The 144,179-nt window shown below is 45.1% G+C and overlaps 2 protein-coding genes, 1 long non-coding RNA gene and 2 pseudogenes across 8 annotated transcripts; 2 read left to right on the forward strand and 3 right to left on the reverse strand.

Annotated features, from left to right (window-relative positions):
* Positions 1-20,886: 20,886 nt before the first annotated feature.
* Positions 20,887-48,456, reverse strand: LOC148435850 (uncharacterized). Of its 2 annotated transcripts, XR_015876518.1 has the most exons (4): positions 47,689-48,456; positions 47,354-47,437; positions 43,773-43,870; positions 20,887-21,942 (listed from the first exon to the last, which is right to left on the reverse strand). It is a non-coding gene; the product is annotated as an uncharacterized LOC148435850 (long non-coding RNA). The 2 variants fall into 2 exon arrangements; XR_015876517.1 differs by having other exon boundaries at positions 47,354-48,456.
* Positions 48,457-48,553: 97 nt separating this feature from the next.
* KIF20A (kinesin family member 20A) lies at positions 48,554-96,931 on the forward strand. Of its 5 annotated transcripts, none has more exons than XM_088465469.1 (20): positions 48,554-48,627; positions 50,993-51,177; positions 53,371-53,460; positions 53,540-53,659; positions 53,739-53,877; positions 53,986-54,167; positions 54,795-54,933; positions 55,020-55,220; positions 55,304-55,415; positions 68,379-68,447; positions 70,301-70,444; positions 70,602-70,767; positions 70,865-71,029; positions 71,116-71,255; positions 71,894-71,996; positions 85,584-85,791; positions 85,872-85,963; positions 94,584-94,643; positions 95,185-95,322; positions 96,286-96,931. In XM_088465469.1, exons 2-20 carry the CDS (start codon positions 51,019-51,021, stop codon positions 96,595-96,597), a joined length of 2,739 nt encoding a protein of 912 aa, XP_088321595.1. In that variant the 5' UTR covers positions 48,554-48,627; positions 50,993-51,018; the 3' UTR covers positions 96,598-96,931. The 5 variants fall into 5 exon arrangements, with proteins under 5 accessions (XP_088321595.1, XP_088321594.1, XP_088321597.1 ...); XM_088465468.1 differs by lacking the exon at positions 48,554-48,627 and adding an exon at positions 48,634-48,718; XM_088465471.1 differs by lacking the exon at positions 48,554-48,627 and adding an exon at positions 48,634-48,718 and having other exon boundaries at positions 94,587-94,643.
* LOC148435852 (5S ribosomal RNA) lies at positions 58,117-58,235 on the forward strand (annotated as a pseudogene).
* Positions 96,932-104,387: 7,456 nt separating the features above from the next.
* LOC148435853 (U2 spliceosomal RNA) lies at positions 104,388-104,558 on the reverse strand (annotated as a pseudogene).
* A 10,045-nt stretch (positions 104,559-114,603) lies between these two features.
* On the reverse strand, positions 114,604-137,740 carry CDC23 (cell division cycle 23). Its single transcript, XM_088465473.1, has 16 exons — positions 137,548-137,740; positions 135,946-136,018; positions 131,581-131,718; positions 130,851-130,893; positions 129,600-129,705; positions 129,336-129,468; positions 126,487-126,664; positions 126,309-126,406; positions 126,123-126,204; positions 125,889-126,042; positions 124,747-124,866; positions 120,493-120,568; positions 119,900-119,961; positions 117,241-117,319; positions 116,517-116,636; positions 114,604-115,059 (listed from the first exon to the last, which is right to left on the reverse strand). The coding sequence occupies exons 1-16, from the start codon at positions 137,652-137,654 to the stop codon at positions 114,883-114,885; spliced, it is 1,746 nt and encodes a 581-aa protein (XP_088321599.1). The 5' UTR covers positions 137,655-137,740; the 3' UTR covers positions 114,604-114,882.
* Positions 137,741-144,179: the final 6,439 nt, after the last annotated feature.

Raw genomic sequence — 144,179 nt, forward strand, 5'->3', positions numbered from 1 at the left:
CGCTTTTACATACAGTGGTGTACAATACACATGGACACGATTGCCCCAAGGTTTCATAGACAGCCCCAGTATCTTTTCCCAGGCCTTACACGACTGTTTACAATCTTTTCAAGCTGCCAATGGATTTGTTCTAATACAATATGTGGACAATTTATTGTTATGTTCTGATTCATTTATGTCATGTTTAAATGATACTAAACTTTTGTTGCTTCATCTCTCGCAAACAGGACACAAGGTTGCCAAGGACAAACTACAGCCATGCCAGTCCAGGGTTAAATATTTGGGACACTGCCTAACTCAGGGGTTATGACATCTCACAAACGACAGAATCCAGGCCATACAGAACATGACACTGCCGCAGAACCAACAGCAAATTCGTACCTTCTTGGGAATGTGTGGATACTGCAGAATGTGGATCCCAGGTTTTTCTATTTTGGCCTTGCCATTACAGGACTTAGGCCCTCATTCAGAGCCGCTCGTTAACAACAGTACGCTCGTTCCGAGCGATGTTTGCACATCTGCGCATGCGTACGCTTTTTAGTACGCATGCGCGAACCAGTCAGTGCGGCCGAAAATCCTTTGTACGCTATATAGCGAGTGCCTGCTATTTTGAGTGACAGAATGAGGCGTATGTGGGTGGTAACAGGGGAAGGTGCTTGAAAATGGGGAGTGGAGATCCGAACGCAGGCGTGCTTAAAGGTCAAAACGGGCGTTTTATGGGTGTGTATATTTAAAACAGCAGCGTCATTGACCACGTCACTGGGTTATTTTATAGCCAGAACTGCACGCAAATTTGTGGTAGCAAACACCAACCACAAGAATAGCGAGCAGTTCATACGCTGGTCGATGTACTCGATTAATCTAATAAATAGCGGACATGACGTAGGATGCGTGCGGCCAGGGGGCGTTTTTAACAAATAAACGAGCGTATGTTTTGCTCGTTCGTTCAGACTTAGAGGTGTGAACACACTGCAATGTGCGTACGGATCATTTAAATAGCCACCCCTTGATTTTAAACGAACGACCGCAAATAGCGTGCGGCTCTGAATGAGGGCCTTAGTCTCTTCCTCAAAGCCCGATCATGTCATACACACAGAGGAATCAGAGCAGGCTTTCCTTAATCTTAAGGAGAGTCTGACAAAAGCACCTGCATCGGGAATACCTGATTGTGAAAAACCTTTTGATTTGTATTGTACGGAAGCTGATGGGTGTGCAGCAGGCGTCATCACACAAAAACATGGTGATGTCAGTATGCCCTTAGCATACTACAGTGCACAGTTGGACACTGTGGCAAGATCACTCCCAACGTGTTTAAGAAGTGTAGCAGCAACTGCTCAATTGGTCAGTAAGAGTTAGGGTGCAGTACTAGGCCATGATATGATTGTCTATACTCCCCATGCTGTATCTGCTTTGCTAAACTCTGCCCAAACCAGACATGTCTCCTCAGCTAGGTTCACAAAATGGGAACTAGCCTTAATAGCACCTGCAAACATCACCATCAAAAGGTGCAGTACGTTAAATCCAGCTACGTATTTACCATATGTGCAATATGATGCACAAAGGGTGGAGAGAGGTGAACCATTGGCAGCAGGTGAGTTCTGCAGGTATATTGATGCACATAATTGTATGGAATATCTGAATCAGACCTTTACTGCAAGACCTGACATACGGGATACACCTTTAGAAAATGTAGATGTGACATTTTACACAGATGGGAGCTGTCATTGAAAGACTGACACTGGAGAATTATGTACAGGTTATGCTGTTGTAAATGATGAAGACATCATAGAAGCTGAACCTTTAGGACCACCACACTCGGCACAAGTGGCGGAACTGGTGGCACTAAAGACAGCGTGTGAAATAGCGAAAGGTAAATCTGCTAATATCTATACTGACTCAAGGTACGCCTTCGTAGTACACGATTTCGGTGCCTTATGGCGTCTGAGAAAATTTATGACAGCAGCAGGCACACCAATAGCACATTCCAAACATATAAAAGGACTATTAACAGCAATCCAATTGCCAAAGGCAGTGGCAGTAATTAAGTGTAAAGCCAATACATGTGAAGATGATCCGGTGTCACTGGGCAACAACAGGGCAGACAAAGCTGCAAAATGGGCTGCAGGGTTAAAAATTAATGTACCAACTGAACAAATCATGACTTTCCAAACAATTGATATGCTGAAATTAATTGCGATGCAAAATTTGTGTTCTACCCAGGAAAAGTCAGTCTGGAGGTCCAAGGGATGTGAGCAAGAGTCCTCTGGACTCTGGAGGGACGGACAAGGTAAGCCAGTGGCTCCCAAGGCATACTACCCCAACCTGGCTGAGGCATAGCACGGTCTGATTCATCTGGGAAAGCAAGGCATGTGCAAATTGGTGAGAGCATACTGGTGCGCACCGGGTTTCTCTTCTCAAGCGGAAAAGAGAGCAATGTCCTGTCTGACCTGCTTGAGGAAAAACATTGGGAAAACGATCCCTACCGAACCATCACACATTCCTCCGACTGACGGACCTTTCCAGGTAATACAAATTGATTTCATCCAATTACCACCCTGCAGGAATCTCAAGTATGTATTAGTGTGCACTGACGTGCTTTCCAATTGGGTTGAGGCATACCCAGCTGCCACTAATACTGCTGCGTTCACTGCCAAAAGAATTGTTCAGGAGTTTGTGTGTAGATACAGTATCCCTAAAATTATCGAGAGTGATAGGGGTACTCATTTCACAGGTGATGTTTTTCAAACTATGTGTAAACTGATGGGTATTAATAGTCGACTTCACACCCCCTACCGACCACAAGCCAGTGCCAAGGTGGAGAGGATGAACAGAACTATTAAAAACAAGCTAAGTAAAATCATGGCAGAGACTGGACTAGGATGGCCAGAAGCATTACCGTTGGTCCTACATAGCATAAGGTCCACTCCTAGACCCCCTTTAAATCTGTCCCCCTTTGAAATACTGTTTGGTAGACAACCTCATTTGATTATAAGCCCGCAGAAAGATTTAAAAGGTAACAACGAGGTAACTGTAAAGTAGCTTATATCAATAAGTAAACAGTTAAAACAGCAACAGCAGAAACTGAAATTGTTGTCCCATGATATGCCTGAAACAAACTGTCATGATGTTGAACCTGGAGAATATGTTATGATCAGAAATTTCTTGCGTTCAGGTTGTTGACTGATCGTTGGGAGGGTCCGTATCAGGTGTTGCTGACGAGTACCACATCTTTGAAGGTGGCCGAGAGAGATACCTGGGTCCATTCCACTCACTGCAAAAAGGTCAACCAACCGGTGGAGAAACAAGGCGGAGACGAGGCTAATAACGTGGACCTGTCGATCGCGAGCTTGTTCCGGGAGGATTAAAAGGTTGTAGTGAGATACCTGTGCTAAAGAAATCTGCAGGTCCTTGCTGCGGCGATGGACTGGCCTGCTGTGTTCATTTTTATATTCTCTTCCAGAGTTTCCATCATCCTGGTTTGTTCGGGGATTTCTGGTTTCTGTGATGGGGGACCGATAGAGGAGATGGGAGCTGATGGCAGAACTGATGGAGTAGAGTCGAAAGGAGGAGTGCTATGCCAATCAGGGGACTATCTGACCAAACTCAGTACAGTAATTTTTTATGTTATTTGGGAAGAATACTCCCAGAGATTATGACCCTCACACGTGTTGAAATGCTTGGTATTCATAAAAACACACCATCACCATATCTTCACACACAGTATGAACACAGAGACAAAAGAAATATGATACCTGGTGATGTGCATAAAGCCACTCAGTTAATTAGTGAGACAACTGGCTTTCAAGTTTTAGTAGCATTGGATCCCACCAGGATCGCTCGGGGTACACTAAATTTTAGATATATCCAAGATCTTGCTAAATTAATAGATAATATCACCGAGGTGTATGATGACACATTCAGGTATACAGGTAGGGAGTTGCAAGAATACAAGAAAGAACTAGTGCAACACAGACTACTGTTAAATTATTTAACAGCTGTCACTGGAGGGTATCGCGTAACTTTGGCCACCCAATTTGAAGTAAAGTGTTGCACTTATATTACAAACGATACCAGCGACCCTAAGGAGGTAATAGACCACAAGATGGATGAAATTCTGCAGCTAAAATGGGAGTTTCGAAAGAACCATAATGCTTCAGTGGCTGAAGTAGAGGAGAAGGTAGAGGAATGGGTTTCATGGTTGAACCCAGTGAAATGGTTCTCAGGTCTAGGAGAGTGGGTCCAGGAAATGATCGCAAGCATAGGTAAACTCCTGATCCTCATACTGGTTGTCATCATAGTAATTGGCATATGTGTCAGGTGTGTTCCTACTGTGTTGAAGTGTGGAAAATGCAAAGATAAGGTAAACCGGAAGTACAACCCTGAACTAGGAAATACCATTGTATCATGTACTATATTTAGACATGCATAAAATGTATTGTTAAAATGTTATTTTAAAACATCTCAAATAATGTAAGTCTCTATTCCTCCTCAAGACTTCCTTTATAGGATTGGTGCATCCCCACATCTTTCCCATGATCTCCCAAGATCCGCGGTGTGCGTATAATGGTAGTTTTATGTCCATTCCTAGAGACACATCATTGATAGATTAAGAACCACCTTGTGCCATCCCATAATATAACATTAAAATGATATGTCATAATGTAAGCCTAAATTAATTTTAAAATCAGAGTATGATAGCATGTTGATTGGCTATCAAAGGGTGGACTGTCGAAGTTGAATGATTGCATGCGACCGTTGGTACAATCCACGATGTAACATTGTGTGCGCATGCACCCAGTGTGTGCACGTATCCACACATTCGCACAATGCTAAATAGTGAATAATATACAACACTCTCACACTGACAAACACAATATTCATGCAGCGTTTAGCTAGTAACAAGAGACAGCTTCTGTATACATGTCTGAGAAAAGTAATTGAAAAACAATATACCAGGATACTGTGAGTGTTTTACATATAAATTGGGAAGTATGGCTGTGGCAATTGAAATATAACCCAGACATTGATATGCACAATTGAATTTATCTAAGTTAACAATGGTCAGAGGTTTTGCTTACCAGACACAGTGGCAACGACAATCAGCTGGGGGTCCCCACCCTGCTTGAAAGTGAACCTAGCTGTTTGTAACACCTTGCATTATAGATTTAAAAATATGTTAGTAAGGGATAGAATATATATATATATTAAATCCATCATAAATAGATTTACATGCATAAAACACACACATAGACTCACATGCATAAACACCGCACATTACGCACAGTTGTGCTGTTTCACTTTACAAATAAACGCACCGCGCATATTAGCAACTTTATGCAATATTCTCTTACACATACACATATTACATGAAAGGTTCCCTAGTATTAAAGTGTAATATTCAAGGTTTATTCAGTGATTATTAATGTTGTGTAATAAAGGTTATTTGATATCTAAGGTTTAGTACATGGTAAGCAGACCGTGTCTGGTGTTGTACTGATCCACTGTGTCTCCACAGATTCCCAGTACCATCAGTGAGAAGATCGGAACCTGCATCTGAAAACTATGGACTATAGAGAGTTAAAACATTAAAAATGTACTTTGTAATTTTAGCAGCTTAGATTTGCATGCAGGGGGAAAAAGGATACAAAGGGCGGTTGGAGGCCATTGTGTCCATTTGAAATTGTCCAATAAACGATCCTGTAACCAAGACACCTTTAAGAAGAACCAATGGAATCATGCCAAACTTATCTATTGTATTTCCAAATCCCTGCAAGGGTATATATGTGCGCTCTCTGGGCCTAATTCAGACCCGCTCGCGAGCGTAGGACACTCGTAAGCGGGTCGATGGTGCCCTAATGTGCATGCGCACGACGGAGGGAGCTCCGTCGTGCGCATGCACGAGACTCGGCGAGCGACAGCCAAGCTGTCACTCCGGGTCTCGCACCAAAGGGGGCGTGCTATCGATGGTGAGTGACAGCACGCCCCCTTTGGTGGGCGTGCCGGGGGCGTGGCTGCCAGACGGAGGCGTTCCCATCGGAACGCCTACCATCTGGGTCCGGCCCCACTGACATCAGTAGTGATGTCAGTGGGAGTGATTTTGGCTCTGATAGAGCCAAAATCACTCCTGGGCTTGCAGCAGCGAGACCCTACCATAGGGTCTCGTCGCAAGCTCGATGGTCGCGATGGTCTTGACCATCGCGACCATCATCATGGACGCTCGCTATAGTGGTAACCCACAGCTATGCGAGCGTCCAAGAGGCCTCTCCATTTTTAGGTAGGAGGGCACTGATTCAGAGCGAGCGCTCTGGTCAGAGCGTCCGGCTCTGAATCAGGCCCTCTGACCCCAGTGGGGAGTCTTTTTGCTGATGCTGTTGACGGAGGTTTCTTGCTGATGCCGGTATCTGGGCCAGAGCGCTTGCGTATATAACAACTGTACCTTGGGTCTGTATGATTTATTTGCGCTAATTGTCTTTAGATCACAGCATGTAACCATCTGTTTTTATGTTGAATAATAACTTTTTGTGCTTTGGAAACACATTCAAAGTCTGACGGCATTTATTTACTGTGCGACTCATTACGCTAAATTGCGACAATTCTAGAAGGTATAGACAGGATTTAGAAGGTATAGGCAGGATTGTACCAAGGTTTAATCAGGATATAACAAAGTGTCGCCGGGTTGCGTTTTCGTGTTCTTTGGAATTGAGTAGGGCGAATTGCAGGGATGCGCGCGATAAGTTTCCGCAGCTAAAATACGCAATGTAGGCGAAAAGTCTGGCAGGCGAAAAAGTATTGCGGGTACGAAACTAATTGAATACGGGCCATAGTGCCCTATTGTTTTTTTTCTATTTTTATAAAGCTACATCAAGCCACAACAATACATATAAAAGAAAAACAGGAGCCATATTAATATTGAAAAAGTAATATCCACATAAAATACACTGAAAAAGCCAGATACACATAATTCCAGTAATCTGGGATGGTTATATGTTTGCTTTAAAGGAAGACTGTATGCTCATATCAAACAGAGGAGCTCATTCAGACCCGCTTTCTAAGATGCATACTCTCGCTGCTGCCGATGGTATGCATTGTGCGCATACGTATACATCGCAGTGCGCATACCTTAGTGAATGGTCACAATGCATTCGCTCGCTGCGCATAAGCAGCCCAGCAGTATGAGTGACAGGGGAAGCAGTTTGTAGGTGATAACAGGGGCTGGTCATTAAAACGGGGGAATGGAGGTGCAAACGCAGACGTGCCTGAGCATCTCAACAGCGTTTTAGAGGTGTGCATAATTATAAGACAGCATCATAGTACACGTCACCTGGCTTGTTTTTACACTGAAGTGCTCGCAGTGCTTGCGGCAGGGTATGGTCGACCTCAAGCGCTGCAATATAGCATCCCATGTTACCCGATGTACTGATGGTTGCATACACTTCCTGGACATGACATGCACAAGTGGGCTTCTTAAGACAGATTGGTGGGTGTCTGCATACACTATGTGATCGGTCTCTAAGAAATACTGGGTGTGCTAATGCATTGCTGTGTGATAACTGCCTAAGCAATTTGCATACACATCGTGCAAGCGATCGCATCTAGCGAGCGGCTCTGAATCAGGCCCAGAATGTTAAGACAAAGGGCCTGATTCAGACCCGCTCGCGACCGCATAGTGCTCGCAAGCGGGTCGATGATGGCCCAGTGTGCACGCACTCCCGGGCTCACAACAAAACGGGACGGCTGTCGATGTTGATCGACAGCTCACCTTGTTTTGTAGGCGGGTAGGAGGGGGGTGGCTGCACAAACAGAGGCGTTCCCGAAGGAACGCCTGCCGTTTGTGGGCGGCCCTACTGACATCACTCTATTAGAGCAGGAAGTCCACTCGGCATTGCGAGTGCTGAGACCCTACCTTAGGGTCTCCTCGCAATGCCGATGGTCGCGATAATCGCGACCATCTAAAGCCCGCTCGCACAAGCTGTGGGTGGGCACCCACAGTTTAGCGAGCCGACAGGTGAAAATAAAAAATCACCACCCTGATTCAGAGCGGGCGCTCGCAAACAGCGAGTGCCTCTGATTCAGGCCCAAAGACTTCGAGGATTGAATATGTGAATATAATGCTCTTGGAATATTTTAAATGACACCAAAGGCCTGATTCAGATCTGCATGCAATGCCGATATTTACGCAGTTTGACAGATTGTTAACCATTGCGCATTCGTGTAATCCACACTGTGCATGCGCAGCGATTGAATTGCGATCACGCACACACAGAGTATTCATACGCAAAGTGAGTGACTGGTAGTCAGCATTTGGGGGAGGTAATAGGGGGGCTGGCTTGAGAAACACAGGCGTGTTGGTAGCGTGTAAACACTGTTTTCTGGGTGTGCATAAATTAGCCACTGCATCCTTGGTCACAGCAGGAGTACCTTCTGCATGTCTGGAGACCTGCTATGTCTGCAACAGCTTAGACTTATTCAGATGGATGATGGCTGCCTGATCTGCCTGCCTGGTTTCCAAAGTTTCCGGTTTTGTACGCGAGCGGCGGCTGTGAGATGCTTTCAGTGAGTGTCTCTAAGCCAGCACACACTAGTGTGCCGCTAGCAGTTGTCAAGTGTGCCGCAAGGTCAGAGCTGACTTTACTTGTACTGCTGGACCAGGCAGTGTTGGGCTATTCAGGGAGGCGCTGGCGTGCCCAGGCTGTGACCTTTGGAGACGCGGTGGTGTGACATAGGTCACGCATACCGTGTTGCACGCCTATCTGCACACTGCTTCCAGCTATTCACTGTGTGCTCAGTCACTGAGTGTGACTGAGCTACCCTAGCTGATGAGGGACAGGACAGGGACAATAGTGAGCCTTCTCAGTTGGTTATTTTATATTTTCTTTGGGGGCCAATGTGATTTTTTTTCTTTCTGTGGTGAGAAATTTGATTTTTTTTATTTTTTTTGTGGGGACCAGCCAATGTGATTGTTTTTTTCTGTGGGGGGCCAGTGTGTGTCTTTGTTTTCTTTCTCTGGGGACCATTTTGTTTTATATTGTTTTTTGTGGGGCCCAATGTTCGTTGAGGGCCATTGTGTTTTATTTTTTTCTGTGGGGGGCAATGTGTGTGTTTGATTTTCTGTGGGGGCCAATGTCTGTTCTTTTCCTGTGGGGGGCCAATGTGTGAGTGTTTTTTTTCCCATGGGGCCAATGTATGTGTCTTTTTCCCATGAGGGACTGATGGTGTGCCTTAGCAATTTAAAAATCTTGTTCGGTGTGCTGCGAGTTGAAAAAGGTTGGAAATCACTGCTCTAAGCACTGGACGGCAAGTGTCATTAGCATATTTGAGCAATTGCGATCTGTGAGAGATCGTAGTTGCAATGGCATTTGCGCGCGGATCTGAATCAGGCCCCAAGTGGGAAGGGATGAAGATAAGGTGAGGAGGATGTTTCCCACAATGTTTATAAATTGTTCACAGACCTCTGTAATTATGGCTAATGTACACGATAAAAAGTGAAATTTTCCTGGCTGCTTTTGGACACATGGATACCATCAGAAAGGCCCATATGACTTGTAGAAGCCAGGCCTGGTTGCATTATGATGGGCTATACAGGTTAAGGAAAAAGTACCACCTGGGATAGTGTTAGGAGAATATGAATACTGTAGTATGAATGAGGTTTACATTTTCCTGCAAAGAGTTGGCAACAGTATTCCCCTGGGTCTGCTGGTACTGTAGGTCAGGGATGTGGGTGAATTAGAGGGAAAAAGAGAAACTTGGTGACATTTTATTGATAGCTAAATAAAATGAGGATGTGATGCAGAGGAGGTCAGGACAGGCATGGGTAACCTGTGGTAGTAGGGCATGACCCTGGTGAGAGTGGACATGATGCCCCTCCTAGGTTAAAGAAATATCCAGACAAGAAGATGACATTGCACTGTGAAGAGGGGATTCATATTATTATTATTGTTTACCTATTACAGGGACTCTAATGGTTTGAAAGTTTATTGAAATCTCAAATGGTGGTTACAGATCAGAAAATCTACCTGTGGAAACGGACATTGGGCCTGATTCAGAGCCACTCGCTAGATCATGCGGTCGCTCGCACAATGTGTATGCAAATTGCGTATGCAGTTCTACCACACACCAATGCATTAGCACTCCCAGTATATCTTAGAGAGCGATCACATAATGTATGCAGACAACCACCAGCCTGTTTTAAGACGCCCATTTGTGCACGTCATGTCCAGGAAGTGTATGCAACCATCGGTACATCGGGTAACATGGGGTGCTATCGCAGAGCTTGAGGTTGACCATACCCTTCCGCAAGCACTGCGAGCACTTCAGTGTAAAAACAAGCCAGGTGACGTGTACTATGATGCTGTCTTTTAATTATACACACACCTCTAAAACGCCGTTGAGATGCTTAGGCATGCCTCCGTTTACACCTCCACTCCCCCGTTTTTAATGGCCAGCCATGTTACCACCTACAAACGGCTTCTCCTGTCACTCACTCTGCTGGGCTGTCTATGTGTAGCGAGCGAATGCATTGTGAATTTTCGCTAAGGTATGCACATGTGCACTGCGATGCATGTGCACAATGCATACATTCGGCAGCAGCGAGAGTATGCATCTTAGCGAGCGGGTCTGAATCAGGCCCATATTCCCTTAAAAAAAAAAAAAAAAAGTCTCCAGGATGTTTAAGTTGATTCACCAGCTGCTATTACCAAGTGGTGGTAAGTGATTTGATTAGCAAATAGATTTGTCCTATATCGTACTTTAAATTTGGCATGGACCCTTGTAATAAGGGACAATACTGTTGAAAATGTAAATAGTTTAATTTATTTAAAGTACATATAGAAACTATTCATTTGTAAGGATGCGTGTTGGGGAACAAGAGTTATGTGAACAAATGTTTGCCCAGTTGCTGTTCAGTTATAGCATTGCTTTGGAAATCTTTTGCTGCTTTTCAGAGTAAGTACTCAGGGAGAAGACCAGAATCATTTTTTTTTATCCACTATCTGGGTGACTTCCTATTTATGTGACCAAGGGATGGTTTGGTACAGTATGTTCGATACTACTGATCTCCATGGAGCAGCTGGCAGGTTGTTTCAAGATCCCATCAGCACAGGATAAGACAGGATACCTGAGTTCTTTCTTAAAGGTGTTGGGTATAAATTGTATTACATTAGGATGGCATATCGGCTTCAGTACATAAAGAATATAAGATTATTTTGCCATACCTCCAATCGCTCCTGGGAATGCTGAATTTAGTGATGTAGATCATTCCTATGGGAAAGATCTTTAGCCACAGAAAGGCTAAGAGTAAAGTTGGTACAGTATGTGCACTCCACATCACTTTATTAGGGTAACAGAGGAAAAAGGGGAGAATGGAAAGATGTGATGAATGTTACAATGTGCGCTGTCAGTGTCATTACAAGGTGTATGATAATAGTGAGATGCATATTCCCACTGGTGTGGTGGGACCAGTAGGGTTTGGGGCACATGTAAGGTAGAATGGTGTAATAAGAGACGACCAGTGGAATTGGTTAATGCAAGGATGACAGATAATATGCGCTGCTTTAATAACTATTTTCCGATATTATTCGCAGCATAGGGAGATGGTCAGATGGGTTTATGCTATAGTGAAGGTTATAAAGGAATGGAAAGGTGATGTGTGTGGAGTAAAAATGACATTAAAGCGTAATAATGTGTTAACTTGGGCAACACATTTGGTTATTTTATATCTTACATTTAATCTTAGGGGCTGATTCAGACCCGGTCGCAAGCGCTGAGCGCTCACAACTGGGTCGGTGGCCCAGAGCGCATTCGCACGATGGAGCCGGCTCCGTCGTGCGCATGCTCGAGACCGTGATAGCGACGGGCAATCCGTTGCTCCGGGTCTCGCACCAAAGGGGGCGTGCTGTCGATGTTGAGTGACAGCACGCCCCCTTTGGTGGGCGGGTCGGGGGGGGGGTGGCTGCCCAGACGGAGGCGTTCCCATGACAAGTGATGTCAGTGGGAGAGCTTTCGGCTCTGTTTGAGCCGAAAGCTCTCTGGGGCTTTCGGCCACGAGACCCTACCAAAAAGGGTCTCGTTGCAAGCCCCGATGGTCGCGATGGTCTTGACCATTGCGACCATCATCCTGTCCACTCGCATTAGCTGTGGGTGGCAACCAACAGCAATGCGAGCGGCCAGGAGGCCGCTTCAGAAAAAAAAAGACGCCCTGATTCAGAGCGAGCGCTCTGTCAGTGCATCAGGCTCTGAATCAGGGCCTTAGTCATTTGCTGTTATGCTGTCTCTTTGCTTTATTTCTGATCCAGTTCAGTACATGGTGTGAATTGTGCGGCACTATTACATAGTTTGGGCGGCCATCCGGCCTGGGGAAGATGGAATTAGCTAAATGGTTATGCATACGGGGGCATGAAATTGTACCAATATCTATCAGGCATGTGACGTGCTTGTAATCCATGTGGGAGATATGATTTGATGGCAGTGTCCAGAGAAGAAAATCTTCACACTATGTAAGATTTAGCTATACATTTGCAGATCACATAAATATGTGATGCTGTGGCCAATTTGTATCCACACAAGTGTCGGTGTCAGTTCTTCATCATACCTGTATCATACTGGGAATGTTGAAGGAGAATAGAACTGACGCCTTACAGCCATGTGTAGTTGCGCGTGTGGCATGTCTGCATGAAGCTTTAAAACCTGTCACAGAATCTGCTCCAGAGCATTTGTCAGGGAGCAGAATGTTGCTGTTTGCAGCAAAGTAGATGAGATATAGAAATAAACTGGGCACTAGCCACTTTGGGTCAGTAGTTCCAACTTACCCAGCAGTCTCTTCTAATTGTGCTCATTGTCTTCATGGAGTGTAGATTGGAATCCCCCTAACACCACTCATTGGCTTAGTGAGGAGGTCCCCATAGACCTTTCCTGCCCAAAGTTAATGTGTTTGCCCTTGCTTATTGGCTGCAGTCACGCTTTTAGAAATTAATATTGTTCACTCTTGAACATGGTTTAGCAGCACAGAGCTGCATATAATTCTTAGAGGGGAATTCAATTGCTTTTTGCGCAACCGTTAGTGTTTTTCACCTGACGGAGCAATTCAATTAACAAGCACAAACCTTGAAAAAGAAGACAGTACTTCAAACGTCAGTGGATTTGAAAGGACATTGTCGAAGCAGCCTATAGCTTGGAGTGAGTACAAAGATCTCCCCCTTAGTTTGAGCTATGATTACAGGGGAGTGGATATAGGACTGTACTTTATACAGACTACTATACTCCTTATACGGTGGTTGTACAGTGTACCTACTCTTTAATATATTTCTTTAATAAAACTTCTATATGTATGGAGGTTTCCTGCTATCAATATTCTGGATTGAGATACGTTGGGGAATTAGTATGATTTATCGGCGGATGGGATGCTGGCGGTCAGAAGACAGACAGCAGCCTCCCGATCTTGAAGATCCCGACAGGGTCCGGTAAGTAGGTTAACCCTACCCCTCACCCCCCCTAACCTCCCTCGGTGGTGCCCCTTCCCGCACCCTAAACCCCCTGTACAGATGGTGCCTAACCCTAACATCCCCCCCGGTGGTGCATAACCCTAACCCCTTTCCTTTTTCTTTGAGGATAAGAAGGGAACATTGGATATGGAGATACATATCCAGGCTCTGTTGGAATAAATGGACATTTTAAAGGACTAATATTGCTGAGCATTGATCCCAAGTCACTAATATTTATCCATTTGGAGTAGGGATGTGCAGGCTCGGTTTTACTCAGATTTACTCGGTTCTTATCGCCACTTTACCGCAAATTCGGATTTATTCTATTGGCTATCCAAAACATATGATAGGCGATAGCCAATAAAAAGATCCGAGTAAATCCGAGTAAAACCGAACCCGCTCACCCCTAATTTGGAGCAATTGTGGCTCCGATCAGGCTCAAGTGCCGCAATTCGGCTTTTGGGCACTGTAACCAGGACTTTAGGCAGGTTTAGCTGTTTTACACGGCTAAACCCAGTAAATTGGGCGCAACAAGCAAGAAAAGTAATGGGCGCCCACTGCGAGAAATAACTGAATTGTTCCATCAAGCCACCATTACTTATGAGCGTACAAAAACCACTTAAATTTATCTCTTAAATATGAACCCCCTGCCATACAGAAACCAATAACAATAAGTATATATTATTGTGTGCTATAAAAAGTGTAATTCAAAATACAAATGAATTGCGTTATGGTCACATGCATGGAGCTATTCGGTGTCTTCAGGACTCCCATCATTTTGAAATGGAAAAAAGGAGAACATCTATGAGATCTGAAGTCTGTTTTCTTTTAGGTTCCAAATAGTGTACTACAGAAGTATGAGCCTATTCCTTTTTATCCTTTTCACTTAGTCCAGCAGGACTGCAAATTATGGGAAGTATTTTGAGTTAATGGGACACATCGGAGCCCTAAAGTCCCCACACACGGTACCATTTTTTTAACGTTTTGGCCGTTTTCGATCAATTGGAATGACAAATCGTTTAAAAAGTGCCGTGTGTAGGCATGATAACCATGCAATGCTCGCTCCTGCTGTCGTTGATCATGGTTGCTGATCTCTTGAACACTCAGAAAGATCTCGACCTGTCTTTCACGATTTGGCACATATAGTTCCGTGTGTATGCACGATGAATGATGTCATGGACAATGAATGATTTGATGTCACTTTTTCTGGCCACTCCCCTCCTCCATTTTGCGACAGACGACGAGGACAGCAGCGTGCATCGTCTGTGGAGATTTGGCTTGTTGTATTATGTAAGTATACACAGCATAGCGCCATTGTATTCCACAGAACCACCAATGCCACTGCCCCACCAATGTTATTATTAGCCCACTGCACCACCAATGTTATGCCACTGCCCCACCAATGTTTTATTAGCCCTATGCCCACCAATGTTATAATTCCACTGCCCCACCAATGTTTTTTTAGCATCTGCCCACCAATGTTATAATGCCACTGCCCACCAATGTTAATAATACCACTGCCCACCAATGTTATAATTCCACTGTCCCACCTAATTTATTATTCCACCAATGTTTTATTAGCCCTCTGCCCACCAATGTTATAATGCCACTACCCCACCAATGTTATGCCAGTGTCCCACCAATGTTTATTACACTGCCCCACCAATGTATTTATTTTTAAATGCCCACCAATGCTGACCACAAATTTGGTGTTAAAATACAATGTAAAATTGTAAACACAAAGAATTTAAGTTTAATTTTTAAATAAAAAAAAAACAATAAACAGATCAACATTTTAAAAATTTCAAACATTAAAAAAGTAAAATCATTAAAATAATAAGTGTATAGAAACATTTTTTTCTATCTTTTTCTACACAGTCATGGCAAGTGTGAAAGAAAGTGAATTCATAACTGGATTCCTAGACATTTAATGAAATCATGAGTGCTTGTGGAAGGTAAAATCTAAAGATTACTGCAGCAAGCAGAAAAAGGCAGCAGCCATTGGGGAGCTTGTTACATATAGCTTGCCCTATCACAATGAAGCGTGTTCTAAATAGGTCAAGGCCAAGATCCATAACATCCGCACTGTCTACCTTAAAGAACATAAGAAGATACTGGACTTGCGGGCTTCTGGAGCAGGGGCATAGGACATCTATAGAACCATGTTATGGTACTTCGACCTGCTCCGGTTCATTCATGAGCAAGAACCCCAAAGAGCATCACAGTATCCCATGGTGGAGAACATGGCAGGAGAGGACACAGAGGAAGCGGGTGAACCGTCTTCTTTGGATGTGGTAAGTACAGACACAGTACATACACACTATGCCAAATGTTTGTTATTAAAGTCTATCAGTTCAAATTTGTCCACAATAGTTCATTGGAGACAGTCCTCCTGCCATGGCACTGCCCTCGCTCCATTAAAATAGGCCAGGAATTGCTCCCTGACCTCTTTAGCCCATGCAGACCCCGTTGATTCCAGAAGTCCAGGTGGTGACACTGAGGGCAATTGGGCTATCTCTTCTGGCTGGTCAGGGTCATCTGGCATAGCTGTGCCTGAAGTCCTTTGTTGGGTGGTTTTGCACCTTAGAAAGTTGTGCTGGACACAGCATGCCAGGACGACCCAATCAATTTTGTCCACACGCAGGTTGATGGCGGTGTGGAATATGAAAAGTGGTTGCTTAGAATTCCAAAAGCGTTCTCCGCAGTCCGTCATGCTCTGGATAACCTGTAATTGTATATCCTCTTCTCTTTAGTCAGGCCTCTTTGCGCGGGTGTGGATAATTAGGGCTACAGTAAAAAGGTAGACAATGTTTAGGTAGACAATAAAAGTTAGACAGGCAAAGGTCAGCAGGGTCTGAAGGTCGACACACTAAAGGTCGACTAGTAAGAAGGTCGACATGGTCATTAGGTCGACTCATAAATGGTTGACACGGTTTTTTTTTTTTTTAGCTCTAATCTCCACCCTAACTGTTGGGGTAGGTGCCTGACTGTAACCGTCCCTTCTAGTGCCTAACCCTTCCTCCTGGTGCCTAACCCTAACCGTCGGAGTGAGTGCCTAACCCTATAGTAAGTGCCTAACTCTAAAAAAAAAACCCACAACAGCATGTGTCGACAATTTGTGTGTTGACCTTATGACCCTATCGACCTTCTTTCCCTGTCGGCATTTTTACCTAATGACCGGATACCCTTTGTGCGCATGGCTTCATTAAGTGTTCATGTAGTGCAAAAACCTTATCAGTCACAAATACAAAGTTTAGGCCATGCTTCGTTTCCTCCATAGTTGGCAATGTAAGGGTAGTGGAGGTAAGCCTCTCATAGAAGAGGCCATTCTTGCCAACATCAACAAAGATAAACTCTTAGTTGGCATTCACCACCGCCATGAGTACTATACTAAAAAAAAACCTTATAATTATAGTAATAAGATCTGCTGTTGGCAGGTGGGGTTATGTGGATATGCTTTCTATCAATGCCACTCCCTCAGTTTTGGAAATTCCAACGCCTATCAAATTCCTCAGCAATGGATTGCCACTCCTCCACCGTTGACGGGAACTAGAATAAAAAAAAAAAATTTATAACATGATATTTATGGAACTTTCGAAGAACAGACACAAGAAGAATATTTAAATCATGGCAGTTTACTAAATAAATTATATGATGGACCAGTGAAAACACAACATGTCAATGGTGCAATAAGGAGCTGAAACCATAGGACAGTCAATAGAATATACTGTAGGTTTACAGTCCAAACTAAAGTTGTTAAATGGCCAGGAGGCCTAGCAGACAGCAATGCTTGAAACCTGGTGTAGAAGCAGGATTGCTGGATGGCCTGGAGGGCCTAGCAGAAAGCGATGCTTGAAACCTGGTATAGAAGCAGGATTGCTATATGGCCTGGAGGGCCTAGTAGACAGCGGTGCTTGAAACGTGGTGTTGAAGCAGGATTGCTGTATGGCCTAGTAGACAGCGATGCTTGAAACGTGGTGTTGAAGCAGGATTGCTGTATGGCCTGGAGGGCCTAGTAGACAGCGGTGCTTGAAACGTGATGTTGAAGAAGGATTGCTGTATGGCCTGGAGGGCCTAGTAGACAGCGTTGCTTGAAACGTGGTATAGAAGCTGGATAGCTGTATAGCCTGGAGGGCTCTGTAGACAGCAATGCTTGAACCGTGGTATAGAAGCAGATTAGCTGTATGGCCTGGAGGGCTCTGTAGACAGCGGTGCTTGAACCGTGGTATAGAAGCAGGATAGCTGTATGGCCTGGAGGCTCTGTAGACAGCGATGCTTGAACCGTGGTATAGAAGCAGGATAGCTGTATGGCCTGGAAGCTCAGTAGACAGCGTTGCTTGAACCATGGTATAGAAGTAGGATAGCTGTATGGCCTGGAGGTCCCTGCAGACAGCGTTACTTGAAACGTGGTATAGAAGTAGGATAGCTGTATGGCCTGGAGACAGCGTTGCTTGGACCCAGGGTACTTGGGTCATTTAGAAGCCGGTGAGCAGAATACACGCAGCACGTACAAATTATAGCTGAAAGTCTGGATGCACAGAGAGCAGGTGCATAACCAAAAGTTCCACATGAAAACTCTATAGCCGACAGGGCGGCGACAGTCCAGGAAGTTCAATTAGGATCAGCTGCCAATTAGGCAACACTAGGAGGAAACATGTGATATCCTCTGACGTCTGGGTCTCCTAGCAACCGGCAACCTAGAAGCATGGTCAGGAGCAGAAGGAATACTGGCAGGAGACAAGTCCTGGACTGTACTTGTAACACTACCGTGACTGAGAGCGAGGGTGAATGCAGTCAACCTCCTAGCAAGAGGAGATAGCGCAAGGCCCAATGCTATACGTCTCAGTCATCTGGACTAATGAAACAGGTGGAACAAGAGCTCCAAAAACCACAGAATATTTTCGACAATCTCTTAACCCATATCGTCAGTTCTATCCTTAGTATGAATCCAGATCAGCAGATCCACTTCAAGTGTATCCAATATGAGATGATGATAAGGGGTAAAACCAAATAACTGGCCAGCACCACAAGGCTTACTGACGAACCTCTCCCCCAGCCAATGGTTCAGACTGTTTAGGTCATTAGTCTCTCCCCATCACATTCTAACCTCGCAGCCACCTACCAGCCCACTCCAACCCCATCCCACCCTACTCCCCAACTCACTTACCCTGCTCCCCATCCCACTTGCCCCCCACATCCTCAGAGGTTGTCTACAGAGCCATGAAAGAGGCAGACGAGGAGCTGCCTCAATTTTATAATTATTTAAAAGTTACTTCAAATTTATATTTTCTCCCACAAATTTTCAACAATTTCTATCTCTCCAAAAAAGCTGCTCTATGTTTTTCGTCAGGCTGGGGGTAAAGCCCAGCACTCAGTCACTGGCTGGGCTTCCCCCAGCCCTCTCCCGTCAGTGAATGGATGCATTCACACTCCGGGTGTCCAGCACCGCCGCACAGCTGTAGCGGTGGGGTCCCCAACCTCCCGATTTGACCACCTGCGGGCCACTTCGGCCCGCGGGTGGAACAGCGGGACACTACTGTCCCGCTGAAATCGGGATGCTGGGGAGGGGTGCGCCCTCTACGGGTGGAGCCCCTGTGCGACCGCACTGGTCGAACACTCCTAGAGCCGGCCCTGGGGTCACCAGACGCAGCGAATCCTGGAAGGTGGCGGTAGTCATCCGAATTGTTCTCGCTAATCTCCATCAGCAGCGGCATGTGGGAGCGAGTGTCCCTCCTCATCAGCCACTCCTTCGTCCAGCAATACCTCACCCTCCTCCTTTCCTGATTCCCTCTCAGCTCTCAGCTTCATATAACTATAGGCTAGAAGAAGTTTATAGCGATAGGAATCCATCACCACAGAATGCAGGATAAAACGCAGTATAAACACGCTTTGTTAAGGCAAGCCAAAAACAAAGCAGAGCACAATAGCAATGTACAGCGTTCAGCGGGTATACACCAAGCCTCACTAGTCACAGAGCAGAAGTGCACAGAGGTAAAATGGCATCTGCTTTATATATCCCCTAGTTAAGCCCACCCTTTATGTAAATTCCAGCAGATGCATCATTAGGATATTTGCTGCCAGACTATATAAATCGTTAACGATGTGCAGTCGTTAACGGCCCACCTATATCGTTTGGTTGTTTGGACAATTGTTTCATGTGTTTGTCCGGTAGTGTTCAGGAGTTCAAGGGAAATCGTTAACGAGATAGGATCATTACCCAAATCATACCGTGTGTACCCAATATCTGATTGTACCATGGTTGCTGTGTACATCATGGCATGAAAACATGATATGAAATATTACAATCCCACTGGTGAGTGTCCTTCTTTGGGTATGATTTATACATCCACCATTTACTGCCAGCAGATGTGGAAAGTTCCTGCTCTGCCACCTCTTAGCTAGCGATTGTTAAGAGTGGGCTTATTACACAATACCAGTTTACTGATATATTGCAATATTTACAAATAAAGCAGCTGTAATTAAATATAACAACTTTCACGAGCAGAAAAATAATCCAATTACGTAACTTTCCTGAAGGCGATGTGTATTATTAGTTCCCTATATCTTTCTTAAGCAGAAGTTATTTCTTTATTAAAGCGTTTGAGCAATGGATTATATACTGACTAAAGAGAGGGCAAATGGGAACTGAAGAAGAGACAAGGCCTACAGCAGACACAGAAGACGGATACCTAACAGGACAGACTTTTTATTCATAACCAGAACATTGCACATAGGGGGTCATTCAGACCCACTCGCAAGCGGCAGTACGCTCGCAAGTGGGTCGATGTTCCCCACTACGCATGCGCACGACGGAGGGAGCTCCGTCGTGTGCATGCGCGAGACCCGGACTGCGACAGCCAAGCTGTCGCTCCGGGTCTCGCACCAAAGGGGGCGTGCTGTCGATGTTGATTGACAGCACGCCCCCTTTGGTGCCTGTCAGACAGAGGCGTTCCCATGGGAACGCCTACCGTCTGAAGCCGGCCCCACTGACATCACTAGTGATGTCAGTGGGAGTGATTTTGGCTCTGATAGAGCCAAAATCACTCCAGGGCTTGTGGCTGGGAGACCCTACCGCAGGGTCTCCGTCGCAAGTCCGATGGTCGCGATGGTCAAGACCATCGCAACCATCTTTTTGGACGCTTGTATATGCTGTGGGTGGTGACCCACAGCTATACGAGCGTCCAGGAGGACGCTCCATTTTAATGGAGGAGGGCCCTGATTCAGAGCGAGCGCTCTGGTCAGAGCGTCCGGCTCTGAATCAGGCCCCTAGTACAGAGATCCACATTAATATACTGTGAGATAAGGCAATTTGAAAGTATACTGTAGCTAATTTATTAGTCGGCTTTCATTTCTGCTTTAGATGCATTATATGAAAACAACAGCATTAAAGTGTCACCCAGTAAGTGCTGCATCTTATAGAAGAGGATAACAGGTGCTCAAGGTGTGGTGTGGTGTTGATTGGGGTATGTGTGTGTATGTGTGGAGTGGTGTACAGACCAGACTGGGAAGGGTTCAGTGAAAATATCTTTAATTGGGGTGTACAAAATTAAATTAAACTTGCAGTGTGTGGAGAGGACCCGCTCAGCAGTGAGTCATTACATAATGTTCCAACGTTCATAAAAGTTTCAGGCATGCATAAAAGTTCTAAACGTATACGTGTACCCCATGGTGTGGGTTCAAGCAGTCCTTGGTAGGTTGGTATGAGGAAGTCTTAGGGAAGGAGTGCCGACTGGGTGGGGGATTTAAGTAGGCCCTTCAGGGTGTCTACTTTCCGTGCAACTTACACGTTACCCCTTGCTAGACCTATGGCCAACAGTGTTAGGGACCGAGTGGTTGCAGGGATGTGCTCCGTGCAGTCCCTCTCTATGTGTGTGTGTACTGTGGCGTCCCACAGTAGGTGTGCAGGATATACATACTGGTAGGTAAGCGGTCCTCTGGGTCCCGGTGGATAGCTGTCACTGTTGAGTGAGTGCTGGTTGCCTGTCTCTTGCTAGGTGTACAGGGAGGCACTGGTGTAGTCCGTAGGTCACTGCAGTGACTGCCGTGGGTGTCTGCCCTGATCATCGTGGCTGTTCCGCTGTATGTGCCGCCTGCGTGCTACAGCCTGGTTGTGGTGCTTGGGGTGCTGAGTCGCTGACGTTGCCGGGATGCGTGCTTGCCAGGGGTGCTGACCTGGTTACTGTGGTTACCGTGCTTGGGTCGGTCAGCTTAAGACGCGGCCACGCACGTGGACGCTGCCCATGTCCTTTGTCGGCTGGACAGTGCGGCGCTCGTACGTAGCCGGGGGTGGATGCTGCCCGGGTGGCTGCTGAGCGTGTCTGCAGGCGTGTGAGCTAGTCTCGGAGCTTGTTCATGGTTTGCATGTGGTTGTGGAAGAGACTCCAACGCGTTTCTGCCTTTCGGACTTTGTCAAGGAGTAAAAGTTACTGATTGCTGTGTGGCTGGGGTTAAATGAGGCATCTTATACCTAAATGTTACAGAAACAGAAAATGCTGAGTATTTAATAAAATGCACCATTATTATAAATCTTCTATGGATCTATGTTTTCTTTCCCTAGCAAAAGTGGACTTTTGTGTTAGTGTAATATAGTTGTGGCTGATGCTCATGAACATAAGGAACTCCCTTCCACACACCCACAAACTGGGACAATGAGAGGGGCGTAGTCAGTGGCGTATCTATAATAGCTGCAGGGTTTGTGGTATACATGGCTCCCATGCTCCACAGACCTTGCACCCAGAACCGATGCACTACTGTGCCCATGTGGCAGCCTCCCCTCTATACTTGTGCCCGGGGGCGCCATTTTTCTGGTGATAAAAAGGGTGTAAACACTGCGATTATAATATTCAAAAAACAAACAAGTTCAGTGTATATAAAATGATGATCTTCCTGAACAAAATAAAGCTGTACTCCTCAGTAAAAACACTGGATGATAAAACCAAAATGTCTATATATCTGATGATAGTGCTGGTAATAGACCAGAGAAAATGTAAAAATGCTGTTTTTCCATAAAAGCAATCTTTAATTAAAACAAAACTTCAAAAAATATAATCTCCTTTTAAAAATACGATCTCCTCAAAAAGGACTTCTATACCGTTCCACGATGTAAAGTCTATACATGCAAAGTAACATTGGCTTACCGGACCTGCGGGCAAATGGGGGCACGCCTCCAAACAACGTCAGGTTGGGGAGCCTCACTAGCTGGGCTTCCCCCAGCCCTCTCCCGTCACCGAATGGATGCCGCGCACATGCACGCAGCATCCATTCAGACTCCGGCACTGCCGCGGCGATGGGGGTCCCCAACCTCTCGATTTGACCACCTGTGGGCCACTTCGGCCCACGCGTGGAACAGCGGGACAGTACTGTCCCGCGGAAATCGGGATGTTGGGGAGGGATGTGCCCTCTATGGGTGGCGCCCCTGTTCGACCAAACACCCCTAGAGCTGGCCCTGCTTGCAGGGACCCAGCATTCATGGCACAATGTACTACGTCTAAAAAGGTAAGTGTTTGTTCCAGAGGAAATCCTATAACACTTGAAAATAACCAGGATGGTATTTTTCCTGGGCGGTAGATGTTATGTAGGACTCGGCTCCCACCCGAGACCTGCACGCTTGTTCAAGCACTCACTCTTTCGTGCTCGTGACTCTCACCCACGGCTGGTGCTCGTGGCTCTCACCTGCGGCTGATGTTCCGTGTGCAGCAAATAGTGTAAGGGTCTCAAAGCTTCCGTGCTCTCCCCCGGCAGCTGCCACCTGTCGGTTCTGCCCCTCTTATCTTTTATCTCAGATGGTAATTATGGGGTGTATTATAAGGGCCCTTATATTAAGGCTGCATCTAAAAAAACGGATTTCTCCATAAAGAATTCGGAGGGGGGGCATGGTGTTCAAGGGGCTACACCTCAAAAGCTATTAGAGGTACTGATCTGAAATGTGGCATGGCCGGGTAGAACTGTCACTGGGTGCTGCATGCCAAATTTCAGGGCAAAAACATTAAAAATTATCTAAAACTCCAACTGTCACTTTTTAATGACATTCTCAATTAGGACCACTTTTCTGCTGTAGTCTATGGGTTTTTTTTGGGAAAGCAAAACTCAGGGTAGGGGTGGAATTTAGGGCCTGATTCAGAGCCGCTCGTAAACGGCAGTACGCTCGTTCACCGAACGAGCGAGAAAATGTAAATTCCAGCGCTCGCTCCAAAGTTCGCTCGTAGCTATTCTTCCGCCCCAAAGTCTCCCAACCCCTCCTCTAGCTAACGAGCGAGCAAAATTGCGACCGTCCATCTCCCAATTTGGTTGCAGGGAACGCTCGCACAAGTCCAAACTGGAAGTGGGCCTGTCAGATTTCGATTACCTGCTCATTCATTCTGCATACCTACTTTAATCGTTTCATGCCAATCAATATATTAATTAGCTTAATTGCTCTTCACATGTTTGCAATCCGTTTTTTTTTCATTTTCAATAAACTTTAATCTTGTCCGTGTGTCATTTTTCCAGCAGAATACGTACGGTTTCAACAATGTGTAACTTTCTAAAAAATACATGTTTGAACCAATGATCCTCTTGTTTTCCTGTGTTTGTGCTAGGCATATTTTAGTTTTTTCATTTCTTTATTTAAATTACCTTACGAATGTCACTGCATCAAGCCTATCATAACTCACATTATATTTTTTAGCCTGGAGGACACATGACTCATACACTAACCAATAGAATGGTTCCTGTTAATTTACCAACTACATTAGCCAATCAAATTTTTTCTCTGGCCTTTATTAAAACAGTTTTTTTAAAAATCAACCATTGTCATCATGAGAGCCTCCGCGTTTACCAGGCGGGAGCTTTTGGTCCTAACGGAGGTGATGGACTGGCGGATCACCAGCCAGCTTCCCCCCATCAGCAACCGCCAGAAGCGATCCGCCTATGCGGGGGTTCACCGCCGCCTGCGCTCCTTCGGCTCACGCCGACAGATCGGGCAGCTCGAGCGCAGGTGGTCGGATCTGCGCCGCCGCACACCACGCTTGCTGGCCTGTTTTAGACAGCGGATAGCTGAAAGTAAGTATTTGTTTGTTTTGTTTCCTTCCTTTTTTTGCAGCCCTATCTACGTGTGCATGTTTTCAGTCTAGCCCTGTTGTTATTTTTTGGAAAGGCCTGCGTGTGCATGTTTTCAGTCTAGCCCTGTTGTGATTTTCTGGAAAGGCCTGCGTGTGCATGTTTTCAGTCTAGCCCTGTTGTTATTTTCTGGGAAGGCCTGCGTGTGCATGTTTTAAATGTTCTAACATTTGTGTAGTTGTTAATTTGTGGCCCAACCCCCCCACCCCAAAAAAAATGACAATCATTTTCCGCTACTCATTTAGGGTCTGAACGCAGAATCCGCCATCGCCGCAGGCACAGACGCCGGGCTCGGGCCCTCAGTCCAACACCCAGCACAGCAGACACTCCTCAACTTTCTCCCAATTCCCCCTCCACCCCTGACCGACCACTTCCTGAGGCACCTCCCTCTGGAATTTGGAGCCCCCCACAAATTCCCGACTCCACTCCCCCCTTCTCTTTTCTTCACCCTCCCCTCCCCCCCCCCCGGCGCTTTTCATCGCCATCAAGCTGCTCCCAGATCTCCCCTCCATGGAGCCTACGTCACTGTCCCACCTCTGAGGAAGAGGAGGATGTAGGGCCTACAAACCCCCAATTCCCAATGACCGGTAGGTTTCCCTGTTATAAATTTTTCCATTTGTCATGTTTACCTTTTTATTTTGAGAGACAATGTATTGTTTTTTTAGCCATGATACATATCACACATGTCAAAACACTCATACTTGGGTAGTTATTGTTTACGCTAACAAGGGTACTTCTTATTGTTTGTGGTTGCCTTTTTGTGTGTTCATTTGTAATTTAGTATTTCTGCCATCTTTGCATTTTCCATTACTTTGTTTTTTTCATCACAACTGGATCTTTGTTTACACTTTTTTTGGGGGCGGAATTGGTTTTTTAAACTTCTAATGTAAGGTTTGTTTTTTTCTCTTTGTTTTTTCCAACAGAGGACCAGAGGCGGATGCATTGTATCCAGGAAGGTTTGGCCGCCTTGCGTGGCCACATGATTGCCATGTTTGTGGTCCTTGACCACATGGCGGCGGCCCTTCGGCGTTAAATTTTGGTTTGCCTTGTTTTTTTGTGGTAAATTATTGTATTGCAATTAAAAATGCGTTGCATTTTAACGAGTCTCATTCATTGTCTGAAACAATTACGTTGTTTAATCTTCCATAAGTCCACTATTTGATCATGTTCTTTAAAGTAAGGTAAATTATATTGTACAAAGCGCTAGGTAGTATGTAAGCTGCCACATTAAACACCTCAACATACCAATAGGTTATTAACAAATCAAACATTTTCTTGTTTTTCTTTGGGTGTGTAATGTATTTTTTTTCTAAAAACAGCTTAGGCCTAGTTTTTTAAACCTACTGATTCAACATAATACCTTTGAGGTTTTTGATAAGCCAAAAAGCAAGTTCAAACACATAAACATTTCAGACATTACAGGATTAGGCATTACGAAAGTTGGCCTTTTTTGTGCCAGGTTACACGTGACTAGAATTTAGTGAAAAACAGTCTTTTTAATGTCAAACAAAAATTTAATACACACCAAACACATACAGAAAGTGAATTGTGTCAAGCAATTCACAGTGATAAGACAATCCCCAAAAAACCCAACACCAAAAGCCAAAAAATAAATAAAAATCAAGAACTGATGAAATAAGTAGCAGGACAACATAAAGCCACAAATGAGGCGATTAAATAATTGATTCCAAAGTAAGATCCAATGTGGCCACATGTACACAATTTAGTGGAGCAGGTAGTAGGCATCGTTTTGTCGAGGTGTGTAAAGGAAGACAAAAGTTAAAATTAAAAAATGAATTTCAAAAAGGAACATTACAATGGTACATGTCGACATTGTGTCAATAAAGTTAATGTTTGACAATAATTACCTGAAAAAACGGGCCACCACATCATCGTGTATGCCCCCCCCACATCCTGACCTCCGACCAACCTCGGGGGGCCATCCTCAGGCAAGGCATCTTCTGGCTGCATTGGGACACCACTCCTTATGGCGATGTTGTGAAAGATCCCACACAGGACCACAATTTTAGAAACCATAGCTGGCAAATACATGAGTTCGCCACCAGAGCGGTGGAGGCATCTGAATCGGCCTTTTAAAAGGCCAATACAGTGCTCCACCACCTGCCTGGTGGCTGTAAGTGAGGAATTATACTCACTTTGTGGCCCTGGTGTGGAAGCCAAATGAGGAGTGAGCAGCCAGGGCGTGCAAGGGTAGCCACTGTCTCCTGTGAAAAAACAAACACAACAATCAGGATCACTGTGTATCAAGCTTTGCATTGGTTTCAACTAAAGGTCTCCACTTACCCAGAAGCCACGCATCACCAGCTTGTAGGTTGTTTAATTTATGCCAAATCCCTGATTGCCGGATGACGAATGAGTCATGTGCACTCCCGGGTAATTTTGCATTTAGGGACAGGATCTGGAGGGAGGCATCACATACCACCATTACATTCAGTGAGTGATAGTGCTTTCGGTTCCTAAAAATGGCCTCCAGCCGTGCTGGAGGCTGAAGTGGTATGTGAGTACCATCCACAACCCCTATGATGTGTGGGAAGCCAGCTATTTGGTAAAAATTGGCCTTCGCCACACTAAGGGAACCCATATCCAATGGCATGTTAATAAAATGATGGAGGTGCTTGAAATGGGCCTCCATCACGGCCCTCAGGATCCTTGAAAATGAGGATTGGGAGATTCCGGCCACTATTCCCACAGTGGTTTGAAAGGATCCTGAGGCACAGAAATGTAACACCGCCATTAATTGCGTAAGTGGTGGTATTGCTGTAGGACTGTCAATTTGCCGCTCCAGATCACTCTCTATTAATGAGAGAGTGTCTATGATGATTTGTGGAGGAAGACGGTATCGTCTTAAAACCTCATCATCGGGCATTCCAAAAAGGGTGACACGTGTTCTATATATCTTGGGCCTTGCACGCCTACGATGCCTACACCTGGGACGAGGTTGACGTTGGTCGGGTTCCGGAAGCATGGCCAAAACAATGCGACCAACATCAACCTGAAATGGGAAGCCAGGTAGTTAATGTTTGTTGAAAATGTAAAATCAAAAATATACTTATCTTAGGCGAAAAATCCAAAGATGCTTACATGCCGGGGTATTGTCATGAGTGCACCATCCTACATTTCCAAATTTGAAATTCAGGTTAGATTTTTTGGGGGCCATATTTGATTCTTTAAAAATACCAAAAATGTGTTAAAAGATAGGGGGGAGCACACATTATTTTGAAAATGCACCCTACATTGAATGGCCAAATTTATACCAAAAAAAACATTAGTGCGCTAAATAGTTCGCATTTTTACATGGAGAATAAGGAAACATTAGTGCGCTAAATAGTTTGCATTTTTACTCGGAGAATAAGGAAACATTAGTGCGCTAAATAGTTTGCATTTTTACATGGAGAATAAGGAAACATTAGTGCGCTAAATAGTTTGCATTTTTACATGGAGAATAAGGAAACATTAGTGCGCTAAATAGTTCGCATTTTTACATGGAGAATAAGGAAACATTAGTGCGCTAAATAGTTCGCATTTTTACATGGAAAAACCAAGGAAATATATTTGCCAAAACCTTACGCTATATTTAGTGTTAATACATGATAGATAAAAATATAAATAAGACATTAATGATCAAAATATATGCGAAGACCAACACATCAAATTCTGAAAATAATGAAAAAATACAAACTTACCAAAAGTCAAACAATAAGTCACAGTCCAAAAACTTCAATGGGGCCCAGCCAAAATAACTCAAAAAAACAATAACAAAAAAAATTAATAAATTAGGTTTGTAGATCCCTTATTTTTTAAAGGACTTGTAAAAAATACTTACTCAAAAAAAAACCAACAAACAAAATATCCACAAGAAAAAAAAGCGAACGGAAAATACCAAAAAAAACCCAATCACCAACTCCTCCTCAAACCACTAATCCCGCCAACAATCCACTACTACACACGATACCTCCAACAATCAACACCCGCCACCTCGACTCGAGTCGCCCATAGCCATAACTAGTCTTAATTTTCCCGCTCAAATTAAGGACGGATCATAGGAGCGCACAATGATGCGTACCAAAAATAAGGACGCATGTATAAATACGTCACGGAAAATCTAAAACGGTCTGGTGTAGTTCAAGTTGTTTGGCTCAAAATGGCTACAGACCAGCAAAACGATGGCCAAGAGGCGCCCGGTAAGTACTTGTCTCTTTATGATTAAAGGATTATTTAGAACCTGAATTTAGAGAAAGTTGGACATCTAAATGTAAAAAATGTTTTTTAAAAAGGTGTGGAGGATGCCATGGAAGAGGCTGCTGGGCCGAGTATGCCAACAAAAGAAACCAAAAAAAAAAGGCAGCCACAATTCACAAGAAAGGAGATGGAGGTTTTGGTACAAATGTGTGTTGACACCCTGCCACAGGCAGATCGGAATATGGGTGCAAGCCAGAAGTGGAAAATGTGGGAGGAGATAGCCAGTGCTGTCAATAGGGTGGGTGAGTTTGAACGTCTACCCTGGGATGTCAAACGCCGGTACGTAAAAACTACATTTTTAATAAAAGGGGTTACAGGCCCAAATACTGCAGGAATAATGCAATTTTTTTCACCCACAGATGGACCGATTATAAATATCGGCTGAAACAAAAACTGGCAGAGAGGGTTAGGCATGCAAGGGGGACAGGTGGGGGTCCCACCCCTGTGTCATTGGAGCTAAATGACTTGGAAGAGCTGGCACAGGGGTGTGTGCAGTATGAGGAGGTGTTTGGCGTGTCCAACATGGATACGGACATGCCAGACTTTGCGGCTCCTCATGTTGTCCCAGGTAAATGTTGTTATGTTAACAACTCAGAAATGTGTTTGTGACAATATGTAGATTGTAATGTTCCTCTTTTCTCATTTTTCTCACAGAGACACAGGCGGATGAGTCTGCTCCAGAGGGGAGCCTTGGCCGCAGAATTTGTGCTGGCTCTGCAGGGGAGGAAGCAGTAGATCCGGCTGGGGACCTGGCAGAAGCCAGTCCAGGGCAATCCCCCTTGCAGGCAGTGGCCCTCCTCACGGATCTCAATTTTAAATCGGATCACCACACGGAGATTCTGCAAAGGATGGACGCCAGTCTGCTACGGGTGGCGGAGGCCATGGAGCAAAATGCTGCGGCCAACGTGACCATTGGTCAGGCCCTGGCGGAAAATACCAGGGCCAACATCCGAATTGCAAATGCCCTGGAGCAGCTCGTTCACCATCACATGGTGGAGCCGGCCTCCCTTCCTGCCGGAACATCAGGATACTCCTCCTCTGGCACAACAACAGCCATCCCTCCAAATGTGCCTAGCCCTCTTCCTAGTCCAGAGGCCACAACATCTGCCTCTGGACAGGCCAGCCAAAGGACATCCCATTCCGGTCAGGCTCCCACCCTACCCCAGCCAAACGGGGCAAAAAGCGATGACAGCACTGGCTAATTTTCCCACAATCCTTCTGTGCTTGCCCCATATTCCTTAAGGGCCAAAACTTCCCTCTCCTTTCTTGTGAATTGTTTTTAATGTGTGTTATTTTATTTTGGCCAAATGCCACTCATGTTTTTTTTTTTATTTTGTAATTTTTTTTTACGTTAGCCAGACCTGCAAACTGGCAAATGCACATGAAAATATAAAAATGTGTGTAAAAAATAAAAACAATTAAAAATCTTCTCCACTGTATTGTGACATTATTCTAAAAATGGTTTTTAGGTAATCCCGTCCCCAAAAAAGCAAAAAAAAATAAATTAATTTTAATTCAGATTCCAAAGGGTTAAAAACCATTTAGGAGTTTAAAGGAACACTTTTCCATAACAAAATGGATGAGAAATTTCCGGGAACATTAAAAATGTGGCAAAAACACAAACATGATGACAATATTCTTGCAATAACATAAAACCAAAATTATAAATCCAAAATAAAAAAACAAAATGGTATGCTAATTGATTGTCTAATCCAGAAATTAGCAGCTGAGTATTTCACCTGCGTACGGTTTTGTGCTACAAAAAAAAAACTAGTTGCTAAACACATTACAAGCAAGTTTTCTAATCAAAGTTGATTGCTTTTCTGGCTAAAATTGATAAATCGATGAAACATCGAAGAGGCACGGGGAGGAGGACGAGACCATCGACATTGTGGTAGAGTATACCAGACCACAAGCTGTGCGAGCAGTTTGAACGGAAAGTGGATCAGACAGTGACGTATGACTCGTTCCGATCACATTTGCCGTTCGCATGAGATAATTTAGGGACGCCCACAAAATGCCTCGACACGCCTGCGTTTTCCCATCTCCACCCCCATCACCGCCCAAAAACGGCCTGTTCTGTCAATCACATTTTACATGTCACTTCCTGTTCGCTATTCGATGAACGACTTAAAAAAAGATCGCAATCAGCCGTTCGCACATGCACTGTGTAACAGCGGCGCATGCGTGGTTTCACAACATCGGAACGCTACGAGCGTACTGCTGCTAACGAGCGGCTCTGAATGAGGGCCTTAGACTTGGGGTTTGTTTTATTAGGTAGCTATTGTGCCAGGGTACTGCTTTTGGGGTTCAGGTAAATTAGAAAGTTACAGTTTTTAAACTATTACCTCTAGAATGCGCCATTGTAGAGATAGGACTTTTCAACTTGTTGCACAGCCACAGTAGCAGCTTCCAGCAGGTGTAATAACTATGGCTTCACTTGGGTGCACAAAGATGGCCGTCGTTTGTGGGCTTTAGCAGTGGTGGGCTCGGGGGAAAGAAGCTGGTGTTAGCTGCAGCGGGAGCCGGTGGAAAGGCGCGAGGGGTTAGCGGGCGTTAGCTGGCTTTAGCGGCAGCGCAGATGGTGGGGGAGGTAGCAGCACACAGAATGCAGGCTCGGATCCATGATACCTGCTCCTGTGTTTAATAGAAAAAAAAATGGCGTGGCCCCGCCCCCCAGAAAACAACCAGCACCGGGCTTTGGAGCCCAAGTACTGGTTGTGCTAAATACAGGGGACAAACGACATAGGGGTCCCCTGTATTAAGCACAACCAGCACCAGGCTTTTCAGAACCTGTCCTGGTTGCCAAAATACAGGGGACAAATGACGTAGGGGTCCCCCGTATTTAGTGCAACCAGCACAGGACTCTGAGCCGGTCCTGGTTCTGGAAATACAGGGGGATAAAAATGCATAGGGCCCCCCCATATTTCCCAGAAGGGGTGATGCCACAGCCAGGGGAGCCCTTTCACCAGCCGAAGCATCACCCCTGACTGCTAGTCAGCCCAGGCCAGGGATCCCATGGGAGTTGGGGACCCCCTCTCCAGGGCACCCCAGGCCCAGGCTGATAGCCCGGGTCTATCCCTAGCACCCATGGGTGGTGGGTGCTGGGATGATTTGTGTTGTGTATGAATATATATATATATTGTCTTTTGCATTGCATTTGTCATTTTTATCCCCCTGTATTTCCAGAACCAGGACCGAGCCCAGTGCTGGTTGCGCTAAATACGGGGAACACCTACGTCAATTGTCCCCCGTATTTTGGCAACCAGGACTGGTTGTCAAAGGTCTGGTGCTGGTTGTGCTTCATATGGGGGACCCCTACCTCGTTTGTCCCCTGTATGTAGCACAACCAGTGTGGGGGTGGGGCTATGCTTTTTTTTTTTACACATTCAATTGTTAACAGATGCGTAGATGGATCTCACTGCTGCATTCGTGCATCTGTGACTTACTGATTTTATCTTCTCAGGTGCATATGCACTACTAGTGAGACCTCTGTTGCCCACTGATGCCCCCTTTGCACTGCACCACTGCTGCTGCTACCCCACATGCCTACAGCTGTCTCGCACTCTGCACCTCCCAAATCAACTTCCTGTGTGCTGGCCCATCTTCCACCTGCGTTAGTGTACCATTTTGTTGCCCTTCTCCCCTGCAGGTGGCCCAGTTTGCTCATCCAAACCCTGATAGTTAATACATTTTAAAAAAGCTAGGAAATTCCATAGACAAAAAACCTTACGGTTTCACATGTCCCATTAAGGCTGCTTAGACATGATCTGAAAATTCACAAAACCTATTGATTTTCTGCCACTCAAACTTCAAACAGCAATGAAATTATGATCATTAAGGCTGACGCCTTAATGGACCAGTTCCTTGCGCAATACATATATGGTATGCCATCACACCCTGTGGTTAACTGCAGATTCAGCACTCTCACAGAATGAGATTGCTGTCACTCACAAAATGGTGGAGCTGCTAATTCACAGAATTGTGTGCTCATTGGAATACACACATGCAGTCTGTGCAACTGAGGTTTGAGCAGTTATGTGGTTCCCACATCCCACAATCTTCCAATTTGATCACCAAAACAATCTCACTGGCTTGATTGATGTCAGCAATGTATTCATTTACTTGGAGTGCTGCATCTTGGAGGGATATATAATTTCACCTTATTGTAATTTCTTTAGGTGCTTACTAACAATATTTCCCCGATTCAGAATATTGTATGTGATTGAGCTTTATATTGTGGCAATATTATTAATTGTATGTGCTTGCTGGCTTGGATTATCCAGCACTTGCTACTTTTGCTGATATTTTGTACTATGGACCTGATTCTCTAAGGATCGCAATACTGCGTAAGTACGCAGTTCAAATGCAATAGCAAGCCAAACCACTGCAATCACAATGCAAACTCGGCACCACATAAGACGCCCATTTACCATACGCACATTCGTAATACTTAGCAAAATAGCAAAACCATCGGTACAATCGAGTACCATCGGACTCATACTTACACATGCACAAGCCCTGACCTTACTCAGGAATTGCTAACAGCCATGCACGCTATGAGACCTCACACTGCGTATGGCATCACAGTGAATAATTTATGCACGCCCCTGAAACAGCATGCAAATGCACTGGCACGCCTACGTTCGGTCAACCCCCCCCCGTCACCACCCACAAATGGCACTTTCTGTCAATCACTCTGCGATGGGTCTGAGTAGCTGCTGTGAACACAGGCCCTCATTCAGAGCCGCTCGTAAGCGGTCGTACGCCCGTAGTCATCCGATGTTGTTAAACCACGCATGCGTCGGTGTAACAGTGCGCATGTGCGTACGGCTGATTGCGATCATTTTTTCAGTCGTTCGTCGAATAGCGAAGAGGAAGTGACATGTCAAATGTGATTGACAGAACTGTCCGTTTTGGGGCGGGGACGAGGGTGGAGATGGGAAAACGCAGGCGTGTCGAGGCGTTTTTTGGGCGTACATAAATTATCTGATGCGAACGGCCAATGTGAACGGAAGAAGGGTTACGTCACTGTCTGATCCACTTTCCATTCAAACTGCTCGCTCAGCTTGTGGTCTGGTATTCTCTACCGCAATGACGATGGTCTCTTCGTCCTTCCCGATGGTTTTCCGATTTATCAATTGAGGCCTCAAAAACAATCAGTTTTGAATTGCAAAAATGCTTGTAAGGTGTTTAGCCAATATCCTTTTTTAGTAGCAAAAAACCGTACGCAGGTGAACTACTCAGCTGATAATTTCTGGGTTAGACAATCAATTAGCTTACAAATTTATTTTACATTTGCGTTTTTGCCAAATTTTTTTTTTTTTTTTTAGGGCAACAATATTGTACGCAGGTTTGTTGTTTTTCTTCATTTTTTAGGGGCCAAGAAAACAATTGTCCTTTTGTTTTTTGCTTTAAAACTCATAAATTGTTTTTAACCCTTGTTTTTTTTTTACATAAAAAATGTTTAGATTTCCGTTGTATTGTTTGCGGGATTACCTTTTAACCAGTTTTGGAATAAATTAACAATAGAATTGTGCAGATTTTCAACATTATTTTATTTTTTGTTTTTGTAAAAAAATTTTGGGGAAATAAAAAAAAAATGATAACGTAAAAACAAATAACAAATGATTTTAAAAACACACAAACAAAATAAGTGGCATTTGAAATCCACAAACAAACACAATTATTAAAAAATGCACAAGGAGAGGGAGGTTTTGGGCATTAAGGAATATGGGGCAAACACTGAGAAGGATTGTGGGAAAATTAGCCAGTGCTGTCATCGCCTTTTGGCCGGGGTAGGGAGGGAGCCTGAACGGGTCCGGGATGTCCTTCTGCTGGCCTGGCCAGAGGCAGATGTTGAGGCCTCTGGACTAGGCATAGGGCTAGGCACATTTGGAGAGATGGCTGTTGTTGTGCCAGAGGTGGAGGGTCCTGATGTTCCGGCAGGAAGGGAGGCCGGCTCCAACATGTGCAGGCGAACGAGCTGCTCCAAGGCATTTGCTATTCGCACGTTGGCCGCAGTATTTTCCGCCAGGGCTTTAGCAATGGTCACGTTGGCCGCAGCACTTTGCTCCAGGACGTCCGCCACCCGTAGCAGATTGGCGTCCATCCTCAGCAGGATCTCGGTCTGCTGATCCGTTTTAATATTGAGATCAGTGAGGAGGCCCACTGTCTGCGAGGGGGAATGCCCTGGACTGTCTGCCACAGGGTCCCCAGCCGAGCCAGCAGAAATTCTGTGGCCAAAGCTCCCCTCTGGAGCAGACTCATCCGCCTGTGTCTCTGTGAGAAAAAGGAGAAAAGAGTGACATTATAATCTAGATATTGTCCCAAACACATTTCTGAGTTGTTAACATTACAACATTTACCTGGGGCAACATGAGGAGCCGCAAAGTCTGGCATGTCGGTATCCATGTTCGACACGCCAAACATCTCCTCATCCTGCACACCCAGCTCCTCCAAATCTGTGAGCTCCAGTGACACAGGGGTGGGACCCCCACCTGTCCCCCCTGCATGCCTAGCCCTATCAGCCAGTTTTTGATTAAGACGATATTTGAAGTTGCTCCATCTGTGGGGTAAAAAGTTGGCATTATTCCTGCAGTATTTGGACCTGTAAACACTTTTTACTAAAATGTAGTTTTTACGTACCGGCATTTGACCTCCCGGGTTGAACGTTCAAAATCACCCACCCTATTGACACCACTGGCTATGTCATCCCACATTTTCCATTTCTGGCTTGCACCCATATTCCTTGCTGCCTGTGGCAGGTTGTCATTGCACATTTGCACCAAAACCTCCATCTCCTTTCTTGTGAATTGTGGCTGCCATTTTTTGGGGGGGTTTAGTTGGCCTACTAGGCCCAGCAGCCTCTTCCATGGCATCCTCAACACCTTTTTTTAAAACGGGATTAAAATTTATAATGTAAAATTTTTGCTAAATTATTGTTAAACAGTATCCTTTTGCCCAAAAAAGAGAAATACTTACCTGGCGCCTCTTGGCCAGTGCTTTGCTGCTCTGTAGTCATTTTGGACTCACTACAGCAGACCGATTTGGCTTTTCCGTGATGTTTTTATACATGCGTCAGCATTATTCGGCCGCATCATTGACTGTGCGCTCATATTGTCCGTCCTTAATTTGAGCGGGAAAATAAAGACTATTTATGGCTTGGTGTGACTGGAGTCGATGTGGCATGTTGTTTGTTGGAGGTTTGGTGTAGGAGTATTTTTGAGGTTTTGCGGTTGACTGAGTAGGAGGAAATTTTTGGAGCTGTTTTTTTGTTTATTTCTAGCTTCTTTATTTTCCGTTTTTTTTTTTTATTGTTTGGTTTTTTTTTGTGATTTTTTGAGTAAGTATTTTATAAAACCACCATAAAAAATAATAGTCAATAGTTTACAAATGTTTGTAATATATTTTTATTTTGGTTTACAGTTATTTTGGCATTGCCCCAGTGAAGTTTTTGAACTTTGGGATATTTGTCTGTTTTTGGTAAGTGTTTTTGTTTTCATGATTTTACAAATTAGATGTGTTGTTCTTAGTATATGTTTTGCAAAGTAATGTTGTTTATTTTCTGGGAGCAATCATGTCTTACCACTAAATGTACCGTACTATTTAGCGAACTAATGTGTCTTGTTTTAACTGTAAAAGTAGCGTACTATTTAGCAAACTAATGTGTCTTGTTTTAACTGTAAAAGTAGCGTACTATTTAGCGAACTAATGTATCTTGTTTTAACTGTAAAAGTAATGTACTATTTAGCGAACTAATGTGTCTTGTTTTAACTGTAAAAGTAGCATACTATTTAGTGAACTATTGTGTCTTGTTTTAACTGTAAAAGTAGCGTACTATTTAGCGAAGTAATTTTTTTATAAATTTTGAGTGTAAAATCATGTCTTAACACTAAATGTAGCGTAGTATTTTCTGAACTAATGTGTGCTCCCTTCTTTATTTTTTCACGAAAACAATTTGTTTACAATCATATTTTATTTAATGAATCTTAAACATATTTTCTAATTTTGAAATGTAGAGTGTTCTGCACATGACACGTCCCAGGCCTGTAAGCATCTTTGGATTTCTGAGAAAAGATAAGTATATTTTTCTTAACACATTTGTCTAAAACAATCACTACCTGGCTTACCATTTCAGGTTGATGTTGGTCGTATTATCTTGGCCATGGTTCCAGAACCCGACCAACCTCAACTTCGTCCCAGGCGTAGGTCTCGTAGGTGTGCAAGGCCCCAGATATTTCGAACACGTGTCACCCTTTTTGGAATGCCAGATGATGAGGTATTAAGGCGATACCGTCTGCCGCCACAAATCATCATAGACACTCTCTCATTAATAGAGAATGATCTTGAACGGCAAATTGAAAGTCCTACAGCAATACCACCACTTACGCAATTAATGTCAGTGTTACATTTCTGTGGCTCAGGATCCTTTCAAACCACTGTGGGAATAGTTGCGGGAATATCCCAATCCTCCTTTTCAAGGATCCTGAGGGCAGTGATGGAGGCCCTTTTCAAACACCTCCATCATTTTATTAAAATGCCATTGGATATGGGTACCCTTAATGTGGCGAAGGCCAATTTTTACCAAATAGCTGGCTTCCCACACATCATAGGGGTTGTGGATGGCACTCACATACCACTTCAGCCTCCAGCAAGGCTGGAGGCTATTTTTAGGAACCGCAAGCACTTTCATTCACTGAATGTAATGGTGGTATGTGATGCCTCCCTCCAGATCCTGTCCCTGAATGCCAAATTCCGCGGCAGTGCACATGATTCCTTCGTCATCCGGCAATCAGGGATTTGGCACAAATTAGACAACCTACAAGCTGGTGATGCGTGGCTTCTGGGTAAGTTGACACCTTCTGTTGCAACCAATGCAAAGCTTGTTACACAATGGTCCTGATGTTTGTTTTTTCACAGGAGACAGTGGTTACCCTTGCACGCCCTGGCTGCTCACTCCTTATTTGGCTCCCACACCAGGGCCACAAAGTGAGTATAATTCCGCACTTACAGCCACCAGGCAGGTGGTGGAGCGCTGTATTGGCCTTTTAAAAGGCCGATTCAGATGCCTCCACCGCTCTGGTGGCGAACTCATGTATTTGCCGGCTATGGTTTCTAAAATTGTGGTCCTGTGTGGGATCTTTCACAACATCGCCATAAGGAGTGGTGTCCCAATGCAGCCAGAGGATGCCTTGCCTGGGGATGGCCCCCCGAGGTTGGTCGGAGGTCAGTATGTGGGGGGGCGGCCCCGATTTTGTAGGTAATTATTTTCCAAAAAACAGTTAATTGACACAATGTAGACATGTAAGATTTTAATGGGCAATTTTAATTTGTGTTTTCTTGTTTTTTATTCCATAAAATTAACCTAAAAAACGATGCCTACTACCTGATCCAAAAAATTGACTTCATGTGGACACATTGGATATAACTTCGGGAACAATGATTTCTTCGCCTCATTTGTGTATTCATGTTGGCATGCTACTTCTTCAAACAGTTCTTGATTGTTGTCGTTATTTTGTTCTTTTTGGTGTTGGTTGTATTTTTGTGTGTGTTTTCACTGTGTGAAATGATTGTGCCAATTCACTTTGTGTTTATGATTTGTGTGCATTAAAATTGTTTTTTAAATTAAACAAACATTTCCTTCTTAAATTACAAGCAAGTGTAACGTGGTCCTAAAATGGCAAACTTGCTTAATGGCTAATCCTGTAATGTGTTAAATTGTACATTATTTTACCCTGCTTTGTGGCTAAAAACAAACACCAAAGGTATTATGGTGAATCAGTATGTTTTCTAATCTAGCCCTAAGCAGGTTTTAATTGATTTTTACATTAGCCACAAAAACATTAAAAAAACATTTGCAGTTAATCCTACAAACCTATTGGTATTGTTAGGTGTTTAATGTGCCAGCTTACATACTTACTTGAGCTTTCTACAATCTAATTTACATTACTTAAAAAGTCATGCTACAATAGTCGACTTATGTAAGGTTCAACAATCTAATATTTCCAGAAAAGGAATGAGACTTTAATCAATCAAAATAAATTTTATTTGTATAAACATTTTCTGGGTGGAAAATCCAAAAAATGAGTGGCGCAGGAGCGCCAACATATGATCCAGGACCACGAGAATGCCTATGACATGGCCCCTCAACCTCTGCAAGCCATCCAACATTTCTTGCATCCGCCTCTGGTCCTCTGTGGGTTCAAAAAATGTGTGGATTACTAAAATGACACCTTAATTTATATGTTACCAAACAACTTAAAAAGCAGACTATACAAAAACAAAAGAAAAAAAACAAAAAAGACCAATTGGGACAACTACGCAAAAATACTACATTTGTCGGTACCGTAAACAAGAAAGACACAAGTGTGAGTGTTTGGACATGTGTCATATGTGTAAGGGTAAAACATCATAGACATTGTTGCACAAAGATATATATCCAAAACATTAGAAAAACTTGACAATTTTGAACAGCACAGGCAAAAGGACAACATCAACAAAAAAACAAACATTTCAAAAGCAACCATAGTTTAAAAGGGAAACATACCGGTCATTATGCTGCCTGGGCCAGGAGCCCCGATATCGTCCTCCTCAGAGGTGGGCCAGTGCTGGTCGGATGGAGGAGGGGTAATTTGACTGGAGGTTGAGGGTGAGGAAAAGATAGGGGGGTGTGGAGGGGAGGGTGATGAAAAGATAGGGGGGGTGGAGGGGAGTTTGAATTTGGAGGGATGGGAATCGGATGAGAGGGAGGGGCATCACTGCCTGCCAGGTCTGGGGTGGAGGGGGAATTTGCGGAAGGTTGGGGAGAGGATGTTTGGGAGGGAGTGGGGGATAGGGGACAAGCCCGATGTCGTCGATTTTGTTGACGTCGAAGTCTGCGCTCAGCCCCTAAATGAGTTGGACAAATTTATATTAGTACATATTTAATTTTTATAACAAAAAACAAAAAAAAACAATTTTTTTTTAAAAACAAAAGGCTATACGGAAAACATGCACACGCAGGTATGGCCAAAATAAAGAAACAGGGCTATACGGAAAACATGCACACGCAGGTATGGCCAAAATAAAGAAACAGGGCTATACGGAAAACATGCACACGCAGGTATGGCCAAAATAAAGAAACAGGGCTATACGGAAAACATGCACACGCAGGTATGGCCAAAATAAAGAAACAGGGCTATACGGAAAACATGCACACGCAGGTATGTTTACATTTAAAAAGTTTAAAAAATACACTTACTTTCCTGAATTTGCAGCCGCAAATTTGCCAAAAGGCGTGGGGATCTGCAGTGGAGATCGGACCAGTGCCTTTCGAGCTGGCCGATATTGCGGCGGTAGCCCAAGGTACGCAGCCGGCGTCGCACCTCCGCATAGGCTTGCCGCTTGCGGCGGTTAGTGATGGGGGCCGGATGCTCGGTTACTCTCTGGTCCATCACATCTGTGAGGACCAGGAGTTCGAGACGACAAAATGCTGCGGCTCTCATGATGGCAATGATTTTTTCAACACAAAACAGTTTTAATAAAGGTCCCAGAAAAATTTTGATTGGCTAATGTACTTTGAAAATTAACAGAAAGCATTGTATTGGTTATTGTATGAATCATGTGACTTACACCCCCACAAATATAATGTGAGTTGATAGGCTTGATGCAGCGACATGCGTAAGCTAATTTAAATAATAATAATAAAGATGAAAAATCTGCATATAAACAAACGCAAAACAATAGTAGCATTCAAACAAACTTTAAAATTTGAAAAACCATCCCCTTGGTACAAACGTACGTATTCTGCGGAAGGAATGACACACACGAACAATAATAAAGTTTATTGACATTGTAACGGATTGCAAAGATGTGAATACCAATTAAGCTAATGAATATACTGATTGCTATTAATCGATTCAAGTATGTTGGCAGAATGAAATAGCAAGCAATCGAAAAATGACAGGCCCACTTCCGGATTTGACTTGTGCAAGCGTCCCCTGCAACCAAAGAGGAGACGGACGGTCGCTATTTTGAACGTTCGCTAGCTAGAGGAGGGGTTGGGAGAGTATGGGGCGGAAGATTAGCTGCGAGCGAACATACGAGCGAGCGCTTGAATTTTCATTTTTTCGCTCGTACGCCGAACGAACGCCCACTTGCGTCCGGGTCTGAATCAGGCCCACAGTTCTGATCACAGCGGCTGGTTCAAGCACGCGCACTGGGATGCATGCGCAGTGCGAAACAATTGTCCGATTGCTTGCGTATTAGCAACTGCGATTCAAGCTGAATCAGGCCCAATGTTCTTTTTGTCTTATTGCGTTTGCTAACTTCTAACTGATGGTATGTGTTGATTTGTTTATAGAGTTGCCACGACGACAGTCATCTGGTGATGACGCCAGAGGGGGGCTTCTGTCTTCCAGACATCTGACGCAATGGCTGCAACATGGTATAAGTTTCACGTTTTGTATGTATTTTGACCCTGACGATGGACATTAAAGTTCCGAAACGTTGTATAGTACCAGTCAAAAGTTTGGACACACCTTCTCATTCAATGGTTTTTGTTTATTTAAATTATTTTCAACATAGTAGATTAATACTGAAGACATCAAAACTTTGAAAGAACACATATGGAATTATGTTGTAAACAAAAAAGTGTTAAACAAATCAAAATATGTTTTATATTTTAGATTCCTCAAAGTAGCCCCCTTTTGCTTGGATGACAGCTTTGCACACTCTTGGCATTCTCTCAATCAGCTTCATGAGGGAGTCTCCAGGAATGGTTTTGTGCCTTGTAAAGAGTCAATCTGTGGAATTACTTGTCTTCTTAATGTGTTTGAGGCCATCAGTTGTGTTGTGCAGAGGTAGGGTTAGTACACAGTGGACACCACCATTTGACTACTGTTGTGACCACTCAACAGTATTAATCTACTATGTTGAAAATAATTTAAATAAGCAAAAACCATTTGATGAGAAGGTGTGTCCAAACTTTTGACTGATATATATATATATATATAGTATGTGTGTGTGTATATATATATATATATATATATATATATATATATACATACAGTCAGGTGCATAAATATTGGGACATTGACAGAATTTTCATATTTTGGCCTCTATTCACCACCACAATGGCTTTGAAATGATACAAACAAGATGTGCTTTAACTGCAGATTTTCAGATTTAATTTGAGGGTAATTACATCCAAATCAAGTGAACGGTGTAGGAAGTACAACGGTTTCTATATGTGCCTCCCACTATTTAAGGGGCCAAAAGTAATGGGACAAACTAAACAATCCTAAATCTAACTTTCATTTTTTAATACTTTGTTGCAAATCCTTTGCAGGCAATTACAGCCTAAAGTCTGGAACGCATAGACATCACTAGACGCTGGGTTTCATCCCTGGTGATGTTCTGCCAGGCCTCTACTGCAAATGTCTTCAGTTCCTGCTTGTTCTTGGGGCATTTTCCCTTCAGTTTTGTCTTCATCAAGTGAAATGCATGCTCAATCGGATTCAGGTCAGGGGATTGACTTGGCCATTGCATAACATTCCACTTTTTAGCCTTAAAAAACTATTTGGTTGCTTTTGCAGTATGCTTCGGATCATTGTCCATCTGCACTGTGAAGCGCTGTCCAATGAGTTCTGAAGCATTTAACTGAATGAGCATATAATATTGCCCGAAACACTTCAGAATTCATTCTGCTGCTTTTGTCAGCAGTCACATCATCAATAAATACAAGGGAACCAGTTACACTGGCAGCCATACATGCCCACGCCATGCCACTACCACCACCATGCTTCACTGATGAGGTGGTATGTTTTGGATCATGAGCAGTTCCTTTCCTTCTCCATACTCTTCTCTTCCCATCACTCTGTTACAAGTTGATCTTTGTCTCATCTGTCCATAGGATGTTGTTCCAGAACTGTAATGGCTTTTTTAATGTTGTTTGGCAATCTCTAATCTGGTCAGTGATGTCAGTGGGGAGCTTCCTGCTGAAACACAGCAGGAAGCTCCCTGGGGCTTAAGGTTGACGAGAAGCTACCCTAGGGTCTCGTCATAAGCCCCGATGGTCGCGATGATCTCCCTTAGCAGTCGTTAGAGCTGTGGGTGTTAACCTACAGCCTAACGACCGACATGGAGGCGGCCATTCAGGATGCAAGCGGCCGCCCTGTTTCTGAACGACCGCTTGCATCCTACGAACGCCTCTGAATGAGGCCCCTAATGTTTTTGCTATCTCTCTGATGGGTTTGTTTTGATTTTTCAGCCTAATGATGGCTTGCTTCACTGATAGTGACAGCTCTTTGGATCTCATATTGAGAGTTGACAGCAACTGATTCCAAATGCAAATGTCACACCTAGAATCAACTCCAGACCTTTTACCTGCTTAATTGATAATGAAATAACGAGGGAATAGCCCACACCTGTCCATGAAATAGATTCTGAGTTGATAGTCCCATTACTTTTGGCCCCTTAAAAAGTGGGAGGCACATATAGAAACCGTTGTAATTCCTACACCGTTCACCTGATTTGGATGTAATTACCCTCAAATTAAATCTGAAAGTCTGCAGTTAAAGCACATCTTGTTTGTTTCATTTCAAAGCCATTGTGGTGGTGAATAGAGGCCAAAATATGAAAATTCTGTCAATGTCCCAATATTTATGCACCTGACTGTATATATATATATATATATATATATATTGTGATAACTTGGGGGTTAATTAGCTTGGTAAAATACCGTGCCTTGGTGCCCTCCCCGGGGATCTCTCACCGTATATAGAATTAATGTGTGAATCGGCGGCACTCTTAGGACTTGTAAGCATGTAGATAAAAGAATCAAATCTAGGCCATGATGTATGCCAAAGTTTCAATCTCCTTTATTGGAGATTTTCCTCAGGGACCAACAACACCACTAAAATACATACATATATATAGACAAAGAAAAAGGGAACTCACCCATGTGCAGACAACCGGAGGCCGGCGCCGGGGGAGGTGACGTCATAGTGCCGCGACCCGCTGCAGACGTCCTCTCACCACGGGCGGCATCTGTGTTGCTATAGTGACAAGGAAACCATCACCAACAATAAAAATTTATAAAAAGTAGTATAAATAACATGGTGGATAACCAGAAACTTGATAATCCAAGCATAAGAACGAACATGCTATAAATATAAAGCTATACAAGCATGATAAGAGTATCTCTGCATTTTGCAAAACACTAATGATGAAACCCGTTTAGCCAACTGTTGCTAATCAGATTCAGGCAATGTATTTTAAAGTAAAAGACAAAAATACCAATATATAACAAATACATCCCTACTAGATCACGGAAAGAAGATCTGAAATAAAAGGACATGTTATTTACAAAAAACATACTAAATGTAAATTCTCGTTTAAGCCATAAGGTGCCACACTATTCATTAAATGTATCCATCTCGCCTCTAAACATAAGAGAGATTTTTCTCTATCACTCCCCATGGAAGAAAGTGGTATGTGATCCACAAGTTTGTAGCACAACGTAGCAAGAGGATGTTTGAACTCCTTAAAGTGGCGAGCCACAGGTTAATCCGAGTCCCTTCCATTAAGGGCTAATCTGATGGCTGAGCGGTGCTGGGCTACGCCAATGCCAATGTAGACCAAGCCGCAGGGGCATCTACTGACGTAGATAACAAAAGTGCTAGTGCAGGTAAGTATATGTTTAATGTAAATTTTTACGTCCTGAATTAGGGATGTAGGGCCTGATTCAGACCCGCTCGCGAGCGCTGAACGCTCGCAAGCGGGTCGATGGTGGCCCGGTGTGCATGCGCATGACGAAGCCAGCTCCATCGTGCGTATGCGCGAGACCTGGATAGCGACGGGCAAACCGTCGCTCCGGATCTCGTACCAAAGGGGGCGAACTGTCGATGTTGAGTGACAGCAGGCCCCCTCGGTGGGCGGGCCGGGGGAGTGGCTGCCCAAACGGTGGCATTCCCATGTGAACGCCTACCATCTGGGGCCGGCCCCACTGACATCGGTGCTTTCGGCTCTGTTTGAGCCGAAAGCACTCTAGGGCTTGCGGCAACGAGACCCTACCACAAGGGTCTCGTCACAAGTCCGATGGTCGTGATGGTCTTGACCATCGCAACCATCATCATGGCCGCTCGCTATAGCTATGCGATCGGCCAGGAGGCCGCTCTAAAAAAACAGAAGGCCGGCCCTGATTCAGGGCGAGCTGTGTCAGAGCGTCCAGCTCTGAATTAGGACCGTAGTACATAATTGCCAGTCTCCATATATTGGCAAGTAGCACAACCCAAACATTTATAACAGTCCGGTTTTTTGGTTAAAAAGTTACTCTCCTCAGGTACTACAGAAAAACCTGGTAATAAACGGTCCTTGAGATTAGGACCTCTCCGGTACCCTTGCATAATTCTGGAACCATTCAGCTTTTTCAACTGTGGATCTGTGGCCACTAAAGGCCAAAATTTCTAGATGGAAGAATTAATATTGGCACTGGCGTCATTGAACGTATTTACGAAGATCATGTTCTTATGCTGTTTGGTCTTGCTATTGCGTGAATTAGATAAGCACTCATGACATCCATCTGTTTAACAGCTTCCTCCTCATTACTGACAATCCGTCTAATACGTAAGAGTTGGGAAAATGGAAGTTCTTTTTTTCAAAGCCACAGGATAATGACTGGCCGCATGAAGAAGGGTATTTTTATCTGTAGATTTTATATAAAGATTAGTTTCTAAGGAGCTACCATTCCAAGTAATATCCACATCCAAAAAGTTGATTTTATGTGTGTTCTGCACAAACGTAAATTTAATTGAATGATGTAGTTCGTTAATATTGTCCATTGTTTTAATAAATTAATCAGTGGTTCCCGACCAAATAACAAAAATGTCGTCAATATAACTAATAAAAAACAACATGTGTTTAGAAAATTCCAGGTTGTCAAAAAATAAAGAGTTTTTCTATTTTAAACATAAAGATATTGGCCAGGGAAGGTGATACGTTAGATCCCATACTACAACCTTGTAATTGCAGAAAAGAATTCCCATCAAAGTAGAAATAGTTTCTCCTTAGGGTAAGTTCTAATAACTCTAAAAAAATGTATTTGAGGACCAGCGTAATCATCTTTGGATAATAAAAATTCTTGCATCGCTAACAGTCCTTCTTGATGTGGGATGTTAGTATATAAGTTTACTACGTCAATAGTGCATAATAACAAGGTAGATAGCAGATCTGAGAGTTGTTGTAGCTTCAATAGAAATGAAGTTGTATCCTTTAGAAAGGTGGATTCATTTTGGATCAGCAGCTGCAGATAGAAGTGTAAATATTTGGACACTGAACTGTACAATGAATTGCAAGCCAAAATTATTGGTCTACCTGGGGGGGAGGCAAGGTTTTTGTGCACTTTCGGTAAGGAATACAATAACGGAACCACAGGGTTCATTTGAATCAATGCATTCATGGTCTTACTTGAAATGATGTTCGAGGAGTTTGCCTTTTGTAAAGAAAGGATCAATTCATCCAAATAACCTGATGTAGGGTCAGACATGAGTTGTTTATATACCGTAGTGTCATTGAGCTGCCTGTAGATCTCAGCACAGTATTTTGTAGTATCCTGTACTAAGGTAAACATTCTGTTTGTTTGTTTTTTGTGTGTGTGCGGCTATTACAGGGGCCTTACTACTGGGGGCACTTTTACAGGGGCGTTACTACTGGAGGCACTTTTACAGGGGCGTTACTACTGGAGGCACTTTTACAGGGGGCATTACTACTGGGGGCAATTTTACAGGGGCACTACGACTGGGGGCACTACTACTGGGGGCTAGCTACTTGGGGCATTATTACAGGGAGCATTACTACTGGGGGCAATTTTACAAGGGCACTGTTACAGGGGCTTAACTACTGGGAGCACTTTTACTGGGGGCAATTTTACAGGGGCATTACTATTGGGGGCACTACTACTGGGGGCACTTTTACAGGGGGCATTACTACTGGGGGCAATTTTACAAGGGCACTACTACTGGAGGCATTGTATTAGGAGCACTATTACTGTGGGCATTGTGTATAAGGGGCACCAATGTGGGCATTGTGTAAAAGGAGCACTACTGTGTGACAGAACATAAATAATGGATACTACAATATGGTGTAATGTGAATCACGGGCACTATGTGCGGTGTAATGTAGTCTGAATTGGGGATGCTATTGTGTGACCACGCCTTTTTCTTTTGAGACCTTCCCTTTAGCATGCCTCCCAACCATCCCTATTTTGGCGACAAAGTGTCCCAGATGGGGGGGATGGTGAATAGGTGCCATGAGCAAGCATGCGGCATCTATTGACTGGAGAAAGGGACAGGGAGCATGCCCAGCAGCTCCAAGAGCACTGGGCATGTACCCAGCATGATTGGAATTACGGGGCGGCGCTTGTGATTATGACTTTTCCCATTAGACCACACCCCTTTCCTTTGTTGGGTGCAAATGTAAGAGGGGCAAGGGGCAGTGTAATGTGTGCGCCTGCTGCCGTGCAGGTGTGGCATGCCACTTACCTCTCGCACCCCGTGGCTCTCCGCCAAGATACTCCTACCGCCGGTCCTGGTCTCTCTGGTTCGACGCCGCCAGGACAGTCTACCCTGTAAGATAGGTCGGACACGCTGAGCCTCTAGAAAGGACCTCGGGGCCTCAATTACGGACTAACGGACAGACCTTACGGGGACTAGAGGATGGTCATCATTGGCACTTTTGGCCTCAGACTGGTTACACCCGTGTGCCAGGCACCAGGGTGCAACCCGAACGGAAACGCCCGAGGAGGGAAAGGGGGGGAGGAGGCGGTAGAGGATATAACACACAATAATCGCAACACACAAACACAGAATGCGCTTACCGGGTATGCTCTTGTCCCCTTGATGGGCAGGTGGTCCTTGTCACAATCCCTGTAAGAGAGCACAGCGGCCTAGTGCCGCGCGAGAGCAATACCTGTGGCCTAGCACCAATGAGAGCCCGCCGTGTCGCCTGATGACGCGCCACACCACATGGGCGCTTCTGGCAACGCGGGGTCCGGTCCTGGTCGGCGTCTTCGTAGGAGAGGCGCTCTGCCTCGGACCTCCCACACACGCACCTTTGGTGTGTGCAAATTCTGCCAGGGGGCGCCAAAACTTATCTTCGCTTACCAAATATATAAGGCTCGGGTCGACCCTGCTGGCATTGTACAGTGGGGCTGTGACTATGATGACGCGATTCAGCACGACATCTGACGTCCAGACCGCCCACTTCACACTATAAGTAGGCGGCTGGTTGCGGGAGACTTGCTATCTTTTTCAGGCGGCTTGGAGCGCCACACGATTTTTGGGAGCTTCTCGCCCGTTGTGGGAGAGTAGGCATTAGGCAATTATGCATTGCAACTGTGACTGTACAAACACTATCATGACATATGCGCATTAATTGGAGTGAAATAAACTAAATTAAATCACAGCATTAACATAGCGTGCAACTTAGAATCAGAATCATGATACATAGGCGCATGGAGGTGCTTATACTGAGACTATACTGAAGCGAAGACTCCTGCGAACTAGGAAGTGTGTGATAATGCATGAATGAACTGGTTAATAATAACACTGGCTGCTAGTTTCATGACGCCAGGGTACTACTGCAGGGGATCTCTCAACTATGCTGCTGGTTTGGTTGAACACTTCCTTCTAACAAGTTTATTTGACCGTGCAGCGTCTCATTGGATAGTTTAGAGGGACTAGCTTTCTGATTGGCTCGCTGGCACAAAGCTCATTGTGAATGGTTGGACTCCCCAGCGCTTAGTTTGAAAGCTACGGTTAGTATTAGTAACAGTCTTGGCGTGACGAGCCTAGAGACCATAGAGGTGAGGTAGGTGCTGCTGCTGGCCCCAGTCCCGGCGGGAGGAGGTGAGTGCGGCCGGGGGACGGGGACGGGGACGTTATCCTAATGACTTTGTTGTGGTGCTGTAATTGACGCGTTCGGGCTCCGGAGCTCCCCGGTGCTGGCTGTGCTATTACTGATCAGCATGTCTTCCCTGTGTATATCCCATATTCTCTGGCACAGTCTAGGAAATGGTCCGCCAAAGATTATCATGTGTAATGTTTTGTCCCATTGCTGGTATGGTTTCCTCTGATCACCTCTATTTGTGCAGGAGCTCCAAGGTACTGAGTGACCCCTGGCCAAATCCATAGTGTTCTGCTGGGAAACCACAGATGAGCAGGGTCGTTGATCCATGGCAGTCTGTGGCTGTGCAGGGTTTTATACACTGTACATAAGCAGGGCTTGTAAATGGCAATTTCTGATATGTAATATATGTCTCTACCCATGCTCTTATATTTTCCAGAGATGTAAATTAGTCCTAAATGTTTCTGTTGAGCTATAATATTGTATTGTGGCGATTGGAGATTCCTGTATTCATTTGGTACTGTGACACTATGGAAATTCTGCTATTATGATTGCCACCTGTCCCATAAATCATGAAATGGCAGCATACTGCTACCTCTTTACCTTTCTCATACTTACCGTATTACAGTAGCCATCCCTGTCTTCTATTTAGTTCATGTCTGGGCAGAGATGATGTGGTCCATTTGTCAGATGACCTGACTGCAGAATGACCAGGGGTTTGGCTGAACGACTTGTGTTGCAATTTGTCTATGCAGCCTGATTAGTTATGAACAGATTCTAGACCTGGCTGGCAGATCTGCATTTTGCAGCGCTTCCATTATTTTTGGGTAATCTGAAACAATAAAAATAAAATAACTTGTACGTGAGAATTTAGAAAAAAAAAGTGCCAGAAATACTCCCAATTTAAGTGTTCCTGCAGCAAGTGTCTGTGGTTCAGCACACTTTTCACCTTTGTGGTGTTGCTTTCTTCCATGTGATATTTTGTAGAAACAGCTACTGCAAATTGCCATTTCTAATTGGATCTTGCATATCACGGATGCGCACTTTAGAGCGATTGTCATTCTTAAACTCGCACCTAATAGGATTGAGCCCATGGAAAAGTTGGGCTTTTTAAAATCATGATCATCCTGTTTATCAATGAATAAAAGGACAGGACACAGATGAACCACTGAAACCATTCAGATATATGAATGGTAGTGTAATAGTTCTTGAAACTGATCACTTTATTTTGTTACCTGCTTAAAGTGGGTAGAAGAGGGTGATTGTGTTCTGTAACGATCAAAACATACTGAACATTGATGCACAAAGAGCAGGCCCAGATATAACCTTTACCAGTTCGCGAACAGCTTAAAAATGATTAGGATGGTGTTTAGGGGATACCTCCCATATGAAGTGAAATAGACTGAATCAATTTTGACTGCGGACTGTCTTTTGGACAGTAGAGATTATGAACTCCATTTTAAAGCAGACGTACTGTACTACAATGGTGGATGGTTTGCTTAATGTCAAGTTTGAAATGGCACATCAGACTAACCTGTACATGGTTAAAAGCTAACTGCACTGGATTATGTAGTCCATGTGGATTAATGAAGAGTTTATGAAACTTAAGGTGCGTACACACGGGCCGATTTTCTCCCCGAGCGAATCGTCCTGTGTGTCCCCAGCAGGGGTGTGCTCAGTGTTAACGACGCTGAGCACAAACACTGAACAAAATCAAGAAGGATTTCGTTCAGTGCCGGGCTCCCTCCCTCACCCCCAAACATGTTCAACCTGACAATATCGTCCAGTTGGACAGGAGGTTCGGGCGATGAACAGCAACTACAAAAGGGAGCGCGCATTGGTAGTTATCGTTCATCGTTTTGGGGCTGAAACTGGACGATATTTTTGGACGACTGAATGAAAGATAACGACGTGTGTACGCACCTTTACACGTTCTTTCCTGTAGTTCTGAATCTTTGGCCATGATATAGAATATTTTGCGCTCTACAGCAAAGATGGGATACTAGATCCCATTTATATAAGAATAAAATCTGAACATGTGTTGTCCACGCTATCATGTATAGTGAGGTTTTATAGGCATATTCCTGACGCCCTTTAACCTTTTGTTCAACTTGTGGGCGGTTTCCAGCAATTTTATTATTGTTACATTTGGACTTCAAACAGAATTCACATACAAGTGCTGCTGCAAGCGTAGAATGTTTTAGTGATACAGCATACATTGCCTATATATTTCTTCTTAAACCTACCACCAATTTTTTTGTTGTTGTTTTTTTTAGATATAAAAAGAAACTTCGCCCCCAAAATGGCTTGCAGTGTAATTTCCCCTGATCTTCGTGTGCTTTCCGAAGATGAGGAGTCCCCTGTTTTTGAATCGACGTCTCATGGTTGTGGGACAGGGATCCGCAAAGATCTTCTCAATGATTTCTCTGTCATCTCACCAGGACTAGGACACCCTTCTGTGGTATGTAGAGATGTTCTCTCACCACTTAGACATATGTCCTTAGAGCAGAATATTATAATGTCTCAGTTTACTAATCTTCCTCCATCCTTTGTAGTATTAATCTCGCCATTTTGTAACTGTCAGGATTGCATGGTAAATTTTCCTACACCGTGCATCATATTTTGAAGACTTGAAGTGAACTAATTTATGCCCAAGTAGAGATGCATCATATGGTCTCTAGTTTCCTCTGAGACTTGTGGTGATTGGTGGGTTTTGAAAGTTAATGAGAATTTCCTGCCTACACAAAGCTGCACATTAAACAGATGTTTAGTTCTATTTATTATGTTTAGATGTATGGTTTCTTCTAGAACGACCAGTTTCTGCTCAGCTATGGCTATTTTAGAGAGTGTGAGCATCCCATGACTTGGCAGTAGTGTAGCCATTACTAGTGTAGTTTGCAGTTTATTGGCTCTGATTAGTGTTATGAGCTCAGTGTCAGGAACTTTCACAGTTACTAACAGCTAAAATAAGACATTGGGCCGGCCTCAATTAGCTTCGATTAGCCGCGTTTTTGCGAAAAGTTTACATGTGCAAATTTTTCGCAAAAAATGTGTATTGCGTTTTTCGCATGTGTGAATTCTCCATAGACCAATATTGCAAATAAGTATTCACCTACTCAGAGCAGGTGAAAAATTGCGCAAAACCATATTTTTGGCTAAAAATGTCAGGACTTGATTCAGAAACCCTTGGACACCGAGGGCCAGTAACAGAAAACTTGGGGCCCGATGCACTGATATCTCTGGGCCCCCCCCCCCCTCCCTCCCAATGCCTACTCCTTGACCCCACCTTCAAACACATACCGGATCCATATACACACTATTAGTGATAGAAAAATGCACACGTGCGCGCACACACACTTGAGTGTATGTGTATTTTTATTATAATTTTTTTTGTTTTAAATTTAATTTAAAAATTACAATGACAGTCACTTACCTTCATGCTGAGTGAATGGACAGTCATGTCCCTGGGAGGTGGTCGGGGGTGCCGCGAGAGGGGAGGTAGTTGATGGGGGAGGAGAAGAACTGGAGGAAGCAGGAGGGGTTTAAACTGATTACTGTCGGTGGTGGTGCTGGAGCTGGGCGCAGAGGGATGTGCGGGCCTGGGAGGAGGAGCACCAGTCCCTGTGTGTCAGTGTGACCCAGTGTTTGACTTGGGAAGGGGGGAAAGGGTGTCAGTGGGCAGGCCTTTGGCTGCACGACTGCTTTAACAGCACAGCGGTTTAAAAAGTTTCAATAGGTGCTGCTGCCCCCGTATTTTCTGTCCCTGATTCTCTGGACCCCTCTGGGCACGGTATAGACCCCCCCCCATGAATAATTATGCAAAAATGATTATTTGATTTACTTGGTCATCCCAAAAATGACATTATTGGGCAAATTAAGCTAAATGTTGAAATATGGGTTTAAAGTATTGGGATAGGTAATTTGGGGGGCTGTATGGGTGGGACAGGTGTTTTGGGGATTGCAGGTGCAATTGACAGGTGTATTTAAAAAAAAAAAAAAAAATTCAAAATGCTCTTTTGTGACACACAAATGTACTTGCAGCCATTTTAATGTACCCCAGTTTAACTGTATAATTTTTCCCCAAAATGATTGCTTTCTATTATTTTCCCACTGTTAGAAAAAAATGCATATAATAGCCGTCTGACCCAAATTAAGAAACCCTATCCCTTTGAATATGTCCCCTTCTGTACTCTTACCAAATGTTAGTTTTGACTTTTTATTGGGTACAGACTGATTTCCCCATTTTCAGCTCTACTTTTTGCACATTACACAATGAAGAATTATCGGGCGAATGCTGCTTTGCGCCTTTTGTAATAGGATTGCGGGGATGCGCATATGTGCGAAAAATGACACATTCGGAGAAAGGGCGCGAAAAGTTTGCACATACACTTAAACGTTTTCGCATCTAATTGAATCTGGCCCATTGTGTGTAAATAATTGTATATTGCAATCTAGGAGTTTACTCAGCTAGTGCTGTTCATGTGGGGATTTCTAACCTTCAGGAAAATAATATTTTAGTAAAGTTGGAAACCAAGCTTCTGTCTGTCTTTTACAATGTAGACAACAGGGAAGTTAGGTTAGGGAATAGGGGTATATAGCACCAAACACGTTTTTGTTTTATTTTTTTGACTACTAATGCATATTTTCTTTTTAGCTATTACCTGAGGAAGGCAATGATAAAGTTATGGTATATGTCAGGATCAGGCCTTTTGTAGTGGGTGAGCTGGATAAAAAAGAAGACCAGGTAAGGGAGAGAGCTGAATGTTTGTGTAATGAGTGCCAGTATATTGATTGTATAACTCCATATGCTTTCCTATATGCAGGGTTGTGTTGTGGTGGAGAATCAGGAGACTCTGATCTTGCAAGCTCCTAAAGACTCCTTTGCTATGAAGAACACGGAACGTGGCCTAGGACAAAGTGTGCACAAATTCACATTCTCTCAGGTAATAATCTGCACATGGGGTGTTTAGAGCAGTACAGTTTTATGTCTGCGTGCTTTTATCATACCCCTTCTTATTTCAGATTTTTAGGGCTGAGGTTGGCCAGAAGCAGTTTTTTGATGGCACTGTTAGGCAAGTGGTGAAAGATGCACTAAATGGGCAAAATTGGCTTGTTTATACATATGGAGTCACCAACTCAGGCAAAACGTACACAATACAAGGTATGTTTATTTGGTCGGGGGGGGGGGGTTTATATATTTTTTTTTTTAGATGTTTTGCATTTAGTACAAAGGTTAAGTATTTTACATTAACCTGCAATTCCTCATCAGGGACTAGCAAGGATGGTGGTATTATTCCTCGGTCCATAGCCCTCATCTTCAACAGTGCTCAAGAACGTCTTTACAAAAGCTCTGACCTCAAACCTCTCTCTAATGAAGTGATCTGGCTGGACAGCAAACAAGTGCGTCAGGAAGAGATAAAGAAGATCTCCTTGCTTACTAATTTGCGTGAGGTTAGTGAAAGCCTGGATACACTTGGTATCATTTAAAATGGCCTTAAGCTGGGTACACGCTTAAGTGACCCAGTGGCCAATTTGGTAAGCTGTACACCCATGCCAATGGGCCAATCAATATGTCTGGCCAGGCATCGCAACTGTGATGTCAGTGTCGGTGGTTCCTGCCGCCAGTTTGTCGGTGTTCGGCGGGTCACCGTATACACAGGTAGATGTACTGATGTATCTGCAAGATGGATCAGCTGTGCTGCAATTCCGACCTCATATGTCTGTGAATGACATAGTTCTGACACATGGTCTGTACACACCTGCAGATGCACTATGCCACAGGTTCTCAAACGCAGTCCTTAGGATCCCAAACAGTGCATGTTTTCCAGGTCTCCTCACAGAATCACAAGTGAAATAATTGGCTCCACCAGTGGAACTTTTAAAATGTCAGTGCGTAATGAATGCACCTATGCATCTGCTAGAACCTCTACACTATGCAATATGTTTGTCGACTGTACGAATGACATATTGCATATTGTGTACCCAGCACTGCACATGTCAGTCTAGATTAATTTTTCTATGAATAGTTGCTGTTAAAATAAATTCCTTAAATGTTGTGTTTCGGGGTTATTCCTGCAGGAAGAATGTCTGATGCCATTGAAAAGAAGTGGTGGCAGTGAGTCACAGCTTCGGGCTGGCTCAAGTATCAGCTTTGACAGTGGCATTGGTGGACTCTCTTGTACAAGTCATACCAATCAGACCAGCCTTCAGTTTGAAGGTATTTAATGTGTAGCTTTCTTGCTGTTCATAATGTATGTCTGAAATAGTAAGTACCTTAATTCGTGTTTCTTTTCCACACGTCAGACACCTGCTCACCCTGTGGTGATCAAGATGCTGTTTCACTCCAGGAACCTGCTGATGTGCAGCTCTCCATTTGGGTTTCTTACTTTGAAATTTACAATGAGTTTGTATATGACTTACTGGAGCCCATGCCATCTGGCCCAAACCGCAAAAGAACCACATTGAGGTTGTGTGAGGACAGAAATGGAAATCCCTACGTCAAAGGTGAGGCAACTTGAGGCATTAAATCAGAGAAGTGTTCTGTCTTGGATTCAGACTGGTAAACAATATATATTGTTTTCCAACAGATCTGAACTGGATTAATGTTCACAGTGCTGAGGAAGCTTGGAGGGTGCTGAGAGTCGGAAGGAAAAATCAGAGCTTTGCTAGCACCCACCTAAACCAGAATTCCAGCAGAAGGTGAGATGAAACTTGGTAAATGTTTAATGCCTTAATCACTGCAGTTGTTCATTTTCTACTTGGCAAAATGTCACAGGTGTGGAAAGAATAATTCTCCTATAGTCCCTTCTAATTTGTCTTTTATTGCGTGGGGGTACTTATGTGGCTGGGCTAGGGAGACCACAAACCAAACCATTCTTTACCCATAGTTGGGTTCATGTAATATAGCGCTATAGCAATAAACATAAGCACTGTAGTTGTCATGGTCTGCCTACCTGAATCCGATCTTACTATGGATATCCTGTGTGTATATGTCTGGCACTTTAAATAATTTAGAAGTGTGACTGGCTCCTCCCCATCAGGCCCAGTTTTTAGAATGTGCCCGATAGAGCCGGTAGCACATTAGGCTGTCTCCAGCCTTTTTTTCATCGATTTTTATCTTTTGTTTTATAAACAAGCATTGAGGACAGGCAGACTGCTTGCTGTGACAGTCTGCCTGCTACGGGGGAGCCGCCGGGAAGGGCACTGCCACGGCTACTGCAGCCTGTGTCCGGTGACCCTGAGGAGGGGGCACCAGCAGATGGAGTCATCGGACCCTGCGAGGACCTGCCACTGCTGACACCGGCATGTGTCCGGGTTCCTCGCCGCCCCCTCAGCCCAGCATCCCGGCCGCAGCAGCCCGTAAGTATATCCCACCACTCCTGACTAGCTGGAGCGGTGGGCCAAAACGCTGGGCTCAGGGACAGCGTGCGCTGCGTGGCTGTTACACAGCCTCCTTCCCCCTGTCAGTAAACCTGGCAGTGTCGGAGCTGCTGATGAGACCCGCCGCTGCACTCGGCAGTCAGCGTCCGGGTCTCTGGCTTAGCCAGCCACTATTCCCCCTCCTATTTAAATGAGGGGATGGATAAAGGAGGGAGAGGCCCTTCTACGTTGGTGACAGCGCGGTGCTAGCCGCAGCTGTCACTGAAGACTCCTGCTCCTCCCTCCCTCTATGCAAGGAGGGAGACTGCTGCGTCCCACTACTCCCATAACGGGAGTCTGCATTTACATCCCCGCAATAATAACACTGCATAACGGGGCTGGGGCGGGGCTTAAGGAGCCGCTCAGCGCGGCTCTTCGTTGCCACGCTGGTGCTTGTATGAAAGCGCCAACGCTGGCTTATGCTCATAGCCGCTGGAGAGTGTGGTACAGCGCTCTCAGCTGTTGGTTGCTGCGCCGGTGCTTGTTTGAAGAAGCACGGATGCTGGCTCTCACAGCGCTATGCCTGCCTAGGAAAACCTAGCGCTAGTAGTGCAGAGTCCCCGTTAGCGAGACGGGGGTGATTTACCGCCATTAATGTGGCGGGGGCGGGGCTTAGTGGCGACCCGGCCAAGGCAAAACACTGGGCTCAAACAGCGCGTGCTGTGCGGCGCTCAGAGCTAATAAGCACAGCTGCGCCTTTGTACGGGCTCCCCCCTCAGTACTCTGCACTGCAGCAGCATCCCTGAGGTTAGTAAGCGGCTCACTGTGATAAGCCGCTTCCCTGTACAACGCTCTGGAACATCCTGCCTGAGCAATGCCAGCAGTCGGTTCCAACACAGGTGGGCAAGCGCTGACTCTTTCCCCCCCCCTCTCGGGAGAGAAGCTGGAAGACAGGACCCGTCGCAGCTGAAACCGACTTGAGTCCGGGTCTCCTTCCCCACAATGCGCTGTATGATAGCTCAACAGCATGGCACCCTCCCGCCCTGTACGCTGCGTTGTCACTTACAGGGAAGTGCGGGCGCTGTTGCGGTACTTGTACAGGGTGCAGGCTTTCCAGAAATACTCTGTGGTTGGCGCGCACTCCACGCGCTACAGACCTGTGCCCTCCATTTCAGTATGCGGGCTAGACATAACGCAGCACTGCCTTAGCTATTAGCGGCTCTCCTCATCTACTAACAGGAGGAGACGCCGCGTTACGCAGCTTCTGGCTGTGCTGAGCGACTTTACATGCCCGCTCCTCCAAATGCTGATTTAGCCCCCCCTCGCTTGTGTAGGAGCCATGATCGCTCCTCCCGTGGTGTTGGCGCCAGCCGGACCTTCAACTACTCCTCCGCTTTTATGCGGTTCTACTGCGGGGGCAAGTAGCGCTGTGTTGACTGGAGTATATCAGTTGCACACACAGCGTGGTAATTCAGGAATTCATACGGTCCAGCGACTACTACAGCGGCCCCTGCTTCCCTCTTATAGGCAGCAGTATCTACCTGCACACAAGCAGTATAGCTCAGTGCACTACCTGCAGCAGGGAGTGCTTTAGCGCTGGTCTCCTACGTGACCCCTCCCTTTTGGGAGTGCTTCAGCAAATAGGGGTTGTCTGTCACTGTATGACAGGAGTATTCCCGGCTAAATGCACTGTGCTGACGGGACACGGTCCCGCCATTTTGCCAGACAGTGTAATGGTTAGCGTTACTGCCTCACAGCAATGAGGTCATGGGTTCTCCTCCCACCATGGTCCTAGCTGTGTGGAGTTTGCAAGCGCTGGGTGTTAACCCCTGTCAGGTTTCCCCCTAGGTTCTATAACAAAGGGCGCCTGGCTTAACCTAATTGCTGATATAAAGATATATAGTATGTAAAGTACTTGTACTAGCCATTGTTCTGCTGCTGGGGCAAAAACTTATGGTTATAGCTTACCCGTAACCAGGGTTAGCACATTATTGTGTCCCATCCCCAGGCTTATGCCTCACATTGGGTCGCCTTCCATGCAGCCTACGGCCACACCACCCTGAACACGCTCTATCTCGTCTGATCTTGGAAGCTAAGCAGTGTCAGGCCTGGTTAGTACTGGGATGGGAAACCGCCTGGGAATACCAGGTGCTGTAGGCTTATAGGTGCCAGCACATATACTACATTATAAGCTGGTTTTAAAACCTTCCAGTTCTGTATAGTGCTAGCTACTGTGAATAGCTAGTTGTTAGCAGAATGGGAACTAGCCTAAACCCCTGTTTGCACTATAACACCGCGTTATGCGGTTCTGAGAGGGGCCAGTTACTCAGCTGGTGCACATCCCCGGCTAGAGGCGCTGGGCTGATGGAACACAGTGCCGCCATTGCAGCCCAGGGTATTACCCACTGTCAGGCTTCCCCATTGCTCTATAACAAAGTGCGCCTAGCTTAATCTAATGGCCTGATATCCTAGCATGTGAAGGTTACCCCATGGTGTACTAGCTACTCTGCCTAAACTGAGATCGTCTTTTTGATTCCCCCTTCGAAAAACGGGTTAATCTGGAGCTAAAATAGCTCACCTGAAGCACGCTCCTAACATACATAAGGCGAGTACACCAGTAACAGAAGTCCCAGGATCGACACCAGTCTGGGACAGCACGCTGCTAACATATCTTTCCCCTACGCCGTAACAGAATGACAGCCACACGCAACACCACATGAGCAGTCTACCGGCGTGGAGGTAAGCCACACGTGTGTGTGTGTGTGTGTGTGTGTATGTATGTGTGTATATGTTTATACTTCCACATTTATTAGGTTTTCTACTTCAGGGTCCACAGGGTGACCTTGGGGTATAGCTGGATCCTCGGGCACCACGGAGTTGAAGCTTTTAGCTGCTCCCAGGATGCACTTGGGTCCATCCTCCTCTATACCCCGCCCCCGAGCCACAGGCACCTCAGTTTAAGATGGTGCCCGGCGGAGTCGGGTCACCCTGCGGGGGGGGGGGCTGCAGGAGCAGCCCCCTAAAGCTTTTTATTTTATTTTTTAACTTTAAGTTTTTTTCTCCAGAGCGGCAGCGATGGGCTGTCTGTACAGACGATGGGAGGGGCTGGGCTGCACATCCTAATATTAAACATGATAATAGGTGCTACCATGCTGAGACCAGTAGTTCTACAGCAAAAAGGAGAGGGGGGGAGGAGCAGGTGCACACTATAAGCACTAAGAATACAAATGATCAAAATATCTATAATCGACTGCAATAATTAACATGGTTTTAAATGTAAGGTTTCTTAGTACATGTTTGGCCAAAGATGTTTGCTCACCTACCACGTCACGGTGAACCTTATACAGGTGGGTCCCTAACATCTCTAATACTAACACTAATTAATTTATCTAGGTCTTACCTATCATAGAGCCCATTAGATGTGTGTACTGCAATGCAAGGACCCATACCAGTTAAAATCACCTGGGGCAGGCAGGAAGAGTGCTAGCCCAAAGAAGGGGTCTCACCTTCAGAATGTACCTTAAATACACACACACAGGAAATGGGAGGGGCTGGGCTGCACATCCTAATATTAAACATGATAATAGGTGCTACCATGCTGAGACCAGTAGTTCTACAGCAAAAAGGAGAGGGGGGGAGGAGCAGGTGCACACTATAAGCACTAAGAATACAAATGATCAAAATATCTATAATAGACTGCAATAATTAACATGGTTTTAAATGTAAGGTTTCTTAGTACATGTTTGGCCAATGATGTTTGCCCACCTACCAGACGCCCACGCTGCCGCTCCTTCTCCCTGCTGGCGCCGCGACGCCAGCACTGAACTGGGGATCGCGGCGGGGGAAGCCAGAGTCTGTACTAGCCGGACTCTGGTTTCCCCCGGGACTGCTGCCGGGGAGATCAAGGTAATCCGCGCACCGCTGATTAGCGGCGGTGCGCGGGTTCCTTTTAAATGCAGTCCCATGTCCCCGGTCTAGGGGACAGACCGGGGGCGCTAGCGGTGGCGGCGGGCTCCCCCTCCATTGGAGGCATACCCCACCAGACCACTAGACCACCAGGGTGAATAATGCGGCAAGCGAGATGCCGGCAACCTGGGGGTTAATATGCTAGCCAGGGGAGGAAGCCTTCCCTGTCTAGCGGCTCCTCCCCTCAGCTCAGCGCGCCTTTCAGCTCGTAGTGTGGCGTCGCTGAGCTGCAGATACTCGGCCACTCCTCCTCTGAGGTCTCCAGCAGCCATTTTCTCTAAGTGGCAGCGCAGATACTCTCAGGGAGCATGCGGACCGGTCCCCCTGTGTACCTCTCCCCTGCAAAAGGACAGTGTACACAGCACTATAGCCCTCCCAGACACTGAATCTGGGCAGGTTGATTGTAGTGGAAAGGTGCAGTGAGTATATCTTCCTGCATTGTATGTGACTTTTGCTAGTGCTGCCTGTCTGTGCTAATTTCTACTTACTGTCAGCCTATACCTATCCCTTTCCTTCCCCTACAAGCCCTACAGGTGTGCGGGGGAAGGGTGTTTCTACTGACCTCACTTTTATATAGATCACGTATTTGTGAGGTCCGTCACATACAGTTGTGTGCTACACAGGGCCATATTGTGGGCTGTTGTCCAGCACACTGGTGAGTGCGCACGTTTTCTTCCTGTGTCATAACTGTATATTTAACTATATAGTCTGTCATGTCTGAGGAGGAGATTGAGCACTCTGTGGCTCCGGTATTGTTCTCCTGCAGGCGCTGTTCTGCAGGAGTGGATAGGGAGGATTTGTCACAGGACGGCCTGTGCGGACTGTGCCAGGCGGTCCCTGATACGTCTAAACCTCCTATGTCGCAGGAGCCACCATGGGCGATGTTTTCCCAGGTGCTGGTGTCCCATCGCGGACCGTCTGTCGGTCCCGACTGCCGTCCCTACTACGGCGTTGCCCCAGCCTACCATTCCCCGGGTGTCCCACAATTATTGCAGACTCCCCCGGGGTCTCAGCCTGTTGGTCCCTATGCGGGGTTGCCAATGTATATACAGTCCACCCCTGTGGCGCAGCAGGCTGTGGTGCCGTTTCAGGCTCCTGTGGCAGCTCCTCCACCCTGGGTGGATGCGCTTTCCCACACTATCCAAGATTTGGCGGCAGCATCTTCGGCTTTTCAGTCGATGTTGCGCAGTGACGTGCCCTCCAGGGCGTCTAAACGCACAGTTATGGCGCAGGCTGCGCATTTTTCGGACTCTGAGGGGTCCTCGGATGATGGCAGGATGACTCTGCCTCAGATGCCTCTGTCCAGGAGGTAGACACTAAGTCTTCCATCAATGTGCGGGCTCTGGTTAGGGTGGTGCGGGCCATTCTTCTGATTGAGGATGAGGCACCCGCTCCCAAGTCGAGGTATCCTAGTTTTAAAAAAGCGAAGGTTACTTCTGCAGCGTTCCCCTTGTCTGATCAGTTGACGGATCACATGGCGGTGGCCTGGCAGACGCCCAGTAAGCGATTTCTGCCACAGAAGCGGTTGGCGTCCAATTATCCGTTTCCGGAGGCGCATTGTAAGAAATGGGAAACTTCGCCTGCGGTCGATTCCCATGTAACACGCCTCATCAGGAGTGCTACTTTGCCATTGCCGTCTATATCCTCGCTGAAGGATCCTACGGACAGGAAGGTGGAGACTTGTCTATTTATTCTCTCTCAGGGGCTGTGGCCCGGCCGTCCATGGCCATCTCCTGGGTGGCCAAGGCCATTGAGGGTTGGGCCAACGCCTTGGAGGATACGTTTACAGATGAAGCTCTGGATGTCCAGAGGGCGTTGTTAGGACAGATGAGAGATGCCGCTTCCTACATTGGGGAAGCATCCTTGGATGCTAGCTTGCTGACTTCTAGGGTTTCGGCGGCAGCAGTGTCTGCTCGCAGATCCTTGTGGTTGAGGTCTTGGAGAGCAGAGGCTGATTCAAAGAAAGGCTTGGAGGCCTTACCCTTAATGGAGAGTTACTATTTGGTCCGGACCTGGACAAAATAGTAGATACCCTGGCAAAATCCAAGTCAGCCTTCCTCCCTTCAGCTACGACACCTGCTAAGGTCCGGAGCTCGGCCTTTCGCTACTTTTGGGTTCAGGGCAAGGCAAAGGGTCAGTCCTTCCCGAGGCAGTCCGCAACCAAGACCGCCTCAAAGCCAAAGAAGCAAGCCTGGAGTGCTAGGCGCCCTTCTTCCAAGCAAGACTATAAGCCTTCTGCCTGATGGGACGGGCCTCCCTCTGGGGGACCCCAGAGTGGGAAGCCGACTTCTCTAATTCGCCCAGTGCTGGCACAATACCACCACGGATGCCTGGGTGCGAGAAGTGGTCTCCCAGGGGTACGCCCCGTCTTTTCGGCACAGGCCGCCTCGCCAGTTTTTTTGCACGAGTCCTTCTCAGGACAAAACCAAGGCCTTGCAGGTTCAGGAAGCCATAGAGGCCTTGCTGACGGCGGGGGTCATTATACCCGTACCACAATCTCAACGTGGGATGGGGTATTACTCTACGCTGTTCCTGGTGCAGAAACCCAATTGCTCTCATCGCCCAATCCTCAATTTGAAGTCCCTGAACAGGTTTCTCAGGTTTCCCAAATTCAGGATGGAAACTTTGCGTTCCATCATTCTGGCGATGGAACTGGGGGATTATATGGTCTCCCTGGATATCCAGGATGCCTACCTCCATGTGCCTATAGCAACATCGCACCAACGGTTTCTGTGGTTTGCTATTCTCCACTACCAATTCAGGGCTCTACCCTTTGGCCTCTCCACGGCACCAAGGGTATTTACCAAGGTGATGGCGGTCATGGCGGCTCACCTTCGGAGCCAGGGGATACGGTTGCTACAGTATCTAGATGACCTCCTCTTGCTGGCAAGCTCCCCGGAGATACTGATCCAGCATCTCCACCTGACGGTCGCTTGTCTACAGGCGCACGGGTGGTTGATCAACTGGAAGAAGTCCTCCCTCATCCCATCTCAGCGGATGGTTCATTTGGGGGCCCTGCTGGACTCTCGTCAGCAACGGATTTTTCTGACTCCAGAGAAGGTCTCCTCCTTACAGCTGCGGATTCACAGTTGTCTGAGCAGGGGCAGAGTGCAGGTGCACTCAGCGATGAGAGTTTTGGGGTCCATGGTGTCGGCATTCGACATGGTGGAGTTTGGCCAGTTCCATTCCAGGCCCCTGCAGAGGCTGATTCTTTCGGAATGGAACGGATTGCCACACAGGATCCGCTCTCAGATGCTGGTGTTGTCCTCGGAGGTGCGTCTGTCCCTGGCCTGCTGGCTACAGACGGCTCATCTCCTCGAGGGGCGCCCCTTTTGGATCCCGGAATGGGTTCTGCTCACGACAGATGCCAGTCTCCAGGGTTGGGGGGCGGTGACAGGCTCCTTGTCACTTCAGGGTCGTTGGCCGGCGGAGGAAGCGATTCTTCCCATCAACATCCTGGAACTGCGGGCAGTGTACAGAGCCCTGCAGTCGTCCGGCACTTCTCTTCGAAAGGGCCATTCAGGTGCAGTCAGACAACGCCACCACGGTGGCGTACATCAATCACCAGGGTGGGACTCGCAGTCGAGCTGCGATGTCTGAGGTGTCCCGCGTCCTGGCTTGGGCAGATCGCTAACTTCCAGCTCTCTCGGCAGTCTTCACCCCGGGAGTACTCAATTGGGAGGCAGACTTCCTCAGCCGTTACGACGTGCATCCCCGAGGAATGGTCGCTTCATCCAGAGGTATTCCAACTACTCGTGGACAAGTGGGGGCTGCCAGAGCTGGACCTGATGGCGTCCCATCACAATCACAAGCTGCCCGTGTATGGGTCAAGGACAAGGGACGCAGGCGCAAGTCTGATAGACGCGCTGTCGGTGAAATGGCTGTTTCACCTGGCTTACTTGTTCCTGCCGATATCTCTGCTGCCTTGGGTCCTGCGCAAGTTCAAGCAGGACGGAGGCACACTGATCCTGGTGGCCCAGAAGGCCGTGGTACTCCGATCTGCGGAGCCTGTCCATCGACGCTCCGTGCCTCCTACCTCAACGGCGGGACCTGTTGTCTCAGGGGCCCTGTCTTCACCCGGATCTGGGTCGACTATCTTTGACGGCGTGGCTCTTGAGACAGCCGTCCTGAGGTCTCGGGGCTTTTCTAGCTCCGTTATTACCACCATGCTGAGGGCGCGCAAGCCTGCTTCCGCGAGGATCTACCACAGAGTGTGGCACACTTACTTTCAGTGGTGCCCAGGTGTTCCGGGTTTCGCGTATTCTGGCTTTCCTTCAGTCGGGTTTGGACTTAGGATTACGTCTTTCCTCACTGAAGGTGCACGTGTCTGCTCTGTCGGTGTGGTTCCAGCGCAGGATTGCTGCTATGCCGGACGTACACACCTTTTTCCAGGGTGTTTTAAGAATCCAGCCTCCCTTTGTGCCACCTGTGGCCCCGTGGGTTTTGGCGGTGGTTCTTCGGGCCTTACAGGGTCCTCCTTTTGAGCCCTTGGAGTCAGTGGAGCTCAAGTGGATAACTTTTAAGACGGTTTTCCTCTTGGCAATTGCTTCTGCCAGGAGGGTTTCGGATTTGGGGGCGCTTTCCTGTCGTCCCCCTTTTCTGGTTTTTCATCAAGACAGAGCGGTGCTTCGCACTCGTCCTGATTTTCTGCCTAAGGTGGTTTCCAGGTTCCACATTAATCAGGAAATTGTTGTACCAGCCTTTCAGTCGCCTGATCTTTCGGCTGGGGAGGCTTCCTTAGACGTTGTCCGTGCACTCCAGGTTTATGTGGACCGGACTAGTTCGGTGAGGAAGTCGGATTCTTTGTTTATCCTCTTTGGTTTTCACAAGAGGGGTTGGCCTGCCAACAAACAGACTCTAGCCCGTTGGCTTCGTTCTGTTATTATTGAGGCTTATATGCAGGAGGGTTTACCTGTTCCAGCCTCTGTTAAGGCTCATTCCACTCGGTCTGTGGGCCCTTCTTGGGCTGCTAGCCGTGGCGCCTCTGCTGTTCAGCTGTGTAAGGCGACCACCTGGTCTTCCATTCAGACCTTTTTGAGGTTCTATGCGTTTGACACCTTTGCCTCTCAGGAGAACCCGGCGCCCAAATATGCATCCTATCAGCACAGGAGCATCCCCGCCCTTAGTTGGACTGCTTTTGGGACATCCCCAAGGTCACCCTGTGGACCCCTATGGACCCTGAAGTAGAAAACAAGAGATATGGTAAGAACTTACCTTTGTTATCTCTGTTTCTACGAAGTCCATAGGGTCCACAGGGCACCCGCCCTGACGCACCTGGCTTCATATGGGCTCTGTGACTGGTCACCAGTTTTCCGTCTCCCATTTCTGTGAGTATGGTTCTTGTGTGTTCCAGTCTTCCTTCTCTCTGTTTCGTCTCCTCCTCCGGCCTTGGCTGCTTACCAACTGAGGTGCCTGTGGCTCGGGGGCAGGGTATAGAGGAGCATGGACCCAAGTGCATCCTGGGAGCAGCTAAAAGCTTTAACTCCGTGGTGCCCGAGGATCCAGGATCCAGCTATACCCCAATGTCACCCTGTGGACCCTATGGACTTCGTAGAAACAGAGATAACAAATGTAAGTTCTTACCAGATCTCTTGTTTTACCTATTATTCCCCAGATGGGTAGCCGTCTGGGTTTACCAGAAGCTGTAGGCTATATCCATTCCTATTATATAGTGGCTCTATAAACTAGAGTCATGTTCTGCAGCTTACATAGTGATAGTCACAATTCCCTGGGCATTGCTTCCAGTGTGGACCCTATACATGTACTGGGGCCTTCTTGTATGTACACATGTATATAAAGATAGGTACTTACACCCTCCGGGGTTTATAGTCCGGTTCCCTTCAGTCTATATCTACGGCGCCACGTTCGGGGGATCTATTATCATTACAACTACAGTGGTGCACTTGTATTAATATTTCCGAATAATTGGGAAAAACCTGTTTTTTGTTTAACCCTAACTGGGGTTATCACCACTGATATATCCCTTCTTACCTGGGATAACCAACGCAGTCTATGTCTAAGTACAGGTACCCTTCTCAGTATCTATTCCGGTACTCCATATTTTTGTCGCATATCTCAATAAAATGAGTCTCAAAAGGGCCCTTAGGTACAATTCATACCATGAGGCCTTGGGCCGCCCGCAGAACAGGCTCAGTTTAGAGTCCTGTTCTACGACCTTCTTGTCTCCACTAACATTTTACTACTTTCCACTACATAGCGTCCAGAGGGCTTCTGGTCACTCACAGATAAGAGCATACCTCACTAATGCCTCAGAAGATGCTCCTATTTCAGGCAACCTGATATACATAACATTAATCTCCCTTACGCAGCATAGCTGCTGTCCTAGCAGCCATCTGCTCTTTTAATCAGGTGGCTCTACACTTTAGAGTTTCCCTGGTGTGTGGATGCATAGTTTGAACATTGAGATTAGCGACACTATTCTAGTAGAATCTGTTGAGATTATGAACCAAAGCACATCTCTGGGCTAGTACACATCTTTACATAAGTGTGACAGTCACTATGTTCCACGCAGGGGGCCTGTTTGGGTTTTCCTGTTCAGTATCTGTTGATATATTTATCACACTGATAGGTACCTGACTGGTACTTTCATGGCTGTCCTGCTGCCCTGGTCTTGCTGTGTGGGATGCTTCCCTATATTGGTAGCTCTCCCTGGGTGGGGTTACATTCGTGCTCCTTTACTGCTAAGTTCCTGGTTGTTTTCACACTATGTTCAGGGCCGGCAGTTAGTACTGACTACGCACTTCCATCAGGTTGGAAGTTGTCTTTTTATCCCTGTTTTCAGTATGGGTTGTACTGCTGTCTGACCCTCTGAAAGGAATTGTAGTCTCCATCTTCTTATTTGCCTCTGCCTCATGCCCCGTGGGATCTCCACTCGTTGGAGACTTCTATGGTCTAACGTTCTTCTGGTTCACAACTTTGTTGTAGTTGGACCTCAAGGATCGTTCAAAACGACTGTTCGGTCTTGTATTTGACCTCCCAGCATACTCTTTGTTGGGAGTCTGTAGACAGGATCACCTTTGTATCTGTTGATTGGTATTGTCATACTTCTAGCTATAGGATTATGACCAGCGGTGCTGGGATTCTGCTGTCTGCAGCTGTTGCAGATTCCTGTGCAGACTCTGGTACGATTCACGAGTTCTTCTCGTTTTCTGCCCTTCTCCTATGGATTCTTGTTGGGGCTCTCTGCTACCAACTGTCTGGTTTGGTCTATTTTTCAGCCGATTCTCAACTGTGGTTGTTTTCTCGCCAGCCGTTTTGTTCCACAACGTACGCACAGCGGAAGCCAAAAGGAAGTTCTTCTGTGACTGTCGTCTGAGCAGTAGTGTTTGTCTACTGTGCTCTACGACACTTGATCCTCTGCTGGGCCTATTTTTCTTGGTGGTCCCTGTTTCGGTTTGGCCGAGGGGTCAGCAAGTTCTCTGCGCTTCCAACCCAGGAGGTTGGCTTTGGGATGTCCCCACTGTCTTGAACTCCAGTGCCCCCTAGTGGATGAAGGAGAAAACAGGATTTTGGTACTTACCGATAAATCCCTTTCTCCGATTCCACAGGGGACACTGGACGCCCGTCCAGCGCTGCGTACCTGCCATTTTTGTTTGGTTCATTCTATGGTTGTGTGACTGCATGATTCCCTGTTATGGGTTCCACTGTTCTCCAGTCGGTCTTGTTCCGTTCTGTGGTCTTCTCCTTCTCCTTGTTTTTTTTCTGTTGTCCTCCGTCTCCTCTCGGGCTCAGTTCTTAAACTGGGGCTGATGGGGCATAGAGGGGGAGGAGCCAGTCACACTTCTAAATTATTTAAAGTGCCAGGCTCTGCTTTACCACCGGCTATACCCCAGTCTTGAACTCCAGTGTCCCCTGTGGAATCGGAGAAAGGGATTTATCGGTAAGTACCAAAATCCTGTTGTTTTTCTCACTTTTTTTTTTTAAAGTTTTATACCAAAATAGGCTTTTCAAGTACTAAAAACTGTAGCGATCCACTCTGCTAGTTTTACCTCAAAACAGGCCTTTTTTTGACAAGATATATAAAAAAAAGTCCCTTCTGGTAAATTGTGTATATCATAGCTATATGGGTATTGATCCTACTTTTTGATCTGCAGGATAACAAATATTAACAATGCCAGCACAAAACTAGAATTGGGTTGTACGGATAGATATTCCAGTTCTTAGCATTTTATTGCAGTTTTAAGTATTGATCTATATTTTAATTTGTTTGCTTTATTGTCTAACAGTTACAATGAAGACTTTTTGTAATCTTTATTTTTCACCACTATTAGGAATGCATTCAGAAAAGTAAACTGTTTTGTATTTGTTTTTGTTCAGCCATAGCATCTTCTCTGTTCGGATCCTCCACTTGCAGGGCAAAAATGATTTGAGCCCAAAGATTAGTGAGTAAGTACAAGTGCATGGTATTGAAAGTTTGTGTTACATTGGTTTCCTCCACTGTTCTTCAACTTTATTAGCAGCATACCCGTGTGTGTGTGTGTGTGTGTGTGTGTGTGTGTGTGTGTGTGTGTGTTAGTGATCACGCTCAGGGAAAAAAATTGTGGGTCCCATCGACCCCAAATTTTAAAAAAAAAATGGGGTCCTACTCCACTTATTCTGGGTCCCATCACATATGCTTTTTGAACTCCTTATAAAGCATGAGACCACCTTACATGCCCTACACATACACGATGGGAAGTCAAACTCCTATTACAGTACAGATAATGTTTATAAGTACATTGCCTTGATCTCACATAGCCAACAGGGGCAGTGCTGGGGGGTGAGTGAGGGCAAGCTACATTTGGGACAGTGCTACGGTCAGGTGGCAGCTTGGCTAGTGCTGGGAGCAGGTAGAGGGGATTAAGTGCAGACAGCAGATGGGACAGTGCTGGGGGTGGGTAACAGTTGGGATAGAGGGGGTTGCAGGCAGCAGTTGGGGTAGAGCTGGGGGTTGAAGGGAGCAGTTAGGGAGGGGGTGAAGGGGGGGGGTGTAAGTGCATGAGGAAGTTGGGGTGGCAAAGGGGGGTTAAGCGTAGATGGATGTTGGGATAGTACTGGGGGCAAGGAGAGTGTTACGGGCAGGCAGTGCTGGAGGTAGGTAGTGGGTAAACTACTAATGAATAACACTAAAATGACAGTCCTGTGGACTACCCTTGGGAACACCCCCCTCAAAGGGCTGGCTCCACCTCCTCTTTATAGTCCTTCCTGCAGCCAGGCCAGGGGAGACATCAATCATGCAATCAGGAGCCAGGATTGGCTGCAGTGGAGCGCATCCCAGGGGACCCACCCATTCTGCAAAAGTGAGTCCCCAGTCCTCATTTGCTGGTATTTGTGATCACATAGATAGATAGATATCTATCTATCTGTATGGAATACCGCCAGGTAAGTATTTAACTATTTACTAACCTAATACTCCTTCCCCGCAGCCTAAACCTAAGTCTCACAGGGAGGGGGGTGCCTAACCCTAACCTAATCCAGCTGTCCGCTGCCGGCTTACCTTCGATCACGTCTGTATCCCGACGCCTGTCATTAGATCCCTGCCAGGATTAGGTGTCGGGATATATATATTATTCTATATCTCAGATGACGACACTCCCGGCTCCTATTCAGTAATAAACACGCTGAGACTATCGTTAGATCGTCAACGTTTCAGAGCTACTGCTCTTTTATCAAGACATGTCTTGATAAAAGAGCAGTAGCTCTGAAACGTTGACATTCTAACGAAAGTCTCAGGGTGTTTATTACTGAAAATTAGCCGGGAGTGTCGTCCATCTGCTGCGTGGAATCTATTGTGATAATAGGATAGGCACCCGGGCACAGCTGTTATTATACACAGGAGTGTCGGGCAATACAAAGTTTCTATATATTATATATAGTGTGTGTATATGTAATTCTGTGCTCCGTGATGGTGTGAGGAAGCACCAAAACAGCTGGTGGGCTGCATCCAATAGGCTCCTGAAATTGTGTATGTGGCGGTTAGGATGCATAAAAGTATTGCTGCTGCCTAATTAACACCGAATATAAGACTTTCGTATGAATTCTGATACTACCTATGGAGTTTAATAAGTATATATGCTGTTGTGATTTTTTGCACTTTGACGCTTTCCTGTGTTTCAATATTTATTTTCGCAAGCCAGATTGGTGTGCTGGTTTATGTCTATCTTTACAGAGATTACTACATTTATTCTGAGTGTGCACACTTTTTCCCTATATAGATAGAGAGCTATCTATTAATTTTTATTTATTCTATACCAATTAAGACTTTCCTTCTGTGATTTGGCCGGATCTGAACGATGCAAAGATCAAAAAAGTGGTGATCGCCTCAAGGAGGCGACAAACATCAATACATCTCTCCATACTCTGGGCCGCTGCATCGCTGCACTTAGGCAGAACCAACAAAACAAGTAAGCTCTTCTTCTTTTTTTTTTTTTTTTTTTTTTTCCAATTCAAAATTAGTTTCTTACAGTTTACATGATTTAATGTCTATCTCTGGCAGTACATACTCCTAGTGCCATGTTGTGACCAAGGGAATATTTTCAGCACATTGCTTTCTTTTTGTAGGCTGCGGCAGAATATGGTTCCTTTCAGGGACAGCAAATTAACACGTGTATTTCAAACCTTTTTCACGGGTCGAGGAAAATCCTGCATGATTGTGAATATAAACCAGTGTGCGTCTACATACGATGAGACCCTGCATGCCATGAAATTCTCTGCAATTGCCAGCCAGGTAAAGAAACTCTGTGCATTTGGGAATGTATTGCTCCTTTCGTCATTCAGACCAGTAGATCTAATTCCTAATGTGGGTTTACTTATTTTGTTTACAGCTGGTTCAAGTGCAGCCAGTGAAACTGAACCTTCCAACCATTCAGTCTCTCATCAAGGAGAGTAGTATATTGGCCAATCGAAGCTACACTGATGAAGAGGATGCTGATGAGGGCTCTGACGAGGAAAGCAACAATGAGACCGATATCACTATGTTTAATAGAGAGGTTGGTGCATGTCTTTCATTTTTCTTATACTAGATTTTACAGTAGCCTAGAAATATGGATTGACCATTGTGCTGTTTCTGTCCTAGGAATTGCTGCAAGTTATAGAGAACGTGAAACAACTTGTGGTTAAGGAACGTCAGGAAAAATTGATGATGGAGGTGACAATCCGAAAAGAAGTCTGCAATGAGATGATGGAGATGATGCAACAACAGAAGACACAATCCAGGTTAGATATTATTCTATTCTAGTGTTCCCACTAGACTGCGGACAGGACAGGGCGCTGAGGATGCAGGCAGGGAGTCTTTTTGCATGCGCTGAAGGGGGCACAAAGAGGTGTGGCTGACCGGGGAGGGGGTGTGTTCTTGTGACCCCCCCCTTCGCCATCCTCCCAATCCATCACACTTGTGGCCGAGCCCAACACTTATGGAGGTGCTGGACTTACTCCAAGCTCTCCCCTCACGGTGAATAGATTCCGTGCGCATGTGCACGCCAGCTATGCAACCGACAGAGATTTGTCACTGCAACTTTTCCCACCTGTGGGACACTGTGGCCCGCTGGTGGGGAGGGCACAGGGCAGGCTGTTTTACTGCTATTCACTTTTGAGATATGTTGTGTTAATGCACCTAGAGTATTATGGGGTTTTATAGAGATACAGTATAATACTCATGTATGATTTTTGTTTTCTTTAAAGTATTTAAATGGTGTGGTCATATACCTTTTGGCATCACAGATAGTGGAGTGCTGTGGATTAAAGCCTATTGTTTGATAGACTGGTCATGTTTTCTCTTGCACAATATAAGCCAATTCTTGTCAGTCAATTCCCCATGTGTCCATTATTTATTTATTTTTTTAAATGTTGTGCAGTGAGATGATGGAGGATGAACGAGATCTGCTGGAAGAGATGCATGAGGGCAGACTAGAAAACCTGAAAGAATCTCTTACAAATTATTACAAGCGTGAGCTGGAGGTGAGTTCACAATGTAGCAGAGGAATGGGTCTGTTTTGTGTACACCACTGATTTTCAAAGTAGTTTTAGTGTGTGTATTCTGTGGCTTAACCACTTAAATGACAAACTTATTTTCCAAAAACTGCTCCGAAATTGTTGTTTTTCTTTTTTTTTTTTTATGATTGAATTAGGTCAAGAACATCTTTTTAAAACTATTCCAACGCAATTTTTTTTTTTTTTTAAACACCATATACCATAAAAATAATTTTTTTTATGGTATACTGTAGTTCTGGTCATTGACAGCTGTACCATTGATGGCCGATTGGTTCCACCATCGATCGAAACAATCTGTGTGTATGTATGTGTACATATATAACACACGTAATATATGGGATGAACACAGCGCTTGAATATCAACAATAAGTAACAAATGATTAATCCTGAATTTAGGTATTTTAATAAAAAATATAAATCATACATCTATAAAAAGATTGGAGTATTTCATCAATAAGTCATGGGATTCAACACACATTGGCAAAAAGACACAATGTAGCAACAATCAGTATAGAGCCAAAAAGAAAAATCACTGAAAGCTGGAGTCCAGAATCTTTGCCCTCCAGACCGGAGGTCTCCTATTATGCTTAGTGAATCAAAAAAACTGATGGTAATAAGAACCGGATCCACGGTTCCTATAATGAAGTCAATGATAATGGCTCTGTATTGACCGTGATAATTCCAGTGGAAAATGACTAATAATTAGCTCACCCTCTGTTGGGAGTCCCGCGGAATGAGAAAAGCTTGAAAGTGAATGATGTAGGCTGGTGGGGACCCCTGTCTGTTTAGGAGAGTTTGGCGTGCAGCCAGAGAACTCCGGCGGGATGTCTGACTCACGGCAAGTGGGTGATGATGCAGACGAGGTGTAAGCTCGGTCAGCCCTCGCTGGGGACGCAATAATGCAGCCAGGTGGCTGAATCCGTACTGTTAGGAACTCCAAATAGATAGCAGCAAGAGAGTACCAAAGCCTGACGCGTTTCCCTGTGGCTCCACCCACGGCTTCGTCAGAGGCTGTAATATATATTTCTCCTTCATCCACTAGGGGACACTGGAGCTTCATGACAGTGGGGTATAGACGGTGGGTTGAGTTGAGCCTGGCACTTTAAAAATCTACAAGTGTGACTGGCTCCTCCCCCTCTATGCCCCATCAACCCCAGTTTTTAGAATGTGCCCGAGTAGAGCCGGTGCACAGGGGCTGTCTCCAGCCCTTATATTAATTTTTATATGATTTGTAAAAGAATCAAGCAAGAGGACAGGCAGACTGTTAGCTGTGACAGTCTGCCTGCATCGTGGGAGCCGCCAGAGAGGGGACCACACGGCTACTGCAGCCTGTGTCCGGTCACCCTATGGAGGGGAGGCTGCTTTAGGCAGTTAGGAGTCATCAGACTCAGCGGGGCCCGCCACAGCTACCACTGGCTTGTGTCCGGGTCCCCGCTCTCCCCTCACTGCCCAGCGCTCTGGCCGCAGCAGCCCGGTGAGTAACACACCTCTCCTGACTAGCAGGAGAGGTGAAAATAACAGCTGGGTCTGAAAACAGCGCGCGGCTGTCAGCCCCGCTGTCAGTTGCCACGCTGGTGTTGTGATAGAACACCGGCGCTGGCTGTTAGGTAGGCGCGCTCACAGCGGTCCTGCCTCTGCGTGCCGGTGCTTGTGTAAAAGGCACCGGCACGGTTATCACTGGGGCGGTCGTGCCGCTTGCCCCCGCTGTTAGTGCGGGGACAGAACGTCCCACTGTATAAGTGTATGCCGCGCGCATACAAAGCGGCGGCCATTAGGGGAGGAGCTTATGGGTCCCTCCTCCTCTTCCTCCTTCACTGCCTGGGCTAGTTTGGCGCGCTCTGAACGGGAGTGGCGCCTCAGACTGCAGGCACTGAGCGGAGGGGGAGAGGAGCAGATGAGAGCATCTACAGGGGGTCTGTAAATACAGAGGGTGGTTTTAACTGCTTTCTGGTCCTATTGATTGCTCCTCCCTTATATGCCTGTCTGCCCCTGTTACTGAGTTGCATTTTCTTGAAATTCTGCTCCTCTTATACTGCTCTGCATGCAATTTGAGTAGCATTATTATTGAAATTCTGCTCCTCCCTTATTGCTCTGTCTGCTCCCATACTTGAGTAGCATTATTATTGTAATTCTGCTTCTCCCTATACTTCTTCTGCATTCCTGAATTGTATGTGGTGCTTGTCTGTGAGTACATGATGACATCCAGGACAGAAAAAACTGCATCACAAAAGCTGTTTGCCTGCACTAAGTGCAGGAAGAAGTTTACCCATGCTCGCTCCGAAGGGTCTTCCCTGTGCGAGACATGTGAAGCAGACAGTGCTAACACGCAGTCTGTCACTCCCTCCTTCATAAATAGTTTGGCCGGGGTCATGGCGGACCTTTCTTCTGAATTAGCCGCTTCCCGTAGGGAACGGGAGTCTGCCAGAGATCTACCTGGCACATCTCACCCTTCTTTTCTAGCAGAACCAGCGTGGGCTCAGAATTTAGTCCGCTCGGTGAATAGCCTTGCTCAAGCGATGGGTTCTGCGTCTAAAGCTCCTGAAGCTACGGTAAGTCGCTCATCTAAAAAGAGGGCTCTTCCGGCGGTTCTCCAGTCGGATGAGGATTCGGCAGCGGATCACTCGTCTCAGGAGGAAGGGGAGATGCTGGACGAATCAGACGTAGAGACTTGCTCACAAGAACCTGAGGCATTGCAAGGTATTGACGCACTCATTCTAGCGGTAAGGGAAGTTCTTAAGATTTCTGGCCAGGAAGCTCCAGAATCGTTAGAAGACTCCTTATTTGCCAGGTCACAGAAGATGGCCGTCACATTCCCTGTTTCTCTCCAGTTGGATGAACAGATGACGGCAGCCTGGCAGAATCCGGACCGTAAATTCCAGATTCCTAAGCGTTTCTTCTCTCTTTACCCATTTCCTGCGGAAAATAGGAAGAGGTGGGAGACCCCGCCACCTGTGGATTCTTCGGTTTCTCGGTTGTCAAAGAAGACCACGTTACCTGTTCCAGGAGCTACTACATTGAAGGAAACCTCAGAGCGGAGATTAGAAACCACTTTGAAATCCATTTATACGGCCGCAGGTGCACTTCTCCGCCCGGCCTTGGTAGGATCTTGGGTCAACAAGGCTGTGGAAAAGTGGGCGGAACAATTGACTGAGGGTCTTAGATCCAGCACTCCGCGAGCAGATCTGATTACCTTGGCAGAACATATTCAGGAGTCTGCTGTATACTTAGGAGACGCCTCCAGAGATATCGGCCAGGTAGGCGCTAGGATTTCTGCTTCGGCGGTCTCTGCTCGCCGGGCACTTTGGCTTCGTGCCTGGCAAGCGGATGCGGAGTCAAAAAGAGCAGTGGAAGCTCTTCCTTTCACAGGCGATATTTTATTTGGTCCAGAGCTGGACAAATGGATTTCGCTGGCCACTGGAGGTAAGAGTACTTTTCTACCTTCATCAGCACCTCCTCCGCGTCGCTCGTTTAGGGGACCTTCCTTTCGTTCCTTTCGAGCATCGGCAAGATTTCAGGGACGATCGCGAGGTTCGTCTTCAGCGGGGCGAGGAGGCCGTACTAGAGGACGTCAAGCAAATATTGGCCGCCGTCCAGATCCCAAGCCAGCAGACAAGCCTGTGGCATGACGGGCTCCCATCCCATCTCGGAAATCCGAAGGTGGGGGCACGCCTCCAGCGTTTCTCGGAGGTTTGGAGACGGACTTCTCCAGACACTTGGGTTCGAAATCTGGTATCTCAGGGGTACAAGATCGAGTTCGCTTTCACTCCTCCTCGGCGTTATTTTACAACAGGTTTGCCCGTCGATCCCTTGAAGCAACTAATTTTGCGTCAAGCGATCGAGAAACTTTTGCTGGCCGAGGTCCTTGTGGCGGTTCCCACTGCACAAAGGCAACAAGGGTTTTACTCAAACCTTTTTGTGGTTCCGAAACCAGATGGGTCAGTCAGACCCATTTTGAATCTGAAATCATTGAACCAGTATCTTTCATTTCACAGGTTCAAGATGGAATCTCTCCATTCTGTCATTGCAGGACTAGAGGCAGAAGAGTTTCTGGTGTCGATAGATATCAAGGACGCCTATCTGCATGTCCCAATTTGGGTTCCTCACCAGGTTTTCCTCAGATTTGCCATCAGGGAAGCTCATTTCCAGTTTCAGGCCCTGCCATTCGGTCTCTCGTCAGCTCCCAGGGTATTCACCAAAGTGATGGCCGTCATGGTGTCTCACTTGCGCTCTCGGGGGGTGACGATAGTTCTGTACCTAGACGATTTACTCATCAAGGCTCCGACGGCAGAAGTCCTTTTACACCAAGTGTCCCTTACACATCAGATTCTCATTCAACATGGATGGATTGTGAACTTCCAGAAGTCTCAGTTGATGCCGTCCCAGAGACTTCAGTTCCTAGGAATGATTCTAGACACTGTTCTGCTTCGTATATTCTTGCCAAGGGACAAGGCCATAGCCATACAGGAGCTGGTTCGTCTAGTGCTCAGACCCAGGAAAGTATCTGTGCATCTTTGCATACGTCTCCTGGGGAAAATGGTGGCTTCCTTCGAGGCCATCCAATTCGGCAGATTTCACTCCAGAATATTTCAACTGGATCTTCTGTCTCAGTGGTCCGGGTCCCACCTACAGATGCATCGGCTGGTGCGTCTGTCTCCCCGGACCCGCATATCCTTGCTCTGGTGGCTTCGGACGGAGCATCTGTTAGCGGGTCGCCGCTTCGGAATTTGGAATTGGACCTTGGTCACCACGGACGCCAGCCTCCGCGGATGGGGAGCGGTGGTTCTGGACAATCACTTCCAGGGGCTTTGGTCGCAGCAGGAGTCCCTCTTACCAATCAATGTTCTCGAACTGCGGGCAGTCTACAGAGCTTTGATACAGGCTGCTCCTCTGTTACGAGGACTTCCGGTTCGGATACAATCAGACAACGCCACGGCAGTGGCATACATAAATCGCCAAGGGGGAACCCGCAGTCGGATGGCAATGAGAGAAGCCAGTCGCATCCTTCTGTGGGCAGAAAGACACGTAGAGGTCATTTCAGCAGTGTTTATTCCGGGGGTCGACAACTGGGAAGCGGACTACCTCAGTCGTCAGGATCTTCATCCCGGGGAGTGGTCCCTTCATCCCGAGGTCTTTCATCAACTGGTTTGCAGATGGGGGAAGCCACAGATAGACCTGATGGCATCTCGGATAAATCATCAACTACCCCTTTACTGCTCCAGGACCATGGATCCGGCAGCGGTGGGAGCGGATGCTTTACTGATCCCTTGGCCGTACAGCCTTGTGTACCTGTTCCCACCGTTTCCGCTCCTCCCTCGGATTCTCAAGCGGATCAAACGAGAGTCGTCCACCGTCATCCTAGTGGCTCCGGATTGGCCTCGTCGGGTTTGGTACTCCGATCTTTTATTCCTTCTGGCAGACGAACCTTGGCATCTTCCGCTACGATCGGACCTTCTACAACAGGGTCCATGTGTGTACCCGGATTTACGGCGGCTTCGTTTAACGGCGTGGCTATTGAGACCGCCATCCTAAGAAGCCATGGAGTTCCTAGGTCGGTCATTCCTACCATGCTTAGGGCTAGAAAACCGGTAACATCAGCGCATTATCATCGCATTTGGAGGGCTTATATCTCCTGGTGTGAAGGTCGTGGATCCTCCACTTCCTCTTTTCATTTACCACGTCTTCTTCTTTTTCTTCAAAAAGGCCTCGATGCGGGGTTACGCTTGGGATCGCTTAAAGTGCAGATTTCTGCTCTTTCTATTTTTTTCCAGCGTCGCCTAGCTCTGATTCCGGAGGTTCAGACCTTTTTTCAAGGGGTTCTTAGAATTCAGCCCCCCTTTGTGCCACCCACGGCTCCTTGGGACCTGAATCTTGTTTTATCTTTTCTTCAGTCATCCACCTTTGAGCCTTTGCAGGAGGTGGAATTGAAGTATTTGACTTGGAAGATGATCCTTTTATTGGCCCTGGCTTCGGCCAGACGTGTGTCGGAACTTGGAGCCTTGTCCTGCCGTTCCCCTTACTTGATTTTTCACGAAGATCGGGCGGAACTTCGTACCCGGCCTTCCTTTTTGCCCAAGGTGGTCTCGGGTTTTCATCTGAATCAGCCGATTGTAGTGCCAGCGTTGTCGGACTCTTCTGGGGATTCTCACTCCTTGGATGTGGTTCGGGCACTTCGCATTATGTGTCCCGTACTGAGGGGCTACGTAAATCAGAGGCTCTATTCGTCCTTTATGATGCTAATCGGCGTGGCTGGCCGGCGTCTAAACAAACTTTGGCCAGGTGGATTCGTCTGACTATTCGTCAGGCATATGTTGCTTCTGCTCGACCACCGCCGGTATCCATTTCTGCGCATTCTACGCGCTCTGTGGGTACTTCTTGGGCGGCACGTAGAGGTGTCTCGGCTTCACAGCTTTGTAGGGCAGCGACGTGGTCTTCGGTTCATACTTTTGTACGTTTCTACAGATTTGACACTTTTGCGGCTTCTGCTTCAAATTTTGGTCGTAGTGTCTTGCAGGGCGTTCAGCACTCTCCCCCCCAGGAGGATAGCTTTGGGACGTCCCCACTGTCATGAAGCTCCAGTGTCCCCTAGTGGATGAAGGAGAAAACAGGATTTTGGTACTTACCGTTAAATCCATTTCTCCGATTCCACAGGGGACACTGGACGCCCACCCAGTGCTTCTTGCCTGTTCTCAGTTGTTTGTTCTGCTTCAGTTCTGTTGCAGTTTTGTCTGTTTTATTGTGTGACTGTTTATCACTGCAGCCTGCTGTGTTCTTGCAGTGTGTCAGTATGTTGGATGTTTCTTTTCCTGTTCTCCTTCTCTGTTCTTCAGTCTGTTCTCCGTCTCCTCTCGGGCTCAGTTCTTTAAAACTGGGGTTGATGGGGCATAGAGGGGGAGGAGCCAGTCACACTTGTAGATTTTTAAAGTGCCAGGCTCAACTCAACCCACCGTCTATACCCCACTGTCATGAAGCTCCAGTGTCCCCTGTGGAATCGGAGAAATGGATTTAACGGTAAGTACCAAAATCCTGTTATGTCAGGTGCATAAATATTGAGACATTGACAGAATTTTCATATTTTGGCCTCTATTCACCACCACAGTGGCTTTGAAATTAAACAAACTAGACTTTCAGATTTAATTTGAGGGTAATTACATCCAAATCAGGTGAACGGTGTAGGAATTACAACGGTTTCTATATGTGCCTCCCACTTTTTAAGGGGCCAAAAGTAATGGGACAAACTAAACAATCCTAAATCTAACTTTCACTTTTTAATACTTTGTTGCAAATCCTTTGCAGGCAATTACAGCCTGAAGTCTGGAACGCATAGACATCACCAGACGCTGGGTTTCATCCCTGGTGATGCTCTGCCAGGCCTCTACTGCAAATGTCTTCAGTTCCTGCTTGTTCTTGGGGCATTTTCCCTTCAGTTTAGTCTTCATCAAGTGAAATGCATGCTCAATCGGATTCAGGTCAGGGGATTGACTTGGCCATTGCATAACATTCCACTTTTTTAGCCTTAAAAAACTCTTTGGTTACTTTTGCAGTATGCTTCGGGTCATCGTCCATCTGCACTGTGAAGCGCCGTCCAATGAGTTCTGAAGCATTTGACTGAATATGAGCATATAATATTGCCTGAAACACTTCAGAATTAATTCTGCTGCTTTTGTTAGCAGTTACATCATCAATAAATACAAGGGACCAAGTTCCATTGGCAGCCATACATGCCCATGCCATGACACTACCACCACCAAGCTTCACTGATGAGGTGGTATGTTTTGGATCATGTGCAGTTCCTTTCCTTCTCAGTACTCATCTCTTCCCATCACTCTGGTACAAGTTGATCTTTGTCTCATCTGTCCATAGGATGTTGTTCCAGAACTGTAATGGCTTTTTTAGATGTTGTTTGGCAAACTCTAATCTGGTCTTCCTGTTTTTGAGGCTCACCAATGGTTTACATTTTGTGGTGAACCCTCTATATTCACTCTTGTGAAGTCTTCTCTTGATTGTTGACTTTGACACATATGCACCTACCTCCTGGAGAGTGTTCTTGATATGACCAACTGTTGTGAAGGGGTTTTTCTTCACCAGGGAAATAATTCTTCTGTCATCCACCACAGTTGTTTTCAGTGGTCTTCCGGGTCTTTTGGTGTTGCTGAGCTCTCCGGTGCGTTCTTTCTTTTTAAGAATGTTCCAAACAGTTGATTTGGCCACACCTAATGTTTTTGCTATCTCTCCGATGGGTTTGTTTTGATTTTTCAGCCTGATGGCTTGCTTCACTGATAGTGACAGCTCTTTGGATCTTATATTGAGAGTCGACAGCAACTGATTCCAAATGCAAATGTCGCACCTAGAATAAACTCCAGACCTTTTACCTGCTTAATTGATGAAATAACGAGGGAATAGCCCACACCTGTCCATGAAATAGCCTTTGAGTTGATAGTCCCATTACTTTTGGCCCCTTAAAAAGTGGGAGGCACATATAGAAACCGTTGTAATTCCTACACTGTTCACCTGATTTGGATGTAATTGCCCTCAAATTAAATCTGAAAGTCTTGGTTGTTTCATTTCTAAGCCATTGTGGTGGTGAATAGAGGCCAAAATATGAAAATTCTGTCAATGTCCCAATATTTATGCACCTGACTATGTGTGTGTGTGTGTATATATATATATATATATATATATATATATATATATATATATATATATATATATATATATATATATATATATATATATATATATATATATATATATATATATATATATATATAAAAATATATATATATATATATATATAAAAATATATATATATATATATATATATAAAAATATATGGCCAGGGCTCTGTGGGGTGGGGCTTGCATAAATGGGGGAGAGGCTGCTGCTAGCGGGGGTGGAGAGAAGGAAGGACAGTGATGTTAGCGCTATCTTCTCTGCCAGGCTGCTGCTAGCCGGAGGGGGAGGGAGAGAATGACAGCGCTGCCTTCTCTGCCCTGTCCTCTCGGTAGCCGTCGGGGGGTGGGTGCGCCGGCGCTGGGCACTCCGATCACTGCTAGCAGTGATTGGCCCACAGGGAGGGACAGCGTGCAGAGGGACCAGGAGGTCCCTCTGTGATTGGCGGCTGCTACAAAATTATTTTCCAGCAGCCGCCCACAGAGCTTTTCTGACTGGTCGTATCGGATACAACCATGTCAGGGAAAGCCCAGTCTGGTATGGTCATATGTGATATGACCATGCCAGGCAAGTTGTTAATAGAGTGGTCACAGGCCGTGTTATTTTATACAAGGTTCATGTATGGGATCTATTTTCTGGAATAGTCAGTACTGATTTTCTATTTGAAATTATCCATAAATTGGCGCACAAGGCCGCACCTGGCATTCTCCAAAATTATTTATATTTTTTACTCTTACATTTTCAATTACCTATGTAAATAATGCTAAAGGTAGTACTGAGGACATTTAGAAAGAACACGCCTTTTAATATATAATGCACAATCTATTTCAACATTTACTCAAAACCCTGTTCACTTCATAGTGGCCACAATCCTATGTTTACAATTTGAGGATATGAACACACATTTATCATAAAATAGGAATAAAACCAAAGAAACTGTTCTCATAAAAAAAAATCTGTCAGGACTACTAAATTGTTATAGAATTCCATAAAGCGCACTTTAAGTACAAGACAATTGGTCCTATATAAAAAGCACATAAAGCATACAAATATTATTTGGGTAATAACTGGGACTGACTTAAGATCAGTTGTTTAGGGAGAACTTAGAGGCTTACTACTTGGAGGGAATAGCTCCTGAAACAGTGGTGGCTAAATTTGAGAATTGATTATAGAGGGGATATGTATCAAACCATGGAGAGCGAAAGTACCAACTAATCCACATATAGCTGCCATTTCACAGGCTGTGTTTGAAAAAAATTACAGTTTTGAGCTCGTTGGTACTTTCTCTTCAAGGTTTGATACATCTCCTATGGATGTGATACTGGCGAGTATAAAAAAAAAAAAAAAGAAAGCAAGCACCTGGTCTGTCTAAAAATTATTAAACTGTTACATCCATGTCACGCAGGTTCAAGTGAGTGCCGATCGTGACAAGTTATTCACTGACTGTGCTTAGAGATTGGAATCTCTTAGGCTGGGTACACACTTGACAGATATTGGCACGATATGTCGTTTCCAGGCAAATTGGATTGACATATATCATGTGGATCACACAGTGTGTACCGAAAATTGCTCGCTCCCACTGGTGGTTTGCGATAGATCTGCTAGTTGCCAGTGCTGCACAGTCAATCAGAAGATATAGTGTACGATGCCATGTTGCTAATAGTAGTATGTCATTGTACATTGCGCCGTCGTACAACTGTTCGGGCCGGCAGTTCGGTGGGGGACACATTGAGGTGTACCGCGCCTTAGAACTTGGGTTAAGAAATATTGTGTAAAGTGCTCTGGTAATGTGTGTGCTATATAAAATAAATAATTATATTTTGAAGTCCTGGTGTAAACTGCCAGCATTATGCCCAATTAGCTTTTTGTTTAAAGAAGCTGTTTTTATTCTGTAGATGTATAAAATATTATTGTTGGAGGTAATCTAGTCAATTCCTGAAGTTCATTCTACAAAAGTGTGTACAGCCCCCGATTTAAAAAAAAAAAAAAAAAAAAAAAAAAAAAAAAGCTAAACAAGGCATTGAAGAGCCTCCATATACCATTCCCTGTGTGCAGTGCAAACCTGACAGATTTGTGAATTACGTTGTTCAGACAGATCTGTTATCGCTGGACAAGCTTTGGTCTATTAATAGACCAGCCCCCCAAACCTTCCGAAAAACAATCGCCACAGGAAACAAATCAAAGACTAGCTCTGATTGAGGCCATTCGGACCTTAGTTTCCATGTGGGGTGGTCATTCCAATTCCAGAAAAGCAGAAAAAAATAGATTGATTTAACCTTTTTCTAGACCAGAATACGGAAGTAACATTACAGCCCATTTTAAACATGAGTCCTAAACACTTATATTAGCGTGGACAGGTTCAAGATGGAATCCATCTAGAAGACTTACTGGGAGCGGTTCAAATGTTTTTTTTGGTCGTGCTACTCAATGAGCGCCCAGTTTGATATTCAATTGTTCTGGCCGCTCATTAATTATCGCCCTCTTCGCGCCTAAAAGACTACGTTTAGTCGTCTAAAACGGCTAAACCCGTCAATATCTGGTTAGGGCGCGCTCTCTGCGGTTAGCGTGCCCTAACCAGAGTGTTTCAGACACATTTCTGTTCGCGCACTCCTGAGTGCGTACAGAAACGCCGGCGGGTATCGCACCCTGACAGAGCACCAATTGAATTGCTCTGTCGGGCGTCTTAAAATTTTTTTTTTAAAAAGCAGCCGGCAGAACATTTGAATCTCCCCCAATGTGCTCTCTCATTATCTGTTTTGGGCTGTAACATTTTCCCCAGCAACAGCTCTGAGGGTATTTTATAAAGATTATGGCAGCTACAGTATTGCTGGCTTTTTTTCTGAGATCCAGAGGAGTGGCAATCTCCTCTTAGACTTGTTAGTTTAGGATCCTTGACTTTACTCAAGGCCTATATGCAAATAACTGTCCAAACCTTGGAGTCTGACAATTGAATAAACTGTCAGAAATCCAGTTTAGTATCTGTCCAGCATAGGACTTTTCTATGGGTGCTGTTTGACAGCAGAGCTCACACACATCAATTTTCTGAGTCTCTACCTTCGGAGGTACAATTATTATTTATTTGGTTTTTTTTCCCATTTGCAGTAGAGCGAGTTCCAGATCATGGGTGTCAACCCTCTCCCCCTCAACTGCATGGGTCACATTGCTTATCCAGTCAATTCATCAGGTTTTTTCCAGCAGAATTCATCCATTCACTATTTGAAAATGGACAATTATAGCAACGGTTGACAATCGTCTAGGCTGGGGAGCTATTGGTCTTCAATGTTGCAAATGTTGTAGAACGAAGTGGTATAAAATGCGGTAGTCTGAGGCAATAATGATTGTCAGTCACTGCCATGGTAGTAGCGTACATTAACCATTATCAAGGTACTAGGTGCTCCCTGGCAGTGAAGGAAGTCAAAAGGATAATGTGCTGGCAGCCAGTAAATGTTCAAACAATATTGCTGTTCTTTATAACATGGGTGGAGAAATGAGTAGCAGATTGTCTCAGCTGACATGCTTCACACCCTTGAGGAATGGTTTCTTCATCCAGAATTGTTCATACAGATCATTGGAAAGTCTGGTCAACCAGATGTCTACCTAAGGGCACAGAGTGGGCAATTTTTGCTCAATGACAAGGGATCTGAAGGAGTTTCTAGTAGATGCAATGTCTGTTCTTTGGAAACTGCTGTTAGTTTACATGCTCGCTCTGGTAGCATTGTTTCCTAGAGATCTAAAAAAGTTAGTGGTGCTCAGGTGATTCTTGTGGTCCAGGGATGTTCTCAGCATGGCAACAGGCCCATCATAACTTTGAAATGGGACCTCTTAAGTCAGGGACTGGTACATAAAAAAAGACTTTGGTGGCATGGCTATTGAAGCCATGATCCTTTAAGGCAAAAGTTTTTCTGACAGTGTGGTGGATATTATGCTAATGGATTGCCTTCCTTTTGAAATACCCAGATTACTATTTTTTTTTTTTTCTAGAGAGTCTGGATAATAGTTTGAGGCTGGTTCCTTTTAGGATTCAGATTTTAGTAATTTGCCTTTTCCCTGGAGAGACTAGCACTATTACCTTAAGTATTTTTTTCAGGGAATGCTGCGTCGGCAACCTCCCATCTATTCCAACTAAACTTAATCTCTGGGACGTTTCAACCCCCTCATTTGGAACCGTTGGAGTCTGTTAATTTGAAGTTACTTACCTGGAAGACCCTTTCGTAGAAGAATATTTTACTTTTCTTTTGGTGATCTCTGCAGCAAGAAGAGGTTTGAAACTAGAAACTGTGTCATCTAGATATCTTACTTTTTAACTAAACAGCCGTGATGGGTGGTCACCCTTCCAGACGTTTAAAAAGTATTACAAGTCCAAAGATGCTAATTCTAGTCTGAAGTTGCTAAAGCAAAACTTTTTCTAAGTGTTATCTCTTGAAGGGGCGGTTTTGGGAAGTCCCCATGGTTTGTATGCCCAAATGTATAATATATATAGGTATTTTGTCCTTGTGTTAAACAGGTTTTCTTGGAATCCATTGGGTGATGCTTGATGCCCACCCTTTACTCTTGGATTCTTCCATTTATTTTGTCTGTGTGGACTTTCTCTCTCCCTCCTTGTAGGACAGATATTTTTCTAACCGATAGAGGCAGAATGGCTCAGACTTTCTATTAGATTGTATTTTAAAATGCCCAATATAGAGCTTGCACCTTTATAACCAATTGGTTAAAGTTTTTATTTTTCACTTTACTGATTGATACAAGTACTGATAGAGAACACTGTTACAAGAGTGCTATCACTGCTTTCTAAATAGAAATATGATTTGCAGGATTTTATGACTTTTGTTTGCTCTGTATGTATGATCTTTCTATCATATTCTCACCATATACTTCTCTATCTAGGAAAGAGATGAACGAATTGAGGAACTGGAGGCTGCTCTAGAGGAGGCCAAATCTATAACTTCTAATCCGTTAGACACCAGTAAATGCAGACAGGATAGTGTTCCTCTTCGTAGATCCAAGCGGTTACCTACGACTGATGTGTCTGATTTGAATAGACTCAAACAAGAAATTATAGATCTGAAAGCTGAGCTGTGTTCAAAGAATGAAGGTAAGGACTGAATGCCAATTTGAGCGTAACAGTAATTGTGGGTTTGTAGTTCTTTAATTTGTAGTATTTGCCTGTTGCAGAAATAGAAAGTCTTAAGCAAATACAAGAGCCACCAGCATCTTCCAAATCTTGCACAGCTGATGTAGATCGGAAGATGGAAGAGGGACAAAAGGTAAGGCCTAATGTTTCTCTGAAGTCTGCCTTCTAATGTTTCAGCTCTAGTGTAAAATGTAAGAGCTTTTTAATTTGGTAAAATAAAGCATTTATACATTCAATGAAGAGTCCAATAGAGATTCTTAAATCCAGAAAATACTAATGTTTCAATTGCAATCTCTTTTACTAATTTTGTATCAGGGATGAGTTTGTTATGAGTATAATTTAGCCACCTTAATGGGAACTGCTGGAGTAAAATGACTTTGATAAATTTTAGTTAAAACGTGGTAGAAGATTATTTGATCCGCATTTTACTGTCCATTTCATACATTACTGGTATTTAAAATGACATGCAAATCATTCCATATGCTAAATCTACAGCTCAAAAGGAAACTTCTCCCACCCATTGATTTTTTTTTTTTTTTTTAACCACTCAATCGACTGAATTAATTGCCTAGCGTTTTTATGTCTGCCCTTTCCACATCTATGACTTGGTGGCACCATGGGTTCTAACCATATAGAAATGATTTATAGGAGATATTTAATATTTGTCACCAAGTAGCGCATATCCACATACAGATGAGTGCTTCTATTGGATAATCAGAAAAGTTGGACTTCTGTACTTACAGTAAAATACTTTTTCTCCGAATCCATGGGAGAAACACTGGAGCAATCGTTAAAGCCCTTACATCAAGGAGACACAGGCTTCATTTAGTACTCTAACTGCACTCTGTACTCTAGAATTATATCCCAGAATGCTATGTTTGTGGATTAATAGATTACAGATGTAACATGCTGCTCCTTGTCTGCCTGCAGTATACACCTATTAAATAAAGATTACATATATTGTATACCAGATAATGGCCAGCAATGTCTGGACATTACAAATTACACAACTCATGGTAGTTTCTCTCCACGAGTAAAAATCAATATTGATTCCCGAAGAGGAACCAGGGTCTTCCTAGCAGATGGAGGGTAAAAAGGGGTAAATCCCTACCAAATGAGTAGGAGATGGCATCACTAAGGGACTGCTGCAACTAGAGTTGGACGGACACCATGCCCCGCTTTAGGGTGACACTCGCCAACAATGTACGGTGGATTGGGTAGGTTCTGAGAATCAGGTACACTGCAACAGGGATGTTTTCTCTTTCTTCCTTGGCAGAGAGGTGAAGACAAACCAACCCCAGACCCAAGAATCACACAGGGTTAGAAAATCTCAGTATATTTAACAGGCAACGGTTCTGACTTTAGATGATGGAAAAGTTAGTCCATTTTAAACAGTAAAATGAGTAACATCCATGGTACTATAGCATTTCCATAGGTAGTTAAGATAATTTACATATAACACATAACCATGTAATTGCGAATCCTTAAATAAGTATACTGCAGGATTCTCATGTCCTGACTTAAACCTAGCTGTGTCAATATTGGTGGCGCTCCTAAATTGTTCCTGTGAATCTGCCCCCGGATCCATACCAGAGTATACTCCTATTCTGAGTTCACTTGTAAATAACAGTTTTAAAAGGCAGTCCTTGGTGCATTGCAAATTTACAAGTGTGTGTGTGTGTGTGTGTGTGTGTGTGTGTATGTATGTATGTATGTATGTGTGTATAATATAATAACTTTCTGGGCCAGATGTAGTCCTCAGCTATAGCTGCTAATTAGGTTGTAACACTGTGTTTGGTATCCTCTCCACAGAATACTAATCTGCTGGCACTGTAGTTTTATGTAGGTAGAGTTCTCTGCTAAGTTCAGGTTGCAGGTGCCATTCACAGTCAGTGGAGCAGAACTAAATCACCTCTCCTGAGGTAAATTACTAATGCATAGTCAGCATACTCCCAAAGATACTGAGGGGGATTATTAATTGGTAGTCTGTATTGGCTGTAGCAGTAGTGACATTCTATTTTTCCTGTCTGATTTGTGTCTGACTATTCACTGTTACACGTACAGACCTCTCTAGATGGCTTCACATCAGCATCCGATCAAAGTGGAGAGTGTCAGCTGCTCTTCTGTCTCTTTTCTCTGTGCTGTCACATCCCAGTCTCTTAGCACTGGTTTCCCTGCACAGCCTACTACCTTTGGCTGCTGCACTGCACTCTCCTCACAGGCATGGCTCTCCCACTCAGACACTGCTCTCCATCACACAGCATGGAATGGACACAGTCACAGCACCCCCTTCTTCCTGTGTCTCAGCCTGCTCTCCTTTCTCTGACTGGGCAAATCACCCAGATCTGTATCACTCCACCTCCACATTGGAAATCACAGGAGTCATCCAATATAGTTTCACAATATATTTCTACTTCAGGGTCCATAGGGTATCCACAGGATACCTTGGGGTATAGGTGATGTCAGGCATCGGGCACCATAGAGTTAAGCTTTCAGCCTCCCAGGATGCACTAGGGTCCCCCTCCTATACCCCGCCCCCGAGCCAAGGCATCCCAGTTTCGTGTGGTGCCCGGCCGGAGTCGGATGCACCTGCTAGAGGGGGGCTTAGAAGAGCCCCTGAAGTTTTCTTCATTGCAGCTGTGGCTGCACATCTGGAAATACAGCATGGACAGTCAGTACTGACGTCCATGCTGTCTTCCCTACACCCCCGCCGGTACCAGAACGCCGGTACCGATGCGGGTAAGCATCTGGGGTCACAGCTAGCAGTGACCCCAGATGTTTTGGACCATGGCCGGATCCAAGGGGGACAAAGGAAAGCAGTAGGGGTCCCGCGGTGGGACCCTGCTGAACATGGTCCAAAAGTCCCCAGGCAGGGGGCTCCCTGGGGACTGGCTGCAGTGTGGAGCCAGGTATTAACCTGCGCTTCCACTACCCCCCTGGGACCGTAGCAGAGCGGTAGCGCTGCGGTGTCCCAGGGGTTAAATGCATGCCAGGGGAGCGCGCCTTCCCTGTCTCACAGCCAGCGCCTCCCCCGCTGCACACAGCCCTCTCTGCACACGCCGACTGGCCCTGTTCCTCCCCCAGGCCAGCCTCCTCTATGGTCCTCGGTGGCCATCTTCAGAATGCATGGTGAACGCTGCTGGAAGCCTAAGATCGGAGGCATCGTGGTCTGGGTCCCCCCGCATACCTCTCATCCGCTTGGTCAGGTCTGTGTATGCAGCGCTGTGTCCTACCAGACTCTGTGTAGTTGAGTATCAGCGCTGATAGTGCAGGATTTATTTTTCTGTGCATTGTATGTGACTGTGACTGTGCTAGCGCTGCTGCCTGTACTTTTGATTTCTTACTGTCAGCCTCATCACTGTCCCTGTTCTTTCTGCTAAAGCCCTTGTGGTGCGGTGCTGCAGGGTCGTCTCTCGCTATACTACCGAGTATTGTGAGAGGGGTCACATACTTTCCACCATCATGTCTGAGAGTGACTTTCCTCTCCAGCTTCAGTGTACTACCTGTAAAGTACCTATAGCGGAGGGGGAGGGTAGCGCGGAGGGGCTATGCCGGCAGTGTTTTTTATTGGCGCGGTCAATTACGGTCACAGCACCGGTACAGGAGCCGTCCTGGGCTTGTTTCGCTAAGGCGCTTACAACCTTGGTGGGCCAGTTAGCTCCGCAGCCCGCGTTCTCACAGATGGGATTGTCCCAGCAATCAGTGGTGCCGTCACCCATGCAGGGTTTCCCGAGGCAATTGATGGTACCCCACAGTCTCCCTATTTCCCCTCCCCCGGTCTCTCAGGAGCCTGCGTGGGTTAATTCCCTGACTAGTTCTGTATAGCACTTGTCGGATGTGTTACAAGGGGAGTCTGTGTTACGGCCACATATGCGGCCGGTGGCGTCTGTCTGCTCCTTATGAGGATGACGAAGTGACGTCTGATGATGGGGAGATTCTGGATCTTTCCGACCAGGAACCTCTCCGTACTAAGGAGGCGGACGCTAGGTCCAAGGTGTATATTCCTGGACTTATTCAGGCAGTCCGCACAGCTTTGGTGATTGAGGATGAAGATCCTCCGGTGTCCAAATCTAAATATGCCTTTTTTAAGGATATTAAGGGTGATGCCACAGTGTTTCCTCTTTCGGGTCAGTTGGTGGACCATTTAGAGGAGGCGTGGAAACAGCCTGGCAAACGATACCAGCCACAGAGGCGTTTGGCGGTGGCTTATCCGTTCGCGGATAATTATTTTTCTAAGTGGGAATCCCCTCCACAGGTGGATTCTCATGTGACACACCTAGTCCGTAGTACCACATTACCCATGCCATCCATGTCTTCCCTTAAGGATGCTACGGACCGCAAGGTGGAGATCTGCCTAAAGTCCGTTTATTCCCTTGCGGGGGGCAGCTAGGCCGGCTATGGCCATTTGCTGGTTTGCCAGAGCTATGGAGCGCTGGGCTGACACTTTGGAGGCGTCCTTCGATTCCGACTGTTCGGCTGAACAGACGGGGTTGATCGGCAATCTCCGGGATTCGGCCACTTATATCAACGAAGCGGCCTTGGATATCAGTACCCTGGCGTCTCGCATTTCTTCGGCAGCTGTAGCTGCTCGTCGCGCCTTATGGTTGCGATCTTGGAAGGCGGACGCTGATTCCAAAAAGGGCTTGGAAGCGTTGCCTTTTAACGGAGAAGTTCTATTTGGTCCGGACCTGGACAAAATTGTAGCCACACTGGCGGCAGCCAAATCGGCATGTCTTCCTTCCGGTTCAGGTACGTCGTCCTTTCGGCCTTATAGGGCCCAGGGAAGGCCTAAAGCACAATCCTTTCCCCGACAGGCTGGCCCCAAAAAATCGGCCAAGCCCCGGAAGCAGGCCCGGAGTACCAGGCGTCCGGCCCCTAAGCCAGATGACAAGCCTGCGGCCTGACGGTCCGGGCCTCACTTTGGGGGATCCCAAAGTGGGAGGCCGCCTGCTGCAGTTCGCCCGGTGTTGGTCAGTCACCATGACAGACACTTGGGTTCTCGAGGTGGTTTCTCACGGGTACGCCCTCTCCTTCCGGCACAGACCCCCGTCTCGATTCTTCACCACGGGTCTGCCATCAGACCGGAACAAAGCCTTGGAACTGCGGAAGGTTTTGCACACTTTGGGAGAATGGAACAGGCACTATAACTCCAGCCTGGAGCAGAGGGGCCAGGGTTTCTACTCCAATCTCTTTTTGGTGCAGAAACCCAATGGGTTGTATCATCCGATACTCAACCTCAAAGCTCCCACTACATGGTGTCGTTGGACATACAGGATGCTTACCTGCATGTCCCTATTCTTTTACGCCATCAACAGTTCCTCAGGTTTGCAATCCACAACGACCACTTTCAGTTCCGGGCGTTGCCTTTTGGCCTGGCGACAGCACCACGTGTTTTCACCAAGGTGATGGCGGTCATGGCGGCTTCCCTGCGGCTGCAGGGAGTCCGCATGTTACCGTACTTGGACGACCTTCTCTTGGTGGCAGGATCTCCAGAGCTCCTTCTACGCCACTTGGACCTGACCATTGCGGTACTGCAACGGCACGGCTGGTTGATAAACTGGCAGAAGTCCACCCTGATCCCGTCTCAGCGGATTCTGCACCTCGGAGCCTTATTGGACTCCAGACAGCAAAGGATCTTTTTGACGGGGGAAAAGATCTCTGCCTTGCAGTTGAGGGTGCGCAGTTGTCTGCAGAGCCGCTGGGTGTCTCTGCATTCGGCGATGAGGTTACTGGGCTCCATGGTGTCGGTATTCGACATGGTGGAATATGCCCAGTTTCACTCCAGACCTCTGCAGCACCTGATCCTGTCCAAATGGAATGGGCTGCCTCAGTCTCTAAAATCCCAGACGATGGTGCTCACTCCGGAGGTTCGCCTGTCCTTATCCTGGTGGTTGCAGACGACCCATCTCAACAAGGGTCGTCCGTTCTGGGTGGCGAATTGGGTCCTGTTGACAACGGACGCCAGTCTTCGGGACTGGGGAGCAGTCTCGGGTCCACACTTGTTCCAGGGCAGGTGGACTCAGGCAGAAGCAGAGCTTCCAATAAACATTTTGGAGCTCCGCTCGTGTTCAATGCTCTCCAGCAGGCACATCGGGTTCTCCAAGGTCACCCAGTGCAGGTCCAGTCGGACAACGTTACCACCGTGGCCTACATAAATCGTCAGGGAGGAACCCGAAGTCGGGCGGCTCTCGTAGAAGTGTCCCGAATACTGGTATGGGTGGAGCGCAATCTCCCGGCTATATCAGCAGTATTCATCCCGGGAGTGCTGAACTGGGAGGCGGACTTTCTCAGTCGCCAGGGCGTTCATCCGGGGGAATGATCCCTGCACCCGGACGTTTTTCAACTGCTGGTGGACAGGTGGGGTCTTCGAGAGATCGACCTCATGGTGTCCCGGCACAACAAGTTGCCGGTGGACGTTCCGGTTCGCTTATCTGTTTCCTCCATTTTCCCTTCTTCCGCGGGTAATCCGGAAATTCAAACAGGAAGGAGGGACGCTTCTGTTGATAGCTCCCGCATGGCCCAGATGGCACTGGTTCTCGGACCTTCAGGGTCTGTCCGTGGCCAGTCCTCTGCCGTTGCCGCTACGACCGGACCTTCTGTCACAGGGTCCCTGCCTTCACCCGGACCTGACTCTGCTGTCTTTGACGGCATGCCTGTTGAGACTGCCATGTTAAGGTCCAGGGGTTTTTCCAGCTCTGTAGTGCGAACCATGCTCAGAGCTCGGAAACCGTCTTCCGCGAGAATACACCATCGTGTGTGGCATACGTTTTTCCAGTGGTGTCGGCCGAGAGGTTATGCACCTCAGGAATTTCGTCTGTCTAGAGTACTAGCCTTCCTACAAGCGGGACTGGACCATGGGCTTCGCCTTGCTTCTTTGAAGGTGCAGGTTTCTGCCCTGTCTGTCTGGTTCCATCGTAGGATTGCTACAATCCCTGATGTGCGCACCTTTATGCAAGGTGTTCTGCGAATTCAGCCGCCTTTTATTCCACCTGTGGCGCCTTGGGATTTGGCTGTGGTCCTGAGGGCTCTCCAGGGACCGCCGTTTGAACCACTGGGCTCAGTGGATTTTAAATGGCTAACAGCGAAGACTGTTTTCCTTCTGGCCATCGCTTTGGCCAGACGTGTTTCTGATTTAGGGTCTCTCTTGTAGACCCCCTTACTTGATTTTTCATGGGAACAGGGCAGTGCTGCGCACTCGTCCTGAATTTCTTCCCAAAGTTGTTTCCCGGTTTCATATTAACGAAGAAATCGTTGTACCGGCTTTTAACTCACCTGGTCTTTCAGTGGGTGAGGCCACTTTGGATGTTGTGCGGGCCTTAGGACTTATGTTGACCGCACTTCTTCGTTTAGGAAGTCGGACGCCTTGTTTGTCCTCTATGGCTTCCGTAAAAAGGGTTGGCCTGCTTCTAAACAAACTTTGGCAGCTTGGATCCGTATGGCCATTTCAGAAGGTTATCTTCATGAAGGCCTGCCGGTTCCATCCTCTGTGAGGGCTCATTCCACTAGGTCTGTGGGTCCCTCGTGGGCAGCACGACGTGGTGCCTCTGCAGTCCAGATCTGCAAGGCTGCCACGTGGTCCTCTGTCCATACCTTTGTGAGGTATTACACGTTTGACACCTTTGCCTCTCAGGATGCTTCCTTCGGGCGGCGGATTCTCCTTTCAGCACAGGAGTGTCCCCACCCTTGAAGGATACTGCTTTGGGACATCCCCCAAGGTATCCTGTGTATACCCTATGGAGCCTGAAGTAGAAAATATGAGATATGGTAAGAACTTACCCTTGTTATCTCTATTTCTACGAAGTCCATAGGGTTCCACAGGACTCCCGCCCTGTCGCACCTGTGCTGCAGATGGGCTTTACTCTGGTCACCGGTTTTTCCGTCTCCCTCTGGTGAGAATGTGATTCTTGTGTGTGTCCAGATCTTTTTTCTCTCTTCCTTCTCCTCCTCCGGCCTATGGCTTGGTACGTAACTGAGATGCCTTGGCTCGGGGGCGGGGTATAGGAGGGGGACCCTAGTGCATCCTGGGAGGCTGAAAACTTCACTCTATGGTGCCCGATGCCTGACGTCATCACCTATACCCCAAGGTATCCTGTGGAACCCTATGGACTTCTTAGAAATAGAGATAACAAGGGTAAGTTCTTACCATATCTCATATTATTCCCATGACTGTTATATGGCGACATGTGCTCCTTCTGAGCCTCCTTGGGTCAAGTGATGCCCCTCTTTGGGGGTGTCACAAGAGTACTAAATGAATCCTGTGCCACCTTGCTGTAGGGGCACAAACAAGTGTTCCAGTGTCCCCTATTAGATGAAGGAGAAAAATTATTGCAGATATACAATTTTATTGTTTGTGGCAATATTTAATTTTGATTTGTAAATCTCAATTAATTGTTGGCCATATACAGTTTGGTGATGTTTGGTTACTTTGCAGTCTGTGTAGTAAGGCAAATATGGGGAAAATGGAATCGCATATCCATTGTGTTTACCTCCTTTTGGTCGCTTTGCATGGCAGCTGAGGGGTGTTCCCAGAATAGGCGAGTAATGAGCTTAATGATTACCATTTTGCCTTTTCTCCCTCTATGTAAAATCCATAGCCTTCTCTGGTTTTATATGTGAAAGAGTACAGTAAAGGAGTACAGAGGATAGAAGTGTGTTCATAAAATGCTAATTAGGTTTGCACTAGTGTATTTCACTGTAAGTGTGGGGATTGAAAAAATCCTTATTTGTGTGTGTAAATGTTTCCTGTTTTCCAGCAGTATATTCTGGGCTCTCATCACAAGTGCACAGATTATCAGCACACAAGAGCTCTTTGGGTAACCATCTTACTTGTCTGTCTCCACCCTCTCCACCACGACATTCTGGGGAGCAGCTGTGATTCCATTGCTTTGCAGTCCTTTTCTGTTCTTTTACCTGCATTACTTGTGTTTAAAGGGCCCCCGGTTTTCTTTGTATTTCAACCATATCTCTATACTGTATAATTGTACAGTCTTTAATTTTGGTACTCTGTAAATGATTACGGCTGTTAAACATCTTGCTCTTTATGTATAATACTATATATATTTTTTTTTAAGTTCTATAGAAATTGCTATTGTAATTGTCGCCTGCTTCAGAAAATAGGGGACTTTGATCAGTAATGCATATTAGAAATAGTACATGACAGATTTTGACTTTAAGCAGACTGCATGCCCCCCAGAATCTAATGTAGCATCCCTGCTTCCTTGCACATAAACCTGCTTACTTCCTTTTCATAATGGGTGAAAATCATAAGGTAGATTTAAGTGTGGTGTATATAATAGTGGTGACTAGTGCTAGTTAGTAAGAACATTCTTTTGACTTTAAACTTTCTTTCATCAGAACATCAGATTGTTGCGCTCAGCAATTCAGAAGTTTGGTGACTCTCTGCAGCAGGTGGATAGATTGTGCTGCCATACAACTGGAGCTGAGAGACTAAGACAAACCTTGGCCACCTGTGATGACATCTTGACTAAACAGGTTGGTTTTTACATTCTGCATTTAATCTGGGGTTTAAGATTTAGAGAGAATTTCCTGTGTTCCTCAGACCTCAGGAATAACATGATTTGGGCATTTCCTCTTGCATCCTCTTGTGCGTTGGGGACTCAAATGTTGCCTACATGAGAATGGACACTAAGGTTCCTCCTCCTGCAGGTCATGTACCTACCTCTTCCCCAGATTCCCTTCCACATACTGTAATGTCCCCCTAGTTAGCTAAAGAAGAGAAGTGTTGTGTTTTTTTCTAACTAGCTAAATCAGTGGTTCTCGAACTCTGTCCTCAAGGCACCCTAACAGTTCAGGTTCTAAGGCTAAGCACAGGTAGCTTAATTAGTACCTCAGTATGATTGATTATACAATCTGTGCACAAACATTGGATATCCTTTAAAACCTGTATTGTTAGTGTGCCCTGAAGACCAAGTTTGGGAAACCTGAGCTACATATTAGAAATAGGGATGTGCAGGCTCGGTTCTACTCGGTTCCGTTCGGTTCTTTTTACCGGATCTTATTGGCTATCCAAAACTCGTGACAGCTGAAACCCAATAAGATCCGGTAAAAAGAACCGAACGGAACCGAGTAGAACCGAGCCTGCACATCCCTAATTAGAAAAGGTGAATAGTTGGATGGTATCCTTTCTTTTTCCTTGTGGTAGTCCATTACTGGTGTATTGACATAGCTGAAGGTTAACTATCACTAAACTGTACCGTTAAAACATTTTAAACGTCCAAAATATAGTTCTAAATAGATTATCTTAATGTTCATTTAATGATTTCTTATATTGTGGATATAATCCTAGAATGTTTTGGGAATTGTATTTAAAGTTTTTATATAAAACCAAAGAAACTTCAAAGGGTATCCTGTCAGTGACTCCTTTATTTGTATAGATCTATAGAGAGAGAAAATTATGGTCTATACATCATTTCTTTATTTTTTTCTTCTCCATAGGAAAAGACTTTGGCAGAGCTGCAAAACAACATGGTCCTGGTGAAGATGGACTTAAGGAAGAAAGCTGTTTGCATTGCTGAGCAATATCATACTGTGCGAAGACTACAAGGCGCTCCTTCTGGCCTCAAACACATGTACAATAATGAGAATATACAGCCAAACCAACCCTCTGAGAAGAGGCCTTTTCTTCGCAACCTCCTGTCCAGAACTCCTGGGCAAAAACCACTATTGGAGAACACCCCGTATAGCCGCATCCTGCGAGCACGCCGATCCCCTGTACTAAAGACAATTGCATTTGGTACCAAATATTGAATTTTGGCTGCTTTGGAAAGCTTGGACTTTTAAGAGTGGTGTTCTGCTGCTAACTGATGGCAGTAACTGTACAGTATGTTCTTATGTCATTATACGCTATAATCAAAAAACTAGTGTGAAAATGCATGTTTTTGTTTTTTTAAACTACATTCAATACAAATTTGTGGTCTGTGCCATTTTTATTTGTATCTGACCAGCAAATCTTGTGGAAAGGGACTTTTTCAATAATTTTTGTTTTTATTACAAGTTAAAATGTTAAATGGTTCCTCTATTCTTTCATATGTGCAATATTTATCATGTATTGTAACAGCTGCTGCAAATAAATCACTTTGTACAGTGCTATTCTTGGCTTTTAGGTAATGCTCATTTCACATCTTAAATCAATTTGCCCTCTCCTAACCAGAATTATTTGTGTTTACAAATAATGGTGACCTCTCATACTAATGATGTTTGGCTTTTACTACTGTTTTTAATACAAACTTGGGAATACAATACTACAGTGAAAATACATTAAGTGACCACACTGCCATCAGAAACTGAGGGACAGTACAAATTACAAAGAAAGGACTCCTCCACTCCGTCGTTTAAAGGAAACTTGTGCTTACAAGTCATCTTTCCATTCAATGCTGTTGTGCTACCCTTTGTCCATGTCACACTTGTTAAATATATATATAAAAAAAAAACACTAACTTTCTACTTCAGGGTCCATAGGTTATCCACAGGATACCTTGGGGTATAGGCGATGGCGGCAGACATCGGGCACCTCAGAGTTTTTAGCCTCCCAGGATGCACTGGGGTCTCTCTCCTATACCCCGCCCCCAAGCCAAGGCAAATCCGTTTCGTAGGTGCCCGGCTCTGAGTCGGATCGCCATATTCAGAGGGGGCTGTTATAGCCCCTGAAGTTATTTTCAAGCAGTTTTGCTGCACAAGATGAGCTGTCGTCTATGCTGTCGCTCCTTCACCTCGCCGGACCAGAACGCCGGTACTCATCCGGGGATGCTGGTGGGTGTCTGGGGTTGCAGCTAGCGGTGACCCCAGATTATCCCTGACTGACCGGATTCAAGGGGTCAGGTAAGCGGTGGGGTACTCGCCGATCAGTCATTTAGTCTTCAGGCAGGGGGCTCCCTGGGGACAGGCTGCACATGGAGCCAGGTACTGATCCTGCGCTTTCCAGTAGACCACCAGGGACAGCGGGCTGCAGCAGTGTGGATATGCTCCAGCGTCCCAGGGGTTAATAGCATGCCAGGGGAGAGCGCCTTCCCTGTCTCTAACCGGCACCTCCCCTGCTGCACAGTGCCATTCCACAGCGGTCTGGTGACTGTCAGCGCTCCTCCCCCGGGCCCACCTCCTTTCAGCTCCTCAGCGCCCATTTTCTATGGGAGTGTGCAAACGCTTTTGGAGCATTGATACAGGTGGCATCGCGGTCCGGGTCCCCCCAGCATATCTCAGAGTGTGCAGTGCTGTTTCCTACCAGGCTCTGGTCTGTGTAGTTGATTACAGCGCTTGTAGTGCAGATTATTTAATTATTTCTGCATTGGATGTGACTATCTGCTAGCGCTGTCTGACTGTACTTTCACTTCTGACTGTCAGCCATTTTACTATCCCTGTTCTTCCCCTGCTAAAGCCCTTGCGGTGTGGTGTTGCAGGGTGTTCTTTGCCTCACAGTAAACAAAGTGTGTGGGGAGACACATACGCTCCGTTTACACATGTCTGGGAGTGAACGTGAATATCCTCTTCAGCTAAAGTGTACCACATGTAATGTACTGTTAGCGGAGGGAGATGTGAATGCTGAGGGTTTATGCAGGGCATGTTATATCACGCCCGATTACTGTCACTGCTCCGGTGCAGGAACCGCCCTGGGCTTGTTTTGCTAAGGCACTAAAAACCCTTGTGGGCCAGTTGACGACGCCCCCTGCGTTTCCCCAGGTGGGGTTATCGCAGCAGACGGTAATCACTTCACCCATGGAGGGGTTCCCCAGGCAGTTGATACCTCAGGGCCTCCTGGTTTTAGAAGCGCCCCCCCCCCCCCCCCCCCCCAGGTCTCGCAGGAACCTGTGTGGGTGAATTCATTGTCCACTACGGTACAGCACCTGATGGACGTGTTACAGGGGGAGTCTAAATTGTGGCCTTTATTGTTTCAGATGGCTCAGTATGATGATGCCATCTGACGGTGAAATTATTGACTTTTCAGACCAAGAGCCCCTTCGAGCAAAGGAGGCGGAGTCTAAATCTAAAGTCTATATACCTGGCCTTATATGGGCAGTCCGTGCGGCCTTGGTTATTGAGGATGAGGATACCCTGTGGCCAAATCCAAATACGCTGCCTTTAAGGATGTTAAGGGAGATGCCACTGTATTTACTCTATCTGGTCAGTTAGTAGATCTTTTAGAGGCGGCATGGAAAAATACGGGTAAGCGGTTCCAGCCTCAAAAACGCTTGGCCTTTTGCATACCCATTTGCAGATGATAATTTTTCAAAATGGGCAACTCCTCCACAGGTGGATTCTCATGTTACACGCCTAGTGAGGAGTGCTACATTACCCATGTCCTCCTTTTAAAAGATGTTACGGATCGCAAGGTGGAAATATGCCTAAAGTCCATTTATTCTATTGTTGGAGGGGCTTCCAGACCGGCTATGGCTGCGTGCTGGGTGGCCAGAGCCATGGAGCGATGGGTGGATAACCCTGGAAGCGTCTCTGGACACTGACTCTTCCCCTGAACAGGTGGAGTTAGAGGGCAATCTCAGAGACTCAGCCACGTATATCAATGAGGCAGCCTTAGATATAGGTCTCCTCACTTCCAGAATCTCCTCGGCAGCAGTAGCAGCTCACCACTCCCTGTGGTTGCGCTCTTGGAAAGCGGATGCAGATTCCAAGAAGGGATTGGAATGCTTGCCTTTTAATGGACAGGTCCTGTTCGGTCTTGACTTGAACAAAATTGTGGCCACACTGGCAGCAGCTAAATCTGCGTGTATGCCATCGGCTACAGTCCCATCAGGGTCTGTTACTTCGGCCTTATAGGGCCCAGGGTAAGTCTAAGATCCAGTCTTTTCCCAGACAGTCGGGTAACAGGAAATCTGCCAAGCCAAAGAATCGGGCTTGGATTACAAGACATCCGGCTCCCAAGTCGGACGATAAGCCTTCAGCCTGATGGAACGGGCCTCCCTTTGGGGGACCCCAGAGTGGGAGGCCGCCTTCTTCAGTTCGCCCAGTGCTGGTATCTGACTACCAAGGACACTTGGGTACACGAGGTGGTCTCTTGGGGGTATGCCCTCTCCTCCCAGCGCAGGCCCCCCAGCAGGTTTTTCACCACAGGCCTTCGGTCAGATCAGGACAAAAGCTCTGGAACTGCAGAAGGTGTTGCACTATGCTCCAGGCTGGAGTTATAGTGCCTGTTCTGTTCTGCCAGAGAGGCACAGGTTTCTATTCCAATCTTTTTCTTGTGCAGAAACCCAATGGGTCTTACCGACCCATCCTCAACCTTAAATCCCTCAACAAGTCCTTGATGGTTCCTCGGTTCAGGATGGAGACCCTGCGTTCCATTTATTCTGGTGATGGAGCCTGGGGATTTCATGGTGGTGGTGGACATTCAGGACGCCTACCTGCATGTCCCTATTATCTTAACACACCAACAATTCCTCAGGTTTGCAGTGCTCGACCAGCATTTCCAGTTCCAGGCACTGCCCAACAGCGCCTCGCGTCTTTACCAAAGTCATGGCGGTAATTGCAGCTCACCTGCGGATGCAGGGGGTCCGCTTGTTGCCTTATCTGGACAACCTTCTGTTAGCAGGGTCTCCAGAGGTCCTTCAGCACCATCTGCAACTGACAATATCTGTGTTGCAGAATCAAGGCTGGTTAATAGACTGGAAGAAATCCACCCTGGTTCCCTCGCAGGGGATGCTCCATCTCTGGGCCCTGTTGGACTCTCAACAACAGAGGATCTTTGTGACAGAGGAAAAGATCTCTGCATTACAGGCAAGGGTACGCAGTTGCCTTCAGAGCCACCGAGAGTGTATTCACTCGGCGATGAGGTTACTGGGCTCATGGTGTCAATGTTCGACATGGTGGAATATGCCCAGTTTCACTCCAGACCTCTGCAGAAGTTGATCTTATCCAGATGGAATGAGTTGCCCCATCGGATAAAGACCCAGACCATGGTGCTTTCTCCTGAGGTACGTCTGTCTCTGGCCTGGTGGTTGCAGATGTCTCACCTGAACAAAGGACTCCTCTTTTGGGTGGCGAACTGGGTCCTTCTGACGACGGACGACAATCTCCGAGGCTGGGGAGCAGTGACGGGTCCACACTTGTTCCAGGGCAGGTGGACCCCGGCAGAATCTGCGCTTCCAATAAACATCTTGGAACTTCGGGCGGTATTCAAAGCTCTCCAGCAAGCAAAACATGTTCTCCAAGGAAAACCCGTGCAGGTTCAATCAGACAACGCTACCACGGTGGCTTACATAAACACCAAGGAGGAACCTGAAGTCAGGCGGCACTGACAGGTGTCCCGCATCCTGACTTGGGCGGAGGGCAATCTCCCTGCCATCACGGCGGTGTTCATACCGGGAGTCCTCAAATGGGAAGCAGACTTTCTCAGCCGTAAAGATGTGCATCCAGGAGAATGGTCTCTTCACTAGGAGGTGTTTCAACTACTGGTGAATAAGTGGGGGCCTTCCAGAGATTAGACCTCATGGCCTCCCGACACAACAACAGGCTGCCTGTGTACGGGTCAAGAACAAGAGAAACGGAGGCACTTCTGGTGGACGGTCTGTCGGTCCGGTGGACCTTCTGGTTTGCGTACCTCTTCCCTCCATTCTCCCTTCTTCCTCGAGTGGTTCAAAAATGTAAGCATTTTATTGATAGCTCCAGCGTGGCCCACACGTCACTGGTACTCAGATCTTTGGAGTCTCTCCGTAGGCACTCCGATGCTGTTGCCTCAACGTCCGGACCTGTTTTCACAGGGTCTTTGCCATTACCTGGACCTGAGTCGTCTGTCTTTGACGGCGTGGCTGTTTAGATAACCCTCTTAAGGTCCAGGGGTTTTCCAGCTCTGTTGTTAACACCATGCTCAGAGCTCTGAAGCCTGCGTCTGCAAGAATTTACCACCGAGTATGGCATACTTTCTTTGGTGTCGCCCTAGAGGCTATGATCCTCCAGGTGTTCAGGATATCCAGGGTGTTTTCTTTCCTAAAGGCGGGCTTAGATCACTGTCTTCGCCTTGCTTCTCTGAAGGTGCAAGTTTCTGCCCTGTCAGTGTGGTTTCAGCGTAGGATTGCTACTCTTCCTGATGTCCGCACCTTTTTGCAAGGTGTACTTCGTATTCAGCCTCCCTTTATTCCACCAGTGGCTCCTTGGGATTTGGCTGTGGTCCTGAGGGCTCTCCAAGGACCACCATTTGAACCACTGGGCTCAGTGGATTTAAAATGGCTTACAGCTAAGACTGTTTTTTCTGGCCATTGCTTCGGTCAGAAAGGTCTCAGAATTGGGGGCTCTCATGTCGAACTCCCTTTCTAATTTTTCATAGGGACAGGGCAGTGCTTTGCACTCTTTCTGGTTTCCTACCGAAGGTGGTATCTAGATTTCCAACGAGGAAATCATAGTGCCGGCCTTTAATTCTCCAGACCTCTCTGTTGGTGAGGCCACTTTGGATGTGGTACGTGCTCGAAGGATTTATGTTGACCGTACCAATTCATTTAGGAAGTCAGACTCCTTGTTTGTCCTCTATGGCTTCCGAAAGAAGGGTTGGCCTGCCACTAAGCAAACTTTGGCAGGATGGATTTGCATGGCAATTTCTGAGGCTTATATTCATGAAGGCCTTCCTGTTCCATCCTCTGTTAGGGCTCATTCCACTAGGTCTGTCGGTCCTTCGTGGGCAACTCGACGTGGTGCCTCTGCTGTTCAGCTTTGCAAGGCTGCCACGTGGTCTTCTGTCCATACTTTTGTGAGGTATTATGCATTTGACACCTTCGCCTCTCAGGATGCTTCTTTCGGGCGGCGGATTCTCCTTTCAGCATACTGCTTTGGGACATCCCCAAGGTATCCTGTGGATACCCTATAGACCCTGATGTAGATAATGAGATATGGTAAGAACTTACATTTGTTATCTCTTTCTACAAAGTCCATAGGGTTCCACAGGACTCCCGTCCTGTCGCACCTGTACTGCAGATGGGCTTTGCTCTGGTCACCGTTTTTTCCGTCTCCTTCTGGTGAGAATGTGATTCTTGTGTGTTCCAGAACTTTCTTCTCCTCCTCCAGCCTATGGCTTGGTACGTAACTGATTTGCCTTGGGGTGGGGTATAGGAGAGGAACCCCAGTGCACCCTGGGAGGTTGAAAACTTTAACTCTGAGGTGCCAGTTGTCTGCCGCCATCGCCTATACCCCAAGGTATCCTGTGGAACCCTATGGACTTCGTAGAAATAGAGATGATAAAGGTAAATTCTTACCATATCTAATTTTTTACCCTAACTAAGCCTGCACAGATTATATGTTTAGGCAGGTTTCCTATCCTCTTCCTTCCTTTTTTTTTTTTTTTTTTTACTTCTGTTTGCAGCCTTTTTTATCCCAAAGTTAAAAACAGGGTGACTTAAGAGCTGAAAAAAAAAAAAAAAAAAAAAACAACTGACAACTACTGGTTTCAATTGAAGCTGAAACCCAATGGATGATAGTCCTATTTCTTCTTCCTCCACTAGGGGGCACAGGGATTACTCTGGGTATAGCCTAGAGAGGGAGAATCTGGGCACCAAAGAGTTACTGATTTCTTCCCAGCAGCTACTTGGCTCCCTCTCCACTATACCCCGCCACCGGACAGCAGTTTTAGTTTGGTGCCGAGCAGGAACCTGTTTGTGGGGGCTGGTTTGAAGTGGCCCCCTTTTAAAAACTGTGTGTGTGTGTGTGTGTGTGTATATATATATATATATAAATAATGTGTGTATGTATATAATTATTATTTTTTTTGGCAGCGAAGGGCGTCCTATAGACGCTGTCACAGCCGCTCCAACGACCCCCAGCGTCGGCAGCAGCACCGGCGACTGGGTTAGTGACTTCCGCCGCGGGTCTCAGCACACACCGCTCCTGCAGCTGGACGCTGTTGGGGACAGGTAAAGGCGGCTCTCTGCTCGCAGCTATTCAACGACGATGAAGAGACCACCGGTGGTGTTGGTAGTGTAGGCTCCGGGTGTCCCCGCTCCATACACTAGACCACCAGGATACGTGTGAACAGGACACCGCTTACTAGCAGTAATAACCATGTCTTACTGTTAGCCCCTCCTGCCCCTGGGCGTGCTCTCTCTCACAGGTCTGTCCCAGTGTGCTTCCATCTCACTCTCACCTCCTATGGAATTATGCTGGGCAACCATTATATAAAATGCAGGTTCCAAAGAGAACAGGCTTCTGTCTCCATGTATACCGTGCTATAATTAGCCTAGAATACATTGAACTCCTATACGGGCTGGTTTGTTGAGCATTTTTATTGCCCATTGCTTTAGTGTCTTGAATTATGTGTGCAGGCTGAGGTACTTTTGTATTTGAAATAAACACATTCATACATATAAATATGTTCAAAGTACATCAATTAAGACAGACAGGAAAAATGGCTCCATGTGTAAGGTGTGTGACTAATCTCTGCTATACTGGGTTCACCCAGATATAACATTACAAAGAAATGTTTGTGATTCTGACACTGCTTTTACATGACTGGAATTTTTCCCTAGCCCCACTTATTGTGGCGCTTTCTCACTCACGGCACGTTTTTTTTCAGGGCCTGGAAAATCCAGCTGCCTCTAGGATTCATAACCTGATAGAAGTACACTGGACCTGGATGCAATACCAGGTCAATGCACGGAGTGGACAGAGCAAGTACCTTTTACCATCTCCCTATTTTATATGGCCCTCAGGTAGGGGGCTTATCAGGTATGAAATTGATAAGAACAGATACTACACCTGATTTTGGCCAAAGGCTGAAAAGCACTGTAAAGCCTGGATAGGCCTGTGCTGAGCCATGAAAGGCAATTGGGGCTTGAACTGAAGACACCTCACAACCACAGGATACATACAGTCAGCCACTCCTGTATGGAGTAAGTAATGGAGTGTTGCATCTACTAGACTTGACGCCAGATGTGATCCTCCTTGTAGGAAGGAGACCTATGTATTAGCCCGCAAGACCATGTTCTAAGTGGTCGGGAGTTGCTAACTGGTAAGTAAACATTCACATTACCGTAATTGGTAGTCTGTTACGGTTTCCTTGACTGGTAGCCCTAGTCGAATGAACCCTCACGCAGCGTAGCATTGAATCACCTGGACTCTAGACCTGTGATAGGGATTCCTCTGCCATCGTGGTTTCAGAACACAGAATTGTGGAGAAAGTGTGTGTATCAATGCGGATTAGAAAACTGAAATAACCAATACGGCTTAATTGAAACCATTTTTGTTGGGCTGGTTAGCTATAGCTATCTCATAACTGGTTCCAACCACAGTTGGATTATATTTCAGAAATTACAGTGCAGTGTTCCTGTGCATCTTTTCTATTTGTATTGGTAGCAGGTAGGTGATTACTTTCCGCCATCCATGAGATCTCTGGGCTACACTGACAGGAGTCTGTACTGTGGAGGAATTTAAAGTTCAATCATAAGTTGCTAACCCAACTGGATGATGGGTAGGGCGCACAATTGAAAGGTTGCCACTGTAAAGCCCAATGATGGATTATTGACTTTAACTTGCTTTTTAAATACTAGAGACCAACTTTATTTAAACAATATGTCCTCCAAACATGAACCATATTGTTAGAGCTTTTATTGTTCCTTCTGCATGCCTGTGACATGCAACAAAGTTTTTAGGTTGGGGGCCAGGTTATCGCTGCAGATGTGTGTGTAAGCTCAGATTCAAATATTGCTAGTAATGTTCAATAATACTAAGGATGAAGGACTTATTTCGGTGTTTAAAAAAATATGGATCATCACTTCCAAAAATAGAAATATAGGTTTGTGTGGGACATGTATGCTGAGGTGTTGTATTAATGGGATATGGGTTTTTGAACACGCAGATGGGAATTGAAAGGGTTTTTCCTAATATTTTACAAAATGTATCCTAAAACATTCTAAACACTTATTTGCTGTAAAAACAATATTTTGTGTTACATAGGAGCGATGCCCGCAACTTGCCATTTCTCATTGAATTGCATGGGAGTCTGGATCCCACAATCACATCGTACAGAACTCACAAATAACTGAATTGGCCCCCAAGATTCACTCCACTTTTATAGATGGTGTATTAACAGTGACTAAAGTCAGCGTTGTATACAAAAGCAATGGGTAAAGGCGGGTATCCATTACAAGATCTGAAAACGACTGCACGATTACGACATTGTAATCGTTCAGTCGTTTGTCAGTCGTGTGATGAGCCTGCACTGAACGAGCAGTCATTCAGTGCAGGGTCATCAATCATCTGGAAACATGCTGAGCCTGACGATATTGTCAGGTTGACTAGCATGTTGGAAAGATGATAGATGTCTGAACGACCAGCGGGCACGCGCATCGCTGGTCGTTTTAGACACTTTTGCAAACGATTGAACGATCAAACGATCGTTATCGTTCAATCATTCATTAAAAATCGCTACGTGGATACCCCCTTAAGTAGTGGAAAAACTGTTCTATGAAAAAAAAAAATATATATATAAAAATAATGGGGTTATTACTGTGAACCTAAAAAGGTGTGACAGTGGTGTCTATTATCAATCAGTCAATGTTTTGTTTTCCTATTGAATGTACATTATTATTTAAAAAAAAATGCAAGATTCTAGAACAATTTTATGTTCAATAAGTGTTTTATGATATTAATGTTGTCCATTGGGCCTTTTCGGGTGATTTCTTGGTGCGAGGGTCTATTTTAGAGCAACCCCAAGGAGGATTTTTGCAACCCTAATTATGCTGGGGATTATGCTAAAGAGGGATTTCCAACTTCAGTCTCGATCTTTACAAATCAAGATGGTGGTTCAGAGATCAACTCCAATAGAAGACCTATAAAGTTCGGTCCATACATTATTGGCTCAAGCTTGATTCACAATTTCAATGTTTAAGGACTATTTTCATACAATTTATATTGCCCTAGTCTATATAAAGACATTCTGAAATTATTTATTAATGTCGTATATATATATATATATATATATATATATATATATTCCACAAAAAAGGAACGGCACTCCGGGTCTTTTGTTGCAAAAAATACTGTATTGAAAATTTAAGAAAGTATCATATCCATATCGACGTTTCGGTGCTTGTCAGCACCTTTGTCAAGACACACAGTAATAATAACAGTCAAATCCTACAGCAAGAAAAGAATAGGACTTACACCTCCTAATATAGACAGCCGTCCGGTCCACACCACACGCGCAGGGTAGATACCTAATAGTGATGTCATCCCGTCCCGCCACACCTCCAACAGTTTGAGCGCGTCCGTTGCCAGGCAACGCCCGAGGCTGTGGAAATTACAGGGGCTTGTAGTTCGGGCTCTGTGATGTCAAAAAATAAAACCACCGAGTAATGTGTAGTTTTTCCTTCTAGCTGGTGCAAGGTGTTTTTTTTTTTTTTTTTTCAAACACCCCATAACTAGAACACAATAAAAGGAATAGTGAAAAGACATAAATATAACGTTAAATCAAATCGAACAAAAAAAGATAAAGCTAGAAAAAAAATAAAAAAAAAATAAAGATGAAATCAAGTGAATACACATTAATATGAGGATAATAAATGAAATAGAATATATGAAACCAGTAGGATCTGCAATGAACAATTATAAATAGTTTATAGGAAGCTGTTCTTTCTCATTGAGTCCTTTAGGTGACACTGTGGGGTAAATTTACTAACGTGAGAGTTTTTAGAAGTGAGTTTTAAAAGTGATGTTGCCCATAGCAACCAATCAGATTCTAGCTATTATCTTCTAGAAGGTGCTAGTTAAATGTTAAGTAGAATCTAATTGGTTGCTATGGGCAACATCACTTTTAAAACTCACTTCTAAAACCTCTCACTTTAGTAAATTTACCCCTGTGTCTAATTTCAAAATTCATTTTGCTTCTAAATGCAGGTCTTTGTTCCAGTCCCCACCCCAAATTCTATTGGGGACATGATCAATTATCATAAGGATAATGTGTGGTTTCTGTTTGAGAAATGTTGACGACATCAATCATCAGAATGATACTATTCAGTTTACTTATAAAATCAGTCAACATCAAATAGAGTATCTGGATGTGAAGATCCAGGTAAAGGATAATCAAGTACTTAATACAGTGTTCCAATAATAGACGGATCCCAACACAGTTACATTACTCTAGCTTCCAACCTAGAGCCCTGAAATTTGGGCTTCCTTACTCATAGATGCTCTGAGTAGTGAGAATAAACAGTGACTGTGATATCTTGAAGTCACAATTAGATGACATGGTACAAAAATTTATAATCGGAGGATATCCTGAAAACTTATTCCTTAAACATAAGGAAAAGGTCCTTAAACTGACCAGGGAATACCTGTTGAAGCCGAATACCACGAAAAACAAAAAACAGGACCGGATCCTTTTGTCAAATGAATTCACAACTAGCAGCCCCATAGTACAGAAAGCTACCAAAGACGCATGGCCCATTGTTACTACAGATAAGGATTTAAAATCTTTCCAGAATAAAACTCCTATGGTTTGCTTTAGAAGGGGTCGAAACATCAGGGATGCAGTTGTTAAAACCGACATTACAAATTTTGAACTAACGATACTGGATCAGAACCTCTATACACACCTTCCTATACCTTCTAATATCCTGCCTATACCTTCTAATATCCTGCCTATACCTTCTAAGGATGACGCTAATTTGCGTACGCAGCCATACAGTAAATAAAGACTTAAGACCTGGAATCTGTGGTTCCAAAGCACAAGTATTATTCAAGTAAAAGTACAGTCAGTTACACGCAATTGATCCAGACACAATTTAGGCGCAAAGGAATTATACAGACCCAAGTACAGTATACATACACAGCTCTTCCGGTACCAGGTGTTAGGCATCAGCAAGAAACCCCTTGTCTATCAGCATTCAGCACGAAGACTAAAAACCCAGTGTTGGAGCACACATATTTATACCCCCCAGGGATAGACAAAACAATAGAAGTTTGTTGCTGATGCTATTGGCTCCCAAAGGGGATCCATCTGTTACGGAGCATTTAACAGGCTGATTCAAATAGACTCTCCCAGCCTCTAACAACTGGGGGTCTCTGCCCTCCCGCCCCCTGCAACATCCTAACAGTTAATACATTTTGCTGCTTGAAGTCTCTGCAGTCCATAACTCGAGAATGCATGATGCGATCTCCCCACCGATATCACCGGAATACTGTGGAAAGAGTACGCATCAGTACAAAACCAAACACGGCTTTCTTAGCATGTATAAAACCTTAGTTATCAAATATCCTTATTTCACAGCATTTATACTAACTGAACAAACTTAAATCTTATACCTTAAAGCTAATGGAACCTTGTAAGTGAATATGTAATGTGTGAGTGTACGGGGTTTGATATGAAGACGCTAGTTAACTGGGGACAGATGCATGCGCATTTAGCTACTAAACAGTGATTTTCTTATGCATTCGCTAATATGCGACTAGTTAACAGCGCAATTGTGAGTATTACTGTGTATATGAGAACTGATAAAAGATGGAATCGCATGGTGCTAATAGTAATCTCGCCATATGTACTTAATTTTAAGTTTATCTAAAATGGCGCTTGGGCAGTAATTCGCAAAAAGGCATCTTGCGATCTCATTTCCAAGATGGCATCTTGAGGCCAGTCGCAAGATGGCGTCGCCGCGATTCAATTTTAAACTGAACTTGTCTCAGCCAATTACTCAGCTTCGACAGAACGTAGGACATTGAGCCCCAATCAACGAAAACCAGGTTATTATAAATGTATAAATGGTGTCACCTGTTGTTACCTTGACACAGGCTCCACATTTCGCCATCCACATAGTGGCAATATAGCACTCGGTGACATGCTGTAGGAGCCATGTAGTATACATAATTAGATGTCAGTGTGAACTCTATTATGTAGGTAAAACCTCTAGGGCATTTAAGGAACGCATGGCCGCACATCGTTCGGCTGTTAGAGTTCGTTATCTCTAGCCGATAAAGTGAACAACCGGTGGCTCAACAATTCTCAGACAGAAACCATACATTATCCTGTATAAGATATATGATAATTGATCATGTCCCCAATAGAATTTGGGATGGGGACTGGAACAAAGACCTCCTGCATTTAGAAGCAAAATGGATTTTGAAATTAGACACAGCGTCACCTAGAGGACTCAATGTGAAAATCTGCTGGAACAGCTTCCTGTAAACTATTTATAAGTATTCATTGCTGATCCTACTGGTTTCATATATTCTATTTAATTTATTTTCCTCATATTAATGTATATTTACTTGATTTATCTTTATTTTTCTATTCATTTTTTCTAGCTTTATAGTTTTTTTGTTCGATTTGATTTAACCTTATAGTTATGTCTTTTCACTATAACTTTTATTGTATTCTAGTAATGGGGTGTTTTAGGATGGGTAAGTCCAATTCTTTTCTTGCTGCAGGATTTGACTTTGTTATTATTGCTGTATGTCTTGACAAAGGTGTCAACGAGCACCGAAACGTCGACATGGATATGATACGTTCTTAAATCTGCAATACAGTATTTTTTGCATCAAAAGACCCGGAGTGCCGTTCCTTTTTGTGGAATTTGTATGGAGGTGATCTACACCTTACACGGTTCAGGACACCTGGGCGCCTTAAATTACTGGACTAGCGAGTGGCAGAAATTGCTGGGTTTATATATATATATATATATATATATATATATATATATACTTAACCAGGCACATACTAGCAACCCACCCCAGCTTTGCACGGGAGCAATTTCATCTCGCCAAAGTCCCATGCATCTCATAACAACCTATGCCATGTCACCACAGTCCCCAGCTTCTCACTCCTGCCCCCTACATCTCACCAGTGTCACCACAATTCCCACTGCTGCTGCCCTGCAGCTGCCTGGGGCCCGGCCACTTGAATGTGCTGGGAAGGGCAGGAGGATCATGGATGAGAGATTTGTATTACAGCTACCATAAGTATTATCAGTAGCATGTCCACGGGGCACCTGTGCATATTTCGGCTGCCTCCATTCCCACACCTCCCAGCTGCCGAACATGGCGATGAGCAATGTCCTTTTTGCACAATGTACACTGTATTTCCTGGGCTTCCTGTTGAGCTTCCTCGCCGTGGTGCCCCTGTCTGAGAACAGTGCTGACTTCCTTGGGAGGTGCCTTCTGTTCACCGAGGGCCTATGGCTGAGCAAGAACATCACACTGGAAAGGGAGCACTTCACGGTGGAGGAGTGATAGCCGGGGTACACCTGCAGATTTAGGGTAAGGATGGACATTAGAATCCGATGGTTCATTCTGCCTTTTGAGAAAGCCGCTGATTGTGTTGAAACGCATTAAGGATTAGCCTAAGAGCGTGGACTATATTAATAAGACTGCTATTGAGCAGGACTGCATTTCTGGATCATCCCTCTAGTTTGGACTTTTCCACTTTTACTGTTGAATTATGGCCACACCAACCCCACATTGGCATAGTGCAGTATCAGCCACACCAAGCCGCCCAATCGCAGCTTAGATTGACCTTCCAGCACGGCGATCTATAACAGGGCTGGTGGAGAGACACAGCCGGGGGACGGATAAACTAGAAGGAGCCGTGGTCCCACTGCGCTGCCGGTCACGGAACTGCTGCAGCTATATACATGCTCATATACTGTATGGTTGGTGATATGGCTTCTTTTCCATACCGATCAATATTCGTCAACAGTCATATATTGGAATATTCCCTATCTACCCGTTTGGGAACCATTTCGTATCCAGATAAGTGCAGTTACGATTTTATACTGCTACACTCCCAATAACTATTTTTATACAAGTACTGACTACTAATTCTTAGATATTATGTACCTCGACCACGACCTATAGGATATACATTATTGCATCTTATGCTGGCAATACACGCTACAATTATCGGGGCTATCCGCGGATCACACACTGCCGTGACCTTTTGTGTGTGCAGCACTCTTTCCGTCTGCTTTTAGTTACTTTGCATTTGTGCATTTTATGGGAATGGTGGCATCACTCCCAGGTGGTGAACAGCAGCCTTCACATTTGGACACTTATCTGCCGAACAGTATCTTTTTGGCGCTTGGTTTCTTTTCTTTTGTTGAGCAGGAACATGACACTGGAAAGGGAGCACTTCACGGTGGAGGAGTGATAGCCGCAGATTCAGCGTAAGGATGGACATTGGAATCCGATGATTACTAACCATTGATGTTTTTGTTCTGATGGTAGCAGTGGAAATAATTTGATGGTGTTCCCATGTTTTTTTAATTCCTGATAGCTATGCTTCTCCTATGTCTGCATCAGGGCAACTTATTGGTTCATTGGAGGCTGTCTCCCACTTTGTCTGCCTTAGATGAGACCCTGCTCAGTCCCCAACGTCCTCCCCTCTCTAAATTACTGCTAAGCAACAGGGCATATTGCTATCTTGGATTGGCTCTCACTGTCTCAGCACCCTGGGCAGCTCCTATAAAGCAGCATGGTGTAAGAATTTTTTTTCTGTGACTTTGCTTCACTAAAATAGTCACTGCTCGGCTCCCTTTTGTCACATATGAATGGTTCATCCACTGAAACCTTCCTCGACCAATGCTGTATAGAATAGTGAAAACCCCATCAGAATCCGTCCAGTGGTTCAAGAGATTAGCCCGAAGATAGAGCTCAACGGTCCCTGAGGAAAACTGGCAACAGTTGAAACATACTGTTGGGCACCTGGTGAATGCTGCCTCCTTATGTATACCCGTGATGCATATACTGTATGTGAATAAAGCTGCTTCATTGATTCAAGTCAGTGATTGCAAAATACACGCTATAGCGCATTTTTACGCACTACAGGCAGAAAGGGACTCAGATTTAGAGGAGTGGTTCCCATAGGACGTGCTGCCAGTATGAATGACAGCTTCTCTACCAAAGTGCTGGGCTGAACCTGGCTGGCTCTGCTCTTGTGGCACGTGGTTGGAAGCTAACAGCCCAGTCTTGCTCACCTCTGATTGGCTGAAGCTCCTATCCTTGCTTGCGATTGGCGAGGAGCTGCTGTTGGTCAGAGCTGTCTGTTCTGCTGCCGCCTCTATAGTGTCCATGGAGGAGCCGCAGCTGTGAGTCAGTGACCTCACCGTCAGGCAGGACGGGAGAGAGGTTACTGGATGTGGCTTTCGTGGTGGTGAAGCAGGAGCCACTTTTCACAGCCTGTGGGGGGATGAGGAATTTGACTGTAGGCAGGGTCTGGCCGAGCAGTGTTCCGGGGTTGTGTCTCACAGCTGGGAGAGTGAAGGCATCTAATACACCAGGTGAGCAAGAACTGCAGCCAGCCTTCATTGTGTTACATATAGTGTAGCATCCCAAATTATCCCTAAACCTCCACACATGGCATCCCCACAACCCTGTGTGCCAGGTATCCCCAGAAACTAGAGTTCCACACAGCACAGGGCACATGTATAGTGCAGCCGCATCCCTGGAACATGTAATGGGCATATGTACCCTGCACTTACTGTGCTGTTACTATGCTGGGTACACAATGTTTACAGCATCAAAACTTTATCGCTCCCACTACCCTGAGTGCAGCTAATAGGCCATGCGGCTGCCTCACAATGTTGTCATATTCCTGATGTAGATGTCTTATGTTCTTGTGTCTTCAACTAATCAGTTTTTTTTTCATCTCATTGCTGTAATGCTGAGCAGCTGTATTAGCAGAGGTCTCCCTACAAATCCAGTCCCTCCTCATGTGTGTATCTCATATTGGTTGGTTGGTCACCTGAATATTAAAATAAAACCATGTTGCACTGCAAACACCCTTATAAGATAATAATTGCATTGATGAGTTTAGAGTTTCACACAAAAAAAAATGGACTTGTAAAGAAAAGTATCTAGATGGCTAAACACAACAGTGTCACTTGGAAAGGCTTATAGGGGTCTATGTACTAATAATTGCAGACCAGACATGATTATTATCTATCCATATCGCGGGGGATATTTTCATATTTAATGAAAATATCCCGCTATGTGCAGGCAGCAGGGGAACCCACAGGGACAGTGGTTGCGGTAACCGCTGTCCCTGAGAGTTACATCCCCGGCAAATTATAGAAGACTTTCACAGAAAAGACTTCTCCGGGGAAATCTGGCACTGCGCATAGCGTAGGTTTCCGGAGCCGACCTGGGGCTGGAGAGAGATTGAAAGATCTCTCTCCTGCGCCTGCAGCCTCCTTAGGCTTATATTAGTTTACACCATCTGGAGATAGGTAAAGTACTGGGGCTAAACTCCAAAAAGCTTTGATTTTTGGAGTTTAGTACAAAGGGCTCAGATCATACCCTCATTAATAATAATGGGGACTGCGTTCTGCAGCGCTAATTAGCACTTGCAGGATATTTCACAGCAATCTCCAGCATTGTGCCATTAGTACAGAGGAACAATACATAAAACAATACATATGCAGTTTCTGCATAATTTTATGTAAATAGAGCTTGATACATAGGATCCAGTCTGTGCTCATTTCATAAGTTTTATTGATTTGGGTGCTGTTATGGCCATGTGGGCTGGGGGGGGGAGATCCTAATAATGACACTAATGGTATGGGGAAGATTAAGGGGTGTTTGGTGACTGACTTTCCATAGTGTATAGTGGGTGGCTTCATGGCATATGGGGAGCTCAAAACCATAAATTGTGATGGAACCCAGAACCTGTGGAGTATGACGCCAAGTTTTTAAAGTGAGGTGTCCCTGGGACCCACATTTTTTTAGCCAAATATGATCACTGTGAGTGCTGGTTCTGCCTTATCTTATACATGTATGTACGTAGTATATCTATCTAAGTGATTTTCCCTATTACCCAAAGCATTTTGTATCAAGAAAAATAAATTATGTCACAGTATAAAAAGTTTATTGACAAGAAATGCAGGAAGAATGCAGACAATCTTGACATAAGAATCGACTCCATTCACAGGGCTCTATACAGCTCTGTCTGTGCCAGCACAAACCTGACAAGTCCTACAACTGTTTGGCAGCATGATTTATTTGCACTACAGACAAGCTCTGAATGGAAATAGACCGAGCTTCAACAGAAGCAACATCTTTCCACAGTTTATTGCACTGTTCTTACAGCAGGCTAAACACCAATGATCCTCGTAGAGGATCCTACTATGGCGTAACTGAGGAAAGGTTCAGTGGAGATACTCTTCTTGTAGGAGTATTGCTGGCTGAAAGTGACTGCGGGAATAAAAACGGAGCATTTGCTGGGAGGTCGGCAGAAGGACTTTCATTCTGATTACGTAGCTGTAGAATCTGGCGCAAAAGAGCTTTACCTTCTTCTCTCGTCTGAAAGACAAAGTGTAAATACAACAGCAACAACGTAAAGTTATATGTTCATAATCCAAAACTGAAAGTATTAGACATGCATGTATAGGAAACCATAGTTCAAGGAGCCATTTCCAAAAGAGAACAATTTTAAAAATAAGGACAGGGGCCAATACTAATCCCTATGGTACCTCAGTAACAACTGTTAACTAAGCCTAAATATGTTCCATTTATAACCATCCTTTTCTTTCAGTCCATAATCCAGTTCTATATTCATGAATATAGATTTCACCCAGTCATCTTGTCTTATATACCAATCTTATACAAAACATATTTCCTGCAAGTATAAGCATAACTCCCTACAACACTAGGATTTATTTTTCCGTTTATATATTTGCTTACTCATTTGATGCTGAATAAACCTTATTGATATCTAGGTGCATCAGAGTGCTGGACTTGTTCCGGTTATACCCCTTTCAAACATAATCCCCGGTTTTAACCCAGCTCGGACGCTGGACACTGAACACGGGTTGAAGCCAGGGTTTCAATACTTAGCCCTTTCACACCTGGATGATGGACCCGGGTAATTCTCGTGTCGTTACCCTCCACACCAGACCAGTGTCTTCCATCTAACAGTGGACACTTGGAGATGATGTCATCTCCAAGTGCTACAGTGCTCGCCAATCAAGTACTTTTAGACATAGATAGTCATTACTGAATACAGGCTGCCAGCATAATATGCAGTACTACACAAAGAACAGTCCTGATAGTGCTTCATTATATTAATCAAGGCTTCCTATGGTATAATCTACATGGCAGACATCCAGAGTGACCAGTTTACATTGACTGAAATAAAACAACACAAGTGCTTTATTGCTTTCAATCCTAAAAAAATAAACATCAATGGAGCAGTACATGAACCTGGTGAAGCTAGATCAGTCTGCAGTCAGGTCATCAAATTTGTTATAACTCAGTCACTTCCTGTGTCCATGTGTAGGCAAACATGAAGTGGGAGTGGCTAGGATGGAGCAGCCAGTCTGGCATCTAAGCATTAATAGTAGTGATGTGAGGATGCCATTATACTGGTGCAGGAACATTAGAGTGAATAACACTCCTTTGTATGAAAAGAAGCAGAGACATAACACTTTTTTAAACTACTACAAAAGCAGTCTAAACTTTCATTTATTGTATCCTCTTTATTAATTGTTCTGCAGTTATAGCCACATTTGTAGATAAAATTAGTTCACTTTTTTCACTCTCATTCTGTTACATGCATACATACCTGTATTGTGACAATAAAGTTAAGAAGTTGGCTTACTATATAGGTCATTAGATTATTATAACAATGTAGTCCGGATGATTGGGGAGATTTAGTGGTGGTCAGCATAGTGTGTGCAACCCTTGTTACCCAGCAGGTCACAGGGATACACTGCCATCAATAAAAGGTAGGAGAGATACCTACTGATTTCAATACTTACATCATTAAAATTGAAGCATTTCTGGGCACATGCTGAGGCCTCGTCCCACAGTTTGCACTTGAAGTAATACTGAGCCAAGTACCGAAAGGCAGTGCTCACTTCCTGGTGCTCCACTATCTCCTGGAAATGAAGACACATAATGCAGTGAGGTGACCCACACAGCTCAGCTAAAGAGGAAGACTGTGGCCCTGATTCAGAGCCGGACGCTCTGACAGAGCACTCACTCTGAATCAGGGCCATCCTTCCTAATTTTAGAGCAGCCTCCTGGCTGCTCGCATAGCTGTGGGTGACCACCCACAGCTATAGCGAGTGGCCAAAAAGATGGTCAAGACCCTCGTGACCATCGGGCTTGCGACAAGACCCTTGTGGTAGGGTCTTGTTGCCGCAAGCCCTGGAGTGCTTTCGGCTCTATCAGAGCAGAGAGCACTCCCACTGACATCACTTGTGATGTCAGTGGGGCCGGCCCCAGACGGTAGGCGTTCCCATGGGAACGCCTCCGTCTGGGCAGCCTAGCCCCCGGCACGCCCACCAAAGGGGGCGTGCTGTCACTCACCATCGACAGCACGCCCCCTTTGTAGCCGTCGCTATCCGGGTCTCGCGCATGTGCACGACGGAGCCGGCTCCCTCGCGCGCATGCGCACTGGGCCAACATCGACCCGCTTGCAAGCGCTCTGCGCTCGCGAGCGGGTCTGAATTAGGCCCTGTATTCAATACAGACACTTACCCCACAAGAGTTGATGTCCTGTATGTATTTGATGTAGCATTGGGCAGCCTGTTCAGATTCATTCAGCTGTTCATGGAGCCTTGCAGAGAAAAAATTAAGTGTTAGTACTGGAACAATAGAATACCTTCAGAAGAATGGGTTTAAGTTTCAATATTACATACTGCATACATTTGTAGGTACATTGCTTCAGAGTGACTTTCTGAAAGAGACTGTATATATTGGGACTGCTGATTAATATGTTGACCATTGTTGCTACAGTCAAATATCAATTTTCCATTTTTCTCTATTTTGCAATTTTTTCACTGCTACCTCATTCTTCAAATGTATTATTGTAAAAATTCAGTTCAGTACATGCTGTAATGCTAAAGTCTTAAAATATGTTTCAGATTAGGATAAGTAAAAAAAAATTAAAATTAGTTCCGCCAGTAAACATTTTATTTCTCCTTCAACCATGGGGTACACTGGAGCTAGAGAGAAGTATAATAGAGGCGTTGGGAGCTTGGCACTTTAAATCTTGATGATTTGAGCTTGGCTCCTTTCCCTTTATACCCCACCTGACTTCAGATTTTTTTAAGGGCCAGTTGAAGCCGGTGTTCAGAAGCTGCTGGACAGCCTAATTTTCAATTTTTGTACTTTCATTTATTATCCCCGGGTAGACTTGACTACTGCCACAGTCTGCCTACACTGATGGAGCCTCTGGAGGGAGCAGCCCCTCCGCCCATTCTGGGTACACAACTAGCCACGGGAAGAGGCTGGTGACTGGGCTTAGCGACGCCAGCCAGCAATGCGTTGCCAGAGCTCAAGGATTGTGCAGGGAGCTTCTCCTAATGTATGGAGGGCTCCCATTTGTGCTTTAGTTTGCCTGTCAGCCCGGAAGGGGTTGGAACTGGTCCATACTCCCCCCTCTACGGAGCGTCTCTCCTCAGACTGCCTGCCATTTACCCCGCTTCTTCTGTAGCAGCAGTCTACAGAGCCTTCTATATCAGCAGACTCCAGACAAGACTGTGGCTGGCCTCCGCTCCTCCCTCTTTGTTCCCCAAGGGTTAGAGTTCTCTGGGGAAATATCTCTGCTGGTTGCCCAGGCTCAGCCCTGTTCATAGGGGATGTAGTCTGTTTAGGTGTCAGTACAGAATCTGACCAGCCAGTTACCTCACTCAGCAGGAGACTCATTTTTCTTCAGTCTAATTGTGTGTACGTGGATGACTGTTGTGTCGCAAATTGTTCGTTAGTCTGATAGTTAGGTGGGCATTGTTACAGCATGTTATTATTGCTTCTGTTCCTAATTGTGCGTACGCCACCTCTCATGGTTGGAAAGGGCAATGCTGCAGAGTCTGCTCAACCGAGCGATCCTGCGCCAGTGGATGCATCTACCAAGGGTTAAGAAGCTTAAAACTTAAGAGTGTCCCAACAAAGTTTCTCTAAGTACTTGTATTCTACTTTTTTGACTCTGGGTGCACCACCAACACTAGTAAATTGATTAAAGACTCCTTGTAAGTAAGGAGTGAGATCATGGTCTTATTGTTGGTTTACTTTTCCCTTACAAGGGAAGTAAATTATTATAATATAGATCATTTTTGGAATATCCTGTGCGGAATCAAATCCCATTCTCTCTAGTTTCTACCATGGGGTCAGAGGAGTCATCTAGGCGTCCCCCTCCGCTAAGCAGACTCCTGCTCGGTGGGTGCGGAATCCGGGCTACCATCTCTCAAGCTTATGTTGCTTAAGGACAGTCTGTGCCTTCCCGGGTTTTGGCTCACTCTACTCGGTCGGTAGGTGCTTCGTGGGCTGTGCGGCATGGGGCTTCAGTTGCTCAGTTGTATAGGGCTGCCACCTGATCCACCGTGCATACTTTTGTAAAATATTACAGTTTCCACACTTTTGCATCCAGGGAAGCTAGTTTTGGTTGCAGGGTGTTTCATGCACTTACAGTGCTGCCATCCTGTGCGAACGGCTTGGGGATGTTCCCAGTGTAATTCCAGTGTCCCCCTATGGTTGAAGGCGGGGTTATAAAGGGGGAGGACAAGCTCAAATCATCAAGATTTAAAGTGCCAGGCTCCTAACACCACTACTATACCCCAATGTAATTTCAGTGAGCCCCCGACGAATTCGGAGAAAGGGATTTTACTGGTAAGTACAACAATCCTGTTTTTAGAATGTAGATGTATTTCTTCATGGACAGTCCACCTTGAGTAGACATTTCACATGCTGGACAAAATGTTTAAAACACAAACCACTGTTATGAACTGTATATTGCTTTATTTTTATCCTTATTTTTACTTCACATTTGTGGTTATTTTAGACTTCTCAATTTTCATGTTTTTTCTGGTCCATTGAAAGACGTATAACAGGAGGTTTAACTGTATATGATTTTACTTCATGTTAGGTCAAATCTAAATAATAAAATACTTTTTACAAAGTTGCTGATTCCATGCTATATGCTCATAACTTTTGCAAAAATCTGGGCAGACCAGATTATGATCTTTTACATAGAAAATATAAGCTGAACAAAAAATGAAACCGTCTCAGCTAAAGCAAAGTTATTTTCAGGAATTAAGTTTCACTTTAAAATTACTTCACTAGATACCAGATAGTTAATATTTTGGTTTAAAAAAAAATTTAATTATACATATTCTTTTCAAACATAAAAAAAAAAACTTACTTTGCCAGTTTAACTAAAGCCATTTTCTCCACATCACCAACAGCATAGGCTCTCCAGTAACACTGCCAAAAGAGAACATAAATGAACTGTAGAAGCAGACTGTAATAAGGAGCATACACACTAGACGATGTGCTGAAAGATATTGGTGAAAGATATTGGGTGCACACACTGAACGATATCGTTCAGTGACCTCATCCTGCCACATCCCTGAACAGGCACTTTCTGACGATATTGTCAGATTGGCCTGAATGTTTACACGACAGCAAACAACGTTAACGACCCACGGGAGTGCACATCGTTGGTTCGTTTGGTGCATACACACCGGATGATATGAATGATATATTGTTGAAAGAATATTATCGTTCACTTTTATGGTCTAGTGTGTATGCCCCATAAGATGTGGACTCTTCCCACAGATGGTCTTAGCAGTTTCTACAAGTACTCAATAACTATTAACAGGTAATATTCTACTCATTCATTCTATTCATTAATATATTCCCATAAAATTTTATGTTGCTGCAGTTGAACCAGTAAATCTTCCACACTAAACAAAAAATTGTAGGTTTTAAAGGTAATTTAGCATGTACACATACTTTTTTAGCCTCTACAAGTTGGTTGAGCTTTTCATAACATTCCCCCAAGGCAACCAGCATTCGGGAATCATTCGGTCTGCAAAACACAACATGTTTATGTGCCTAGAATCTCCAGGTACAGTTGGTTTTAGTTGGTTCAACATACTGAAACAATTTAGAGGGAAAAAAATATATATATTGTTGCTGAAATTTGTTAACTACAAACTTCATGGCCAGTAAAAATGTGGGCATAAAATGTATAACCCATTTTAAAAGAAAAAGCATTTTTCATCACTTAAAAAACAAAAAACAAAAACATAGGGGCGCCTTGTAAAGTCACAACCTAAATTAACAGAATTTTTGTACATTTCTCCAAATCTATGAGGGTCACTGGAGTTATGCTGAGGTATTTCTCCCTCCCCCCCTCTGCATCCCATCTGACCCAGTTAAGTTAACCGAGCTGCGGCTTCTCAGAGTCTCCATTTGTCTACCAGAGCCTTGAACACTTCTGGGTGAAGTGACCACTCGCTGGGAAGAAGATCCTGAAGGCTGAGGTAACCTGCCTCCCAATTGTCGACCCCCGGAATGAACACAGCAGAGATGACATGCTTTTCTGGCTACCGGAAAATCGGAGACATCTCTAGCATTGCCAATGGACTCTTTGTGCCTCCTTGGTGATTGACTGGATCTTTACGGCAAGAACCCTCAGAAGCCAACTCACCCTGACATGTTAGAAGTGCGACCAGCAAAGGAGGGCCTGAGGAAGGAGGGAAGGAGGGAGAGAGAGAGACAAATGACCCAAGACAGGTGAAGGTGCGACGCGTCCCAGTTGGAATGCAGGTCCAGATGAAGATCTCGAGAGTGAAACCTGTGATCATCGCATTAACAACTGGAGTGACGAGACTCTGTCCTGTGAAAGAAAGATCCTCTGTAAGGATGTTTCGAACAGCATTCCGAGAAATATCAGTCTCCGTGACGGAATGAGATTGGTCTTTTTGAAATTTACAATCCAGCCATGAGAGATTAGCGTGTGATGGGTTAAATGTAAATGAGAGAGAAGCATCTCTGAGGATGGGGCTTTATCAGGAGATCATCAAGGTAAGGAACGATTGAAACTCCCAAGGACCGAAGGTGGGTCACCATCACTGTCATTATTTTGGTTTAGACGTGGGGTAGAGGAGAGGCCGAAAAGAAAGTGCTAGGAATTGGAAGTGGGCATCCTGGATTGCAATAGAAAATAGGATTGATGCGGTTACCATATGGTAATGTATAATTAAGCATTCCGAATGTCCATGGATACCAGAAATTCTCCTGCTTCCATGTTGGCTATTACTCACAGAAGGGATTCAATCTTGAATATACGAAAACGCAAGTGAATTTTCAAGGCATTTATATGGTTAGGATGGGTCATACCGAGCCATCTGGTTTTGGCACTACAAAATTGGAGTAAAAAAACAACAAAAAAAACTTTGGTCCTTTGTCCCACAGGGACAATGAAAATAATAAAAAAAATTTTTTTACTGCTTCATTCAAGACGGACCCATGGAAAAGGAGGCCCTAAATATGAAAAGGTGCAAAAGGAAGTGGAGGAAACCTAGGTCTGGGAAAGGATGAAGAGGGTAAAAAGGAACTTTTCCCTCCCGTATCTAAGGCAATGATTTTATTCAGTTCAGGCCCAAACAAAATCTCTCCAGATTAAGGAAGAGCCTTAGCGTTCCCGCGGCGCTGTTTCAGTGGGGCAGAAGGCACTCTGCCGCGGCGCCCAGCTGAAACAGCCTGCGGGTTCTGTCCCCTCCTTCGGGCTGCAGTGTCCCGCGTGGGGGGGAACGGCGGTGTAGCGGTCACCGCCAGTGAATGGATGCCTGGCGCATGCGCCCGGCATCCATTCACAGTGACTGCAGCATGGGGGCGTGCCCGGCTTGTACGTAAGTGCCGGGCACGCCCCCAAGAGTAATGAACAGGGGACACGTCATAAAGACACGCCCCTTTTCCTTGGTCACGCCTCCTTTTCGGCCGCACGCAGAGGTGTTCTTTCTCTAGGTCCGGCGCCCTGCCCGGGACCGGACCTAGAGTGAACACTAAGCCTCTAAGAATCACTGTGATTCTACACATTCTTAACCAAAGAGCAGCAAAAGGCTGAAGCAGACAATACCTGCATCAATAGCAGTCTCTCCCAAATAAGCTGCAGATTCTGTGTGTTCAACCAATGTAATAAGATCAGCCCTAGGAGTATTAGAGCAAAGGACATCAGTAATAACATACATCTATTTTTTACGGCCTTGTTCACCCAGGCAGACACAAGAATAGGCATAAGAGCAGTCCCTGCAGCCATATAAATCGACTTCAGAGTAGATTCAAGTGTTTAAGGTCATAAGTTCCATTTAGAGAAGTTGAGTCCTGTACGGGAATGGTCATTTTTTTAGATAACCTAGAGATCGAAGGATCCACCAAAGGTGGGGACTCCCACTTAGATCTGTTTGCTAAAGGCAGTGGGTAGAGTTAAAATGTTTGAAATCTGGATTTTGCATTATGGTATGGTTAACATGTCTTCCAACTGAGACGATTAAGGAAGTGTCAACACTTGCCGGACAACCTTAATTAGAGCGTCCACTCCTTGTACATCTGAAGTGTCATCTTATAATACTGAGGAAAGACCCAGCTCTGAGTCTTATAGATGGTCTTCCTCACCGTGAGAGGTACCCGGACTGTAGAATACATGAAAGTGAATGTCTAGCTGGTTCACCCGAGCCTCTGGCACAAGGGTCAAGAAGCCTTTCTGAAGGAAGAAGTACTGTACCAAACTTGTACTGAACGAGCCAAGCCCTGAGCCCCGGGTGGCTCAACTGATGCAGAAGGCTGAAGCCCTAATTAAGCCACTGGGCCAACGACTAAACCATAGCACCAGCCAGTGTCGCCACACAAGCCGATGTATCTACCGAAGGGGACTCGCTCTCTGATGCTATCATGCACTGGGTCTCCGATTCGCATGCCTTGCAAACTGCCCCCCAGTCAGCCTGTACATGAGAAAATAAAAATATATATTTGGTACAGGCAAAAACTTACTGGACTGTACCCACTCTTTATCCTTCCCAGACTTAGTGAAGAGAGGGTAGGGAACACAGAAAAAAAACACTATAGCATACAAGTAAGATATTTGCAGCAATTGACAACTTAGTGACAGAGGTGCTCAGTGGTAATACACTTTCTATACATGTGCTTACAATAGACAACTTAATAATAGACGTACACAAAGTATAAGGGGTACATTTACTAAAGTGAGAGTTTTTAGAAGTGGAGATGTTGCCCATAGCAACCAGATTCTACTTAACATTTAGCTTGTACTATTTAAAAGATAATAGCTAGAATCTGCTATGGGCAACATCTCCACTTCTGAAAACTCTCACTTTAGTAAATTTACCCCTAACAGTGTTAGGGGTATATTTACTAAAGTGCGGGTTTTTAGAAGTGGAGATGTTGCCCATAGCAACCAGATTCTAACTATTTTCTTCTAAAAGGTTCTAGATACATGTCAAGTAGATTCTGATTGGTTGCTATGGGCAACATCTCCAATTCTAAAAACCCGCACTTTAGAAATATACCCCATAGAATATTGACAGCCTGACTACACAGAGGAACATAAGAGCCTACAGTAGAAGCAGAAATAAACAGCCTATCTATAGCAACTTGACTCTTGATACAACTGCTTGTAGAGTGTTAGCTGCTAAAGCCTGTTTACAACAGTAACTGGCAAAACGTACAAACAGTTGCACAGCAGGAAAAGGAAGCACACACACACTTTGTTCTAGCAAACATACCCTTTTAGCCACTAACACACACCCCCAAACCAGCCTGTTCCAACGACTGCAGGTTTACTTGTGCTTGTGAGCAAGTGGCAGATTTGTTGGGTTGTGTACAAAAATCCACAAATCTGAGGAGAGGTAGGTCCGTGAGGGGGAAGAGTTCCAATGCCATTGCTTACACGCCGTTGCAACTCACCCCCTCGCAGGCAAGGTGAGTAAATTGGATCAAGTCCTATATTTCTTATTGATAAAAACCAAAGCTAAAAAGTTCTCTTAATTAGTACTTGTCTTATTTCAACAGTTATGTAATGCATTTGACAAAGTCTGTATGACTTCCTTAACATTTAAATACACATAAGGTATTCATATGTACATTACAGATGTAAAACATATGTTCTAATCTTTCTGTAAAACACAGAATACATTTAATGTACAAATAGAACTGTAATGTCGTTATATAGGTGAAAGATGTTACCGGAGTTGGTGGGCACGTCTGTAATAATAGAGGCAGTAAAAGGGCATCTTTAGGATCTCGTAGGTCTGTCCCAATCCATACCAGGCTCGGTAATCTCGCTTATTGACCTCAATTGCGTGTCTGTCCCAGAAATGACAAACCAATAGATAACTATAATCAAGCTTACAGTAGCATAGACAAAACATTTAAAAAAAAAAAAAAAAAAGGGGGGGGCTTGCCATTAGTATATAAAAATCACAATATTGACTAAATAAAACTATGCTTGTTAGCAGAAATTAAATTGTGAAGTTACCTTTTCATTTCATTCCAAGATCTAGAAGGCAGTGGCAGCATAATTTATACACTGTCAGAATGTTTATTGATTCTCCTCTGAATAGAATGCCAGTGGCAATTAGTAAGGGGAGACATAGCTACACTTCAAAGTACATTTGAAGCACAAATTACTATTATGAAATTATGGGTTGTTTCATATGCTACACAATCAAGAGGTTAATTAGGTTTGCAACAACAGTAGAGAATTCACATTTATTAAAACTTCCTAAATAAAATAGAGCAAATAGCATTAATCATGTTGTTATGGGTGTCAGTATGTCTGCATTAATGCCTACAATTTACACCCCTGTCATAAACTGTAGTCTTACAGGTGTGTAAACGGGATGTAGTTAATAGACCGGCGGACGCAATGCTGCGGGTCTAATTCCCGACACTACCTGCCCGACACGGGACTTAAGATAGGTGTCGAAATACCGACGCCTATCTTAATCCCGATGCCGGAAGACCGACCCCCGCCAACCCGATCGTCGTGTGCCGGGTAAGTATAACACTTAGCACGGGGATGGGGGAGGGGTTAGGTTTAGGGAGCCCCTGGGGGAACTTGGGGTTAGGCACATCCCCCAGGGGTAGGTTAGGGTTCAGGCTAGGGGCAGAGGGGGTTAGGCGCCACCAGGGGGAGGTTAGGGATAGGCACCCCCCCCGGGAGGGTTAGGCACCCCTGGGGGGAGGTTAGGGTTAGACACTAGGGGTGGTGGGGGGGATCTTCAACTGTCGGCCTTACACAGTCGGGATTTGAACCGGCGGATGTTGAGCCGTCGGTATTTCAATCCCATTCCGTGTAAACTGTAGTCCCCAACTGTTTTCCATACCTGTATGCCTGTATAGCGGCAGAAGTGTTCTTCATTTCCATATACTCGTGGCCCATTAGTGTCCAAGCACCAAGATACCGCGGGTTGAGCTTTAATGCCCTTTGAAAATACAGGGCTGCTTTCTCGTGCTGGGAGCGCAAACTGTAATAGTTCCCTATTAGAAATACAAAATCCCCTCAGGTCGCAATATAATCATCCAATAAGACCTATGTTATTTGTAGACAACTTCCTTACCTATCACACAGCAGGTTTCCACGCGGTACTTGTCAATATCACACAGATTGTGCGCTAAATAGCTCAGTTCTGGCTTTAGACCCTTGCAAAAAAAAAAAGAACTCGTGTCACAATGAATAAATAATGAAGCAGGGGGGAAATCACAGGTCAACATTTACAGATAAGTAACCAATATATTTTACTTACTCGGACATAAAGTAGGTTTGAAAAAGTGTCCATATTTTCTATTCTATAAGGATCCTGTGTCCGTAACTCATTGAAAATAGATAGAGCTTTATCAATATCTGTCAAAAACAATATACTATTAGATCATGACATACATCAATATTTGAACAAGAACATAATAAACCTTGTGTTACCTTACCTCTAATGTTATGATAAGCAACAGCTATCTGAGAAATAATATAAGTACTTTTGGAAAATCCAGCATCAATAAGACTCTGGTATTTTTGCAATGCCTCCTCAATCAACTGCTGTTCAGTGTATATATGTGCCAAGAAAAATTCCTTTATCCAGCAGTCTGGCAGTGACAGGAATTTCAGCTGTGAAATTAAAACTCAATACGGTCATGTCTAGTACGTGAGATAAAAAAAACAAAAAAAAAGTCTTCTACTTAAATAGACTACTAACAAAACAATGTTTCCGGACTGTTCGTATACAAGAGATACTTAGCAATGATCACATAAAGCATTAAGTAATTAACAGTAAAGAAAATAGGAGAACGTTTTCTAAAATATAAAGGATATATTGTTGTATTATTAAATCACTTTCTTTGCATTAGGGAGGAGGGACATGTGTTTGGTTATGTTTCACCTATTGCAGACAGGGCTTCGGGAAAAAAGCCTGACCTCTGTCTTTATAACTAGCTCAGAATAGAGACAAGAAAAAGAACAGGACAGTAGGAAAGAAAACACATTACTGAGTGGGTTGCTCTGTGTTCTCTTACAGCCTTGGAGAAAGGGTGAACAGTAAAAACATAAATCCCCTTTTAGTCTTTCAGAAGTAATTGGAAGCAGATTTGGGATGTCCAAAAATGACATTCAGTAGAAATGTGAAGAATACTTAAGAATGAACAGCCACCTGACGGGTCTGCCTACTTCTGGCTTCCTCAGAGCCAGCAATTTCCACTTTGAAAAGTGTGAAAAAAACCCCCAAAAACACAGAGATGACTATGTGCCCAGCGCGCAAACCCTGGCTGCGAACACCCTATGATGTACGGCCAAGTAAGGTCAAATGTTCTGGCTGTGTGTGCTGTCAGGCCAGAGGCAACATGTACCCTCACCACATAGCATACCAGTTGGATTGCCGATCTGATTGAATACGGGATCTCGGAGGAGCTACCTCATCCCTTTATGTGGCTTTCATTAAAGGACAAAGAGGCTGTCCAAGTAAAATTCAGTGTCAACAGAACTATGTTTGGGAGCCCTCAGATTAGATGGAGGGACCACGTGATTGAGTGGAAGCATTGATGGACAGGGATATCTGCCTTCCAGTTTTCCACCCTCTAGAACAGGGGCTCCCAACCATGGTCCTCAAGTTTTAAGGATAGCCATAGTTATTTTGATTTAACCATCTGTGCTTTAGCATGGATATCACTAAAACCAGGACTGTCAGTGTGCCTTGAGGACAGAGGTTGGGAAATCACTGCTCTAGAATGTAGGTCACTGACATTATTGGAACAGAACCCTCTGCCCATTTCAGGATGTTTCCTAAAGGATCGAAGGGCTGCGAGTGCCAAACCAATGGTCCAGATAAGCCCCCACTGTGTTATTGTTGGTTCAGACCCTGACTGCCCAACCCCTGGACAAGCACAGATAGTCCTCCCATAGTGGAATAAGGAGGTGAACATATTTAAAATTCCGAGGAGGGGTTATTTGGGCTCACCGCCACTATTCACAGAAGTGCTGAGCACTTCATTTGGCTGTATATCTGAGGATTATAAAATTTGTGGGCACCAAGCAAATCCAAGTATCTCCATTTAACTAGTGACAGTCTTTACCCAGTGTTTTATGCATCCATTCACTGTGGCCTTTTAATTGCAAGTTCTTAATTCATTTATTAACAGAACAGCAAATGTCATTATTGAATTACAAACAGTTGATTATAAGTTAAATATTTATATAGCGTATATGATCATCACAATAAACTGTAAACAAAGATAAAAGAACCAGGAACCTACTGAATTGTTTTCATAAGAGAGAGGGAAAGGTAATGGCTGAAATAAGAAGAAATGTCCAAGGGGGACATGATGTACCGCAAGTGGAAGAAAGGGAAGGCTAAAATTCAGGGGGACTAGAGATAGATTTCCTATGCCTTAATTCTTGTTACATGTATCGCAGTTCAAAGATAACGAGGTCAGAAGTAAAATATATATATACATGCACACGCACTAAATTATTCAAACACCTATTCCTTAGGACACAATTAGAAGACTCGCACATAACAAATTAGAGAGGTTCAAGACAGAATAAACTGGAGACCTAATAGGTTGCAGGATAGAAGTAGCCTGGATTTTTGAGCCCTCGTACACTAGAACAATTACACATGCAATACATTCCACAGGGTCTGCAAGGGGCTACCCCCACTCAGTCATACTTTTGTGGGTTTTAGCCCCTATAAAGTGCCACCTGGGGCTGCGGGTTTACATAGATAGCACCTAGGGGTCCTGTTTGTACTTTACAAAAGATTTGTCTTCTATGTGGAACAGAAGATAGCCAATGGATATGTCCTTTACTACTTTAAATAAAAATAACGCAGGTAAGGGCAATAAGCTCTGCTCTAGTTCCTTGCAGAGCTGATGAGGATTAGGGGAACCAAGGAAGGAGAAGGAGTCCGTTCTTTTTCCCAGTGCCATGCCTACTAGAAGTAAGATCTACACAGAGTCTATGTCCTCTTACTGCTGAAGGAAAGCAACGGACAATATGAAATATACTTAGTTTGTCGTATGCTAAAGAACAATATTTAACCTGTGAGGTTAGGGCAGTTCTCTCACAATCATGTTGACAAATGCTCTAGGTTTCATATAAACGTAAATATCCAGGAGCTGAACAATTTGTAACCAATTGACATGATTGTATTTTCCAGCAACCATTCTCACCTCCGAACAGTAATTCCTACCTATATGACACACACTTGGATATCACAATGTATACAGTGAGAAAAACAGTATTGATCCATTTATATTAATAGAATCGGGAGTGCCTTTTTCTTTACCATTTCCTTGTCTGTAATCAAGTTACATAGCTCCAGCCATGTTCCCCAATGCAAAGGCACGACATGTGTCGCCTCAACAAATACATCTAGTGCCTCTTTCACCAGGTCCAACTTTCGCAAAACCACACCATAGCTGTAAACAGAAGACATGTATAATGTCAGGAGGCAGCTCAGGTTCACTGACAAACACAATTCTTACCAGTTATTTATATAGCACATACATATTCAGCAGCGCTTTACAGAGGCTACGAGACCCTAACTCACAGATAAAGACCAAATCCATCCAGCTCTCTGGCCTTGTGCTTCTTACTGAGCTCTACACGCAGTTCCCGCAGGGCCTCGTTCTTCACCTGCCCTTTCTCAAGGGGTCCTGGAAATACAGACATTTTTTAATAACCTCTATGTTACAAAGCTTGTAATAAATAAGACTAATATTATAGATTTTCTTGATTGGGGGTGAGGGTCTCCCGCAACAAATGCAGGTGGAGGGTAGGGAAACTATTTCCCCTCCGTCACATTCCAGTGAATAGAAGAGTACAGGCAGAAGGCCATCTGCATTATGTCTATAAAAGATGTTTTAGAGACTGAAACAAATAAAGTTACAATGATTTTGAAGCATAATATACAGATATTTAGCAGAAAATAAAAAAACTTTAAAATGGTTGTAAGAAAGTCCAAGTGGGTGAATGTGACAAGGGCCATATTTTATGTAAACCAGCATATAAAACCTACAATTACAAAGATGGCAAAAAAAAAAATTCCCCATTTTACTGACTTCAGAGGTAAACTGAAAATGAAAATAAAATCCCCTATAAAAACCACTATGTAAAGGTCTATAGGGGGGATTAAATTCAGCGCGTTGGAGAATAGACGGGAAGGAGTTCCCGGAGCTATTTAATTAACTGCGCTGTTAAGTCCAAGTAGAACCACTTACAGTAAGTCGGAGAATGCCAGTTACCGCGCCTTAAGCTGGGTGTGTAGTCGGGGTAACCGGCTTTCTCCAACCAAAGTGCCAGCCGTGAGGCTAAACCGGCCCGACACATAAGTCAAATTTCTGTTAGCTCCTCAAGAGGGTGCGCACAGATATCCTGTAGTCGGACTTAACGGTGTGGTTGATTAAATAACTCCGGGAACTCCTTCCCAGGGGTATTCAACATCGCGCTGAATTGAATCGCCCCTAATATGTGTACATTTGACAAAAATAAACACCTGGCATATTCTTAGTTTAAGGTTTTAAAAGTAATTATATGTCACGCTACAGTTCAGGATTTATTTACTAGAACTACAGTATTCAATAACTGGAACATGTACAGAGTGCATAGTGCATAGTATGATTTGTTGTAGTCTAGGGTGAGAAACGTGGTGCTCAGAGAGGAATCCTACTTCAGTCCTATATGGGAAGATCTATGAAAGTTCATTCAGCCCTCTCATTTACAACCAAATACACTGGCATTCACACTATAACAGATATACCTGCATTATCATGTAAAAATGTATAAATGAAGCAATACCTACCCAAACTATCTACAGTCTCATCATCTTTCTTCTTTTCTCCGGACTGGGAGGAACAAGTAACCACAATTATGAAATTTTACATTTTCACAGGCATAATCATAATACACACACAATGCTATAACTGCAACAGGCCATAAACATTTACATATGGGTAAAAGTTGTTAACACTGCAATAAATTTATATAACTTTAAAGAATCAATAATTGGTACTTGGAGGCAATAGTGAATGCATTCAAATCTGTTTATTTTGGAAGGAGGCAGACATCCTTCCTAAACACATTCTTGCAGAACACTGTCAGTGCTCTTATAACATAATTATAGAAGGCTTCCTTCTTTACATGTAATTGTATTGCTGTTATATCATTAGGCTTAATGGGGGCGGAATTCACTTGTTTGCGGCCCCCTTCGCGCCCGATGGAGCTATTCAATTGTTGCTCCTGTCGGGCGCGATCAGCACTTTGGTCGGGTGTAGCTGTTTTACTCGGCTAAACCCGACCTCTATGGGCGCGATCAGCACAATAATTGGCATCAATTCAACAGCGCCCCGCAATCTCCCATCACTTTAGACGGGAGATCGGGTGCACTAAAACAATTGAATTCCGCCCATTGTAGTAAAAAATAAAGTATATATTGTATGATTTGTTTTATCATATTACAATCTAATCAAATTATAAGCAAAGATAAATTTACAATGTTTAACTCTATAATCATGTATATATTGTACTCTTACCAAATACCTGGAGTACATGTACAAGAAGTAGGCTTTCTGGCTCTTACACCCTCGAAGGAAATATGCAGCTCTATCATATTCTTTTAAATCAAAATAAGACTTAGCCAGCGTATATGCATCCAAATCCTGGGCATCCTCCTGGAACAAACAAAACAGGTCGTTACAAATACTGTTAGATTTCATATGATGAATAACCTGGCTCTAGAGTATAAAGGACAACTCTATCTTTAGGGCTCGTTTACACATGTGAACTGGGAAAATAAATCAAATCATATGAAACTCATCCATGCTTTAGATCAGTTTTCTGTGTGATTTACATACATTACACTTTTACCAGGACAATCTATCGTACTGGTCAAAACAATTAATGGAGGCGAAAATAGGATGTGTTGTGTCTTCAGCCATTATCAGAGAAGGAACCTAAACTATACATGTGTGGCATCATATAGAGCTTGTGATGTATTCTATTTATATAGCCAACAAGGAAAATAGAATTTAACAGAGACCAATTAATTAGTATCATCAGTGTTATGGTTAACTTATTAATCAGATTTAATAAATTAAGATCCTCCTTTGATTGTTGGATAATTAATATTATCTCACAATAGTCACTGAATTATGATACTCGTATTTATCTATTAGAGTACATACGAATAGGTCAGCAGCTACTTGAGTCTCACTGGGATCAGTGAACTCCAAACTCGATTACCTAATCCTGAATAGACACTATTGGTCTCTATAGCAGAGCAGTATAGTCAAACGAGATCAGATGGGCGGTGCCAGCATGACGCGACCTAACGCGATTGGTTATTCAGACTTGGGACATTTCCTGATTGGACAAGGGTTAGACATCCGGGTATATGAGGATACCCCGATGTTAGATTCGGCTTGCCTTGACAAAGCCAGTGTAGCGAAACGCCGCGTCGGTTAGCAGCGCGTGCAACCTGACCTCATGTCTTACTATATGTAAACTTATGTGTTGTTTGTGTTTGTGTTAAATCCGAGAAACAGCCGACAGTGACAGCGCTAATTAATGCCTGCATTGTAGAGATCTGTAGAGAGTAATACTTGGTCACATGTATAAAGTGTCCTATCTGCATATTTCCCAGATACATTTGCTGTAACAAGCATAAACTGCTATAAATGCTTATAAAGTTGATTTATGATTTCATAACTGGGAATTTTTGATACAGACACATTCCTGATGTTTTTGGGAATAACAGGGGCTTTTGGAAGAGTCAATTTAAAGTGAAATTATATTTGCCATAAGCATCTTAACATATTATGACTATCACCCCCTGAGATTGTACAATGATATGATGTTTTAAGAACAGACTTAATTTCCAATACATCATAGAGGGACACTTGCTAGGGATCACTACCTCAATGTGATCCCTTATTTTCTTGGTCAGTTAACACCTGATGATGATGCAAATATACAACAATTGAATTTGTGTCTGTACATTTGCTATTTAACAACTATAAACACAAACACACTTTTTGTTTGGCTGTATTATATTAAAGCTTAATACCAGTGGTATGAACCATATATTCCTGTAGTATCCTACAATCAGCGAATATCTATATGCTATCACTATAATATAGGGTAATTTACATCCCAAAATATATTGGAACGTTAATATTTATATTACGCACCACCAGCCAATCTGTATTATGACATAATGGAGGCAGGCACATGCGCCGCCACTTATTTTTAAATCACATTTTCCATCTTTACGACACATCTATATTTTACCAATTTTCGCTGTTGTTTTTTCTATATTATTTTATTATAATTTATTAAAAGTTATGTTTTAATCAAATGTGCACCTCCCATGACAGTTTCTTTTCCCTTTCTCTTTGTGTTTATAAATAGAATACAGTATGAAGGGCAAAGCTCGTAACACTTATAGGTTTAGCTCTATGCAATTACATGTCTATGCAGATGACAGTACTCAACTGAGCAGTGCTTCTAAAACAGACAGATCTAATCCCGGTGGGCATCAGGCTGTTGTATGTCACTATATTGTATGATTAGGATATCATGAAGTGTTCTAGGTACATTGGGTCTCATTCAGACCCGGTCGCAAGCGCCGATGCGCTCGCAACCGGGACGATGGTCCCCACAGAGCATGCGCACGACGGAGCCAGCACCGTCGTGCGAATGCACGAGACCCGGCTAGCGACGGGCGCTCCGTCGCTAGGGGTCTCTTAGCAGACGGGGCGAGCTGTCGATGTTGAGTGACAGCTCGCCCCGTTTGCTGGGCGGGGGTGGGGGCATGCCCGGCCAAACGGAGGCGTTCCAGTCGGATGATGTCAATGAGGAACTTCCTGCTCAAACAGAGAAGGAAGGTCCCTGTGGCTTACGAGAGCCCAGACCCAACCTTAGGGTCTGGTCGTAAGCCCCGATGGTGATGACCATCGCGATCATCACCCTGATAACAAGGTAAGCTGTGGGTGGTAACCCACAGCTTAGCTTGCGACCTGGAGGCAGCACTTCAAAACAAGAAGTGCCCGCCCTCATTCAGAGTGAGCAATCGCTTCTTGCGATCGACTCTCAATGAGGGCCATTGTCCTTCTCTTTAAAGACAAAGGAGGGGGATTCAATTGTTTTTTGTGCAACCAAAAGTAATGGGCGACCAACTGAGCTATTTAAATGTTGTTCTGGCGGGCGCAAGTGCCGTGAGCACCCATTATTTATCGCGCTTGTCGTGCCCAAATGCTTTACGTGGCTAAACCTGTCTAAGCTATTGGGCACACTGCCGAAGCGGTAGTTTGGGCACCCAAATGGCCAACATTTCGCAAATTTTTGCTTGCCACCTCAGAAGGATGCGCACAGAAATAATAAGCACCCATTAGAGTAAGAAAAACAAACAATTGACCTAAGGCTGGGTACACACTAGACGATATATCGTACGATCCGGCAGATATCAACCGCATCATACAATATATTGTTCACGTCGTCTAGTGTGTACACAATATTGATGACGATGTGCGCTCCCGCCTGTTGGACTGACAATGGGCGACATCGTCAGAGAGGGCCATGTTGGCAAACGCAGCATGGCCCACGCCGTCGCTCCTGATATCGGCATTTCTGTATGGACTTGCCTATCTTGGACCCCCGCCAGGTCCACATCGTTAAATGTGTACCCAGCTTAAGTGGTAAACTTGCTAAGAAACAGCATTCGCAAGCCACTGCTTGTCGGCTCCGCTCTGGAGGCATGTATGGGCAATATGGTGACGTCACGACGCAAACAGGAGACAGAGCTCAAAATTGTGACTGAACCTGCAGCCACGAGGACGACGTGGTCGCAGACGCCGGAGCCAAACTACGTGACACAGACATGTGAGGGGCTGGAGTGGCCCGTGGAGTGGGAGTGTGGGGGTAGGTGGCTGGACTGGAGTGGTCCGGGGAGAGAGGGGGTGGCTAGAGTGGCACATGAGGATCTGCTGGAGTGACACCAGAGGTTTTGGATTGTATTATGTGAATCTTTTTTTTTTTTTCCAATGTTTTTATTGTGGATGTGGCTTTTTCAGCGTATTTCATGTGGATCTGTTTCTTTCAATGTTTTTATATTGATTTGGCTTTTCTTTCCCTTTAATAGTTACCTCAACGTTGACTGTGTGCATGTGCTTTTACATGCCCCTACAAACATCATACCTGGGCGTTTTTGCACATGCGCAAACTCAACTCGACTCTCTGACATAGCTACAGATATTTTTGAGCTCTTTGTTTCTGACTGGTTGGCCACCCCTGCTCTAGAGTATCTTCAGTTTAGCCAGGCTATAGTATCTGAACTCTGATGTGTCTGGTAATTAAAATTATCTCTGAAAAAGGTTCATGTAATATTAATAGTAGTGCAAATCATTGTTGCTGGGTAAGTAGGAATACTCATGCCTGGGAGATGCTTTGTTCAACTTTGTGATGTGATATTTATATGCAGGCCTTTAGTGGTACTTGGCGGCTGTGTGACACGGCTCCCGTTGGGTAGGTCATTAAAGTTTTAATTTGACTCACTCATTACTGTAGAGACTTACACTTAACGGAAAGAAGGGTGAGAGGAGTGATCTTGGGTAGAAGTTGTAACTCTTTAGAGCAGGGGTCTTCAACCTTGGCCCTCCAGCTGCTGTGGAACTACACATCCCAGCATGCACTGCCATAGTTTTAGCATACTGTTATATCAAAAAGGTGGCAGTGCATGCTGGGATGTGTAGTTCCACAGCAGCTGGAGGGCCAAGGTTGAAGACCCCTGCTTTAGAGCATTTCTTAAATTGTGCAGGATTTTAATAGACTCTCTATGGCAGCTTAAACAAGAAAAGTGGTGCATACAGACGACCATGCAGCAGGAAGACCTTTAGACATACCTCTGTAAGTGCAGGTGTTGGTGGCAGCTCATTTAAAGGAATAGATTCCAATGAGAAAGCCAATTCAGATGCCCTGAATATGAATGAAAATGAAAAAGATATTTGCACTAGAAAAATAAACACTGCCATAAATGTGTATGCTTTTAATAGGAGGTTTTAAAAAAATGCAAATAGGAAAAAAGATAGAACTGGCATTAGGCAGTGTATCACAAAGGCAAGAATTCTTCAAATCTTAATTACATTACCAGCTACACATTTCAGACATACGAGTAGCCAAGCTATAAGAAAAAGGAGGGTATATAGAAAATATAACACAGCAAAAAGAGCTTATTTTTTTATTTTTAACAAATATTCTGTTTAGGACATTGAACAATAGAGCCTAAAAAAACATTATCAAATTTTCAATTGAAGTCCACAAAATTATACCGGAGACACTGAACTCACACAATTTGTAGAGACACACTGCAATTATCCCTAAAAAAACCCAAAACACTATTTGAGTTTGTATACAATGCCATCTATAAAGCTGCCAATATCTGAATAGAATATACACATACAGTTTGCTACAATAGAGTCACATCCTTGTACAAATTCATATAGACTAAAGGTGCGTACACACTAGACAATATTTTGCATGATTCGCCCGATTTCAATGCATCAGAACAACAAATCGTGTAAAATATGTCCAAATCGTGAGTGTCTACTCACAATCACAATGCGCATACCCAGGGGTCGTACATCGCATCTTCAGATCTTGCCTACAACAGGCAAGATCTGCCAATTTCGTACATGGCGCACTGGAAATCGTTAAGGATGCATGATAGACCGTTGGTCAGATTGGACACTTTTTAGCACCATATCGTGTCCTGGAGAACTGGGGAGCTGCCGGGGAGAGTTCAAGGGAAATCGCATCGTGAGCACATCGTCTAGTGTGTACACAGCTTTAGTCTGAAAAAAAACCCAATATGACATGACCACTGCATACAGGCATACAGCGCTTGTACTGTAGAGAAGCGTCCTTCTGACTCATGACATGAGTACGGACTAACAAATCCTGTCTGCTGCCTGACACTCATGGCATTCTAGATTATTTTATTAATATACACAAATTTGTCCTTTCCTTCTCAATAAGGAAATTGTCATAGACAGGTCATGGAAACTTTATTTTTATTTTTTTTAAATGAACTCTACCTGGAAATTTGGGACAACTCCTGCAAATACTGCTTAGCACTGAGCAGTTAGACGAAAATGCCAGGAACATTATCAGACACTAATAACCAGTGACATATGTTAGGCATGTCCATCACAAGTATGTCACTGCTCATAGCGATGTTATATGACAACAGTGCACAGATGACTCCCTGTCACTACATGTATGTGTGTACGATGCTTCCTACACTGATCTGACAGGGATTTTATTAATGAAATCGCCAGATCCATAGGAAGCAGACGTGCACAATGTCCTAATAATATGTGTTCACACCCGTCTGCTGTTGCAGCTTCAGAAGTCATACCATGACTGCCAATGGAAGGTACACTGTAGCAGCACATGCCCCAATTAGAGTCTACTACATGCGCTATGTACCGCGGCTCAGCCCTCACCATTTAACGCTGTGCATCAGCCCCCGCTCCCGGCACAGCCAGCTCACACTCAGCAGCTGCTTTTTGATTTCGCGCAGGTCGGAGAACTGACTACTAGTAGCCGCCATCTTCCTCTCCCAGCATCACGCACAGGCACAGCTCACTGACATCCACCAATCAGGAGTCACGTTAGTTACACTCGTCTCATAGACTCTGACGTAACCGCATCAGCACAGGCTACATGTACTAGAAAAGCCCTGATAGGCTGGGCATGCCGGGGGGAAGACGTCAGACGAGTTACCCCGAATTATAACAGTAGAAGTTATTCGATAACATCGGATACGTAATCTGCGTATGATGTGTGTGCGGCACATTGTGCATAGGACAGGATTGTATGTTGCTGTATTATAAGAAGACGGCGTGCTAATGTGATGAAACGTTGTGTGTAGTTGTAGAGGTGGTGGTGACAGCAGGTGATAGTGTCACTATATGATGCGCATGCTTAATTAGCTGAGAGCAGTAGTTCTTGTGATGAATTGATAACCAGAGCAGAGGTTCCCAAACGCGATCCTGAAGGCTGCTCAACGGTTAAGATTTTAAGCCAGGTACACACTAGGCGATATGTCGTTCGATGCGGTGGATCGAAGCGACATATCGGGCACATCGCCTAGTCGTCAGCTCCATCCTCCAGGCGATATCGTTAGTGGGGGCTATGCTGCTGAATACAGCATGGCCCCCACCGTCGCTGCCGGCATCGCCATGTGTGTATGCACTTGCCGATGCCGACACCCCCACCGAGTCCCGTTGCTGAGGAGGTCGGGCGTGTACCAGCCTTTAGAGATATCCATGGTTGAGCACAGGTGGTTAAATCAAACTCATTGAGGTACTAATTAAGTCACCTGTGGTCTAGCATGGAAATCCATAAAACCTGCACTACTAAGGTGCCTTGAGGACCAAGTTTGGGAACCTCTGCACCAGCGTGTGTGTAAATGTAGTTGGTGCTGGTGGCGGTTAGTCCACACATGGTATGCCTAACCAGTACTTAGATTTCGAAATGGCAGAAGGCGCCCTCCACGTGCGGGAAAAACTGCGGTGTAGCTATTAACCACCAGTGAATAGATGCTGGCGACATGCGCCTGGCATCTATTCACAGAGAAGGGAGAGCTTAGTGGTAGCCTGGAAAATCTGTAAGTGCCGGGCACGCCCCCAAGTGTGATGAAAGGATGTGTGTCTTAAAGACACGCTCCTTTTCTTCCAGCCGAAGGCAGGATCAAGAGTGCCCTTTCTCTAGGTTTGGCGCCGGAACTAGTGTGAACACTAGTAGAACCACAGGTAGCATTTGACACAACGGGGGCGATTCAGTTTTTAGCGTGGCTCTGGTGTAATGGGCGCCCGATGAAGCAATTCAGTTGTTGCTCCGTTTGGGGCGTGAATAGCTGCGGGAGCACACATTTCTCATCCTCCTGAGATGGCGAGCAGAAATGGTTGACAAGTTTACACTGCTTAGGTCTAATTGGGCACGATAAAAAGAAAAAAATTGAATATCACCCTTAAGGAATTACACAGGTGTAACAGCGGGGATAAGGCGTGATCGGGTGCACAATGTTTTTCTATCTGTCTTGTTCTGAATGGGTCAATAAAATTAGACATGTATTGATATAGAGGACAGATCTTGATCACAGTTCACTATATCTGATTTATTATTAATTTGAGATACAGGAATACAGCTCAGGAAATAAAGTGCCACAATCCCAGGTTATTAAACAACATACACATATTAATTATTCTTCAGGCTAGTTGCAAGATTTTAGATAGAAAAACAAATCTATAACCAATTGCGCTGAAAAGTGGAACACTAATACCCCTTTTCCACCAAAATTCCGGGTCTGACCCGGAGTTGGAACAGAGTTCCTATCCGGATCAGACCTGGAATTTAGCCGGCGCCGACTCGGTATATTCCCGAGTTAGCGCCGCTCACACCACAGTAGGGTCTGCATAGACCCGACTTTCCCGGCGTGAAAGTGAACGCTTGGAGATGACGTCATCTCCAAGCGCCACGGAAGCCGGACCAATCGGCCGGCTAGCAGCACACTCCAGGTCATCGTGACCCGGAGTGCGCTGTTCTCACAGCAGGGTTTCACGGGCTACGCCCGTGTTAAACCCTGCTATTTACCTGGGTTGGATTGCTGGGTCACTCGACCCGGCGATCCAAACCTCTCCCCTTTTACACCAGGGAGCTGCCCGGGTTAACCCTGCAATAACCCGGGTTATAGCTCCGGTGTAAAAGGGGTATAAGAGTGCTTGATGTTATTGATAGGTGTCTACACGCAGCTGTTTATGGTTGCAAACCAAAAGTAAACACAAAAAACAGTAAACAGCGCTGTGTACCACCTATAGTCTACATAAAAAATAAACATGAAAAATAGAATGCAATACAAACATTGTGCCAGAAATAAAAAATATTAATGTTAAATAATAAATCATGAAAGATACTTGAATAAAAATACAAATTGAATAATTTGAAACAGACATCATTGGCCAATGTAATAAATGTACATATCAAAAAATGTGTCTAAAAACACTAAACATCAAAAAAGCCAATAAACACTGTAATAAATGATAGCTAGTGACATATAAATCTTTGTGGTAGGGTCTCGTGGCCCCAGAGAGATCTCGTCGCAAGCCCAATGGTCGCGATGGTCGTGACCATCGCGACCATCATCATGGCCGCTCGCTGTAGCTGTGGGTGGTCACCCACAGCTATGCAAGCGGCCAGGAGGCCGTTCTAAAAAAAAACAAAAACCCGGCCCTGATTCAGAGCGAGCGCTCTGTCAGAGCGACCGGGTCTGAATCAGGCCCAGAGTCTTTTTGAGACCAATTTATTTGTAATAGGACTATTTAGCCCAGTGCATATAAATAATTATCAGTGTATTGTTGTAATAATCCTGCCACACACTTTAAGAATATTTTCTCACCTACTTGCTTAAACATTATACAATATATGTAGCGTTATGTTGGTGTTATGATTTTATAATTTATATTCATTTTTAATTTGTTGTGACCTAGTGCACCATCTATATCTTTTGTTATTGCTAAATACTTGTACTATATAGTTGGTAGCACCTCCTTGGGGGGAAATTGACATCGAGTTAGATGTTATCTTAAGGAGAGGGTCATACACTGGTGCGGTTTTCTCCTTTTTGAACAAGATCAGCGATTTTCGTCAGAAAGGGGATCAGGCAGTAGATGTGTGGCTCGTATAACTTTAATTCAAATGGGGCTGTAGAAGCACAGATGGTGTAATGGTTAGCACTACTGCCTCACAGCACTGAGGTTGTGGATTTGATTTCAACTTTGGCCCTAACTGTGTGGAGTTTGTATATTCTCCTTGTGCTTACGTGGGTTTTGCTTCGGTTTCCTGCCACACTCCAAACATATACTGGTAGGTTAATTGGCTCCCAACAAAAATTAATTTTAGTGTGTGGGTTGGGTATGAAATACCGGCAGTTGGGATGCCTACTGTCAAAATGCCGACAGTGGCATCCCGACCGGTCGGGTAAGTATACTAACCCTTCTACCCCTAACCCTCCTTTCTTTCACCCTAACCCTCCCCACCCCGCACCCTAACCCTCCCCGTTAGTGCCTAAACCTAACCGTCCCACCTTAGTGCCTAAACCTAACCGCCCCCCCCAAAGCCTAACCCCACAGTGGTTCCTAAACTTAACCCTTCCCTCCCCCTCGCGGTTAACAGCTAAGACGCCCCGGTGTACCTTCGATCGGGATGGTGGCTGTCGAGATTTCGGCATCAGGTTTTAGATAGGCGTTGTGGGATTTCAACAATATTGTTGCGGAGTGGGCTGCTGGGTTTGAAGGGTGTCATAGAAACATAGAATTTGACGGCAGATAAGAACCACTTGGCCCATCTAGTCTGCCTCATTTTTCAACATATTGTTACCTCAACCCTTATTGATCCTTACTTCTTCTGAAGGATATCCTTATGTCTATCCCATGCATTTTTAAATTGCTCTACTGTCCTAGCCTCTACCACCTCTGATGGGAGGCTATTCCACTTGTCCACTACCCTTTCTGTGAAGTAATTTTTCCTCAAATTTCCCCTGAACCTACCACCCTCCAGTTGCAGAACATGTCCTCTTGTTCTGATACTTCTTTCTTTGAAGGTCTCCTTCCTTTACCTTGTTAAAACCCTTTATATATTTGAATGTTTCTATCATTTCCCCCCTTTCCCTTCTCTGCTCCAAACTATACATATTAAGATCTTTTGTTCTTTCCTGGTATGTTTTGTGGTGTAGACCTTGCACCATTTTAGTTGCCCTTCTTTGTACAGTCTCTAATGTATTAATATACTCCTGGAGATATGGCCTTCAGAACCGAACACAGTATTCGAGATGAGGACGTACCAATGACCTATACAGTGGTATTATCACTTCTTTCTTTCTTATACTGATTCCTCTCCCTATGCAACCAAGCATCTGACTTGCCTTCCTCATTGCTTTGTTGCAATGTTTGCTTGCCTTTAAGTCACCTTTAAGTTTTGCCTTCTAAAATATTAAAAACCCCTTTTGGAGGATGGACAATTCTAATAGCGTTAAGTGTAATCATGACAAATGTTCTGGAGCAGGTTAAAAGGTACTATGTCTCAGCAAATAGCTGCCGGAGCTGTACTTGAAGCTAGCATCCTCTGTACTTTTCAGCGCCACCACTCTCCCTACGCCCCTGTGTACAATGGTACGGCTTTGAGAGCCGGTGGCAGCACGGATGCTGCTGATGCGGCTAGGGAGCTGTTGGAGAGGCTGGAGAGCCGGTGGCAGCACGGAAGCTGCTGATGCGGCCAAGGAGCCGTTGGAAAGGGTGGAGAGCCGGTGGCAGCACGGATACTGCTGATGCGGCTAGGGAGCCGTTGGAGAGGCTGGAGAGCCGGTGGCAGCACGGAATTCGCTGATTCGGCTAAGGAGCCGTTGGAAAGGCTGGAGAGCCGGTGGCAGCACGGATGCTGCTGATGCGGCTAAGGAGCTGTTGAAAAGGCTGGAGAGCTGGTGGCAGCACGGACGCTGCTGATGCGGCTAAGGAGCAGTTGGAGAGGCTGGAGAGTCGATAGCAAGGTAATACCGCTGGAATATCCTTCCACGAGGTGATACAGAATGCTGACGTTGCGGCTGAGCTGAGAGGACCTACAGGAACGCTATAGTCGGCGAGGCGACAAAAGGTCAGCGTGTTCAAATAGGAAGACCAACCAATCATGCTGAGCTATGGATAACATGTGACTTCCTGAGGCGTTCAGATCACCTAGCAACTGAGGGAACCGGAACAACAGCGTCATGAGAAGGTAAACTGCTAGAGAGAGACAAGTCGTGACAGCGACTTGTAACAGCAGCATTAATAACATGCCATCATGGTATGCATTTGGCAATGTTTAAATTATCTTGTATACAGTAATGAATCAATACTACTGTTATGCATTCAGCTCTAATAACTTGTAGTTTGTTATAATATGCTAATATGATTTAATACATATATTTACAAACATAATCATCCTTTATAACACTGACTGCTAATGATCATTAGTCGCATGTTCAGAGTGACTGAAGACAACGTAGTGAGATTTTACAGATTGTCTAAAATGACAGCTTTTTTTCGGAATTGGTACTTATATAGACATTGTATGTGAATTGTGCTAGCGCTTTCTGTCATCTTATGGCTATACCGTTTCTCTCATTCTGCGCTAGCAGATTTATACCTGACCTCATACATATATTTATAGTGTCCACTCTAGCTCCGGCGGCAGGCAGGGCGCCGGAGCTAGAGAGGGCAACCTTGTGTGTGCGCCTTCGGTGCGTGCGCGCGCCCAAAAAGGGGGCGTGGTCATGAAAAGGGGGCGTGTCTATAAGACGCGTCCCCTTTTCGTCATACTTGGGGGCGTGCCCGGCGCTTACGGACATGCCGGGCAGCCCCCAAGCGCTGCCGAAAGGGAGAATAGATGCCGGGCGCATGCGCCCGGCGTCTATTCTCCGGCGGTGACCGGGTCACCGCATGTTTGTCCACCCGCGGGACACTGCGTCCCGCGGGTGAGAACGGCACCGCAGGCTGTGAGGGCAGGGCGCTTTTTGCCCTCCTCCTGGAGGGCAGGGTGCTTTTTGCCCTCCAGAAGGAGGGCAGGGCACCGCGCCCCGCTAAAACAGCCTAGCGGGAACGCTATATTTATATATATACTGTATAAGCAATACAATATTTGTGAGGTCTGTCACATACTGTTGTGTACTGCACTGTGCCATATTTAGGCAACAGGTTCCTGCAGTTTACCTAAGCATAGGACAGGACCAGTATATTGCTCCCTGTTAGTATTTATACATACTCATGGTTGTTTTTATTCAGTACCATATTGTTCGTAATTTTACCCTGCAGACATGTCTGACAAGGGCAATGAACACATTCCTGTACCCATGCCGCAATCTTGTAGATTATGTACTACAGTTTTCAGTGAGGAGGATGTGATTCGGGGTGGGTTTTGTGTGAGGTGTTATAACCCGCCTGGTTCCTCGAACCCCCCGACATCAGTACAGGAGCCACCGTGGGTGACTTTTTCGCATATGCTGGCCTCTATTGTTTTTCCTCCTATGGGGGTACCACAGCAGTTC

This window comes from Taudactylus pleione, unplaced genomic scaffold (assembly GCF_031769625.1).
Source record: "Taudactylus pleione unplaced genomic scaffold, aTauple2 ptg001990l, whole genome shotgun sequence".
Lineage (NCBI taxonomy): Eukaryota > Metazoa > Chordata > Amphibia > Anura > Myobatrachidae > Taudactylus > Taudactylus pleione.

Coding starts and splice junctions, on each gene's coding strand:
- KIF20A (XM_088465469.1), top strand. CDS start 51,019: ATGGCTTGCAGTGTAATTTCCCCTGATCTTCGTGTGCTTTCCGAAGAT. Junction 55,416..68,378: donor AACCAGAATTCCAGCAGAAG/GTGAGATGAAAC, acceptor GTTTTTGTTCAG/CCATAGCATCTTCTCTGTTC. Junction 70,768..70,864: donor TCTCTGCAATTGCCAGCCAG/GTAAAGAAACTC, acceptor TTTTGTTTACAG/CTGGTTCAAGTGCAGCCAGT.
- CDC23 (XM_088465473.1), bottom strand. CDS start 137,654: ATGGCGGCTACTAGTAGTCAGTTCTCCGACCTGCGCGAAATCAAAAAG. Junction 126,665..129,335: donor TGATTACAGACAAGGAAATG/GTAAAGAAAAAG, acceptor TTAATTTCACAG/CTGAAATTCCTGTCACTGCC. Junction 126,205..126,308: donor CAAACCTACTTTATGTCCGA/GTAAGTAAAATA, acceptor TTTTTTTGCAAG/GGTCTAAAGCCAGAACTGAG.